The sequence below is a fragment of the Nannobrachium achirus genome (genome assembly GCF_963921795.1).
Source record: "Nannobrachium achirus genome assembly, chromosome: 13".
Classification (NCBI taxonomy): domain Eukaryota; kingdom Metazoa; phylum Chordata; class Actinopteri; order Myctophiformes; family Myctophidae; genus Nannobrachium; species Nannobrachium achirus.
This window is the reverse complement of record NC_137833.1, coordinates 35,842,212-35,946,469: the sequence shown is the minus strand read 5'-3', so window position 1 is coordinate 35,946,469 and position 104,258 is coordinate 35,842,212. Positions and strand designations below refer to the sequence as shown.

Genomic DNA, 104,258 nt, shown 5'->3' with positions numbered 1-104,258 from the left:
GGGCTAAGGCTTTCCACATTTTGGTGGTATAGCAGATTTAGAGAACAATGCATGCCAAAGCATATTAAAAACATATTTATGGCACAAAAATACATGTCATGAGGGACTAACAATACAGCAGATGTTTCTATAATACAAACATATATATACATTTCAGGTATTATTATTATTATTATTAGCCTATTATTAAACAGAATTAGAAAAATAATAAGAGGAGGAAACTGAAATACTAGAACATACATCAAAAGAAATATCCAAAATATCATTAAACAGTGTTGTTTCAGATTGTGATGTACAGGCTATAGTGCACAGTGCACGGTCCCTGAATAAGATGTTTATTCTGCATAGCCCCACACAGGCCTTGACCTCATTCTTTGTAACCAATGGCATGGAAAGTACATTTACTCAAGTACTGCAACCACACCTTTGAGGTACTTTTACTTTACTTGAGTTTTCCATTTCTTGATTCTTTATACTTCACTCCATTACATCTCAGAATCAAATGCGGTACATTTTACTCCACTACATTTACACATTACACATATAGGCATTTAGCAGACACTCTTAATCCAGAGCGATTTACAATAAGCAAGAACAGCACAACCCATCAAATGCATGGCAATCGTAAATTTAACATTAGAATAACCAAAAGAAAAACATCAATAATTTGTACATTGAAACTATAAACAATATAGGATGCCAGGTCAACAATGACCTGCCATTCGTCTGCATAACATGCTACTCTACATTTTAGCCTTTGCATAAGCCTACAATGTTGTTGAATTTATTTTGGAAATTAATAATGAATCAAATGATTAATCAGATATCGTTTTCTACAAGCTCACAATTTGCTCAATGTGTCACAATGCAACACTATTTTTGTTGTAAAATATATAACAAAATATATATAGTAAAAGTATAAAATAGAGTTGAAGTATTTAATGATCAATAATTAGTACTATAGTCTAACGTGATATACTGTTTACTGTATATAATTCTGACACAGGCATTATGCACAATGAGTACTTTTACTTTTATACTTTAAGTATATTTTGATGGTCATACTTTTGTACTTTTACATAAGTCCATATAGGCCTATCCATCCATCCATATTCAACCGCTTATCTGGAATCGGGTCACGGGGGTAACAGTTCCAACTGAGATTTCCAGATTTCCTTATCCCGAGCAACTTCCTCCACTCCCTCAGGGAGTATACTGAGGTGTTCCCAATAGTTGGGGGCGTTAGGGATATTTCGCGCTAATCAGTCTAAAAGTGCCAAATTTTGCACAGATGTAGCTCTAATGATTTAGCTAGGGCGCCCGAGTCTGCGACCTTCGGGGTCGCCACAGCGGCCAAATCAAGTTGGGCTCCCATTGACTTTCTATACAGGAGGAAAATACCCAGAAAAAACATTCTTTTTTCTGGGTATTTAAGTAGGATCTAACTAGGGGTTTGTCATGATGCTGAATCCATTGCAAGCATTTGTTTTGCACAAAAAACATTCCTTGGGCTAGAAATGGCCTCAGAAAACGATGCATGTATGGGTGAGCATTCATGTTAGTCGGAGGCCTTAGGTTTTTTTTCTCTCGTACTAATCAGTCTAAAAGCGCCAAAATTTGCACAGATGTAGCCCAGGGCATGCTCTAATGATTTAGCTAGGGCGCCCGAGTCGGCGACCTTCGGGGTCGCCACAGCTCCAGAAAACACCCACAAAACTCTGAAAAGTGATGACTCATCACTTTTCATCACTAAACCATCGTTTTCTGGGTCCAATTATAGCCCAAGGAATGTTTTTTGTGCAAAACAAATACTTGCAATGGATTCAGCATCATGACAAACCTCTAGTTAGACCCCTCACATCCTACTTAAAGGGGCACTCCACCACTTTTCAACCTATGTTCATATAATTGGTCCTCACTCAAAAATAGTTTTTTTTTTCTCTTTTTTTTTTTCTCAGAGGAGGGCTGTGGGCAGGTCAGAAAGTAACCCATCGTCTTGTGACATCATCGATTGCCAATCCAGCTTCTAGAAACTGCAGGCTTTCTATTCCTGAAAAGTTGCAATTTTAAAGTGGAAGCCATTGTTCTCGCGATAATAAAAATCTAAATCTTTTTTTCAAGAATATTGATAAAAAGAAATCGGAAAATGATAGACGATGGATTCTGAACCAGCTCTCCTAGGAGACTTGGACTGAGTAGATTTTTTTTTTTTGATATTTTATCATGAACATTAGTGAGGATCTATTATATGAAGACAGGTTGAAAAGTGGTGAACTACTCCTTTAAATACCCAGAAAAAAAATTGTTTTTCTGGGTATTTCCTCCTGTATTGAAAGTCGATGGGAGCCAAACTTGATTTGGCCGCTGTGGCGACCCCGAAGGTCGCCGACTCGGGCGCCCAAGCTAAATCATTAGAGCAAGCTGGGCTACATCTGTGCAGAATTTTATGCTTTTAGACTAATTAGCACGAAATTACCATGTCATCTCCCTAACGCCCCCGACTACAAGCGAGTTTAGAGATATAATCCTTCCATCTGGCCTTTGGTCTGCCACGGGGTCTCCTCCCAGTGGGACGTGCATCGAGGACCTTCCTAGGAAGGCACTCGGGGGGCATTCGTACTAGATGCCCGACCCACCTAAGCTGACTCCTTTCCAAGTGTAGGAGCAGCGGTTCTCTCTCGGGTGATGAACTTCTCACCCTATCTCTAAGGGAGATACCAGCCACCTGTCTAAGGAAACCCATTCCGTCCGCTTCTACACGCGAAGATTGCTCCGTAGGCAGAGAGCTTTGCCTTCCGGCTCAACTATTTTTTCTTCACCACAGTGCGATTTAGCGACTGCAAAACCGCTCCTGCTGCTCCGATTCTCCGGCTGATCTCCTTCTCCGTCTTCCCCATACCTTTCTCTCATTCGTGAACAAGACCCAGAGATACTTAAAATCCTTCACCTGGGGGTAAATACTGCACAATCCATCGGTTTCCTGCTGAGAACCATTTTTAATTCAGGACTTGCTTGTAACAGAATATTTCCTATATTGTTGTATTGTTGCCACACAGGTGGCTTCATACTAAGGCTGCAGGATGCTCCAAAGATTCAAGATTATTAACTGTGTACCACTGACCAGTCTGACCTACCACTGCATGTCACTGCAACTCTGGAAGAATGTACAGTTAAATGCAATGTTTCCAGGCTTCAACCAGACCTGGGCATAGCTGTTATGCAGGGCAACTGTAATATCTGAGTAATGATGATACATATTACCTAATATCTGTTCATGTAATGTGGATGGAGTTTATGATGCTGCACAAAGGAGCAGATCAACTCATATATACCCAAAGCCCTTGGTCTCAACTGGTTCCAATATCACAGTGTGGATGTCATTACAGCAGTGGTTCTTGTGGTGGTGGTTGTTGTCATGGTGACAGTGGCATGCATGAGATTGTGCCTGGGGAGGCTCATCTGGAAAAAGACGCACAAGTCTTATAGTCAAGCCAAAATGACTTGTCGAGCTTGACTAACATCTGTACCGTGATGTGCTTATCGGGAGCAATTGGTGGTTCAGTGTCTTGCTCAAGGACACTTCGACACTCTGGGGAATCCGGAATCGAACTGGGAACCTTCCAGTTCTCTTTTTTTTTTTTTTTTTTTGTATTTTTGCACGTAAACAGGTCAACTTGGGCAGCAGAGATACAGGAAAAAAAATGTACAATGCAACATTTTTTAAACACTCATTATGTTACGGTTCATACAGTCCATGGGTGAGAGGTCTTATTCCATCACAACTTCAGTCCGTTATAAAGTCCTCATTCTGATCCTCCAGAGACAACAGATCTGGTGTGCCTGTTAACAGACTTTCCAACGTCACATTCCCCGTCCCAGCAACATGCTGGACAGGTCTCCAGATACAACGGTGGAATAGATAGTAAAATAAAACAAAAAAGTTGGGTAGATATGAGATGTACAAGGAAATAAACTAAAAACATGACAGGGGTAGAAATATAACACACTCAAATACACAGATTGTCTCACAGAATATCCAGAATATCCATTTTCATGTAAAGTATCCATTTTAGCCAGTATTTATAAAACTTCTCAGAAAAACTAAGTTTTTCCATTTCATAAATGCTTCGTACAATGGCTGTCCACTCTTCCCTTGTTGGTGGTTCTTTGTCTAACCATTTTCTGGTTATTGCCTTCTTACCGGCTACCAATAATATTTTGAGGAGGTATTTGTCTGCTGTGCTGAGATCGGTTGGTATATTACACAAGTAAATGTTGGTGAAGTTACATTCTGTCTCAAATCCCATTATTGTGTTGATATCGGATATGATCTCTTGCCAGTATGTTAGGATTATTGGGCAATCCCAGAATACGTGGAAGTGGTCAGCCATTGTATTATTACATTTCCTCCAACAGACCCCAGATTCCGGAGTACTATTCTGTACATATTTTCTTCTTGGAGTAATAAAGAATCTAATCATATTTTTCCATGAAAACTCTCTCCAAATGCCAGAGCTAGAGGTGGTGGACATTACATTACATATATTCAACCAATCGTCCTCCTCCAAAGTCATACCTGCCTCTTTTTCCCACTTAGTTTTGACATAAAGGGTGGAGTGATTCCTTGCCGTCTGTATACTCGAGTAGATTCTTGATATTAACTTTTTGGTGGTATTGCCCTTGTAGGCATCAATGAGAATATTGATGAGATCTGATTCAACCTTCTCAGTTTTTATATTTTTGTCGTAATGATGTCTCAGTTGAAAATATCTGTAACAATCTTGTTTTCCTAAGTTGTGCTTATCAATTAGATATTGAAAATCTTTCATACCTTTAGTAGATGAGATCATGTTTGTATGTTGTAATACCGTACCGGATCCACTGTTTGAATTTATAATCTAGCCGTGCTGGTGCGAAGTCTCTATCGTATGCCACCCACTTCAAAAGCCTTAACTCTCTTTCTATGTTTTGCTTTTTACATCCTTAAACCAGATGTTTAGGGGGACCTTTTTGTCCAATCGCTTAGTTCTTTTGCGTGCATTTTCATGAGGGTTTTATCAGCCAAAACGGCATGAAGTGGGACATCCAGTTGATCTAATTCTATGTCCTTCCACTTGGCCTCGTATTCGTCATTACACCAGCAGACTATATATCTCAATTGAGCCGCTTTATAGTAGCCTTCCAGGCAGGGTAGAGATAAGCCCCCCTCATCTTTCGGTAGTTGTAGTGTTTTGAAACGTACCCTAGGTTTACAACCCCTCCAAATAAACCTGGAGATCATACGGTTCCAATTATCAAATTGTTTCTTTGGTATGTCTATAGGTAAAGATTGAAACAAGAATAACAACCTTGGCAAGACATTCATTTTTATGGTTTCTACTCTGTCACACAAACCTAATACCAATGGAACCCATCTATCCAAGTCAGCTTGTATATCTTTTGTGATTGAGTCATAATTTTCTTGGTAAATATTAGACAGATTTTTAGGTATATTAATCCCCAAATATTTGATAACATCCATATTCCATTTAAAGTTGTATTTCTTACGCACGCTCTTGTGTGGTGAGTAGTTAAATGAGAGGACTTGTGTTTTGTCTATATTTAGTTTGTACCCAGAGTATGAACCATATGTTTCAAGACGTGACATGAGTCTTGGCAAACTGGTCTCTGGGTCAGAGAGTGTCACCAATACGTCATCCGCGAACAGGCATATCTTATGTTCTCTGCCATAAAGTGATATTCCTGATATGGATGTATCTTCCCTTATTGATTGTGCAAGGGCTTCTATGAATAGCACAAATAGGGAGGGGCTTGAATTACAACCTTGGCGGCAACCTCTCTTTGTTATGAAGTTTTAAACTTTTAATTATGGTTGCTGTAGAGCCACCATTATATTATTGGCCCACAATGCTACACTGGTTGCTGACTGTGGACCAGTGTGCCAAGTGTTGTTTATGTTCATGCATGGCATACTTCCTAGAAGAAAGAAGATAAGACAGCTGAAGAAACATACATTACGTTAATGTCTGTTAAATAGTCATTGTGTTGCAGGCTGCTACATACTTTACTAGCAACCATTGGACATTTGGCTTTCTCATCAAATAAGTGGGGGATTTATATTCGTCACACGTGGTCAAGAAGTGGAGTTCTGTCTCCATCTCTCCTTGTTTTATGCCACCTTCGGGAATTCAAACCACTGCATTTATGCACAGAGACTATTATACAGGTTGCCTGGAAGCAATCCATTTTAAATTGCACAATTAAATTTTGTTTCTGATAACATTTTAGACAAGAAATAGGCTGTACACTTGCTTATTAATTAATAGTAGCAAGTTTAAAAGTGTGTTAACAATAACTTGCTATACACGTTCACTAGTAAAGACCACACCATCAAACAATATCAGTTGGGTTGTATTTATTGAATGGATACGGTGTGTATGAATGGAGACTGATTGAGGGATGTACTGAGGATGGTGTGGTGTAGATGGGTTGTGTGATGTAGATGGGTTGAAGAGGCATGGGTGCTTGTTGATCTGGGTGCTAGCAGGTAGCAGTTAGTGGTTCCAGGGGGCGATGAACCCTGGGTGTTTGGCTTTGGGGTCCTCGGATCTGGAGTGGCGCCGAGGTCCATGGATCTGGAGTGGCACCGAGGTCCATGGATCTGGAGTGGCGCCGATTTACGCTTTAAGGCCCCCCCTGGAACCTGAAGGAAAGGATGAGGAAATGTTAGTGGAGCGCATGAGAAAAGTGTGGAGATTGGGGTGGTGGAGGGATGCGAGAAACGGATCAGAGGATAGCAGGTGGAGGCGGTCGTGTATAAATACAACCCTTGGTTGGTTTCAGGGAGGAGATAAGGGAGGAGTTGTTATCAATGGGATCACGAGCAGGTGAGCTTGGGAGGAGTAGAAGTCAGCCAGATTGAAGGCAATAACGTAGTGGGGAGATAGTTCTCCGGTGTGGTCTTCCCTCCTGAACCTATGTTGTACCAACAGCATTTCACTAGTAAAGACCACACCATCAAACAATATCAGTTGGGTTGTATTTATTGAATGGATACGGTGTGTATGAATGGAGACTGATTGAGGGATGTACTGAGGATGGTGTGGTGTAGATGGGTTGTGTGATGTAGATGGGTTGAAGAGGCATGGGTGCTTGTTGATCTGGGTGCTAGCAGGTAGCAGTTAGTGGTTCCAGGGGGCGATGAACCCTGGGTGTTTGGCTTTGGGGTCCTCGGATCTGGAGTGGCGCCGAGGTCCATGGATCTGGAGTGGCACCGAGGTCCATGGATCTGGAGTGGCGCCGATTTACGCTTTAAGGCCCCAAAAAGTGGTGCTTGCTTTGTCACGAACACATGGCATGGGCAGGGTTGGACCACTGGAACGGATGTAGACGGACTTCGCAGGTATAGGATCGAGGCATTTGATTATGGGATAGTGGGAGGTATGGAGAGAACATGTGGTGGGAGACAGGACAGGGTGAGAAGTGGACAGGTAGTTGGGCCATGCTAGAAATTCGGATGAATAGCATCATTGGTGTGAATTAGTTGTAAGTTAAGTCAGATGGAATGTTGATCCATGCATTAGTTAGAGGCAAACACCCTTGAGATCTTGTCCTGGGCACAACCCGGGAGAGTGAAGGAAGGTTAGTTTAGTTCGATCGGTGTGAACGATATGGGGTGTAGATAGGAGTGACGAGTGGTTGTACGGGTGTATGAGGACGGAGCGGCTGGACAGTACAGGGCCCAAAAGAAGCCGCGACAAGATCTGTAATCGTAGCAGTGAATACTGGAGTGAATACTGGAGTGAATACTGGAGTGAATACTGGAATGAATACTGGACCTGGAAAAAATACCGGACCTGTTAGGGTAATCGTAGCAGTGACCTCTTTTCTATTTGGAGAACATGGAGGCATGGAAATACGTTTGGAGGTAGAATGGGGAAAAAGAAGAGGCCAGGGAGGTGCCTCGGGACAGGAAGGTGGCAACAACACCTGCTAAGTAAAGCGGCGACAACGCTTTGGTTAGGTGACGGGAAGGTGGCGACAACACCTGCTAAGTAAAGCGGCGACGACGCTTTGGTTAGGTGACAGGAAGGTCGGCGAGCGCCTTGGCTTAGTCGAGGGGAAGGCGGAACGCCTTTGCTTAGACGAGGGGAAGGCGGAACGCCTTGCTTGGGTGACAGGGAGAAGGCGGAAACGCCTTTGCTTAGGTGACAGGACGGCGGCGGAACGCCGTGACTGTGGTGAGTGAATGGTTGCTGTTGTGGATGGGGGGATTGGCCGGGTTGGAGAGGAGTGAATGGTTTGATGGATGGTGGAATGAACCCAGTGAGTTTACACTGGAATGAATACACTGGAATGAATACTGGACCTGGAATGAATACACTGGAATGAATACACTGGAATGAATACACTGGAATGAATACACTGGAATGAATACTGGACCTGGAATGAATACACTGGAATGAATACACTGGAATGAATACGCTGGAATGAATACACTGGAATGAATACGCTGGAATGAATACACTGGAATGAATACACTGGAATGAATGCACTGGAATGAATACTGGACCTGGAATGAATACACTGGAATGAATACACTGGAATGAATACACTGGAATGAATACCCTGGAATGAATACTGGACCTGGAATGAATACACTGTAATGAATACACTGGAATGAATACGCTGGAATGAATACTGGACCTGGAATGAATACACTGGAATGAATACACTGGAATGAATACTGGACCTGGAAAGAATACACTGGAATGAATACACTGGAATGAATACTGGACCTGGAATGAATACACTGGAATGAATACACTGGAATGAATACACTGGAATGAATACTGGACCTGGAATGAATACACTGGAATGAATACACTGGAATTAATACTGGACCTGGAATGAATACACTGGAATGAATACACTGGAATGAAAACGCTGGAATGAATACACTGGAATGAATACACTGGAATGAATACTGGACCTGGAATGAATACGCTGGAATGAATACACTGGAATGAATACACTGGAATGAATACTGGACCTGGAAAGAATACACTGGAATGAATACACTGGAATGGATACACTGGAATGAATACACTGGAATGAATACGCTGAAATGAATACACTGGAATGAATACTGGACCTGGAATGAATACACTGGAATGAATACACTGGAATGAATACTGGACCTGGAATGAATACACTGGAATGAATACACTGGAATGAATACACTGGAATGAATACACTGGAATGAATACTGGACCTGGAATGAATACACCGGAATGAATACACTGGAATGAATACACTGGAATGAATACTGGACCTGGAATGAATACACTGGAATGAATACACTGGAATGAATACACTGGAATGAATACACTGGAGTGAATAATGGAATGAATAATGGAATTAACCGGCGTGGGTTAACGGGGGGAATGGAGGTTAGAAATGGAGGCTGTTACAGAGCGGGTACGGAGCGCCAGTAGAGTTGCATTTATTGAACATTTGTGACGTGAAAACGTTGTGACATAGAAATGCATTTGGTATGGAGGAGGCTGAAGTAAGTGATATGAAAAACCTGAGTGAAATGTGACAAGGTGAACCAGTCACGACGGTACCATTGCTCTAGCCTGTATTGTTGTTGGGACTGATAGTATTCAGTGAATCAATGTAGAATGATGGAGGTTGGCAAATGAGTAGGTGAGGACGTGCTGTGGGTATAGGAGTCGGGTGTGTGAAAAATACTTAGCTTTGGGTGTTGGACAGAACTCTGGATCGGGGGTGACGTCATCGCTGTGGGTTCTAGCGGAGGTCCCGTGGAACGAGCCGGCTTGAATGGCGGCGTGGGAGAAGTAGGCTATTTCGCTAGCCGCGGAGGTGACTTGAAACACCGTGGCGGTCGGGACGGGACTGACTGGTTGTGTGAGGATAGGACTGGGGTGGTGTTGTAATGTGCCGAGCCGGGACTGCCGCGAGACGGCGTGTGAACCGGGCCGCTGGCGAACATGTTAAGTTAGTGGCCACGGAATGAAAACAGACTGTAAGGTTGGTGTTTGGTCTCGCTTGCTGGTGCTGGATAGAAGTGATGGCATCGCTGGAGTACGAGGCATCTGTTGTGGGTTGTAGGAGGAGGAATTGTAGGTCTACGTTTGTAGTTAATTATTGTTAATCGGTTCGGTTGACCCAGGCACGCGTTGGTGAGCCTGAGCTTGTGTGTGTCCATGCGAGAAACGGATCAGAGGATAGCAGGTGGAGGCGGTCGTGTATAAATACAACCCTTGGTTGGTTTCAGGGAGGAGATAAGGGAGGAGTTGTTATCAATGGGATCACGAGCAGGTGAGCTTGGGAGGAGTAGAAGTCAGCCAGATTGAAGGCAATAACGTAGTGGGGAGATAGTTCTCCGGTGTGGTCTTCCCTCCTGAACCTATGTTGTACCAACAGCATTTAATATGAAGTGGATAAAACTAGAAAAGGGACCATATCACAATATTTAACATTAAATTGCAGGCATTGGTGTGCACACAATGCCTGTCTTGTCCCCAGTTATTCCTGTGTGTGTGTGTGTGTGTGTGTGTGTGTGTGTGTGTGTGTGTGTGTGTGTGTGTGTGTGTGCGTGCGTGCGTGCGTGCGTGTGTGTGTGTTGATGAACAGTGCGTGGAGCGTTTCCATAGCAATGTAAAGTAAATGGATGCTACTGCCTTGGACGTTTGCCCATTTGCCATTTCCTAGAAGAGACTCCAAGAGTCTCCATTAAATAGCCTAATACTCCTTGCCCATTTCTGCTTCCATGCGTGTTTTTTCACTGGTTCTGAGAACTGAACATTAAATATCAGCCAATATTTGCTCTGTGATATATTCAGGTTTCAGTCACAGGAGGGAATAAGCTAGAGTAAATTTTTAGTCTTCAGAGAAATCGAAGATGCTTCTTGAGTGACAAATAGAGAGAAATAAGTTTCCATCATGATCGGTGAAGAACCCTTGAGTAAGGCGCTGCATCAATATTTACACCTGGGACGGCGTAAACAACATGTAGCCTAGACCCCAACCCTCTCAAGGAAAAACAAGCTGATGCAAAGGCTAAAATATAATTTAGATAGCATTTTTATTCAGGCTGATGCCAGGTACGTGGGAATCAGTTTATGAATCTCTATGTGTTGTGTGTGCAAGTGAGAGAGAGATGGAAATAACATTTTGTCTCTAACTTTCCTTCCCTCTAGGATTGCATTGTTGAAATCTGAAAATAAATCAAATCTGTGTGTGTAGGCCTATTCCTGTTTGCAAATGTATTTGGTGTTGCTATCTATCCAGCCATTAGATGTACTATATGACATCTTATCTCACATTCGCAGAACTGTACATAGTAAACACATTGCTGTGTCAGCATTGTAATCAAACTTTGGTAATCTGTCTATTAGAAGCCAGATATTATGTATCCATGCCGTGCAATAAAACTGCAGCAGAAGCAGGCGGGTAATGAAGGTGAAGAAGGGGAATACTGCCTGGCTGTATTTCTGCTGTGCCAAACAGCTCCACTGAGCGATAGTCTTATAAATAAACGTATAGTCAGCATCACTTGTTGTGATTTAAACGTATGGCTATTTGATATGGAGTGTTTTCTGATCCCGAGGCAGATAGGGAAACCAGCTACAGCAGGGGTCCTCCAAATCTTTGAGTGATAGAAACATTTTTTTTTCTTATGTTTTATATTAACCACCTGAGTCCTAGTGTCCATATTTGGAGAACTTTAGCCAAAAATAGCATATCTACAAGCTCACACCTTGTGTTTTGAGGCATTGTGAGCTTGTAGATCGGCTATTTTCGGCAAAGAGCTTTGGTGTAGAGGGGAAAACGAGCATAGTTAAAACAATTTAACTATGGAATAACTGAAACGGTTGTGGGGGTCCCTGCTTCATCTCTCTCTCAACTAAGGGGTCCTTGGCCTGAAAATGTTGAAGACCTGTGAGCTACAGTGTTGCTGCAACAACCTTTGGGGCTTTCACTGTAGTCAGGCTAGCTGAAGGGCTCACTTGGCTGACAATCTGGCTGACTGGCTCATTGATTGCCTGAGGAAATGATTAATTGGCTGGCTGGTTAGTTGACAAACTGATTTACCAACTGACTGCCTCAAGGGATGTCATGCTAAAGGTACCGTATGTCCTGCAAGTCAGCCTGTCAGTTAGGCTGACTTGTGCACTGAGCAAGAACTATCAGCTTTCATGTGTGCTGCCTGGCTTTGCCACCACAGTTCAGGTTGTTCGATCTCTCTGGCAGCATGTGTCCTTTGCAGCACTTTGTCCCACACCAGCAAATAATATCCTGGGTTTAGATGAGAAGAGGCCAGCTACTCATATGGCGTGAAATAGAGGCAGAGGCAGCTGCAGCTGTCATATAGAGCAAAGACAGTGGGGTGTGAAAGCTCAAATAAAAGGTCCTCCCTGGAATTTGGAATGGTTCAGAATTTCCTCCCTCTCCTTCTTGTTGTGTTTGATGAAGGACTATTGATTATGCAACAAACAGGGTGATTGATCACTGTGAAGTGGTTCATTTCTCAATAATGACCTGCTCACCATTGATTTATCCCGCTTATTACACGCCTACTTAATAAATTGACCAAAAAGTAACAACAAAACAAAGGATTTCATTGCTTGCGGTAATGAAAGTAGTCCATTCATTTACCATTATGTCAGGTGTGTGCGACTGTGCATCCAGTGCAATGTGTTGCTTTGGAGAACAAGTCTTTGTTGTTAAAAGGGAGCGTTTCGCTGTTACTACGTGTCATCTTTTCGTCACCCAACTCTAACCCTTACCCTAAACCTAACCCCCGTAGGGTGAGTCGCTAACCCTCCCGACGCTCCTTTGTCGAAATGATGGTCGTTCGAAAGAGCGAGATTTCCCCTTGATAAAATAGGTAGTGACCAATCAGAATCAAGCATTCAACCATGCTGTGTAATAATTGTTGTTAAAATCATTAACCACATTAGGCATTGTCATCTTACTGGATGTTATATGATCCTATTATCTACCTATCAGCCAAGAACACATTTCCTTGAGGCTTTGGTATGGTCTGGTATATCATAAGCTGTGGTTATACATGAGCAGTTTTTATCATTAGAGAACGACAGAAAATACACGAGGGGAACTTGGGGAAGGCATGCAACAAAAAAACACCAGCCAACATTCACATTATAAATATATTGCACTATGTGGGAGCAGTGGTGTAAAGAAACTAAGTACATTTACTCTACATACAGTAAGTACAATTTTGAGGCATTTTTACTTTAGTCCTTGCTTTACAAGACTACACATTTCCTTTTCCCCTTGAAACAAGTGTTTGGCCTATGGGAGCTGAGGTTATTAAACTTAAAGGGCTGTTTGATTAATTCTCCACACCGTCGGTGCATGGCAGCAGGATTATGCCCTCTCTGGTTAATAATTGAGGTGGTTGGAGAGGTGATTATACAGTGTCAACTCCTGTCCAAGCATGCCCGCATGTAAGCCCTCCCGCACGCCCACATGCACGCACGCACGCACGCCCACCCACACGCACGCACGCACGCACGCACGCACGCACGCACGCACACACACACACACACACACACACACACACACACACACACACACACACACACACAACAAATTCGACTTCCGAGGCCTTCTTTCTTCCCTGGAGTTTTTGTAGCCTACTTTATTGTCTCTCAGCCTCCCATGGATCATGCAGACCGAGGGTTTCCATGTAATACGGCTGTGCGGACTGTTATATTGTTGTCATTAAACTGTAGTTGTTACAATAGGTTTTATCACTGTTGTTGCTGCTGCTGTCCATCCTGTGTCTCCCTCTCTTTGTCTCTCTCCCTCTATCTCATTCAGAAACCTCATATCTCCAAGTTTCAAATTGGTACTTTTGTTCACCAAGTAAAACCCTGCTTCATCATACAAGGCTGTCACACAACATTTGTGAAAACAGCCGCTCTACAAGCACACAACGCCTCGCACCGCGAGGCGTTGTGTGCTATTTTCACTAGTTTAGTTCATTTTTAAAATGATAAATACAAAACGAACAATCTTGGACATACAATCTCAACATGGTCGAGGCAGGGGCAACCCAATAATCAAGCGGTTATAGGGTACATACAGTACCACATGGGCACAATGCTCTGATCGGTGAGTTCCTGGTTAGATTCCCAGCTAGCCGGATGCATTTGCTGGATGTCATTCCCTTCTCTCCCCAATATTGTTGTCAATAAAGGCCTAAAGATGCACCCCCAAAAAATAACTTCTGCTTGAGGTTCCTCCCTAGTAAAGGAGAGGAACTGTCACCAAATATTTGCTCAGGAGGGAAATCGACGGGTCTCTGCACTAGGCCTATGTGTATCTTTAGACAATTTGTGATCTGGAACGATAATGAAAATGATTGTAATGAAAAAGGGCTTAGGCTTGCTGCTTTTTTTGTTTTAACTATAGTGATTGTTAAGAGGCCAGCTCCTGAAGACCAGAGAGGCATAGACAGGAGAGAATCTCAGTCAGAGCTATTCTTCTAATACTATTATCAGAGGATTCATCTTGAAGAAAATGCTGCTACCGTATATAAACTATAATACAAAAATATGACCATATTATCCATATCTTAACTGGCTTTCAATTCACTCTATATTTTTAAGTTAACCTATAAATCCTACTCGGGTGAATCATGCAGTCCCGTCATCTACACTTAGGAGAGATGAGGTCACACAATCGCTTCATAAAAATGGCATCTAGCACGTCTACATAGCTTCATTTTAAAAGCTTCCTCAGTGCAAATCTCCTCAAGGAGGCTTGACCTACAGAAAGAGAGAGAGAAAAGGAGGGGGTGAAAAAATGCTGCCATAGCTTACAGCTTTAAAAAGCTTTCAGGTGGCCTTCACTTTCAACTTTCTCTTTTGTTGAAGTAAGTGCAACTGCCAGGGTGTTGCAAGTGGAACAGTATGAATGGATGCCAGCTAGTTTAGAAATATAATTATAATGACAAAACGAATGTGAGTACTATAATAATGTGAGTGCCTGAGTGAAGAAGACAGGCATGATGGGGACAAGTTACTGTGTGATGAAGGGTGAGAAAAAAAAACTTAAGGGCTGTCCACAACAAGAACGAGAAGTATGAAAATATCTATGGTTTTGATTATTTTACGTAAGTAACTCAGTTGGATGGCTTAATCCACACCGCAACTAAATCAACGGCATATATAACTTCAGTGTTGAGCGATATCGTTGTGATCACTATCACTATCAAGATGTACCGGTATATGAATATTTCCTTTACTGAAATTACAAAATGTCCTGATTGCTTTTCTGAACACGACATGAGTCCCCAGATGGGGCATAGTCTGACTGCTGCCCTGGTATTCACTCTAAAAGTAGTTTGCAATGTAACTCATTGGCAGCCCCAGAACTACCAAAGCTTCCCCAAAGAAGCTTTTACCTGGACGTTTTTGCAAGGCAATGATTATATTATTATCCACTGGTCTTTGGCTAGTATTGCATGGTAATAAAATGTGGTTCCGAGCAGGGGTGTCGCACCAAAAGGCTGGGTACAAGGATTCACTGCAGGCCCCCCATGAATGTTCTTCGGGGGAGGGGGTTTAACCCATTTAGAAAGCATTATTACGCATTATTTTGTGATTTAACTATTGAAAAATAGCAGATATACAAGCTCATAGCTCGCTGCGAGCTTGTAGATCTGCTATTTTTGAAAAACTGTGATTTTCTTTTTGAATATTTCAAATCCTTCTAAGATTTTTTGAAATTTGAGTTACAAATGTTCGCTTAAAAAATACATATATTCAAAGATTTGCACACATTTTCACGACTTTTCAAAAATAGCAGATCTACAAGCTCGCAGCGCGCTGTGAGCTTGTATATCTGCTATTTTTCAATAGCTAAAGTATAAAATAATTAAGGCCCCTCCACCTTGGGCCCTAGTAACTCAGTCCCACTCCCCCCCCCCCCCCCCCCCCCCCCCCTTGTGACGCCCCTGGTTCCGAGGGATAACATTGTTATGTGAAAGTAGGCCAGTGTTTCATTTAGTTAGTTGCATTTGTTTGTTGATTACTTATGTATCATTCAATGCGTTGTATTTATTTCTCATGCGTGTGTAAAGAAGAGATGAAAGAACCGTGGACTCTCTGCGTCCACGTCTGAGACGCGTCTGATGACGCGTTTGATGACGCGTCCGTGCTTAAATAGCCTTCAAGACGCAGCTTTGTGTCCAGGACGGAGCTCCCGCGGCTCAAGACGTGAAACCGCGGCTCAAGACGCGATTCGAGTCAAAGGACGGGGCTTTGACACTACAATCGCGTCTTTTCGCGTCTTTTCGCCAAAAGACGCGGCTTGGATCGCGTCTTTGAGCCCAAAGACGGAGCTGGGACACTACAATCGCGTCTTCCGTCTCATGACGCGTCCGTGCTTAAATAGTGGTCAAGACGCAGCTTTGCGTCCCTGCACGGAGCTTGCGTCTTCTAGACGGCTCAAGACGCGATTCGAGCCGAAAGACGGGGCTTGGACACTACAATCGCGTCTTTGATCCCAAAGACGTGGCTTGGAGGCTACCGCGTCTGGCTGGAACTCGGAGCGGAGTCAAGTTCATTGAAAATAACGGGGCCGTATGTTTTGACGCGGCGCCTCCGTGAGGCCGATGAGGCTAGTGTGTGTTCCCCTTCAGACGTCTGCTGTCTGCTCTCCGTGGGGAAAAAAAAAAAAAGGGTGTCTATTGTATGTATTTTTTGATGGAGAATTCAAATATGACCTTCTTTTTTGCATAGGACAACTCTAACCTGCATCAATTGGTATTTTATGATTGCCAATTGTACCCTATCCATCTAAAAAAACAAATTGGATCTCTATTGTATGTATTTTTTGATGGAAAATTCAAATATTACCTTCTTTTTTAGATAGGACAACTCTAACCTGCATCAATTGGTATTTTATAATTGCCAATAGTACCCTATCAATCTAAAAAAACAAATTGGATCTCTATTGTATGTATTCTTTGATGGAAAATTCAAATATTGCCTTCTTTTTTAGATAGGACAACTCTAACCTGCATCAATTGGTATTTTATAATTGCCAATAGTACCCTATCAATCTAAAAAAACAAATTGGATCTCTATTGTATGTATTTTTTGATGGAAAATTCAAATATTACCTTCTTTTTTAGATAGGACAACTCTAACCTGCATCAATTGGTGCATCAACCTTCTCTCTATCTATCTATCTATCTATCTATCTATCTATCTATCTATCTATTTATACTTCACCTTTAGTCAAGAAGAGAGTTCAGCCTCAGGAACTTGCACACCTGGAACTGTGTCATGACTGTGTCATGGAGCTAAGCAGAACTATGTGAAATACTCACAATGAGTCTGATGGACCAATCAGAGTGGTGGTGGGGGGAGGGATCAACAATAGACAGAAACTGGATAATGCTTTGTTAACTGTCCCACCTAAGTCCCTGCTAGTCTGAACAAATCACCTTCCCTCTCATAACACTACTACTACTACTACTACTACTACTACTACTACTACTACTACTACTACTACTACTACTACTACTACTACATTTATATAAAGCTGCTCTTGCATTTGAATTCAAGTCTGACACAAGTTAAGGTTAACTTAGGTAGTAGTTCATTTTGCTGGCTTTTGTGTGTGAGTGTGTAGGCCCACAAATTATTATAATTGTCTGTCATTAAGTGACTCAAAGGGAGACGTCTAATGGGTGTTTATTATTTTAATATTAACTGTGGGAAGATTATATATATTTTATTTTGCACTTAAAGTGTTGTGATATTATTCCTGAAGGAAGAGGGGTATTTTCACAGCCCAGGCTTTGAACCTAAATGCTGTTTACATGCTCTATAAATATTTATTTCTATATAAAACTCAGTTGTGTGGAGTTATTGTGTGCCTTTTATTGTAGCTAAAGAGTCCATTTGTTCACTAGACATTAAGTCAAGGTTACTATTTTGAGTTGAAGCCAAGTGTTTTATTACTTTGTGGTTTAACATTATTTAAAAGGCAAATTCATTGTTATGGTTACTTTAGAAGACTGCTTTTGCATTCATGAGTTATAAAGAGAGCCAAGCTAATTCAAAGAGTTAAGTTAAAGGAACACAAAACGTGACTTAACTCACAGCTGCCATTGGACAGACAGTTATAACATACTCTTATCTTTCACAGAACAGACAATTATCATTTAGTTTATCTATTTGAGACATGTAGCTGCTCTAGGGGAAATAGAGCATTAATTTGGGATCAGCCTATTCAATTGATAATGACCAATGGGTGCCAGTTTCTAAGTAGTTAAGCATATTACCATAACAATATATGTGGCCTAGACATGGATATTGCCCACTCAACTCGTAATCTACAGAAATGTCCACCACATCACACAGTATAAAACCTAGTAGAGAAATCTGCCTTCTCCTGTATTGTATTAGTGACATTCATTAATAAATAGTAAAATAACAGGACAGAGCAGAACAGGCCTCTGCTGTGTCTTTATTATGGGTGCATTCCAATGCAAATGGATACTCTGGAACAATCTGAAACAATGTATCTTTCCTGTGGCTGTTATAATGAACACAAACAGATCAGAACGTAATTTAACATTAACCAGTTACATTTATCATACAACAATGTAAGGGATGGATTCCTTTCTATTGTGTGAGTTACTTAAATGCTGATCAATATGTGAATCTGGCTCTTATCAGGTGGGTGTTTTCTCTCCCTGGCCTGTGCTGTCCTCAGTTAAACCAAGACAGTGCTGTTGTCACCAATGTGGAAAAAGCTTCAGCTCAATTTATTATCTCAAAGTAGACCAGAAAATACACACAGGAGAGAAGCCATTCAGCTGTGAACATTGTGGGAAGTATTTTGCTAAAAGATCACAAGCGTTCACATACTGGAGAGAAACCTTATTGTTGTGACCAGTGTGGGAAAAGATTTGTTCAAAAGGGGATTTTAAAAGAACACCAGAGAATTCACACTAGAGAGAAGCCCTATTGCTGTGACCAGTGTGGGAAAAGCTTTATTCGATTGTCTTATCTCAAAATACATGAACGAATTCACACAGGAGAGAAACCATACGGCTGTGTCCAATGTGGTGAAAAGATAGTCCGAAAGTGCACCAGAGATTTCACACCGAAGATGATGCATATCACTGAACATTTTCGCACACTGGAGACAGCAGTATATGGCTTCTCACCAGTGTGGATTTTCAGGTGTCTTTTCAGAGCTGTCTTCAGAGTGAACCTTTTCCCACATTGGTGACAGCAGTAAGGTCTCTCTCCAGTGTGAATCTTCTTGTGTTGTACGAGGCTAGATTTTACAGTGAAACGTTTGCCACAGTGTTCACAGCAGTAAGGCTTTTCTTCGGTGTGAAATCTCTGGTGCACTTTCGGAGCAGCCATTAAACTGAACTTTTCCCCACATTGGACACAGCCGTATGGTTTCTCTCCTGTGTGTATTTTCTGGTCTACTTTGAGATAATAAATTGAGCTGAAGCTTTTTCCACATTGGTGACAACAGCACTGTCTTGGTTTAACTGAGGACAGCACAGGCCAGGGAGAGAAAACACCCACCTGATAAGAGCCAGATTCACATATTGATCAGCATTTAAGTAACTCACACAATAGAAAGGAATCCATCCCTTACATTGTTGTATGATAAATGTAACTGGTTAATGTTAAATTACGTTCTGATCTGTTTGTGTTCATTATAACAGCCACAGGAAAGATACATTGTTTCAGATTGTTCCAGAGTATCCATTTGCATTGGAATGCACCCATAATAAAGACACAGCAGAGGCCTGTTCTGCTCTGTCCTGTTATTTTACTATTTATTAATGAATGTCACTAATACAATACAGGAGAAGGCAGATTTCTCTACTAGGTTTTATACTGTGTGATGTGGTGGACATTTCTGTAGATTACGAGTTGAGTGGGCAATATCCATGTCTAGGCCACATATATTGTTATGGTAATATGCTTAACTACTTAGAAACTGGCACCCATTGGTCATTATCAATTGAATAGGCTGATCCCAAATTAATGCTCTATTTCCCCTAGAGCAGCTACATGTCTCAAATAGATAAACTAAATGATAATTGTCTGTTCTGTGAAAGATAAGAGTATGTTATAACTGTCTGTCCAATGGCAGCTGTGAGTTAAGTCACGTTTTGTGTTCCTTTAACTTAACTCTTTGAATTAGCTTGGCTCTCTTTATAACTCATGAATGCAAAAGCAGTCTTCTAAAGTAACCATAACAATGAATTTGCCTTTTAAATAATGTTAAACCACAAAGTAATAAAACACTTGGCTTCAACTCAAAATAGTAACCTTGACTTAATGTCTAGTGAACAAATGGACTCTTTAGCTACAATAAAAGGCACACAATAACTCCACACAACTGAGTTTTATATAGAAATAAATATTTATAGAGCATGTAAACAGCATTTAGGTTCAAAGCCTGGGCTGTGAAAATACCCCTCTTCCTTCAGGAATAATATCACAACACTTTAAGTGCAAAATAAAATATATATAATCTTCCCACAGTTAATATTAAAATAATAAACACCCATTAGACGTCTCCCTTTGAGTCACTTAATGACAGACAATTATAATAATTTGTGGGCCTACACACTCACACACAAAAGCCAGCAAAATGAACTACTACCTAAGTTAACCTTAACTTGTGTCAGACTTGAATTCAAATGCAAGAGCAGCTTTATATAAATGTAGTAGTAGTAGTAGTAGTAGTAGTAGTAGTAGTAGTAGTAGTAGTGTTCTGAGAGGGAAGGTGATTTGTTCAGACTAGCAGGGACTTAGGTGGGACAGTTAACAAAGCATTATCCAGTTTCTGTCTATTGTTGATCCCTCCCCCCACCACCACTCTGATTGGTCCATCAGACTCATTGTGAGTATTTCACATAGTTCTGCTTAGCTCCATGACACAGTCATGACACAGTTCCAGGTGTGCAAGTTCCTGAGGCTGAACTCTCTTCTTGACTAAAGGTGAAGTATAAATAGATAGATAGATAGATAGATAGATAGATAGATAGATAGATAGATAGATAGATAGATAGATAGATAGATAGATAGATAGAGAGAAGGTTGATGCACCAATTGATGCAGGTTAGAGTTGTCCTATCTAAAAAAGAAGGTAATATTTGAATTTTCCATCAAAAAATACATACAATAGAGATCCAATTTGTTTTTTTAGATTGATAGGGTACTATTGGCAATTATAAAATACCAATTGATGCAGGTTAGAGTTGTCCTATCTAAAAAAGAAGGCAATATTTGAATTTTCCATCAAAGAATACATACAATAGAGATCCAATTTGTTTTTTTAGATTGATAGGGTACTATTGGCAATTATAAAATACCAATTGATGCAGGTTAGAGTTGTCCTATCTAAAAAAGAAGGTAATATTTGAATTTTCCATCAAAAAATACATACAATAGAGATCCAATTTGTTTTTTTAGATGGATAGGGTACAATTGGCAATCATAAAATACCAATTGATGCAGGTTAGAGTTGTCCTATGCAAAAAAGAAGGTCATATTTGAATTCTCCATCAAAAAATACATACAATAGACACCCTTTTTTTTTTTTCCCACGGAGAGCAGACAGCAGACGTCTGAAGGGGAACACACACTAGCCTCATCGGCCTCACGGAGGCGCCGCGTCAAAACATACGGCCCGTTATTTTCAATGAACTTGACTCCGCTCCGAGTTCCAGCCAGACGCGGTAGCCTCCAAGCCACGTCTTTGGGATCAAAGACGCGATTGTAGTGTCCAAGCCCCGTCTTTCGGCTCGAATCGCGTCTTGAGCCGTCTAGAAGACGCAAGCTCCGTGCAGGGACGCAAAGCTGCGTCTTGACCACTATTTAAGCACGGACGCGTCATGAGACGGAAGACGCGATTGTAGTGTCCCAGCTCCGTCTTTGGGCTCAAAGACGCGATCCAAGCCGCGTCTTTTGGCGAAAAGACGCGAAAAGACGCGATTGTAGTGTCAAAGCCCCGTCCTTTGACTCGAATCGCGTCTTGAGCCGCGGTTTCACGTCTTGAGCCGCGGGAGCTCCGTCCTGGACACAAAGCTGCGTCTTGACCGCTATTTAAGCACGGACGCGTCATCAGACGCGTCATAAGACTCGTCTCAGACGTGGACGCAGAGAGTCCACGGCTGTCTCTCGATGAATACGATTACATTTTGAATTGTTTGCCTCTAATCCTGCTGCTAATTCCACCAACAAATAAAACTCTTTGAATCAAACAAGAACAAAGGGAAGATGAGTGCTTTTCCCAGCTTTCATTTGGTTCTTTTTCAATTACTTTTACAGTTTGCCGTTTCGTATGCCAAATGAAATAAAGGACAGAAATAACAGCCCCAATGTACTGTACTGAGCTGTGTCAGCAAAAGAACAGTTCTCTGATGGAATGAGTGGGTTGAATTCATTAAATCAGCAAATTAGGCTATAGGACAGGCCAGAAAGCAGATAATTGGAGGAAGACATTCAGTGCCATATCAGATTGAAATTGTCATTTTATTCCATTAACGTTGGATTGATAACATTGCTAAACTTTATGAAAGATATGCCATGCATACGGTAGCAATGATCTGAAAGAGACACTATTCTGTACAGTGCAGAGCATGTCGACAAGAATCATCACGGTCTGACATGAACATAATTTAAAACACAACTCCCATAGTGTTCATTTATATGTATATATAAAAAAGAGTGCACAAAAGTAACCAACCAACACCGAGGATTTTACTGCGATTCAAACTCCCCATTGATAAAAGGGCATAAACCAATATTCAACTTAAGAGCCCTTGCAGTGTCTTGCAGTGACCGGGCCATTCATTACATTCATGGTAGCTGCTATAATAAGTACAGTATTGTGCAGTGTACCCAGCAAAATCCTTGCTCCACTATACACTACTAGTTCAATTACAGTAACACTGATAATGGAGTTACATTAAAGGGATCCCTGGCTAATACGACAAATATGCCTTAATACATTATAATTGTCTATAAATACAATGTAAAATTAAAAACACCTTAATTATTTTATTTCTTCTAGAAATAGCTAATCTTTCTCTCAATAGGGGAAATGCCCGTCGCAAGTTGATGATGTCATAAATGTAATTTGTGATCTATCCCTATGGAATTTATGGCATTCACGTGCAAATAAAAACAAACGTAATACTTCCTATGGTTAATATGAGCATCAAATCAATATTTCAAATGTGTTTGTGTTGTTGTTGTTTTTTTCTTTTTCTTTTTTTTTTGCACATGCATGCCATAAAAATGACACATGACATTTATGACATCATCAACTTGGGACAGTCATTTCCCGTATTGAGTGAAAGATTAGCTATTTCTAGAAGAAATAAAATAATTAAGGTGTTTTTAATTTTACATTGTAATGTATTAAGGCATGTTTGTCGTATTAGCCAGGGATCCTTTTAACAAAAAAAGGCCCAATAAGGTTCCATTTTTACATTTGGGGTTAAGGCTGCAATCCAAACCTTTGAAAACAAAATGTTACTTTAACCAATTTATATGTTGGGGTTTTAACACAACATTACACTACAGTAACTAGCACATCTGCAGTGGCTGACGGTAGTCTCCCTGCTATTCCATTGAGAAATGTAGACGGTGGTCTCGGGGAGGAGACCTACTAGTTGGCAGACAGCATTGCCCAAAGCTCAGATGTACAATATCGTTCCTGACTGAGGTTTGAATCCAAAGCAGGAAAGATTTCCAGATTACATTTTTAGACTTGAAGTTACAGATTGCAGCATTAAAATTACAACAAGGACATTGCTGTGTACATATTAACTGGAAAACTATTATAAAAGTATTGGATTGCATACTGAATCTTCAGTATGCAATACTCACTCGGTGCCGTGCTGTGAGCTTGTATATCTGCTATTTTTCTATGGTTAAAGCACAAAATAATGCGTAATAATGCGTTCCCAGTCTAAATGGGTTATACCCCCTCCCCCTATGAAGAACATTCACGAGGGTCCGCAGTGAATCCTTGTACCCAGGGCCCAGAATTTGGTGCAACACCTGTGGCCATCACATAGTGGCTTAGCTCATTAAAACCAGGAAACAATCTGTTTCATTTTAGATTTTAGCGTTGGCTATTCAGAAATAGCAGATCTACAAGGAGCTTGTACACCTGCTACTTAAATGGATAAAGTAACCTCTATTGTATCAGAAAACAGTGTGTGCTCAGACACACACATACATGCATGCACATACGTATACAGTACAGTACGTACATGCAAGCACGCACGCACGCACGCACGCACGCACGCACGCACGCACGCACGCACGCACGCACGCACGCACGCACGCACGCACGCACACACACACACACACACACACACACACACACACACACACACACACACACACTGGAACCATGTGCAACCTTATATGATCAAATCCTAGTAGAGTAATTTCTCCTATTGGGCCTTAGATTACTCACTCTATTTGTGTGGAAAAGGTAAAATCATCATACCATTATGTCAGACATCACTCCATGTTTATCAGAAGAAACAGATGATGCAAAACAAGTACATTGAAAGCATAATGATGTTTTTCATAGATCATTGAAAGCATAATGATGTTTTTCATAATCTCGTTGATTCATATTTTCTTTTTACAAGAATTAGGCTTGTGTTGTTACACATAGAGCCTTTGACTTGACAAGGCATAATCAGTATCAGTAACAAATAGCACAATTAGAAGCTGGGTGATATTTTTCCCACCAAGCCAGACACTGTGAATCATTAATTGTTTATAAAAACAACAACAGCTAAATACCTCACAATACTATACACAAATTATAAATACAATCGTCTGAATAATTGCACATCTTGTTAATGTAAAAAAATACTTATACACAGAATATCGAGCAAAGCTATAATCAAGGCAACTGGTAATTACAGCATACGGCACAGTACGTAAGCAAGAGTGATTATAAAGACAGATATACAATAGATATACAATCCCCAAGGCTTGGCACACTTGCTAAACGTTTTGCGAGGAGGGGAACGCAGTATACCCAGCTGTGTGGTTAGCTTAGCTGTATTTAAAGCGCATTGTCTCAGATGCCTTTTACCTGTCCTGAATCTTATCATTATATTGTGAGGAGAACATCAGATATAACACCTCCCAATGTATTGTATGTAAAAAAACGAGAGCAAGAAATGTATTGTCAATTGTTATGTCAGGATTTTACATGTCCAATAGAATGATGGATCCAGACAAAAAAATCAGTTGTGTTGCGCATTAATGGAACTCCTATACATTGTTATACCTTTCAAGCTGGGAACACCTCAGTGTCACATTAGCTGTTATACATAGCAACATAGGTTTGGTATTTATAGAAGAAAGAGAAAACAAAGAGAAAAACAACATTGGACAAGGCAAAGAAGATTAGACTAAGTAATTAACATAATTTAGGAATGTATGAAAAAACATGTAAGGATTTAAAAGGCGTATTTAGAACCAGTCTCTGTGTGCCATGTAAACAGGCTGCTGTGTCTTCCTTGCTGGTTTTGTGGTTGTGTGGTTTGACACAAGAATGCAGTGCAGAAAGTTGGATGTCCTTCAGTACATTCACAGGTTTGCCAGCCTCAAGCGAAAGAGAAGATACTGAACTGTAATGCATGATTAGTTGTATACTATACATGCCAAGCAACAGGCAGGCGCATCCACAGTATTTGAGAAGGGAAGAGAAGGAGACAGTGAGTGGAGGAGGGATGATATCAGAGAGATAGAGCACAGCATAGCCGCATACCAACAATTAACCTTTCCAAAGTGGCCAAAGAGACAATGGTTGCAGCTTGGCATTGTCACCCCTTGGGGCGTAAAGGGTTTGATTCCTACTCGGAGCGGTCTGCTGGAAATGGACGAGCACTGCACATCATTTCATTGGATTAAACTGTCTACCAAGTAAAGTCTATGTGTGCAAGGGCACCACAATGCCGGGGCATTCAGTTGTCTGTGTCTCTATAGAAATCCAGCCGAGGGGCTTCTGATTGAATCCTCTTCACCATCCAGGAGCCCCAAAGAATCTTTGTCAATTTTAATGATTTTTATGTCACTTCCACACAGTTCTATATACAGTAACAATGTCCAGGTGTCTGACAAAGAACTGGCCTCTGCAGAGCCTAAATACAATGGTCCTTCTGCTTCTTGTGTGTGTGAGAGAGAGAGAGAGAGAGCGAGAGAGAGAGAGTGTGTGTGTGTGTGTGTGCGTGTGTGTGCGTGTGTGTGTGCGTGGCCATGTGGGTCTTGTGCGTGTGCTTTGGCAACTATGCAGATACACTAGGTCAGGGGTCTTCAACGTTTTCAGGCCAGGGAACTTAGCTGAGAGAGAGATGAAGCAGGTACCCCCTCTACATATTGTATAAATGTGTGATGCAGATTTTCATCGACTTCACAGATAGATTAATAGACTTATTTTACAGCACTGTCATCAGTCTATGTTGGATTCGTGTTTTTAGATAACTTGACCTTCCACTCTGTGCTTGGTCTGCTCTTTTTTACCTCTACACCAAATCTATTTACCGAAAATAGCCGGTCTACAAGCTCTCAACGCCTCGCACTGCGAGGCGTTGAGAGCCTGTAGACCTGCTATTTTTGGCTAAAGTTCTCCTCAGAATAGGGATGCCAGGGTTCAAGTTGTTAATTTAAAAGAATGATCCTATCACAAAGATTTGGTGGCCCCCCTGTAGTAACTCTGAGGACCCCCTTAGGGGTTCCTGACACCCTGTTTGAAGACCCCTGCACTAGGTTGTTAAAATAAATGTGTGGATCTATAAAGCCGTTTAATACAGAGCAGACAGACAGACAGACAGACAGACAGACAGACAGACAGACAGACAGAAAGATAATAAATATCCTGAAGCTTCTGTAGGCTTCCCTGATCGGCTCTGTTATGCATGTCAGCCCATACCTCAGCATAAGGTTGAAATCCTGACTCATTCTGTGCTATTACATCTCCCTTTATTCACTTTCCTTTCTCTTGATCCTGAAGCCTATACAAAAAAAGATATGTGTGCGTAGGCGGCGGCGGAACACTTTGTAAAAAACGTTTTTTTTTTTCAACCCTACCCAAGGGCCACAGACAGCTCAGGGCTTTTGAGATCCTGGTAACTAACTTTTCACTGCTATATTGTGACAGCTCAGACATTATTGAAAACTAATTCTGCAGTAGTCACAGTGCCCATTCATAGCCCAGACAGCACAGCAACATAACGGCGATGCCTTCTCTCCCTCTGCAAAAATGTAGGCGCTATGTAGCGTCGGGAGCGTTTGCTCATTGGGAAGATGCATTTGCGATGTCGCTGCGCGAACGAGGAGCTAAATTGGCAAGCGACGTCGCAAATGCATCTTCCGAATGAGCAAACGCCTACATTTTTACAGAGGGAGCTACTAGGTCGCTCTGCTGTTAGGGAGGTTAGTTGTGGCCTAAAGTAACGCAGCTATGTTTAATCTGTAGAATGCTGTGTTGCGATAATGCAAGAAAACCTTTTAGAAGTTGAAGTAAAAGTCTAGCATTGAGAATGTTGCCCTATAGCCACCCAATAGGTCATCATACGTACGTCATGATGACTGTACGATGTGTACGTCAGATTTACGGTAGCCTGACTGATTATGCTGCAGTTTAGTTTGCTGATCCTATGTGTGTGTGTGTGTGTGTGTGTGTGTGTGTGTGTGTGTGTGTGTGTGTGTGTGTGTGTGTGTGTGTGTGTGTGTGTGTGTGTTGTGACGCGTGCACGCACAAATGTCAGAGTCCTGTGGTGACCTGCGTGACCTCTGAGTTGAGGTCATCATTGGCAACACTGCCACTGCAGCCAGAGTCCACTGACGACCCCTCCACGGCTAGTCATACCTACAGAGAGAGAGAGAGAGAGAGAGAGAGAGAGAGACAGAGAGAGACAGAGACAGAGACAGAGAGAGAGAGAGAGAGAGAGAGAGAGAGAGAGAGATTTACTGCATGGAAAATACTAAGGAGCTCATCTACCGTAATAAGGTTTCTTGGGGGGGCTTGATTGCTGGTGTGTCTCTGCAGTGCAGTAACAGACAGTCACTAGAGCGAGACATGCAGTTACTTACCGTATGTTGTACTGCAGTGGTTCTCAACCTTTTAAGACTGTGACCCCCAAAATTATCATAACTGAGGACCCCCCCACCCTGACGAGCACTAAGAGTTGAGGCATTACATTTAGTATAACATGGTTCTATTGTGTTGCGAGGCGTTGTGAGCATGTAGATCTGCTATTTTCACAATTTCAGCCTCTTATAGACAATTTGGCCAATGTTCAATTTGTCATTTCAGAGGTATTAAAAAGTCCTGCAATTGTCACTTTAGAAATGTGTATTTGTTTACTGTTGAGTGAGAAAACAATGTTGCACATTAAGTTAATCATCTGGGGACCCCCCAAAATAATTTGGGGACCCCCCTGGGGGTCCCGACCCACAGGTTGAGAACCACTGTTGTACTGCACTAGCTGTGACTCACAGGATTCTCAAACTGTACTGGAAATGAATTAAGTGAAGTGAAGTAAAGTAAAGATTTTCTTCCGTGCATGCATGGGTTCTCAATCAGGCAATGTAAGTGCTGTATTGGTATGTAATGTTGGTCAGACAATTATGTCATACTGTAGCACGCTGAGCACTACTGCGGGTTGTTGCCGCCACAACTCATTAGACTATTTTGTATTAAAGAAACACACACAAGGGCACGCGCTCACGAACACAAGCACAAACGCATTTGTGCTATGTGGTCAAATCAATTCCTTTATAACTCACCACCGTTGAGACAGCTCTCTCCAGAGACTAAGAAAGTTCCCATTATTTGATTAATGTAGGGTCGAATTATGGCTACTGACTGAATGCAAGTTTTAATTCTGCAAGACGGCCGACTGGCAATTAACCTTTTCATGTCCCCATAATTCACAGGGAACACCAGACCAAACCTGCTGGCCTACTGATCCTGGTGTCTCTATTTGATATTAGCATAGCCTTGTGAGTCGAGTTGTTTTTCTTTAGTAGTGTCAAGGGAGGGCAGAACTTGGTTGCATAATTCTGTTTTTTAGCTTGCAGAGAGGGCTCAGTGGGTCAAGTTGAACACAGAGAAGTTGATTTAAAAAAGGAGAACATATTGTTCTGTTCATAGTGCGTGCTGAACTGAAAGCCTCATAGTGAGCATAGAATATGTGAATCGTTACACCCCTAAGCTTTCAGCTACACAACTTTTATGTTCAGTTACCCTTTTCCAAATAGTAGAACGGGCATTTAATTTTGCAAAATCTATTTGAACCCCTGGCGGGTCTTTGGTGCCCAGCGGCTATTTGTCCCCGGGCAATTATTCACAGTGTTTTCTTTTCAGGGGGACGGTCATTATTTATTTCTTTATTGACGCCACGTGCACGCGTGCCTCTAGATGTGTGCGTGCGCCTACATGTGCGCAGTAGAGAAACTAAAAGTTTGCTTTGAACGAATCTGAATCTCAAACAGTATCTACCACAGTGATGGAGCCATGTAGCCAATATGAGGACGCACGCACATACAGTCACCGCTGGAAACCTACAGTAGGTGTTAAAGTAACCATATGAATAGTGTAGCCTACTTGGGCTTGTGAATCTATGTGGGATACGCAAGCCTAGCCCACCACTCACTGGTAAACCTGTTAAACTTGTTATGCAAATAGCCATTTGATTAGATAGGCTATATTTTCCCCTGTGGGATAATAAAGGTATCTAGGCTATATGGCACGTCGCCACTAACTCTATGGTTCTAGCATGCACTGTTCCGTACCGTTCCTGCGAGTGCATGTGGGAAATATATTGGCTGGACGCCGTGTGGGCACGTACGGCCTCGAAAGCACTACTGATTATTTGCAAATACTGGTATACTGCATGTGTCTCTAGACACATACAGTATGCCACTGCATGTGAAGGAGAAATAGAGAGTGAGAGAGCAAAGGAGAGAGAGGAATGGCATACGTGCAGAGACTATGAGAAGGGACATGAATCGTACCTGCTGGTTTGTCCTGTCACCTGTGTGTGTGCTATTATGTTCCAGCTGAGCCATGTTGCGCCCTTGCCCTCCGCGGGATGAGTTCTGCAGCTCCACAACCGAGGGAGTGGGCGTGCAGAACTCACGGAAACACCGCTTGAAGTTTTCGTCCAGGAAGGCGTAGAGGACAGGGTTCAGACTACTGTGGATGACAACAACAAAAAAGAATCAACATGAAATTTTAGCCACTTAATACTATACTTCAACCCCTTAGTTGAGAGAGAGATGAAGCAGGGATCCCCACAACCTGTTCATAGATTCCATATAGTTTCATCTTTTGACAGCACAATCATCAGTGTATTTGGATTCATGTCAATTTGTGTTTTCACATATTTAACCACTTGAACCGTCAATACTTTTAGAACTTGACCTTTCACTCTGTACTTAGTCTGCTCTTTCCCCCCTCTACACCAAAGCTCTTTGCCGAAAATAGCCGATCTACAATGTCACAAGTTCACAATGCCTCGCAGCGTGAGGCGTTGTGAGCTTGTAGATCTGCTATTTTTGGCTAAAGTTCTCCGAATATGGACGCTAGGGTTCAAGTGGTTAATATAAAAAAGGAGAAAAAATACTTTCTATCATTCAAGATTTGGAGGACCCCCTGTAGTAACTCTGAGGACCCCCTAGGGGTCTCGGACCCCCTGTTGAAGACCCCTGCATTATATAATGGTCATTATGACATGCCCAATATAGGGATGCTAGGGCTTCACTATGGTTGACAGGATTCCATTCTCAGATATTGCCAACTGATAATTTCCCAAACACAAATACATTTTTATCTCTAAAAGGCTGAAAGCCAAGGCCAGATGTTTATTATCAACCCAGCTGAGTGTTTGGCTGTGTGGGTGTCCGTCCACAGCACATTTAGCAAACTACTTACACCGATTAGATCCTATTTCATGTGCCCGCTGGCTGAAGGAATTCCCAAATATCTTTCACACCAGTCACCGACAACTATGTTATGTTTTTTTTAATTCATGATCACACACTCACCGGCTGTGGCTTTGAAATATGTGTCTGCCAGGCTGGGGGTGCAAATATTCTATCGAGCGCAAGCTGGCCATCCGGCAGATAGGATCTACTACTGAAAGAGCATGCATAATGTAACACCACTGTCTTACAATTCATCAGAGAGAGAGAGAGAGAGAGAGAGAGAGAGAGAGCAAAATGGTCTTACGTTCGAGTTCGTTCTTATGTCTGCAGACTGCAATAGTCAGCACATATAAAATATAATCTTAAAACTGTCACATTAGCTCTTGTAAAGGGGCCCCAGATGTTAATATGAGCACTGTTCTCTTAGGGCTCGAACACACTGCCCGACTTTTTGAGACGATTATGCTGTCGCCGAACAATTTTGGCGCTCGCCGACAAAAGCAGCTATCTGCCACAAGATTGGGCTTTGCTCGCAGGGGTTTTACTCGCTGTGTGAGAAAAGCTCTGCGAGAAGATCCATGCGCTCACCGATAGCTTCCTGAGCGTTTCTAGATAGGCCTATCTAGCAGCTTTTTGATATTTGGCTCTGTCACAGCGCACCCCACCCCGAGTGCTCTCTCTCTCTCTCTCTCTCTCCCTCTAGCTCGCTCTCCGTGTCAAATGGAGACACGCGGAGTGGAGTGGAGAGAGAAAGAAAGGGAGAGAGAGAGGGGGGGAGAGACAGACAGACAGACAGATATAGCCTACAGTACGTTCTCCTCTGCATATATATATATATATATATATATATATATATATATATATATAAGCCGTATGTTTATTGCAGGGTTTTAAGTCCTGCCGCTGTTTTAATTATTCTGGCCGCCCGTACTGCAGCCATGTATTTAAATAGCCTACCACTGCGCCCGGGTTGAAGAATTTAACATGAGGAGAGCTGGAGACTGGAGTGGAGAGGGCATTATTACGCAGCGTCCAGCGTATAGATCACTAGTAATATTGCTGTTAATAGTCTGTTTCATGACTTTCATCATAATAATATAGATGCTGTTTCATAGCAATATAAATCCAACGCATCTCACAATATGTGATAAAACCACGAAGCAGCATGGCTGGTGTTATTATAAAAACATTGAACAGGTGCGGAGTGCACTGTGTGTGTATGCGCACGCGCGCGCGTGTGTGTGTGTGTGTGTGTGTGTGTGTGTGTGTGTGTGTGTGTGTGTGTGTGTGTGTGTGTGTGCACGCACAGCGAGAGAGGAAAATCATTAGCGCCCGCTCTCATGCACAATTAGAATAAAAACAAATGTAATATTGGCTATGTATCGAGGATGCATCCTGGTGAAATATCTGGCAATGTGTGACCCCTTGTCGGTGATCTGTCGGTGATCAATCTTGTCGGCGAAAACCACAACGAGCCGATTTCAAGAAAGTCACTCGTGCAGTGTGAAATACTCTAATGATCTGATGACTCGCCGACCACGCAAAATCGTACAGTGTGTTCGAGCCCTTATGGAGTTTGTTTTTCTATCAATCACTACTAATAGAGGGTCTTCTTCAAATACCCTGCACCATCATGGTCTACATACATTGCAGGAGTAGTATATTGTATATTGAACTACACAACTTAATTACCAAAGAACAGAAAAACAGAAGAATAATAATGTTAAGATTAGACCCGGTTCCATTTGCTGTGGCGACAGAGGCGAGGTCAGGGAGAAGGCAGAGATGTTTATCAGTGAGAAAAAAAAATACAATTTATGAGATGAAGTTCCTTGCTCGTGTTATCTCTCTCTCTCTCTCTCTCTCTCTCTCTCTCTCTCTCTCTCTCTCTCTCTCTCTCTCTCTCTCTCTCTTTCTCTCTCTCTCTGTCTCTTTTATTCATAAACACGATCAGGGGTTTATGACACTGATGTGAGACATAAAATTCACTCGTTTGGAATTTATTACCACACGGTCTAGTTCCAGACCTCTGCTGTCAGCCACTTCCATCCTGGACAGCCTGCTCATTAACAATATTAACGGTATTTATTATGCTCTGAAGCATAGTGAAGACCGCAGGGCCGGTCACAGCATGTACCGTACCGTGGCCACAATCAGCCAGTGTTGGACAGTAATGAAGTACATTTACTTGAGTACTACTGTACTTGTCCCTGTGCTGTAGTTTACTTGAGTATTCGTATTTTTGGATACTTATTACTTTCTCTCCACTACATTTCAAAGACACATGATATTGTACTTTTAACTCCACAACATTTCTAGGTGAACCACTTCTGCCCTATTTAAAATCCTATCCTATATTAACACTTGCGATGCAAAACGTCATATCCCATGATGCAACTTGGACGCCATCATCAGCAAGCGTGTAATCTCCTTAGGCTCCTATTCATTGCTGCTGCAAAGAAACGGCTTTATCTCGGAATCTTTCTCCAAAAACGCTTCGATCGCCTTCGATCACGGCGACACTGGGCCGCGACAGTCGGCCACGCTGAGAATTTTTCATTTTCGTGTGAAAGTAAATGCACATGGGGTGATCACTGCCTGCCTCCTGTGAATTGTTTTATTTTTATTTTTGTTTATTTTATTTTTATTTCGTTCATATTTAGTACTACATCCGGATCTAGTGAATTTCCACAACATGGACACGATTGTGGCTTCCGGGGCTCTTCAATAATGATGATTACAAAAATAACGGCACTAGAAGTGTTAATACTGGCAAATGGGAGGACCGGCCGGCTGGCCCCTAACCCTTTGACAGCATGACATCAGACCCAAACAGTGTTGTCAGTCAAAAATAAAATAAAAAATCATGACATCAAACCCAAACAAATCATATAAGGTTGTAGATCTCCTATTTTCATTATTACTTTCGGACCACCGAACACCTACGTCGCACCGCTGGGGTTTGTCAGAGTACCCGTTGTACCCGTCTGTCTGTGTCCCTTTTTGTGCCCATATATGGAGATCTCTGTATCTGTCTGTCTACCTGAAGATCCCTGGTGTCATTAGCATACCGGTATGTCCATACCAGAGCATACGAGCGGAGTGGAGCGCGAGCGGCGCGGCGCGGTGTTGGATGGGAACACACTGGCGAAGGAGAAAGTGTTTCGGAACTTTTTTTTGCTGCTTTTTGACGACCCTCAGCGGAGCGCGGAGTGAGCGGTGAGCGAGCGATACGCAAATCAAGGTGAGCGGCGGAGCGGGGGTGAGCGGAGCGGCGGGGGGGCGCGACATGAGCGAAGAGTGAACGGTACCATAGACCCCTGGAGCGTGGAGCGGCTTTCCGTCCCGCTCCACTCCGCTTGTGTGCTCTGGTCCATACCCTGTATATTGGTTGGCATGCCCATGTATATGCCTATATGGGCATATCAGGTTTATTTATGTCTATATCTGAGACATAGTGACATGCCTATATATGGGCGTACAGAGTTTGTTTATAGTTACAGAATGTCTGAGTCAGCATGCTAGGCGCGACCTGCGCTGTGCGTTGTCAAATTTGGCAGAAGTGCTGCGTTTAAGGGAAGTTACGTCATGCAGAAACAAGACCCCAGCGAAACAAACCAAAATAAATGAGATCATACCTCCTAACTCAGAAAAATGGATTTTGAGGACACTTTCAACAAAACAATTACAGAAGTTTGCGAAGTGCACAAGATTGCCTCATTGCGACCGTAGGTCGCCTTTAACTATGAAAACCGGCACATCTTGTCCGCGTATCTCTGTAAGTCACGCTTGACACTGTGGTTCCCCTGACATATCACTGTGACATCACAGGTCTATGGGTTTGTTGCTCTGACATCATGCTCTGACATCAATGTGATGTCAGGGGAACCACTCTTAACAGAATGGGTTTGCTGCTCTGACATCACGATCTGGCATCACTGTGATGGCACACTAACAGAATCCCTTTTACGCCCATATCTAACAGGACTTCATATGGGAATGCCAATATATGGAGGCCAAATCGGCCACATACCACACTAACAGAATCCATATATGGCCAAGACAGATGGCCAAGACAGCCCATATCTGTGTGGCTGGTTCTATAGACAGGGATCTCCATGTATGGGCATAAAAGGGTATGATGTCAGATGTCATAGACTTACAGAGTAAGCATGTTTGGGCTCTCACAGCATATCTCCATATACAGTACATGGATCTCCATATATGGGTACCAGGGGTCTCCATATATGGGTAACTCGTCCGATACACATCATTGGCCAGATGGAACTGAATTGGCGCGACCTCGCCCCATGCGAGGTTGCATGTCACCCTGAGGCGTCTTACAAGTTTAAACCACTGCAACAGCTTTGTCCCAAGAATGTACTTCTGGGACCGGGACGTTCTAGCGTGGCGGACGCCAGGACTGCACTTTGATTGGTTGAAAAAATACAACTTTCAGGGAAATTCACACAGTTCTAACTTTCTAACCTCTCTCTGCCTTATGTCGTGCCCAGGCTTTTCTCTGCCTGGCTACGCAAAGTTACTGAGTGAGAGTGACGTGGCCGTGGTCCGTCCTAGTCCTCTCTTAACACATGGGCTGCTCAGTTTTATAACATTTCTAGCTGTTGCTGCTGCCGCCGTTCACTCACGCTTTATTTTGAAGAGCCTCGGAAGCTTCGTGCGTGTGCACGTGGGTGTCCACTGACGATTGAGGAAGATAATCCCTCCCAAACGGGGGCCGACCATTGCGTTATAGTGTCGCCGTGAAAACAATCAGATCTCTGCTTCCCTGGCGTTCTTTTCACCTCATTCAGAGATAAAGCCCTTTTTATGTTTCAGAGTAGAATGGAAATCAATGCAACCAGCTCGTGCCATTTTCTCCCTCTCTCTCTCTCTCTCTCTGCTACGGGGTGACGTATGGACTCTGGTCATTCAGAGGGCAGGCAGCTGCACGTACAGTTAACCCTTCGTTGTCTTGTTCAGGGACGAGACAACTCCTTTTGGCATGGTGACCCCTAGTGGCCTTAACTCGTTACTGAACGAGTTTGGCTCCTTGGGTGTTAAAGGACAACTTTATTTTTTTACAACAAGGGTTCATATTTTAGATTGTAATTAAAGAATATAAAGGATGAGTGTTAAACTGATTTAATTTACTTCTTTCTATTGTTTTAGAGATTCTTATATCAGTGGTTGGGGCATGCGTACAAGTGGCTAAATATGTAATCTTACACAGAATAAGCCCATTCCCAATATACAACGCAACCTTTAATGGTTGGATGTGACTTATGGGGGCTAGAAGTGTTACTGTAAATGGCAATAAAGAAACTGCTGGCTTATTGTGTCTAAAAAGACATATTTAGCAACTCGTACGCATGCCCTCATGCGTACGCATGCCCCACATTTTAGCACGGTGAACGTGATAAAACAATAGAACGAAGCAAATGAAAACATTTTAACACTCACTTTTTTTCCCCCTAATTACAATCTAAAATATGAACCCTTGTTGTAAAAAAACAAAGTTGTCCTTTAAGCCAATTTTAAATATAAGGATGGTCCTTCTATTCCATCCATCCATCTTCAACCGCTTATTCGGAGTCTGGTCGCGGTTGATTAATTTGTCCACCACTGCAATCAGCATGGAATAAGCACCTACTGTAATATATAAAAAGTTGCAATCGGCACAGATAATTTCCCTCTGATTACATGGTTTGAGTGTAACACATAAAGGTATTCCTAGTTATCTATAAATCCAGGAAACTGTCTGTGTCTCTCAATCAGCTTTGCAAATTGATTGAAACACTTACTCGTGCATTAGAGATCAGTCTGGGCCTCCGAGTACGCTGACAACAGGTACTATTTTAGTATCAGTCTGCCTGTTTTAGCCCAAATTTGGTCGAAAACTAAAAACGTCCACATTTAGTTTGGAGATAGAGTATACATTAGATTACAACTGTAATCTGCTAAGAGCTCAAATCATTGTATGAACTGTGGATTATCTCAGACCACAAATGTTTTTTTACGGCGTGGCTCTCTCGGTCTGTATGTGTGGAAGTAGTAAGTAAGTACAGAAAGTAAAAAAATAAAATAAAACAATGGACCTGGTCAGTAGTAACTAGTTGTAGCTTTTAGAGAGACAAGTGAAGAGGGAGTTACAATAGTCCAAGCGTGATGGCACAAACGCATAAGTCATCATTTCTAGCTCTTGGTGGAGACAACAGACTTTAATTTAGAGTGTCTGTTTGTCTGGAATGAACCTGGCAAACCGCTGTAATGATCAGTGCCAAATTTCTTGTGCCACTGCCAGTAGGCCACAGAATCCACTAATTATTTATACATTTTCTTTCCACATACTATATGTTTTATACATTTTGAAATATTTAATTTAAGTTTAATAAAGGATGTCAATGTGGATCGGATAAAGCTCAAACCTTGCCCAAATTTGGAGTCATAAGTCATACAAAAGATAATGAAATATGCACATGACTTATTTCAGGTACTGTTTTAGAAATTATCATGAAGAGAAAGAATAAAACCTGCACACGCATATCGTCGTTGTCGGGTGGAAACCTCGTATCTCCAAGTTTCAAATGTGTACGTTCTTTCGCAAAGTAAAGCCCTGCTTCATCATACAAGGCCGTCGCACAAAAGTAGTGAAAATATATATATATGCTCCGCTTTGTGCTAGAAAGTCTGTTACAGATTTTTATGTTCAGCCTCACCTCATCAACAACCCCAAATCAACATAGTTTGGAACTGAAGGTTAATTAAACATGATTAACAGTCTGTCTGCATGCAGGAGAAGCAGTCATTTTTATGGACTATACTTGGCATAGTCAATGTTGTGTGGATGCAGGATGAGGATCCCCACACACACCCACACCTAAACCAAACACCACGATTTGAATGTCAATGGCCGGGTTTCCCAAAGCGATCTTAAGCTTTAGGATGGTCGTAAGACCCATCGTAGCAGCAAAACTGTTATGAAGGCTCCTGTCAATCAAGGCTACGACGGCTTTCAGGAAACCGGTCGAGAGTGTACAATGGAACTAAATGGGCTGCTACGATGGGTGAGCACACCTTAGGAATGACTGCAGAAAACCCATCGTAAGGTCTCCAGGACGATCGTAGAAGAACCTGTGAAGGCTCCTGTCAATCACGCAGACCTGTCTTACGAAGGCTTTTTTTAAAGGTGACCTGGGGCGCCCTTAAACCCTTTGTAGTGAAGCTGATCACTATAAGTATAACTATAAAAGTATATAAAAAATCGATCTAAGTCAAGTGGATGGCAGAGTAGCTAGATTAGGCTACACACCTGCTATAAAAATAAGTAATATAGTGAGGGGAAAAAAAGAAAGAAAAAAAAGATGAACTATATATTTGTTATGTTATGCGTCTGTTGGGTTGCTTGAGAGAGCGCACCACAACACAAATACTTACATAAAAATGAAGAGCTCCCCATTCGTTCTCAAAGTGTGGTCCGGGGACCCTTGGGGGTCCCCAGCTAAATGATATATAATACTGCACGGAAGGGGGGATAGAACCCGGAGTTTCCACTTGTCAGTCCAACACACAAGCCATCGCGCCAATCGAGCGCTGAATTTTATTGGCAGGGCTGTTGTATTTAGTTAGGAAGTTATATGAACCAAATGGACCCTCATCAGGGGTATGTAGCCTGCTATGTGCATGTACAAATGGGACCATTTAATTGTACAGTACACTCTCTGAGTTACACCCATGATGAGGGTTCATTTGGTTCCTACTTCCACCTTATTGTCACCGCTGTTGGCTTGGCGGACTGTATGTTAGACTGATGAGTCAAAGCCTCGGGTTCGATTCCCGTTTAAGTGCATCGCCACATATCAAGGACCTCTTGGGGTCCCCGGACCCACTTTGAAAATCAAAGCTCTATAATATAGTCTCATGGTAGCTTATATAAATATTTAGGATGATTTAGAAGAACAGTTAAGTCGCAGTTTAAAATTAAAACAACTAGGCTATTTTGTGCAGCCGTTAAATCTTCCAAGTAGAGTTTAAAATAAAAACAAGGGGTCTGTGTGGTCAGTTACCAACAAGTTTGTTAATTTTCAGCATTGTTTTCTACTTCTTTCTCGCGGGGCGAGTACAATCACACAACAGCTGAAATTCATTTGCGAGCGCAGCTGGTTGTGGGGATCAATCAGGACCCAGAGCCATTCAAGGAGAGTCGGTGCAGAGTTGCATCATCTCTGTTCACATGGGGGCAGAGTTGGCAGAACTCTCTAATACAAGGCTCTGGCCAGCTTAAGGGCAAGCGTAGTCTTTTTTGAGAGAGGCGCGTTTGGGAAACAGCTTCGTCGTCGTACCGGAGTGTCCTACGACGGGCCTGTACGACTGCGCTTTGGGAAACCCGGCCAATATCATCTGGTGTGTACACACTCCCCTAGACCAGTGGTTCTCAACCTTTCCAGGCTGTGACCCCAAAAAAAAATCATATTTTAACTGGCGACCCCCCACCCTACGAGCACTAAGAGTTACATTTTGTGAAAATAGCAGATCTACATGCTCACAACGCCTCGCAACGCGAGGCATTGTGAGCATGTAGATCAGCTATTTTCACGATGTCTGCCTCTAATATTTGACAATTTGGCCAACGTTTAATTTGTCATTTTAGAGGTATTAAAAAGTCCTTACATTTTCACTTTAGAAATGTGACCCTTAAACTTCATGCTGGTTTGTTTACTGTTGAGTGAGAAAAAAATGTTGCACATTAAGTTAATCATCTGGGGACCGGGGGACCCCACAAAATAATTTGGGGACCCCCCTGGGGGTCCCGACCCACAGGTTGAGAACCACTGCCCTAGACCAACATAAAGATATGGTGTATACCAGGCCGTGTGAGTGAGTGCGTGTGTGTGTGTGTGTGTGTGTGTGTGTGTGTGTGGACCAACCTGTTGGTGTATCCCAGGGCGATGCAGAAGTGCCAGGTGATGGTCTGCAGCTGTGAGTTGGGGATGTTGACCAGGGCCTTGATGATGACGAAGATGTGGATGGGCGTCCAGCAGACGATGAAGACGGCCACCACCACCAGCACCATGCGGGTGATGCGACGCAGGTTCCTGTCCTTCTCCTGCAAGTGCCAGAGGTGTGATCTGTGATGAAAGTGTGTGTGCATGTTGTGTGTGTGTGTGTGTGTGTGTGTGTGTGTGTGTGTGTGTGTGTGTGTGTGTGTGTGTGTGTGTGGTGTGTGTGTGTGTGTGTGTGTGTGTGTGTGTGTGTGTGTGTGTGTGTGTGCGTGCGTGCGTGCGTGTGTGTGCTCATTACCTAACAGCCTTGAGGGTAAAAATAGTGGGTGCCTCGAAAATCCATCATTCTTTCATGAAGAATACAAATTCAGTACATCAATAGAATTTTCCCTAATAGCTTGCATTCGCAATTAGAGTACAGTGTGTGCTCCCCTGCCCAAGGGTTTTTTCCCCTTCCATTGTGAGATAAGAAATCAATAATGTAATCAATGCTGGGGTCCACCAGCTTGTGCTTGATAAGGATGTTATGTATGAACCTGTAAAGGCATCAGGGATTATTTCTGACCAATGGATAAATAATCACTTTTCTGTTGTGCAAAGGTTAAAGAGAAACTAGGTAACTTGAAGACTATTTTATATACATTTTTTAGCAGTTATTTCCCTTTATCAGTCACTATATTATTGTGCTGAGGTGTTTCCTTGCAGAAAGACACATCCCCCTGGCTGTATTTTGGTTCTGTTCCACTGTTTATGTTGACACTGTTTATGTTGACACTCAAAGACAACTACCTGTTTGATGCCTGTTATAGAGAAGAGGGGAAGGAGGGAATGTGTTTGTATACACAGACTTGCCTAGTTCCCCTTTAAAAGAAAAACAGGTTCACTTTCTCAGACCTAAAACAATAGTGTGTTGCCTATGGGGCTTTTAAGCCGTGACATCATTTTGTAGGCAGAGGAGAATCTGCCCCCAGAGCATTTTCTGTCCCTCGCTATTTCAAAAAGCAACGACTAAAAAATAACGACTAAAGTATAATTCTAACACTTTCCTTTCAACAACAAAGAGAAGAAAAATGTGTAAATAGTAAAAATAGTAAAAAGATTCACGGAAACTGGGGGCAGAAATTCTCCTCTGCCTACAAAATGATGTCATACTTAAAGGAGTCATCCAGACCAAAACACATATAGGGTTAAATCTGTCTTTTATCATACCCCTTTATACCTGCTTTATTCAATTTTTTTCATAGCTGCCCCTGTTGCTAGATTTCGGCTGCCCCTGTTGCTAGATTTCACAGGCCCTCTCATAACTAACAGAGTAGATAGACTTTATACTAGTGCGGTTATTTCTTCAGCTTCAAAGTTAGTATTATTTTATTGGATTGTGTTTACACAACATCCTGAGACCAACCAAACCGCTGTTTTGACCTCACAGGCACCCTTACTTGTCAAACCGACCCCTCCCTCCCCTCCCTTTCTAGCCTCTCCTCTCCCTGCTCTGGTGCAGAGCAGAAGCCGTTTGACAAGTAAGGGTGCCTGTGAGGTCAAAACAGCGGTTTGGTTGGTCTCAGGACGTTGTGTAAACACAATCCAATAAAAAAATACTAACTTTGAAGCTGAAGAAATAACCGCACTAGTATAAAGTCTATCTGCTCTGTTAGTTATGAGAGGGCCTGCAAAATCTAGAAACAGGGGCAGCCGAAATCTAGCAACAGGGGCAGCTATGAAAAAAATCGACTAAAGCAGGTATAAAGGGGTATGATAAAAGACAGATTTAACCCTATATGTGTTTTGGTCTGGATGACTCCTTTAACAGCCCCATAGCAACCACACTAATAATGAAAACATAAATGCCATGGTATTTTTTTCTTTAAAACCTTGAAAAATGTATTTTCATTGTGATACAGATAAATATGAACTTAGCATAATAATGCTCTGAAAATGCTACACAGCACATTTAACACGGCAGCCTATCAGTGGCCAGATGGGTGCGGCCACGGACACCTTAGAGATTTCCAAGAGGGCCCTGATCTAGAAAAGGTTGAGAACCACTCCATTAAATGACACTCCAGCATCCTACCTTAGAGCCAGACAGCATGCGCACACTCTTCAGGCGAAGGATCATGAGTCCATAGCACACAGTGATGATGAGGACGGGCACGATGAAGGCAAAGATAAACACACAGATCTTCAGAAGGGTCTCCCAGTACCAGGACGGGTGGGGGAAAATCAGCGTACAGTCAATACCAGAGACTGGGGCAGAGAGAGAACACACACACACACGCACACGCACGCACGCACGCACGCACGCACGCACGCACACACACACACACACACACACACACACACACACACACACACACACACACACACACACACACACACACACACACACACGCATGCACACAGTGAATCTCAATGTCCTTGTGGGGGTTCCAGGGGGTCCCCCAGTTTTAAACCTTTATTGACACAATTGTATAAAACATTGGGTCCAAACAATAATTGAAAACCCATTAATAAAAACTTTAAAAAGTGCAAATTACAATACGTTATAATGAACGACACACAATACAAAATCCCTTGACTCATACAACCGGAGCTTTCTGTTGCTCCAAAAGTGGCATGCAGCATACGCAAACTTAAAACAAACCAATATATATATATATATATATATATATATATATATATATATATTCTTTTTTTTTTTGGAGCGGTGTGTGAAACACAGCAGCTCCGCTATAGGCAGTAATGTGTGTCTGTCCTCACTAGTCTGTCCTCACTAGTACAAGTCTGTCCAGTCAAGTTTGAAGAGGATCTGCGCATGCGCGATTTTACCACACACACACACACACACACGTGCGCACAGCAGTTACACAACATTTCGGTACCTATCGAATTGAGTTCCCCTCCGCCCGGATGCATGGAGGCTGATGGGATTTATGTCTCTTTGAAGTGAGCCGGTTCTCTGGGATCCGTTCCTTTCAAATAGCCGTTCGGAACGGCTCCCTATAGTGCGAACCGGATCCCATCGTTCATTTCAAAGAGCCGCTCAAAGGACTCAATTCGTTCGCGAACGTCCCATCTCTAACAGACTACTGTTCACCGCAGCAGAAGTGGAGTGGAGGAGCAGTCACAGTTACGTGAAACACAAGTGGATTGATTGAATCTAAAACATAGACCTGGAACTGCTTAAATTCACCGCTCCACTTCGAACCAGGTTTGATTTTTTTTAAACTACAAGTTATAAAACAACCAATGTTGTCATTATATAACATTTATATTCACATAATTTCCCATTTCAACATAGTAGGTGACAGACTTTCTGCCTTTCAATTGGTGCTCTCTCTCTCTCTCTCTCTTTTGCGTGCGTGAGTGTGTGTGTGTGTGTGTGTGTGTGTGTGTGTGTGTGTGTGTCTTCTTGATCATGACAAATCTTCTCTTATACTGTAGGATTAAAATCTGTTCAAATTGGGAAACACAACTACAAAGACAATATGGGGATCCTTGACATAAAGATGTTTGATAACCACGGCTCTTCAGGCACAAACAAATGCCTCAATGTCTGTCCCTAAAGCTTGAGAAAATAGCTTGCTGCAAGTTTTTATCACCTTCCTTTTTCAAGCTTCAACCTCCATTCCAACTGTCAGCACCTCCTTCCGATGATAAGCTGCGACACAAGACGCCTCCCTGCCTGAAACCTCTACCTACTCTGGTCTTAGACAAAACGGTCTTTCTGCACACTTTCCCTGTTTGTCCATATTGAATGAGACCTTTTTTCCTCCGTTTTTTCCTGCATCTTGATACTTTGATAGTTGATCACACTCTTGTGAATAAATACTCACTATATTGGATCCATTGGATTCTTTTCTCCATACTGAAAAAGAAGGGTTTTGGACAAACAAGGTTTCTACCCAACAGCGATGATTTGCTGCCGTTTACTGTCAAATACTACCCCCAGCACGTCACAACATCGATTCAACAGTAGCCGTTAACCACTTATTATCTCACTGTGTGCTCAGAGTGCAGGACTCACACCTCGGTAATTTCACTGCCAGTTTTTGCCTCCATTATATGTGCAATAATAGAGATCGGCCTGTCAGAGAGGGCTATGTCCGTGCATTTATGCTCTTGGACATGCTAACCAGCACATTAGTTATCCAGGCGTAGTGCTGTGTAAAGAAATGGCTGTCACAGACAATTACACAGGCAACTCTCTCAAACGTTCACGGCAGTCTTATGCAAGTTGCCAGAGCGCATAATGACCATGAAAGGCTTCACTAACCTCTGGCCTTTAAGGAAGAAATACACAGTAAAATGATCAGTGTTAACTTCACTCAGAGTGTACAAATGGAACCTACGGGTCCATTTAGTTCCATTCGTACACTCAGCTAAAATAACACTAAGGGTTTTACTGGTCCATACCACTTACTTCAGGTTGTCAGGTTTTATGTGTAACAATGACATTGACTGGGTGGGTGTGCATCTAAAAAAATACATATACTGTATATATAAAAGAAAATCACACAGATAAATAAATACAATTGAGTTATCCCTCAAATTAATCTTAGAAGGCACATGTCATTGGGTGAATAAATATAACTATGAATTCATGTCCAGACAGAAATTATGTCCAGACAAATCTTCTGGACATCACAACATTACAGGCATCAGCTTGCAACCTCGCATAAATAAACACAATTACACTACAGCTAATATGTAAGGAAGAGTGGCATAGCAAACAGTGATAAGCAGAATGAATGTGTGCAGTTTTTGGTTGAGGAACTATCTAAAAATATAGTGAAAATAACACCTTTGTAAGATTTATAGTGTTTATGTTTTTTTCTGTCTTCCATTTAATGACAAAGAGAGAGTTTTGGTCCAATGTGCAAGTGCCTGATGAATGTACTGTCAATGCTAAAGATAATTATTTGTAATATTGTACTCGACAAGGGTTTATCTTTGTGCTGATGAAGATAAACAGCACAAGCATTATGCTGGGAAAGTGTACTCCTAATGCATAGTTTTGCAGACAATCACCTCTCCTGATAGGGTAGTTTCACTATCAGGAGTGAACAGATGTTCACTCCTGATACTCCAGATCCTGAAGGTAAACTACCTTTATGTGTATTTATTGCTCAATATTTTGTGAGCTAGGTGGAGGTCCCACTTCTCCTCCTTGGAATCAATAGATAGCTTCTTGTTTTAGAGTAGGCGTTTGTCTTATTTCTTACTCCCTACATTACTTTTCTATTTCCACCACAGACAGGCGGAGCAGAGCCTGATTTAGAGTTATTTGTCTGTCAGTGTTGCGTACCGAAAATAACAACATGTACAAGCTCACAACACATGCGACGAGCTGGGAGCTTGTAGATCTGCTTTTTTTGCTGTGCAACACTGGCACACAACTAAGAATAAATAAGGCATACTGTGCAATTTGGCCGCGATTCTCTTGATCACTCAATTTGTCACAGTGCAAGTTCAATTAAATATAATGCCGCTTTGCTACGAGACTATGACCGTCTTAACCTGACTCATGCCAGGGCAATGTTTTACCTTGAGAGTAGAGCCCGACCGATACATCGGTCAATTCGATATATCGGTCGTTTTGGAGCTATCGGAGGGGTATCGGATATCGGTGAATTATTCCACCGATATCCGATATTAATTGTCTGTAACGTGTCTGCGGAGACAGCATGAAACCCTGAGTTATATAGAGACACACGGGCTCCTACAAATTTACGCCCACAATTGAAACAGTGGCCCCACTTCGGGTAAGGGAGAACGGTGAACTGCAAGCCAGCCCATAGAAAGTCATTGCAATTCACCCTTGGTTAGCCTAATATTAAAATAATCATACACGAACTGAAGACTATATTGATTTAAATAAAAATGTGTTTTCAAATGTATGGCCTGACCCTGATAACATATCTTCTTGTTTGCTAAATACATGATGTGTGTCACGTTTAATTTGCCACTTGAATGGATTACCCATAATGTTAACAGAGAAGAGGGGAAACGGCAGAGGGAAAACCTGTCGCTTTTCAGTGACATCACTGTCTTTACTGCTGTGCGTTTATGAGCGCCGACTTTGAAGATCCCGACCTTTTCAACTACAGAGTGGATTCTCCAGGTTAGTATTAATCCAAAAATAACCTGCAAGACTCCGTTTGGAAGAAGCGAGATGCGATCATTTTCCAAAAATAAACAGCCTAATTATACATGAGAGACAAGCGTATCTGGGTATTGAAAACCTCAAGGGATGCGTTCATGACGTTTGTACCATGCGACCACCTAAACTTAAGATTTCCAATGCTAGCACTTTTGACTCACAGATGAAGTATATTAAAGTATATTGTAGGTCGTGTATCAAGATGACAGATATGCCACATTAAAAAGGCAAAATTTAACTCATGGGACACTTTATTAGAACACAAAAAAAAATCGCTATTGTCTCAGTAGTCAACCACTGAAATTATGATATTTCACAATTCCTCTCATTGGGATTGCATTGGCAGCTGCAGTTCACCGTTCATCCTTACCCGAAGTGGGGTCGCTATCACAATAGGGCGGCCATATTTGTAGGCGCCCGTGTGTCTCTATAGGCCTTTTTGTGGGCAATACCAGAATTATCCAGCAGAGTGCAGTATAATAGTCCAAGACGCAAGCCAACACTATAGTGGAGTTGCTGCCTCTTGTGTGCATTCACTCACCACATGTGCTGTATAACTCTGATTTTTCATTTTGGGGTGAAGGAAGGTGTATAGACCTATGTGAAAATCCGCAGAGAAATATAGATGTCTGACTAGGCCTACTATATAACCAATTGGAATGAAATCTGCTCAAACTGTCTGATATACGGATACAGAACCATATATACTAAGGCTATATAATGTCTGGTGGACATTTTTTTTAATGTTTTGTAAAAAAACATATATATATATATTTTTTACAAAACATCGGTATCGATATCGGTATCGGTGCTCTAGCACTCTCCAACATCGGATATCGGTATCGGACGAAAAAAATGGTATCGGTCGGGCTCTACTTGAGAGAAAAAAAAAGAGAAAGAAAAGGAAGAAAGGAGGAAGATTTAGACCCGGTCTTGGCTTGACAGACGAGGGCAACATCTCTCCAGCCAGTTTTTAATGAAACTGTCCTCCCATAGACTAGCAGATAATCATTGATTACCCCTGCTTTAACCCAGGAAACCTGCAAGTCACCTGCAGTCATGTTTCCGGTAAGGGTTGCAGTTTCTGTTAAACAAAACAATGACCTTCCCATTATGTTGAACGTGTTCGCAGCTGTCAGCTGAGCTGATCGCTAGAACTTACAATCCTGTGCATTGGCTCAGACAGGGTGACCCTGTCACACTCAATGTCCCAAGACGCTTATTAGAAACGTTTCCCACGATCTGGAAATGTCACCTGGGACGCCGCTAAGGCGGCCGATATTATACAGGTCCCCATGTGAGGCAGAAAACCTAGTCCCCTGAGCTCTCCACTGTATACAATCTGGGGGTACTATATAGAATTTTGAGATATTATAGCAAGTATAAGTAATTCACAGAATGTACAGTATTTTATGATGACCAGATTATGTATTAATTCATGTTACTGCTGAAGTGTTCCTGTCTTTTGCTCTCTGCAGTACATGTCTGGAGCTAGTGCGATTGAAAATAGCAGAACTCCAAGCTTGTGAGCTTGGAGGTCGGCTATTTTCACACTGAACTAAGAATAATCAAGCCAATACTGGAAATGTGGTGTGTACGGCATGAATTTCTACAGAGAGGGCAATTCTTTCAACATAAGATGCTGTGTTCAAGTTCAGGAGAGTTTGCCGCCTTCAGGTATGAAATGTAAAAACTGCATTCATGGTCTGGAGAGGGCACTTTTTACTGACAGATAAAAGGGCAGGGGCTCAAGCCCCCTTCGATGTCTATGTGTGCACGTGCCCGCGTGAAACAATAAGCAATTCTCACCCGGGTGGTAGTTCTGCGAGGTGGCGGCCATGAACATGACGGGCATGCCGATGGCGGAGGAGAGGATCCAGTTGCAGACGTTGACGATCTTGGCGTTGCGCGGCGTCCGGAAGTCCAGCGCCTTGACGGGGTGGCAGACGGCCACGTAGCGGTCCACGCTCATGGTGGTGAGTGTGAAGATGGAGGTGAACATGTTGTAGTAGTCGATGGACAGCACCACCTTGCACAGCGCGTCGCCGAACGGCCACGTGCCCATCAGGTAGTTGACGCTCTGGAAGGGCAGCGTGCTGGTGGCCAGCGCGTCGGCCAGCGCCAGGTTGAAGATGTAGATGTTAGTCGCCGTCTTCATCTTGGTGTACCTGGGAGGGATGCAGGGACGCGCAGAGCATGTTAGAGAGGCAGGGGCTGACATTTCTAAGAGGGCCTTTTGGTGGAAATATCGAAAATAGCAGACCTCCAAGCTCACAACGCGTTCGCGCTGCGACGCGTTGTGAGCTTTGAGGTTGGCTATTTTCGGTGTTTGATACCACACTGAACTAAGCATAATCAAGGCAATACTGGAGATGAAAGAGTGCACAACGTTTTCCCTTCCTGGATGATTATTCATGTACAGGTAATAGTGATGTAATTAGGCTTTTTCATTATTGATTCATTAATTGATTGGTGGGCCAGTCAACATTTGCCACGGGCCGGAAGTGGCCCGCGGGCCTGAGTTTGAGTATCGCTGTCATACAGTATATATAATATAGGGCTGAAGATAGCTAGTTACAGTAACTTCATTCATTCATTCATACCACAGTCGTCATATCAATTAGATTCAACAGTTTGACAGCATATCTCACTTGACTTCTGGTTTAACTAAAATACTAGAATTCTAGAATACTGTACATAGTTAGAAAAACATATTTTGCTATTTTTGTAGATTTGTTGATGGAATGCTAAGCAAGTCTCAGCCTTGCTATACAGTATGGCTTGGCTACAGTCACCAAGGAATACATCTTAAAAAGAGTCTTCCTCTATTCCTCCCTGGCACCTCTAAGTCCCATTTTTCTGTAACCTGGCTTTTCATGACATTGAATGTGAGAGGATTTACTTTACACGGTTAGAGAATAAATGGTCCCTCATATACTGTACATTAGGTACTACATAAACAATTGTAAAATGAGTGAGGTTGTGGCTATGAACTAATAGCTACCAAGGAAGGTTTTACTTTAGTTTTGTGAGTCAACACATTTTTCGTCCCATTCAAGTCAGCCATCAAACTGTTAACATTGCTCCTAGATTCACTCTCTCATCCTCCCACTGCAAGCTGAAGGTGGAATCAAAATGTTAACACTCCTCGTGCATCAAAGGTAATTCTTTTGACTGATATTCTGCCACCATGGAAATATGCTACAGACCATGGCAGCGATCACGTACTGCTTTCCAAATGTCCCCTTAGTAAGGTAAGTCCTGTAATAACGTACACACACAAGGTGGCGGAAATCCAATACAACCCGGCCTATAACGTCCCGCCAACTCTCCTAAACGCCTTTGTATGATTAAAGCCCAACCGCCATTGTAACGCTAATGTGATTCATGTTTCTATGTTTATTTTTGCTCTCTCCTCCATAAGCCCAAATCCTTAGTTAATTAAATTCTGATTAACTTCAACATTGAGAGCTTAGTGTGTTTGCTGTCTCTGGGTTTATTTGCTCAGGGACTGACAGGACGCCATCAACGAAACGCAATGGGCTTATGAAAGAGTTTTCATAATTGACAATTACACTGTCATTTTCACTGGCAGTATGAGGACATTTGAGGACTACTTTCACATAATGTGAAGGCTTAACTAACAACCCCCTCCTGGTTCAGGTGCTCTTGGGGTGGGGGGGGACAATGGATGGCGTATTCCCATGGAAGCAATTAGCCAGTAGCTATGCCCCTCCCCTAAAAGCTTTTGTCCAATGCTAGCTTAGCAACCGGCAAGCTTGCCAAGGCAAACCTTGGCAAGCAGGAAGTTATTCTAAGCTAGCATTGGACAAAAGCTTTTTGGGAGGGGCATAGTCTACTGGCTAATTGAACCATTGTTTTTTGCGCATGAGGTTCTGTCATTTCTGTCATCTGACCATTTCTGTAATAATAGATGTGTCATTTGGCACTGCTAGCCTTTCTAAGTGGAGTGTCACTTTGGGTGATGGTGGTGCTTTTCAGCTTGTACGGCAAAAGATTGCTGCTATATATGATGGACAATGACAACACCTATCATTAGAAAAGATGTATTTTGAGAAATCTTGGTGGCCGGACTTGAACAAATTATTATCTTTAAAATATTCCAACTTGTAAGACTTGCAATCAAAGTTACCGTTTGTTATTAATTTGGGTAAAAAAGAAATATATATATATATATATATATATATTTCTGTTTTATCCCATGATCACACTCAATGTCACTCCAAGTGGATCTTGTATGGATGTCACTTCATTACAGATTTCTTTTAGTATTAAACTGGCATGCTCCAGTCCCAAATACATTATCAGAAGGAAAGAACATTGCCCCATTAAACACCACTAAGCAAACAACAAATAAAAAAATCCTTCGTGGCTATCGGACCATAAACTACTCAAACAGAGAAAGAGAGAGTGAAAACAATATAGGGTGAAAGAGCAAGGCAGCAAGGTAATGGACCATCTGTGAAGATAAAACTTTACCACTCTCCTTCTGTGAATAACCAGTATCGGGAGATAAGCGACCGTCAGGTCGCAGCGTGATTTGAGAGCAAAATGTGTAGGAGCAGTGTCCAAAAAAGTGTTTGAAAATATCGGCCTGATGGTGGCGCTATATGGGACAGATCCATGGTGATGAGACGAGTGTAGACATACTGTGTACCGATTTGCGTGGTTTTAGGGCAAAATCTGTAGGATAAGTGTCCAAAAATGTGTTTTGCAAGAATCGGCCTCATGGTGGCGCTAGAAGAGGGCCATGTGAGAATTGATTGGGTGGAGGTTGTGGTTTGGCAGGCAAGGAGTGTGTGTGCAAAATTTGGCATGGATCAGGGCAGCGGTTGCGGAGATATGAGCAGGGCAAAATTGTGACGTGTGACGTGTGACAGACTGACTGACTGACAGACGGACAGCTGGTCGAGGTTGAATAGAGATTGCTCCATCTGCCTCCAAACTAGCATCTTGCCCTTATCTTTCCTGGATCAGTGAAGCTTGGCGAGGGCAAATTAATGGACCTTTGTGCGCTTTCAATAAGCACTCTTTTCAGTGATATCATGTATAAATACATGGCTTGCTGCCAATCCATTAGCTGTTACTCGCACCTGGGGCTTTGGATGCATTCTAATTTCTCCTCACACTCATCTCTCTTTATTTGCCCCTTAATGAGGAAACCAGATTTAATAATAACGGGAAATTATGCCAGAGACAGTTGTGACAAGAAAATTATTTTTCCAAGCTCATCATCATATGCACTCCCCAAGGAGGAAACAGTGTGAGAGAGAGAGAGAGATAGAGAGATAGAGAGAGAGAGAGAGAGAGAGAGAGAGAGAGAGAGAGAGAGAGAGACACACAGAGAGAGAGACAGAGAGAGAGAGAGATAGAGAGAGAGAGAGAGAGAGAGAGAGGGGGGGGGTGATACATTTAAATCCAATACTGCAGAATCAAACATGCATAACACACACCCAAATAATTTACATCAAATATGATTTCATCAGCAATAAAATGATTTGTTAATTTCCACAATCTGAATTGAGCTCAGTTTCTATGTTAATGGAAATGTAAATGATAGGAAATAGCCACTGAGGATAGGTCGTTTTAATATGTGCAAACTATTATATAACTAGAACCACTTTGGACATTCAGTAACCATGGCGAAAGGCCTTGAAACCATAATCTGCAAGAGTTTAACCCCACTATAAATTATTTCAATGCAAATGTGTGACTGCTTTCTAGAAAGACATTTCTTGTGCAGAAACTTCATTAAGCTCATTCATCAATGACCAGACGCCTATGAGAGAAATTAATATCGGCCAGCATACTACACCTGGACTGGTTAGACTAGAGGCAGAAATATGGAAAGGTTGACAATACTGTCACAAGTTAAATTGTTGGCCTCTGTAGCCACACTTACTGTATAACAACATCTCAAATTAAACCCAGAGAAACAAGGTTATTTTAATTTGTTCCTCTAAGCACGACACACCACATAATATTCAGAGGCAAATGAAACACACAGTTTCTAGCTGCCTGCATCATGTGACATGAATATGCACTCTATCTTTTCTAGTGGCGTAATTAAATGTACCGTCAGTGAGAGTTACTGACATCAGGATTTGATGGAACTACGGGGCCGGGGGTGTGTGCGAAGGCTATTACATTCTACAGTCCCATCAATCAGCATGTCACAGTGTCACTGTCTCTATCTCTGGGTGCACTGAAAAATGAGCCACCACATACATGCTTTCAAACACAATTGACTCTTAATTTTGACTGGTTAAAAGATAATTGGCTGGAGGCATACATTTGGAACAGGGCAGGGGTAAAGTTCCTGCCTCCAGCTTGGCCGGGGGCTCCAGTAAACACAATTGGCCCAGGGTGATATCTACAGGTTGGTCAGGGCGCCTATTCTGCAGGGTTGCGGAAGGACAGCATGTTTCTCCACGTGCATTTCAAAGTCCCACTTCACTATTGTAAATAATTTCCAACATCAGAGATGTTGGGTAGTCTGCATCCTCCATCAGCGACGCGTTGACGTCACACAGTGACGCATTTACGTCACGATCACGGGGTTCCGAGACACAAGTTGCCAGTTGCCAACGGAGTCCATGTTAACAATAATTTGGGACACGTCGCGGTAGAAAAACAAAAGTCCACAGACACCATCATTGTTCATGGGTGAAGGTATCCTACGTATCCATACGTTAACAAAAATACAATCTGCGTGGAAATCTGCGTCTTTTAACACGTTAGAAACGATAATGTTTTCATCCGGCCGTGACCATTTTGCGTATGTAGCAGGTTAATCGAATTCTTTAGGAGCACAAAGAACGTTCCAGAGGACGGCGCTGAAACGTGACATCTCTGTGCAGGGACATGTGCACTGAAACTAGTGCAGTCTCCTAAAATAACAAAAGAATAAACTGTGATTCATTGTTGTTGTTATTGTGGTGTAAAATGCCACAGAAGAAGACTCGAGCCTGCTGCTGGGCAACAGAACATAACAAGCCTATTTTCTAAACCCAGGAAGTCAAAATGTATAATTGCTAATGATGATGACCCCATACCGGTACATACCTGCCTCAACCCTTGCTCAGTCTGTTTTCAGTTCATTTATTTTGGTGCCTATTTCATTTTGCATACACACTTTGCACTGTTCTATGTCTGCATAAAGTTGTCAGATGATTTGGAATTGTGGTCAGTTTCTTTCAGGCACATTTCATGAACATAACCATATTATAACCATAACCATGAAACACAAGTTAACTGCTGCACTTTGTCAACTCGTTGAATTTTTGTGGGACATAAAATGTCCCTGGGACCCATCTGAAAGAGCATCCTTGAGTCCCCGGGACCCATTACATTGAAAACCTTACAACATCAATGCAACATATTGGGCAATAGGCATTAAATATGCCATGTTAATGTAGCACTGATATAAAAGTAGTGACTTCTATACAGCAGTGCAGCACCCTTGGCTGGCAGAATGAAGCCTTGTAACAAAACTAGAGTGCACTCTGTCGAGATACCAACTTGCGCCTTTTGTTCTCATGTTTGCTGTAATTGTGCATCAGCACAGTTTTGTTTGAAAGAACTGTATGTGTGTGGGGAAGTTGGTAATAATAGATCTGACAAGTAGTGCGTTGTGCAGTTGAGGCCATTAAAGGCATACTTGAATGACATCACTAACAGTTTTGAAACAGTCGGTTGACAGCGTTTGAATTCAAAGTTGCATGATTGATCTCAACTTGGAAGTGCAAACAACACATATCTTTATAGAAACAAATGTTTAAAAAAATATATATAATTTCATTAAAGTTTAATGCAAGAGATGTAAAAAATTATCAAAAAACAAAAAAAAAAATATTTCTAAAAGAATATTATAAAATAATTATAATATGAAACTTAGTCTTTGCTTTATTCTTAAAAACCAAAAACAAATATGACGAAAAACAAGTAAACTCACGTTGAATATCTGACCAACCATGACCTAACACAATGTTCTGTCTGAACTTCTAGTTAGAACATCTCGGAGGTGCGAGACTGTCCCAACTTTGTCTGAAGGCACTGGCTCTTAATGACCTAATGGCTACTTGACTCTATGTGATACATTGCCCACTGTATCATCCCAGGGGGTGAATGATCTATACAGATAGCAGCTAATTCGGTCAGGATACATGTGTAGCTGAAAGAGGCTCCGTTAAATGTTGGTCAACGGTTGTTTAAAAAAAGGTGCTGTCCCATCATAGTGTTTACCTCGTTGCCTAAAAGTTTTGGCTCACCAGAACCGCAATAAAACTAAGCTGATGAGTTTGTAACATGGTCCTAAAGAGTTCCCAGACAGGACATCAATAAATTATAGTCTGATACTGTTGGATCGATATGCTTGTCACTATATTTCAACACACGGCAACAGGCTGTAGAGACCTTTTACTCAACACTTTCCTGTGGTCTGTGATTGATTTCCAGAACATACAGCAAAGTCAGCTATCCAATTAATCATCTATTAGCGATGGGCTTGACTGTGTATGTGTATTGCAGTATATGATTCATGGTCGGGACTCTTTGTGCTATTAGGCGGAGCAGAGGAGCTATGGAGCTGCAGCTGCAGAAAGGCAGGCCTTTCAAGGGTACTCAGACATCTACGCACCTCTGGCTTCAACCATAACACTACGCTTGCTGGGAGGAACGTGATGTAATGCTCATGCAGTTGTACACAAAAGCACATGCTTTTGAGTGCACTGGGCCGGTGCAGATGTTCGTGTTTGAAGCCAGACTGAAATGTTACCCAGGCCAGTACATTGTAGTAACAATACAAAACGCAAGGATTAAAACATATCTTTCAAGTTTGGTGTTCCTTGACAAAAGACATTGTCAAGAGATTCAATACAAAAGGCTAAGATTTAATAAAGTACACTGCATTGTGTATGAAAGGGTTCAGCTTATTCAGAACTCTGCTTCTAGACTGCTAAAGACAAAAAAAGAGATCATTCCAGTCTTAGCTTACATTGGCTCCCTGTGTCTTATAGAATCGATTTTAAACTACTTATTAATAAAGCTCTCAACGGGTTAGGGCCATCATGCCCACATTCTTCAATATAAAGATGCCCTCTCCTCAGCCAAATCACTGTATTTTGCTGATGCTGGGAACACCAGGGCCCTGTTCTCAGTAGTCAATAATTCACTCTACCCCCCTGATTCCCTCCCCCCACACTTCTATTCCACTGACCACTGTAATTTCCTGATGTCATTTTTTTTACGCGAAAATTGCCACCATTCACCAGCAACTGACCCCTCACACGTCCAGTTGTCCACCTCCTTTTGTTCCCTACCCTCCCATTTCTGTACCCTTTTCCTGCTTCTCCCCTCTGCCGCCGAGTTATCAAAACTCATACGTAAATCCAAGCCATCCACCTCCACCTGTATATAGCATAGGGTTACATGTCTCCCCCACTAAGGTCACATTATAATGGTGGCTTAGCAACAACATAAAAACCCCTGACCCTGTGTATATAGCATAGGGTTACAAGCTTTTAGTTTTCACATCCCTCTAGACTTCTTAGAGTGCAATTACAGTGCATTAGTGATGCACAGTCAACCCATAACCTGCAGTAGGCTATAATAACACATTTCAGTGGAAAGGGGGGTTGGTTCGCGCAGCATGCTTACCGGTACCTATCGCTGTCCATCACAGGTGGTGCCATAGGTATGATGCAATGTAGATCAACATATTTTCATTTCCAATGCAGGGCGGTTACAAACGTGAAAGTGTGTGCGATTTACTGATTCTCTCATGCATGCTTTCCACACTGAGAGAGTGTAGGGCAGGGGTCTTCAACAGGGGGGTCCGAGACCCCTCGTGGGGTCCTCAGAGTTACTACAGGGGGTCCTCCAAATCTTTGTGATAGAAACCTTTTTTCTCCTTTTTTATATTAACCACTTGAACCCTAGCGTCCATATTATTTGAGAACTTTAGCCAAAAATAGCACATCTACAAGCTCAGAACGCCTCGCTCTGCGAGGTGTCGTGAGCTTGTAGATCGGCTATTTTTGGCAAAGAGCTTTACTGTAGAGGGGGAAAAAGAGCAGACTAAGTACATTGTGAAAGGTCAAGTTATTTAAGTATTGACGGTTCAAGTGGTTAAATATCTGAAAACACAATTGACATGAATCCAAAATACACTGGTGATCGTGCTGTCAAACAAAACTAAATGGAATCTATGAAAAGGTTGTGGGGGTCCCTGCTTCATCTCTCTCTCTCTCTCTCTCAACTAAGGGGTCCTTGGCCTGAAAATGTTGGATTCCCCTGGTGTAGGGTATTAGTCCAGGCAAACTAGCTCATTTTGGACCCAAAACAGAAAGTAATTGTAAAAGATTTTTTTTCTTCACAGACCTTTTCTATAAGGTCTCCAGAACAACATACTAAAAGTCCTAAGAAATCCCAGTTGCGGAAATATGTTTAATTGACATTAATCCAAGACTTACTATACACTACACTATAAAGGCAAAAATGACTCCCAAAAAATCTGCTTTAAGTGGGATGTGAGGGGTCAAACTAGGGGTTATTAATTATTCTGAATCCATTGCAAGCATTTGTTTGGCATGAAAAACATTCCTTGGGCAAGAAATGACCCCACAATACGATGGTTTAGTGATGAGTCATCAATTTTCACAGCCTTTTGGGGTCCGTTTTTAGCCCAAGGAATGTTTTTCATGCAAAACAAATGCTTGCAATGGATTCAGAATAATTAATAACCCCTAGTTTGACCCCTCACATCCCACTTAAAGCAGATTTTTTGGGAGTCATTTTTGCCTTTATAGTGTAGTGTATAGTAAGTCTTGGATTAATGTCAATTAAACATATTTCCGCAACTGGGATTTCTTAGGACTTTTAGTATGTTGTTCTGGAGACCTTATAGAAAAGGTCTGTGAAGAAAAAAAATATTTTACAATTACTTTCTCGTAAAACGCTAGTTTGCCTGGACTATATAGGCAGCAACAAGCATGACACTTCCATTTGGAATGGAAGCCAGCTTTGATTGACTGATGATAAAATCATAACTGACATGAAGAAATTCTAAGAACAGAAGTTGGATCAGATTTATGTGTGCCTTGGGGATCTGGAGACCAGGGACATGTTATGCACATACAGTATGTACTGTATATTGTATCATATTGTACTAAACATGTATGGCTCTGCAGCCCATCAGAATCTAATACATGTTGCAAGGTTAATAAACTAATCATCTAATTTATATACACACTGCAAGTCACAACCAATTTCTTCTTGATATAATAATACATGAACGCATATTCCTTGATCCTTAAGCTTCTGGAGCTGCGGCACCTTGGGGTAATCTAATCTACTAATAAAGATCAGTTTAGAACAATTTGTCTCTGTCTTAGTCCATGTGCCACTGTAATTGGTTTTCTTATTTTCTTTGTGTCAGGTTCATGTAGTTGGCTGACACTGGCCAATGAAGATGATATGGGCATGAAAAAAAAGGAATTCAGTCTTGTTTACCGGTACATAAACATTGTGAAGCAGTTTTGTTCATAGGGGTTTAGAATTTCCAATTCACTTTGAGGGAAGGCTGTGATGTTTTAATGTTCAGCACCATTAATTGAATAATGACTCTTCTACAAGCCCATAAAGCTAATTTGAATTCGTCACCTTGAAGCCTGACAAAACATTGTGCACCATCAGTGGGTAAGGTGTAATATTGTTCCACCGAAATATGGCACGTCACTGAAACTCATTTTCTATTGAAATGTCAAATTTTATAGACCGATATAAAAACACGTTTCCAGCAAGGTGGAAATTATTGTACGTACGTGATGTCCACGGATCTCTTATTTTATCTCATCTTAGGTAATAATAGTCTATCGTGAATATATGTGTTATGTCAATTATATGCCGGAAATAATCATTTCCCCCCCACAATGGACACACCTCAAAATATGTTTGCGGTCACATCTGACGGGATTTGCGACAGGAACCCACACAAAAGGCCAGCGCTGGCGGGTATTTTCTCTGCACCGATAAATTGCCATATCTGCCCTCCTCTGGGTGCACATGTATCACACGGTCGACACACAAAGTAGGTCAAATATTGCATCTGTTTGCACGCCTGCGCAGGGTGTATTTATGCCTGTTGACCGACCGGTTCCCCTGCCTCTCAATCCTCTCAGGACCATGAGGACATTAGCAGCAGGAGACAGTGTTTGTCTCATCCTGGCTGGCAGCAGGTGCCAGTGTCAGCCCAGACAAAAACACGATAACATATGTCTCTCTGGCTAATTGTCAAAGATTAGTAGAAACAAGGGGCTGTAAATATCCGACGGAATGATTTGCAGCAATTACAGGGCAGGGCCTTCATCGACTCTTTAAATAAGCTTAGTTTTCTTTGGTTTATGTTTTGTATATGTCTCTCTAGGGCTGTCACAATTATTAATCGTCTAATCGCGATTATATTTGACATAATCGCGATCATTTTTCATAATCGTCATAATCGTTTCCATGTTGAAAAATGTTCATATATATTTTTTTAAAGTAAAAAATAGTGAAAATAGCAGATCTACAAGCTCACAACGCGTCGCATCGTGGCGTGTTGTGAGCTTGTAGATTGGCTATTTCCACTATAAAGGTTCTTTTTTAAGTATAAAGTTGTCAAATATGTCAGTAATTTCTTTGTATATTTAGGTTATGTGTCATATCAACCACATGCAACTTCAAAGCCTAAAAGCCAAACAGAAATGTAATTGTCAACGACAAAAAACACAATTAAATCGCCAATTAATCGTCATGTAAAATGTCATAATCGTGACAGCCCTATGTCTCTCTTATTTTTCTACTCTCTATTATAACATATTGTTTAATATGAAAAAAAAAATGTACCGTGTCTACAGGAATGCGAGGCAGCAAAAAAACTAGTAGAGATTCTAGAGAATGGATTGTGGGGTTTTCATGTTCACAAGGTCAAAATCAAGAATGCATAGCCAGATTTTACTGAAACGTTGTGGGAATTACAAGTGGTCTGGCATTTTCACTGAATGTTTGCCTATTTTCACAGAATATTTGCCTATTTTCACAGAATGTTTGCCTATAATGACATGCTCAGAATAGGGGGATATGGTTCATATGGTTCATAAAGCTTGTCTGTGATGAAATCCCAGTGCTGAAGCAAAGTGGAGTTCAAAGAAGGAGACCTGTCATTGGGATTTCTTTGACTGCTGCAGTATGAGTCAGCCGGCATAGGAACCATGCACTGTTCGATCCAATGAGCCATCGGCTGTGCTGGTGTGACAAACCACCATTCCAGAGAGATCACTTTTTATAGAAAAAATATAGTGTGTTTTTGGCTGTGCACCGGACTGACTCAGGCCCCTTTCCATTTGATCCGGGAGCGCAACCTGGATCAAACGATCCATGCAAATTCCAGAGATAATCCATGTTTTACGTGGGCGGTGGGCTGCAGCAATCGGCGTGCCGCGGCGGTTGGTGGGTGGAACAGGCAGGGCCGCAGCGGTCGCTCTTGGAACTTGCCCCTCCTTGGACAAGGTAGAATAATCCATGCAGAGCATTAAAGGACGACTTCACAACTTTTCAACCTACCGTATCTTCATATAATTCGTCCTCACTAATGTTCACGATAAAATAGCACAATTTTCCTCTACTTGGTCTGTGTCTCATAGGAGAGCTCTGGGGAGTTCAGAAAACCATCTACCAGTGACATCATCATTTGGAAGATAAAAAAAGAAGAAGATTAAACTAGATTTTTATTATCGCGGGTACAATGGCTTCCATTTTAACATTGTCACTTTTCAGGAATAGAAAGCCTATACAGTCTATGCTTCTATTAGCTTGGATTCCCCATCGATGATGTCACTGGTAGGATTTCTGAACTGCCCACAGCCCTCCTATGAGACACAGAGTAGGAAAAAAAAGTGTGCTATCGTGAACATTAGTGAGGACCAATTATATGAAGATAGGTTGAAAAGTGGTGAAGTGTGACACACACACACACGCACGCACGCACGCACGCACGCACGCATGCACGCGCACACACACACACACACACACACACACACACACACACACACACGCACACACACACACACACACACACACACACTTCTCAGGAGGGAAAATGCCCTGTGTGCCTGTGGGGTTGTTAAATAAAACATGAAAATTATGTATTTATTTGTTATCTTTTTAGCCTATGTTTACTGTACCAGATGCTGTTTACAGTTCTGGCTAATAAATTATTCAACCAATCAATCTGAATCATGTCTATGTTTTATACCGGTAAGCTATGTGTTTCTACAGGCTAGTACATCAGTGCATCAGAGCAGGTGGTTTCACAGACTTACAATAAAAACATAGAAAAAAAAAAACACCTATCTCTAGCTCCCTGCCAGGCTCGAGAAACCAGAGAATTTAATAAGCTTTAATTAAAATATTTATTTTTACGCCCCCCGGAACTAAAAATACGGAACTAAACCTCTGGGAGCGGTTTCTTCACGGACCCATTTGATTGCGGACATATTACCATGGCAAACGGCGACCGGAAGCAGATTTCATCCCTCCAAGCCATGAGATGGTTCACAGTTTCACACACTGTTTATACAGTACAACACGGGAGCCAGCTCCTGAACGGATGGTCCGTTTTTCAGAGTTTTTTGTTTTGTTTTGAAGCTGTGGACGACATAAACACGAACAATGCATGATTGGGGTCCGATCGTGCACAATGGATAAAGAGATGCTCCGATTGCGATTTTTGGGGCCGATAACGATCCCCGATCAACTGGAATTAGTATCTGCCGATACCGATATTCCCGATCGATCGTCAAATCCATACATTTCTTCTATTTATTGTGTTACTGTAGCAGCATTTATATATTTAATGATTCTTCTTACAAAACATTGACATTGTATATTAAGTATAAACATTAGGAGATTGCCAGTATCCAATCCAAATCAACTTGTAGGAGTTGAAGCTGAGGTTACATTCAGTCCCACAGATAAATATTGTGAACATTATGTAGATGGGCAAAGCCGATAGAGACTTTGCCCATCTACACAAAGCGAGACTATGAGGTGGGCGGGGTAAAGTGGTGCTAAAATTGGAACGATACAGAGAAGATTAGCATGGTGCCATGCTAAAATTGGAACGATACAGAGAAGATAAGCATGGTGCCATGGTACCATGATTATCTACTCTGTATCGGTAGCGTTCCAATTATAGCCCAAAGACAGCGCCCTGTTGCCAACAAAGGGCATTTTGGTATTGCATCTGAAATGGCTTGGAATAAGAGACAGAGAGAACATGAAATTTCAATATCTGAGTGGTTGTTTAGGCTAAAACCTGTATAAAACCGTATTAGGGACCAATATTTATATAAAATATATATATTTTTAAAGCATGGTGTGGCCCCTTTAACAGAGACACAGACAGACAGACAGACAGACAGACAGACAGACATACAGACAGACAGACAGACAGACTAGACCCGACAAAACAAACATATTCACAATTTCCATCTGCTAAATGGACGAGCAGCTCTTCAGCAGACAGAAAGGAAGACAAACAGACTGAATTGACAAAAGGACATTGGCTAATGGCCAAATAGATGTGATGGCTTCCCAAAGAGTGTTGAGCTCGCTGGTTGCTGAGCCATAATGCATTCTCATCAAAGGCAGGGCCTCTGGGCTTTGGAAGAAACATTGGGCAAAATAGACGGAGGGACACAGGAACAGGCGGACTGATAGAGATAAATGACTCAAGAGTCATCAAAAAGCACTTTGATGATCAGGCCACTTCATTAAGTATAGCTTTGTCCCCTCTGGTTCATTAGCGTTGTCAGAGAAACTATGGATGGATCATAACATTTCTATTTCCCCTGACCTTTTTTGATAAGTGTGTGTTTCTGTAGAGAAGCGAGTCATGTGTGTGTGACTGTGTGAGACAGAATGGCAGGGGGTAAGGAAAGACGAGAGATTATTGATTAAGCGATCGATAAACTCCTTCGGCGATGCATCTGGATGAGACATGAAGTGCTTCACACACTATCATCTCTTCTCCTCCTACTCCTCGTTTCTCTGTCTTCATCTGTCTCTCTCCTTCTTCCAACGAACCCCTTAATGTGTGTGTGTGTGTGTGTGTGTGTGTGTGTGTGTGTGTGTGTGTGTGTGTGTGTGTGTGTGTGTGTGTGTGAGTGAGAGAGAGCATGAGGAGGAAGGGAGATAGAGCGAGAGACAAGAGAGAGGCATGCACACATACACACACACTGGCTCTGTGTGATGAGGCAGACAGGAATCTCTCCACTAAAGCCACTGTCTTCAGCTTGACAAACCGTTCTCTGCTGTCACCGACACACAGAGATACAAAAACGCACAGGAGGAGAGAGCTGGCAGATGGGCGGAGAGCCTAAACAGTACACAATATGAAAAGTCACGCAGGCAGACAGCTTGCAGTCAGACAGGCAGTTAGGATCACAGACAGACAGCTTCACAGGCAGACAGAGTCACACAGAGGCAGACACAGACAGAAACAGACATTTGACAGCCGCTAAAGCAGCAGGTAACGTTAGCTACTTAGCTTTGCTCGAGACCATTATAAGCCAGCGGTTCTCAAACATTTTCAAGTCAAGCACCCTCAAATTGATACACATTGAGCCCCGGACCTCTCCATTCGAAAAGATTTGGTTTCCAGGGACCCCTGTAAGAGAAGAGCTTAGTTACCGGTATTAGTAGGGATGGGACGATATCGATGGGAGCGATATTATCGTTTTATCGTGATAAAAAACACTTGGTACCCACATATCGGGTACCACTTAAACCCTCTATAATTGGTTGCAGAGAGTTTGCAGGCTGAGGTCTTTTTGTATCCAATTCAACTTGTAGGAGTTGAAACTGCGGTTACATTCAGTCCCACAGATAAATATTGTGAAAATATCTGATCTAGCTTGTAGATCGGCAAAGCCGTACCGATCAAAGCCGATAGAGGCATTATAGGCCGATCGCGATCACTCACCGATCAATCGGCACATCTCTAGTATACAGTACTACATAGGCTCTGATGCCTGACAAAAAAATATATAATAATAATAAAGAAATGTTTTCTTCATATTTCTGGGGACCCCATGGAACCCCATCAAGGACCCTAGGGTTTCTGAGACCCCACATTGAGAACAACTGCATTATGCAGATAATGCAGGGAGAGTGGAAAATCAAGCTATTGAACATGGACATGAGACCCAGGGGATCACATCCCTTACTGTATTATAAACACGTGCTCACTCCCACATATAAAGCATACACACAGGCAGGCAGGCATGGCACCCACACACACACACACACACACACACACACACACACACACACACACACACACACACACACACACACACACACACACATACATTATATATCATTTGTTTTATCTGCATACACTAAATTCATCAGCGACACAGGGTTCAACTGTATTATGGAGGCTCAGTGTGGTTTAAAGGCAATACTGCATTGCATTCACCATTGCAAGCAGGCTTTCTCTCCCCAGAGCCCATCACTTTGACAGGCTACATGCTGAAATGCTCCTGAATTGCAAGTGAACTCAATAATACCCAAGGACACACAAATACACACAGGGAATAAAGATGTTTGGCATAATACAAAACCTCCTCTTCATACACACGCACAGCCACACACACACGCGCGCGCGCGCGCACACACACACACGCACACACACACACACACACACACACACACACACACACACACACCACTCAACATAACTTCCTCTTGATGTTGTTGTTTTTTTTGCATTCCGTGTTCCCTATGTCTTCTGTATATTTCTCTCTGCAGAAGTGTATGACCATGCACGCGGAACGTACGATTACACAAAACTACGTATTGGATGTCATGGACGTACCCTTCTGCATGGGAGAAATACACAGAAAGACATTATGTATTTTGTCCTACACAATATGATGGCCTCAAGACGAACAAATCATACTGTTGCCGATGACACTCCAGTCTGTTCTGTTCATCTTTGTTCGCAGAGGTTTTGCTCGTCGTGTGTGAAAGGCATTGAGAGAAGATCTGGCCACGATAAAAGCGCTCAGCTATCCCTTCCCGAGCGTTTTACGAGATATATACGAGATAAACAGACTGGACATCATACAGTATGAAAGAGGTAGCGAGTGCACCCCTAGAAGATCCTGTGCTTTCAATGAGAGCACAGGACAGCTGTGCTCACAGACAAACGTCTGTCTGTCTGTCTGTCTGTATCGATAGATGGATATCATGAATAATAGATCTAGGCTAATCTTTATTCCGAGGGTAAATTTAATAAAACCAACACATCTCACTTCAATATGTTAAAACTAAGCTACACAGCAGCAATGCTGAGGTTATTATGAAAACATTGAACATGCGCGCTCTCTGCCTCTCTCTGTGCATGTGTGTGCGTGCGCGCATGTGTGGGTGTCTGTGTGTGCGTGCGCACATATGCGGAGAGAGAGAAAATTAGCGTCCTGACTTGCTCTCGTGCATGTATGAATTAGAATAAAAACAGACTGGCTATATATTGGGTCTGGATCGCATCCTAGTGAAATTTCTGGCAGTGTGTGATCCCCTGTTGGCGATCAATCGCATAGTGTGAAAACCACACCGTCGACATCGATATATATGACAGACGATTTCAAGAAAGACACTCGTATAGTGAAATACTTTAACGATCCAATAATCCCCGACCACCTCCATATCGTACAAAAACAGTTGAACAAGCTCCTCCGTCTGGATTCCAGACTAGCTCTCAAGAACCTCCGGAAATATGAGCTAACAAATAAAGAGAGAAAGTCAAGGATATCTGTAGGCTAAAGCGTTTTAGAGGCGCTTGTTGCTTAGGAACACTGTTGCTGCTGTGCATTTCCTGGAGCCCTTGGACTTGCCCTAGAAGTGTGGTGACCAACTAAGCCTGATATACTTTGTCAACAAGAAATAGTAAAAATACAGAAAAAAAGCTCACAATATGGGGAGAGTGTTTTTTGCAGGTCGTTCAGTCGGAGCGTATCAAAGGGTGCGTTCGGAAAATGCGCACCGGGTGTGTGCTCAGTGTAGTGAGTGCAGTAACCTCAGTAAAACTATGCCTAACCCTAATAAACCTAACCTTAACCCTAACCTCAGTAAAACTATGCCTAAACCTAATCCTAACCCTAACCTCAGTAACCGTGACGCGGGTGATTATCTAACACACCCGGTGCGCATTTCCGAACGCACCCTTTGATACACTCGGACTGAACGACCTGCAAAAAATACTCTCCCCACAATATGCGGTGTACTATTTCTTGCTATTTTCGTTAGGGTAAGGGCAGAGAAAAAGAGAGAGAAAAAAAAGATAAGAAACAAATGTACAATTACATTTGTTTAGGGTTGTTGCGTCTGTGTGTGTGTGTGTGTGTGTGTGTGTGTGTGTGTGTGTGTGTGTGTGTGTGTGTGTGTGTGTGTGTGTGTGTGTGTGTGTGTGCGTGTGCTTGTGTGAGTTTGTCTAGCTACAGTATACTTATGGGGACTAAACGCATGTTCACACAGTCACCTGCAGGGGACCTCTGACAGTGTGGGGACAAAATAGTAGGTCCCCACAACGGTTAGGGTTAGGGTTAAGGTTAGGGGTTAGGTTTAGGGATAGAGGTTAGGGTAAGGCCACAGGACTTGCATAAAAATGAATGGAAGTCTATGTAATGTCCCCACAAGGGATATATATATATATATGTGTGTGTGCTTTTGGTGGTATTTCAATGTGCATTAGTTATCAACAGCATGCCCATCACAAGATCAGGCCTCAAGGTTAAACATTGTACTTTATTGTTATGTCTATTGTACAGGTACATAAGAGTAAAACTTATTTTTGTTTGGCTTCCTTCAGACAATGCAGTGGTATATGACGGCCAAATGTATACAACAAAGGAGGGGGAAAAACTGAAACTCAATTAGGGTGTACGGGTACTTTGTCACTTGTTCAAAATGCACTGCTATTAAAAAAGACAATAACACAAAAACTTAGGCAGCATTCGCTCTGCAGGCTTTGCATTGTCACTCGGAACCCAATTGACAGCTATTTGTCAGCTTGAGAAAACAAAGAAGCATTCAGCAGTTAAATGCCAAAGCCTTCAAAGAGTGAAAGGAGGATAAGTGTATGAAAAAATAAAATACTCCCTGTCTTCTCTTCTGTATAAATCCTTTATCTAACAGTAGACATTGATTTTTACAGCTGTCTTTGGTTTTGTTTAACAAAGACTTACCCACACCTAGAATAAAAACGTAAAGGCAAAGCAAACAAGTGTTAACAATAAAGAAACTATATATCCGCACACTGCCAACCTTGACTTGGTTTTATCTCTGTTTACCATTGCTCTGTATTGTATTGTAGGCCCATTGTATCGTATTGTATTCTCTTTTCTGCCTTTTTCACAGTACACAACAGTACTTTTTCATACTTTTACCTGTAACTTTTTAATCTTACAGTAACTGCTGTGCCGCCTCTGGGCAACTGATTTTCCCTTGTGGGATAATATGAAAGGTATATACAGTAGGTAGGTACTAGGTAGGTAGGTAGGTAGGTAGGTAGGTAGGTAGGTACAGTGTACATAGGTAGGTAGGTAGGTAGGTAGTGTATTAAAATAAAGTAATGTTTCAGTCACTGATGACCTTATTCAGGCATATTGTCTTTGAGAAAGATACAGTATTAAATCAGTTCTTCTGTTAGTGTCTTAACAGCCAAGTTGTGTTAGATACTATATCATGACCTTACAGACATTTTGGAACCTAGTTTTAGATAATATGAGGGCAATAAAGTTTCTTTCTTCCCATTTTGATGGCACTTTATCTGTTGGTTGCTCTTTCTTCATTAGCAGTGCCAACATTGAACAGTTGAAAACCATATTAGCAGCGAGGATAAAAAAGAAAGAAAAAAGTAAAACATAACTAAAACATGAAGTAGCCAGCACCTTTTTTTCTGTTTCATAATTCTAGCCTTTAGTGTGACACAACCATAGTGTATCTTGAATGCTGAAACTTAAAGTTATACTGTGTAAGTTGCTAAACTAGTGGTCAGTAGCGGTATTGCTTTTTTCGGCCGTTCTTCGCCCGGAGTCACTCGCGGACCACCGCCGCGGACCACCGGAGCGGCGCCGCAAACCCACGCGACCGATACAAATCCGTGGAGGGGTAGAACGCATCTTTTCTGGCCAGGATTTGGGGATTAAGAGGTTAAGAATTCTTCACCATGGTAAACACTGTAGCTGAGCGAGGCTACTTCCTGAAGACGCGGCAGATAAGCTGTGATTGGCCGGTAGTGTATCATGTGTGTATGATTCGCGATGTGATTGGCCAACGTATACAGATGACGCTATTTTTCCGCGAAAACCGGACCCCGGCAAGGATCATAGAAAACATATAAAGAGAAGGCTTTAGAAGCTGAAAATAACGGAGTGGGTGTTCTAAAACTTTAGCGATTTAACAGTTAGGACAATTTTAAGATTTGTTTTATAAAAAAAGTTACATGGTATAACTTTAACTTTTACATGTTTATATTCAAATAGACAAGTTAATCAATCCAAACAGGAGTTTGGATGCATGCTGCTGCTGCTGCCGTGAGTAATAAGAATTCGGTGTGCTATTCCAGAAAGATGTTTACACAGCTGAGCTGATTCACTGCTATTGCACAGAACTCTTGCTCTCATCGCAAGTTCTTTCTCGTCTTCTTATTAGATGTATAACTTCAAATATTCTTTTTGGGTTAGTAGTGGATAACTACTGGGGATGTAAAACAAGATAAAAATTCAGCAGCAGCCATGGGTACAACATAGCAGTTGGCACCTCTACATCTTTCTTTATTTCTGCTTTCCTACATTTGTATTGTCTGTTCTATAACGTATTTTGCTTGTGTCTTCAAACACAGCTTCAGGTTAGTCCTTGAAACACTAATGTCAGACCCTGGTGTCAAACTGTGATGTAATTAGGGCCAGTGTCCAACAGTGTTAAGGAGCGGAGGTTAGCTAATTACCACCCCCCACCCCCCACTCCCCCATACACACACACATTCTGGGACTGTCAAGTTCATTCACAGTAGGTATCGGTTATGCCTGCTAATAAGTGAGTGCCAGTTCACATGCTTAATCTTCATTAACCAGTTGACTGCTAACCACGCATCACCAGCCTTTCCACTGTGGAGGAAAGCCTGGAATTTGTTCAAAACTGGTGCGTGTGATACATTATATATATTTAAAAAAAGGTGTTCTGGTGGTGGGTTCCGGTTCCGTGCCACAAAATCATTTTGGAGATATATGGAGGTTCTGTTCGTATGTTCCGGTTGCCTGATGACGCAATGTTATTCCGCTCAGACCGGATCAGAAACCCTAAAATGGTATTGATCCCAGGCTAGTCGACTGCTGACTTTGTTCCCAGGGGTGGATCTTGGTTGGTCTAAAATAAAATAAAGATTGTGCCTCATTTTGCACCAGTCATCATCACCCACAGTGTGCAGAAATTATCGACCACTACATTTATCATGGGCAGAAGACATGAAGGACAGGTCGATAGAGGCAGCACTCTTAGTTCTGTGCAGGCATAACTAAGAGTTGTTAGTGTTTATGGCCAGCGAAGCGGTGGAAGAAGGATGAGAAAAGACAATAGCCTGTTTACTTGCACAGGAGGAGGGGAGTGGGCAAAGCACCTTTTTAGGTTTTTACAGAATGGCCTTGGCCACATGCTGTCGTTAAATGGACTTCAATGAGCAACGTGTTTTTGCAACAGAATCGATGAGTCAGACTTCATGATGGCCTTTGCAAGGTACTGTATGAGATTTTTTAGATGGACTGCAATCTATGGGATGTAATCTCCCTCAACAAATACAGTAAGAGAGGGGGTTCGGTGGAGCATGAGACAGAAACAGAGGAAAGAGAGAGAGAGAGAGAGAGAGAGAGAGAGAGAGAGAGAGAGTGCGAGTGCATGCATGTGTGTCACAGATTCCTCTGATTTATAAGATGCTTAAGTACAACAAATGCTGAGATAACTGACATTGGATGTAGTTCAGCGTGCGTGAGTGTATACAAGCGCGCGCGTACTTGTTAATAAACAAGTCTGTAGTGTTGTGAAGGGCAGTTTTCTTTTGGACCTTGAAACAGTTTAGCTTTTATCACCTCTCTTCTAGACAACTGTAATTCTCTGCATTTAAAGGATTGATTTGTTGTTTACTGATGGTTCAAAATGAAACTGCTCCTGCTTTGGTTCGATTGCATTTGTTACCACTGAAATATAGAATTGATTTTGTTTAGTTTTTAAAGCCTTAGATGGATTACATGGAGGCAGCAGAGCGATCATGCTCCCATCCTCATCGACGGCGCTGCAGTGGAAAGGGCGAGCGTGTTGAAGTTCCTCGGAGTACACATCAAGGAGGAGCTCAAATGGGAGACACACACAGCACACACTTGAGGAAAAAGGCTCAGCAGCGACTGTACTGTACTTGAATTGATTGAATAATCTATTAGAAGTTTGCGATAGGAAAAAGTACAGTTTCATGACAGTACAAATCACTGGTACAAGGTCAACTAAAGGGAGATCTAAGCTTTTCGGCTTATTTGGCCAGAGGAACCACTTTATGAATCTCATATAACATTGAAAGACAGACGGATAGAACAGAGTACTTTGCATAGGATAATATCAATTATAACATCAGAAAATTAAGAATAAAAGCCTTTTTTAGAGGCAAAAAAAGGCTGAACATGATTAGTGGAGCTGCCTCTGGTGTTGTAGTTGTGGACAGCCTTGAAGTTTAAAAAAAGGCCAAGCAGGACCCTAATCAGTTTGTTCTGGGCTGTTTGGAGCTTTAACTTTAGGGGATTTGCATCACGATACCATACGAGGATTCCGTAGTCAATAAGGGGCAGAATGAGTGCACCTCCTAGAGAAACTAAATAAACATATTGGGCCAACTGTGTGTCTACTGTCTAATGTGTTTAATTAGCAAATTGTTGTGATTTTGGTTGACCAACCATGTGGAGCCTAATCCTGAACCCTAACTCCAACAGGAATACAGTATTTCCCAAATTGTTGCAATACTTGTGTGAGGCTGAAATCATGCATGTTGTTTTTGGCTGGGAGCCGCAGCAAGTACAGATTGGTTCAGTTAATTTACCTTTATGGCTCATCTGTGTACCCAAACCCATTTGCATGCTGAATGAGAGCCGGCTGCCTTGCACCCATGTTGACTGCCACGAGAGCTCTCGTAATAAAAGCATAAGCTCACATCTATCATAGATGAGTGTATGAACAGACACAAAGGGTTAGTGGTCTGTTTCAACAACCTGTTTGTTCTTTGCCAGTCAGTCTCCAACGATTGTGACGTCAAAGAGACTCCAGAGCCCAGGGAAAAACATATTTGCCCACGCCACATTTAAAAACCTGACATCTGTGTTGGGGACTTGAGGCACTTGAAATGTCTTCTTTCCACTATTATTCCCATCGGGGTCGAAACGGTGGATCATCCGCTTTCGTCTGCTTCTGTTCTCGGTGTCTTCCTCTATCACTCCAGCCTCTCTCACTGCATTCATAAACCTCCTCTTTTGCCTTCCTTTTCTCGTCTTGCCTGGCAGCTCCATCTTCAGCATCCTTCTCCCAATTTACCCCGATATCCCTCCAAACTATCTCAACCATTGGCTGATAGTTATTTCTGATCTTGTCCGCCCTTGTCACTCCTTTTAAAGAGAATTAAAGAAAGAAAAAAATAACTCTTACCCTTTGGATAAATGTGTACTTTTTTACAGTGAGTTGATGATGCTTCATATCCATAATGAATGATAATGAGCTGATTTGTTTATTTCTGGAACAGTTCTGATGTGACGCGATCTAAGATTCCCCATACAAAAAATAAAGCTGTGATCCAGGGTGATAGCGCCCTCTAGCGGCAGTGATGTCAGACTTAGGTGGGATATTAGTTCCAAAAGATAAAGACTACAAATGTATTTTTAGTGTTGAATGAATCAAGTACAATATTAATTTCAACATACCGTAAAGTAAATGTATACTACAAGGACCATACATTTTTCCATGTCTAGCTTACAGTCTAGAAGTCTGCATACATTCCTGCTGACAATTCTCTATTTTCGTCACCTTCCGGGAAGCCATACTAATTTATTTTAATATGATATGCAAATAAACTTGCAGAGACTTGAAACTTGAGGTAACCCAACACAGTGAACATCAGGTATAATCACGCAACATCAGCCAACTAACTGGAAGGAAATCCAAGGTAGAAGGTAGGGCGGATCTTCGCACGTGCTTAGAATGTCTTAGACGGTTTCCATTGGAAACGGGGCACTCTGCGGTATGAACCATAAACAAATATAATAATACGTTATATTGACGCTGGATAGGCTGCATGAGAATTCTATATATGTAGCTTTGACAACCTTGACCTTACTTGATCTCTACAGAAAAGGTAACTCAAATGTGACTATTTCTGAAGTCTCTCTGTCATGTGTAAAGGACTGCGTTCACATGACAGTCTCAGTACTCAATCCATGTCAGTCATATTTGGCTGATGTCTGAATTCTTGCTCTCGCTTTCCATGACAGTAGGTGTTAAGAACGTTTCATTGCCAAGCTCAACGTTGGGCATTTAGACCTATACATGGAGATATGGAGCGAACCTGTTTGGCCTAACATGGAGATGTGGAGAACTATGGAGATAATCCATTCCATCATGTCATATGAGACTACCGTCATAGACAGTAGCCATTTGTTAGGCCGGAGTCAATGGCAACCAGGAATGAACGGCATACGTGTCAGAGTGATGTCATCAATATGACATCAGAGAAACGCATATAAACCGGCTTCTCACCTAGATCGGAGTCAGATTCCAGAGACTCGCCTCCAGTCGACCACAGGGAGAACCACTAGGCTATGCATATCAATAACTAACCTAGGCACAGCACTCTCGATAGACCGAGTAGAGCAATATACCCGAAGGGATAGGACGGGCTAGGTATTGAAAGAGTCCTAACAGACATTCGTCAGAGGTTCTGCCGGAGAGAAACGAACTTGCGTCAGAGCCAAAGCCGAGCTCTAGTTCAGTAGGCCTCTTCTAATCACCTGACAGGGTGGAGCTTCCCCGGTTGGACGTAGCGTTCCAGTACAGTTTAGGCATTTAGCAGGCTGCCATATCCAGTCCAAGAAACCGTAGAAACCTGGGTAAAAACGTACAAGACCCAATTTATTCGCGCATGAGGACTCCCATCTTTGCCATACCCGAGCTTTTGCTGAACTCACGCCACTGGGCTAATACTTATATGCATTAGGAAGCAAGGCTTGCCTTGGCCAGTAGGGCTGCGGCAGTGACACATCGCTCCAATGAACAGCGGAGAAGCCATTAAGAAGCGGTATGTGTGTGTACCGTAAATCACCAATTAATCGCCCGGTGGCAAACTGCCGCCGGGTCTCATATATCTGCCCGGGGTCTGACCCCATTTTGCGCAATAAACGCCTGTCTCAAATAAGCGCAAGGTTCGTATAAGCGCCTGGGCCGTTATTTGCAATTAATATTATCCTTATTAGGTTTTATGTAAGAGCCCGGGCTATTATTTGTTTGGTTGTTTGATATTATTTGCTATTTATTTAACTTAACTGGTCATTTATGTTGCATGGCAGTGGTGCGCTGAAAACAGCAAATCTACAAGCTCACAGCAGTGCTTTGACAGCACGTTGCAACGCACCGCACTCGCTGTGCGTTGCTACGGGTCATATGTTGAATGACGGTAGTGCACTGAAAATAGCAAATCTACAAGCTCACAGCCCTGTGGACAGACACTTCTAAGCCAAATGTATATGGTGCCCAGCCAGTGCTGCGCTACCATGACGCGCAGGACGCACTGTCTGTGCGTCGGGGGAACAGATTGCCAAAGGACACCAAAAAAAGAGAGAGGAAAAAAGGAGTCTGCTGCTCTCTGCGCACTGACCATCATTCATTACTGTCTAAAACGTTGCTACAATGCAAAGTTTGCGTGAGTAGGCCTACTTTAATGGCAAAACGTTGTGATGGAGAAAGACTGGCCAATAAAGACCAGCTGGATCAGAATAACTCATTACCTACTGTTGCTGCCTCTTGTTATCCAGTCCGCATTTTGAAGAAGTAATCCATTATTCTGAGGTTCAAGGGGAATGAAGAAGGCTTAATCATAATGCAATACCATAATGGTTTAATGTCAGGATAGTGGAGCTGTTCAGTGGTCATGTCAGCGAGTCCAGTCCAGCACCAGCTGCAGGACTTCTGCGCTAATTGGGTCGTTGACTCGTTGACAACAGACCTAGATGCGTCTTTGCTGGCATGCGGTAATTGATTATTTTGGAGAAAGATTCCCTTAGTATAAATAATAGTATATATATTTTTTTTAAAAGGCTTTCATACACTCTTGATATTTTTTAAATGAGGTTTGGTCTAATAGATCGCAATGTGCTATTTTCTGGGTGTTCATAACAATTAAAATAATAATAATAATAATTATAACATTTATTATAACATTTTGATTATTATTACTACTAGCCCTTACCCGTTCAAAGATATGAGCTCCAAAATGATGTGCAGTGTGTGGGTTATGGGATGTGCACTGTGCACACAGTATATGAGGGATGGAAAGTAACTTTAACTGGTGCTTGCATGATGTACTGTAGGAGCATCAATGTAAGAAACCTGTTTCGTTTAATGGCTACAGAGATACTGTCCCCCCCCCCCCCCCCCCCAGCCTCAAGCTAGATGCAGAATAGATGTGCCTCATGCTAGATGCAGAATAGATAGTAGATACACCATAAAAATGCTAATATACAGCATACGATTTGTGAAAGTGACAAACGGGCTTCACAGTTATGTCAGGTGTGTTCATATGCTTATGGTGATGCGATTTCAGATCAATTGCTCCAGCCACTGAGGAGAAACGCTGTTTCAGACGGACGGACGGACGGACGGACGGACGGACGGACAGACAGACATTCGCAAAATTATATGTTTGATTATATAGTTTGAGAAAGAAAAATTAACCAAATAATGGCCCAGTGCTGGCCAGTGTCAAAATAAATAAAAGCCTGTTACCAATAGCCGCCTGGCCTCTTTTAAGCGCCCGGGGTCCGACCCCATTTTGTGAAATAAACGCCCGGGCTACTAATTGGTGATTTACGGTATTTACAGAATGTATTTTTTTGTCTTCCAGCTTAACAGGTAGTAGATTTCTGGCTTCGTTTTCTTTGTACAGGGTGACAATAGCGGGCATGGTGAGGTCTTAAGTGTTGGCCGTTGGGTTGGCACTTGAGAGAAAAATTTGAGTGAGAGAGGGGGGAGAGAGAGAGAGAGAGAGAGAGAGAGAGGGAGGGAAAGAGGTTTATGGCCTTAATGTTGTCATTATCCAGACAATGAGGGGGGAAGCATCTCTCACCCTCAGTCTCCATTTATAATGAACCCAAATTGCGGCGACACAGAGAGCAAGACCATTCCATTTACAAGGAAATATCCACCGTGGTCATCAGCTACAGTAAATTGGTACACTCAGCCCTATAAGCTGACAGAGTGATGGAGGGAGAATATTCGGGTGAATAAATGTGTATAAATATATAAATTAAATTAAATTAAATTAATAATTGTACAGCTACAAGTTAGTAAACTAATAATGTAAATACAAATAGTACAGTAAGACTATAAAACAGTGGTGCAACATCAACTAATATATTTAAAGTATTACTGTAAATTAAATATCATATGTGATAAATGACATCGTATCGTAAGGGCATAGACTCGCCGATACCGATACCAGACTTTTAGGCAGTGTCGGCAGCTTTTCCAACACTGGTATACTGTATGTATCAGAACTCCATCCTCCATACATACTGTCAATGGTGTAAAGTAAATAAATACATAGTATTCTTTACTTTACTGGAGAATTTCCAATTTGCAGTATACTACTACTACTTACTTTTACTCCACTACATCTCAGAGGCAAATATTATACTCCACTACAATTATTTGTTACTAGTTAACAGTTTTACTGCCAGATGTTTTATTTATTTATTGGGTCTTTTGCCAGCAAAAAGCGGCTTACCTTTGCGATGTTATAGTAGATAGATAGACGTTTTTTTATTTTTTATTTTTTTGATTGCGCAACATGCACTTTGGCGAACCTGGCAGCAGAGGGCGGCGTCATGCAAGAATTAATGTGAATTTGGCCGTTCTGAGTTGCCATCCATTGAGACCAGTCACTCGCCACAAAACCACAGGGCCAGAGAAATCAACAAGGAAGTGAATTGGTCTACGTTGATGTTAACGCATAATGGATTTTTTAGAGCATCATTGCGGCAGATGTGTTCACTGTACACAGCGGCGCGACCCCTCATCAGCTTACGGACATCAACAAGGTAAACGAACGAACGGCCGTATTGGCGAGGAGCGACGTTCAGAATTGGGGCGAACGGTAACGTCCGTAGCAGTAAAACAGTTAAGCGCCATTCCCACTGGGCACTTTAACGATAGTATAAAGATATCGTTGTGAACACTGCCATCCACTTTTGACGATTTTTAAAACTATACTTTTACAGTTGTAGTTATAGTTATAGTGCTCAGTTTGAATGGCTGTTTACTTTGTAGGTTTTGATTATTATTGCAAAGCATACGGTACATTATCCACTTCAGCCCAATATGCATTTCGGCCATTTGAAAATAGACGATGTACAAACTCGCGATGCAACGCATTGTGAGCTTCTAGATCTGCTATTTTCAAAATATATTTATACATTTGAAAACCAAGTTCTGCATTACTTTTGTACTTTAAGTATTTACCAATACTTTTGTACTTTTACTCAAGTAAATTTGAATTACGGACTTTTACTTGTAACAAGAGTATTTCTTGCTGTATTGATACTTTTAAGTAAGTGAAAACATACTTTTTTTCCACCACTGCATACTGTATGGCTAGCTCACCAGAACTTTCCACCCTTGCATCTTTCTTTAGTACGGCCACGTAGGTTCGTGTAGGACGACCTTGTAATCAATGACCATATGGTTCCTACAGCTAGCCAGCCTCATTTTCTTGGCTGCTATCTTATCACTCCCCCTTGGTAGCTATAATGTCTACTAATGGCAATGTTGATGACTGTGGGAGAGGAGGATGAGTCTAAATCTCTTTCCAGAGCAAAAAGAATTACATCTAGCACTGATCATCACTATTAGTTAAGAATAGAATACATAGAACCAAGCAACAACCATGATACAAGCTCACACAAGCAGTTTCTCTGACCTTGTGAGCACAAGCTACCAAAAGTGGTGCAACATACCATTTGTAAGCTCTAAAGGAATACTTAACCCAACAAGTCTTTATGTACAGTATATGCCACTGAAAAGATGGAAATGTTTTATGTAACCACAAAACGTTTAATGTTGCTAGAAAAACACGGTAGCATCTTTCTCCTAAACGGACGTCAATGGTGACCGTGGTCCAAAAGTTCAAAAAAGAGTTGCAAAAGGGTAAAAAAATCACACCCGTGTGAAGTGGAGCTGTGTGTGTGTGTGTGTGTGTGTGTGTGTGTGTGTGTGTGTGTGTGTGTGTGTGGATCATGTGTACCGATTTTTGTGACATTTGAAGAAAATATGTAGGAAAAGGAGCAAAAAGTGTGTTTTGGAGAAAATTCAAGATGGCGGAAAATCTATCATGGCGCAAATGGGCGTGGCCTATATGGGGAGATGCGTCATGACCCAAGGAATCCAGGGAAAAAATATTTTTAATTTTCCGACCTACGGTTCAAGAGTTACAGGCCAAAACGTAAAGTGGGGTGTTATGGCGCCACCATGCGGCCAAATGACACAATTATTTTTTATTTAATCCTTGAAATCATTATGAACCTCCTCTCCAAGTCTTGAAACTCTAGCCCCTATGGTTTGCGAGAGACAAATAATTGAATGTGAGTTTTTGCGATTCCCATTATAAGTCAATGGGGAAAATTAATTCACTAATAAATTAATATCAATTAAACTATAGAACCTTTCTCTTAGAAAAGTAATAGCCCACGATTCCCGAGTAAGCCGGTCGATTTGACATATGGCGCGAGTGTGTGGTGGCAAAACTGTGGGACTAGTGGCGTGCCGAAGTTTAGGAAGTTCAGGCTACATACAGACAGACACACAGACAGACCCACACGGCCACGTATAGGGAGCCTGTGCTTCACACAGCTCCAAAAACATTAGCATAAAATTATGCCATAAAGCTTGTGCAGCATTTCGCTTGAAGAGGTCAATTTTGTCAGGTCAAGCAGAAAATGAGTTGTCGACTGTCCCTTAAGGTACCTAAAATGCTGGCTGTCAATTTCAGGCAATGTATTATGGGCCGACTGGGACATAAAACGTACCTTACCAAGCAGAAAGGTGAATGAAATGGGGAGTGTTTTGCTGATGATGGGGTTTTAGTTTTGGGCAGGGGTACCACAGTGGCTGACAAGTGGGGGCAATGCATTCCTGAAGGGATTGGTTGAGGATATCAGCCATGGGCTCACGGCGTTAATGCAAACTCCTTACACCAGCTGTCTTACGGATGTTACTTAATTTCCTATGGTGGTGCTGGGTCTGAAAGTAAAAGAGGGTATACACACAAAAAAAATGCTCAATGTTAATTTAACTCTGAGAAATTGAGGGGGTACGTTTATACTGAAGATTGTATTATGTAGGGTTGCATTCCTGAAGGGGATAATGACAAAGTCACACATCATTAATTTATTTGTTTTTATCTTGTCATGGTAAACATTTATTACGTTTGTAAAAAGTGGTCTTGCTTTTTTTCCAGTTAATCTTGACTGTATACAAGGCTTATTGTGGTCTTACAAGGCTTTCCCTGCTAGAAAAACCAGCACAGACCAGCACAATTTTCATGCTGGTCTGTGCTGGTCTATGCTGGTTTATGCTGGTTCATGCTGGTCTGTGCTGGTGCTGGTGCTGGTCTATGCTGGTCTGTGCTGGTCCCATGCTGGTCCACCAGCACAGACCAGCACCAGCACCAGCACAGACCAGCATGAACCAGCATAAACCAGCATAGACCAGCACAGACCAGTACAGACCAGCACCAGCACAAACCAGCACATGTTGTGTTTTACTGCTGGTCTGTGCTGGTGCTGGTGCTGGTCCAGCATAGACCAGCACCAGCACCAGCACAGACCAGCATGAACCAGCATAGACCAGCACAGACCAGCACCAGCACAAACCAGCACATGTTGTGTTTTACTGCTGGTCTGTGCTGGTGCTGGTCCAGCACAGACCAGCATGAACCAGCATAGACCAGCACAGACCAGCACCAGCACAAACCAGCACATGTTGTGTTTTACTGCTGGTCTGTGCTGGTGCTGGTGCTGGTCCAGCACAGACCAGCATGAACCAGCATAGACCAGCACAGACCAGCACCAGCACAAACCAGCACATGTTGTGTTTTACTGCTGGTCTGTGCTGGTGCTGGTGCTGGTCCAGCACAGACCAGCATGAACCAGCATAAACCAGCACAGACCAGCACCAGCACAAACCAGCACATGTTGTGTTTTACTGCTGGTCTGTGCTGGTGCTGGTCTGTGCTGGTGCTGGTCTGTGCTGGTCTAAGCTGGTCATATACAAATAGGGACAAACACCCATTTTAACTAACAGGTTCCAGTGGCACCGAGGATAAGTGCAGGATTGAAGTGCTAGAGGTAGTAAGTTCGAATCCCACTCACACCCACAATGTCAAAAATAATGTCACAATCTAATATGGTCAAATACATAACAGGATTCAAGCACCAGAGCAAAGAGCAAATTAAACCAGCAAAGACCTGGTCCACTTCTCAGGGGGGTCCCCCGGGGGTCCCTGACCACACCAGCACAGACCAGCACAGACCAGCACCAGCACAGACCAGCAGTAAGCGCTGGTTTGTGCTGGTGCTGGTCTGTGCTGGTTCATGCTGGTTTAGATGGTGGGACCAGCACAAACCAGCACCAGCACCAGCACAGACCAGCACGAAAACACAACATGCGCTGGTTTGTGCTGGTGCTGGTGCTGGTCTTACTGCTGGTCTTGTGCTGGTTTTTCTAGCAGGGTTATTGTGGCTAAAGATAGGTATTAGAAATGCCATACCCCATCTATCAACAATGAGTGCACAGAGGGGTACTTGGAGGGTCTGTCAACGGTCTAACAACAATAATTGCGACCATTTACTATGATAACCAAAACACATCTTGTCCGCATATCTCTGTCTGTAGGTCACGTCTGACACTGTGGTTATATCACTGTGATATCACAGGTGATATCACAGGTGACTTACTAGTATGAATGAATATGTAGCATGTATCAACTGTAAATATGAATATGAATATACCGTATGTGCAAGTGTGCCAGAGTCCATGCAGGAGTCAGAAGTCAACAGTCAGAGACAGACAGTACATTTCTTACAGTAAGTTATCATATAGGGGTCAAGCTTGGTTGTGAAGCCTGATGGCTACTGGCCAACGTTGCGTTGTGGTGTGCCAAGGAGGGATGAGTGTGTTATTAATAGAAATTCTCTCTCTCTCTTTCTTTCAACCCAACTGGTCGAGGCAGATGGCCGCCTACCCAGAGAGCAAGGTTCTGCTCGAGGTTTCTTCCCGTTAAAGGGGAGTTTTTCCTTGACACCGTCGCCAAGCAGTTGCTCTTGGGGGAATAGTTGGCACTCTGTAGAGCAGGGGTCTTCAGCGTTTTCAGACCAAGGACCCCTTGGTTGAGAGAGAGATGAAGCAGGGACCCCCACAAGCTTTTCATAGATTCCATATAGTTTCATTGTTTGACAGCACAATCATCGGTGTATTTTGGATTCATGTCAGTTTGTGTTTTCAGATATTGAACCGTCAATACTTAATAAACTTGACCTTTCACCTCTGTACTTAGTCTGCTCTTTTTCCCCTCTACACCAAAACCCTTTGCCGGAAATAGCCGATCTACAAGCTCACAAGCTGTAGTAACTCTGAGGACCTCCTAGGGGTCCTGGACCCCCTATTGAAGACCAAGGATGGTCTTGTTTTGCTCTGTTACAGTATGTGTCTTGAGACAATTTGTTTAAAAAAACATACAAATGGGATATAATAATAAAGTGTATTGAATTGAATTGAAAGTGATTGCCTTGTTCTTAAAAACTAGACCAGGTCAACCTGGTTGTGCCAGACCCCCTGTCTGTCATCATCATTTATGACATCATGCCTTTTGTAGGCATGTCATTATCATGTCATCATCATATATACCCTTTATATAGAAAACCAGGACAGACAGACAGACCGACATTTGCTTATGTAGGCCTACCCATTTCATGGGTCTGGCAAAAATGGAACCTACTTTTTTCATGCATTTTAAGATTCGCGTCTGTGTGTGTGTGTGTGTGTGTGTGTGTGTGTGTGTGTGTGTGTGTGTGTGTGTGTGTGTGTGTGTGCGTGCGTGCGTGCGTGCGTGAATGCGCGTGCGTGCGCGTGCGTGCGTGCGTGCGTGTGAGTGTTCTCCTTCCGTCTCTAAATAAAACATCCTTTTATTTGCTTGTCAATGACTCCATAGGGAACTGCTGTCGGTCATCAAATTATTAACAAATATAATAATTATAATATTATATATAATATTATAATAATTATTACAAATATCCATCAATTCAAGTCTCCATGGGGTGTAGAAAATAGAAATAGAGAATAGAAAATAAGTAATTTTAAGTAACAATCCTTTTAAAGCAACAGATGAGTTCAATCAAGTGCAACCGAATCTTCACTCTTTCATTACTTTAATCAACGGTCATGGGCCAAAACATACAGTAGGGTAACCTTAATCAAGCCAATCCTGATATTCATTCGCCCTCCAGTCCGATCGTACCTTTCTCCCATATCCTCCTCTCTTTTACATATACTTTCATTCCTTTCCTTGTTCCTTTTCTCGTTCCCTATCAACCCTTATCAATCTAGGCTCCTCAACCCTCCACTTTCAAAAAAAAACTTTTCGTACTTTTATCGTCTACTCAGGCTTTTGTGAACACTCTGGACAATTTTTAAGTTGCTTGATTCAATATTTAGATATTTGATATCTAAATATCCCCCCCTCCCCATACACACCCATTGTAAATTAAAACTGCATTTTTACCATGATAAAGTCATCAAAAACACCCGTAGTTTTTTTCTGTTGACTCATACTACCCTCCTAATACGTGGCCGTGTTTTTTCGATAACTTTTTTCATTTATTTTTAATATCTTTTTAGTGTATGATTCTTTTTCCATTTTCCCGAAAAAACACGTCCAGCTCACGTAATAGGAGGGTAGTATGAGTCACCAGAAAAAAAGACAGTTGTTTTTGATGACTTAATCATGGTTAAAATGGAGTTTGAAGTTTTTTTGAAAGTGGAATATCCCTTTAAGTCCCTTTCTCTCTCTCTCTCTCTCTCTCTCTCTCTCTCACTTAGTCATCTATCTAGGATGACTAAGCTTCCTCCAGAGACATTTTGAACCAGATGACTTTTCTTCAAACCAGTGGCTTTTTTGTGGAAAGCTTTCTTGCTGTCTGGCGTTGTGCAGAAGAGAGGGGAAAAAAGGCAAGCTTCCCACCATTTCGATAAAAGCACCAGTAGTGTTTGTGTTCTGTTTTTTGTCTTTCCATGTTCTGATCGATACTTTCAAGCTGTGCAGAATTTTCCCCAATCAATATACCAGTCATGCCTAGGTATAGTTACTAGGACACACAGGTCTCATTGTAGCACTCAGGGTCAATATAGCTTGCCTGAGCGTGCAATAAATGAGTACTAAATGCACTGCATCCCCTTCTGCATGATTCACCTTGGCTTTTACCTCAAGGCTTAAAACATTTTAGTCAAGTCTCTACTCTAGACTAGTAGATAGAAAGCATTCCACAGGTCCTACAGGAAGACCCATATTTTGTCAAAATCTTGGAAGCTTTGACTAAAGTTTCTATTTGAGAACATAAAACCTATAACCAGTGTTGGGTATCGTTACTTTTTAAAGTAACTTGTTAAGTTGCAGGCAGCGTTATTGCTATTAAAAAGTAATCTGTTTCATTACAGCGTTATCCATGGAGAAAAGTAACTTGTTAGTTTACTTTTCCGTTACTGGCAATTAAAACCCACCTGCGAGGAAGTTTGTTAAACATAAAATTCAGAGTTCAGCCTACCGGAGTGTTGTGGAGCTGTGCTGGACTTCACCATGGCTAGTTTGCATTGACGTTGATCTCCTCCTTTCACCAGTAAATCCAAAAATAGTGTGAATACTTCCACAGCCTTATTAAAGAGCAACCTCTCTGTCTTATCTCAAGCCCTGCCATATCGTGCGCGACAGTAAATTAATGTAAACTAGACACAAGCACAGATAAGTTTCCTTTGTCGCCAATAGATGGCCGTGTAACCCGGTGTTACACCAAAAGTCGTAACCTATATAAAACTGTAGAATGACTACGCAACCACCACAGACTGCAACACATCTCTGGTCGGTCACCTTTTTCCGTGAAACAGTCAGTGGGAGTGGGATCTGCATGCATGTCTCCTTTGACAGAGAGAGCTCATTCATTCAGTAAACAGCGAAAATGGGTTGATTATTTTTCCTTTGTGGCAACAGAAAGAACAAGGAAATATAGTTCTTAAATGTAACTAAGTAAAGCCATTATTTTGGAAAGGGTAACTGGTAACAAAACTACTAAATTGCAAAACTAACTCGTTAGGTTACTCCGTTACCCCCAAACCTAACGCTGTTAGGTAACGCCGTTAGTTAAAACGCTGTTACTCCTAACACTGCGTATAACCAAACAACTAAATATAAATAAACAAAATGACGTACTTAATTTAAATATATTAAAATTCAATATTGGAAAACAACTAACGAGTAAATATAAAATACTCATAAGCGGAAATGTATTTTATTCAAACATATTAACTCATACTCTGCGATCCCCGTAGAACCCGGAGGTTTTCCGCTGTACGGCCCTGCCATGTCCGTAGATCCCGGAAATGTGCTTTTAAATTATGTAATGCTAAATTACACTCTTCCCCAGCCTCTGACAAAGTTTGAGCCTTCTGTCATATAGGGAAACCAAAATATCACACATCAAAGTTAGTGTGTTTGAAAACAAGAGTGTAATAAATGTATAAATCTCAATAAAAGTGTATAATTCTCCCCATAATCCACAGTGAAGGAACAGTGCTGGCATTTCGCACGCACCGCTGCAGCCTGGCTGGCTCCAGGCAGCACAATGCGTTTTTGTTTTTTTTCATTTTTTTTTCAGCATCCTCACTCCAACATGCCATTCACACACCCCCCCCATTCCTACACCATCTATGGAATTGGAAGTGAATGTCTGAATGGCAGCATGTCAGAATGGAGAAGGCCCCCCAAGCGGAGGCTATAGCAGTAGCTACAACAGTGCGGCTCGATCTAACTAGAGACCATTATGAATAAATAAAACACAATCCCGTGACATTTTCACTTGAAAAGCCCTGAACTGCCATGGGCCAATACAATACACAGCTCCATAACGCCCCAGAAATATTTCAAAGACTCCACAACAAAATAGGAGCGACAAAGTATATCGCAGCCACAACAACAGAAAGCAGGGGTGTCACAAGGGGGGGACAAGTACGTGGGGCTGAGTTACTAGGGCCCAAGGTGGAAGGGCCTTTGATATTTTATACTTTTGCTATTGAAAGATAGCAGATCTACAAGCTCACAGCACGGCACTGAGTGCCGCGCTGCGAGCTTGTAGATCTGCTATTTTTTAAATCCCCATATGAAGAACATTCATGGGGGGCCCACAGTGAATCCTTGTACCCAGGGCCCAGAACCGACACCCTTGCTTTAAATCAAAACCAACACAGACACAACTATACATCTACGTACCGCGGCTTCCTCAGACTTGGAATATCCACCGATTTCGGGGTCCCGGGGGTGGCAAAAGAGGGCAATGGACTAAAAGAGACTTGTTTTCCGACTCCCTGGCCAACCTCTGTGGAGTGAGTCGCTATCCCTCCGGTCGAGATGATGATGGACGAGTGAGATTTCCCCAGTCTCCGGACAGCCACATAGTCGACAACAAATAGGAGTCAATAGTCGCCTGGACTGGGCTCCCCGGGGGACCCCTTCTCCTCTCCTCTCATCTTGTCCCCCCATCTTGTCTCGAAGCAGCAACGGGATGCCTGCTCATGTTCGGCTCACGGAAATCGCTTCGGTAAAAATACATCCTCGAGTGTCCATATAATCCCAAGGATATGTCGCCTCCTTTGTATAACGAGCTGTCTGAAACATACGATGGATCCCAGTAACAGTGAGGCCGAATATGAGGAAGAAGCGCGACGATCGTTCCATTTGCTGTAAGTTTCTTTTTTTACTTTCATCCTAACTTTGCGTGTGCTGTTTCGGGTAGCAGCCAGGGCAGTACCCGTGGGAAACCTGCAAGCTATACGCTGTGGTGGAATCCTGGCTAATCAGTGATCCGTTCTGAAGCCCACCTACTGTATCCGGTTTTGTACAAACTCACATACATGCAAGAAAAGTTTCCGTATCCGGTATAGACCCAGACCGGATCAGCAACGGCTTTGATTGATTGATTGATTGGCCTATGGCGATGGAGCTTTATTGGCATGAGAGCACGAAACACATAGGAAACACCTGTTTACGTAGTTCTCGCCAAGCAAGTGTCACAATAAAATAAAAACAGTTGAAAATGGGTAACATAATATACAGTTAGAGGGGGTACCATTCCCCCCTGCTTTTACTGCATATATAAGCATATATATATATATATATATATATATATATATATATATATATATATATATATATATATATATATATACAGTATATATATATAAGCATATATATATATAAGCATATATATATATAATGCCTATATAGCGTTTATGTACGTGTGTGTATAGCCTACAGCCTGTGTGTGTGTGTGTGTGTGTGTGTGTGTGTGTGTGTGTGTGTGTGTGTGTGTGTGTGTGTGTGTGTGTGTGTGTGTGTGTGTGTGTGTGTGGAGGTACTGCAGACCATCATGGGCCAGTCCAATATAAAAAGCGTATTTCTCTTTGTGTGAAGTAAGACGCCCTAAGGGCAAGAGGTGGCCTATTACAGCACTATTACACAATTCCAGTTATACACAATTACACTTATTACACTAGTACACTCATCTGATAAGTGCCTGAAGCCATAAATACATATATCAAGTGCGTTATGTGCTTGAAAAAAGACCATTCACAAAAACCTAAATAACTCCTTTTCATTAGATTTTCAAGCTCGGAAAATCAAAAAACAAGGGTTTTGAAATGGCTATAACTATAGAATGGTACATCGTAAATACAAAATTATTTTTTGGGTGAAACTAGAGCTTGTCCTCTTTCATTTCCATTACTGTATGACATTGTCATGCAAATACAGAATTTAGGAAAAATGTAAATATAAAAAAAATATATCATTGTACAAAATGGCAGAAAAGCCATACAGTACAATGTTAAAATGGCAGCAAATGAGTTAAGAAAATGTGTGCCTAATGACATGCCCAAAATATGATTGCCAGGTTCCAAAGAGTGGTTAAAAGTCTGAAAACTGTCTTAGTGTCTAAACACAGCTAAAGCATCTCCATTGCTTAGAGCAGGAGTCTGGGACCCTAGGGGGTCCTCAGAGTTACTACAGGGGGTCCTTCAAATCTTTGTGTGATAGAAACCTTTTTTATATTAACCACTTGAATCCTATCGTCCATATTCGGAGAACTTTAGCCAAAAATAGCAGATCTACAAGCTGTGAGCTTTAGTCGGGGGCCCCAGGGATATTTTGGTTCAGATTCTCGCAAATTCGCCAAATTTGGCACAGATGTTGTCCATAACATACTTAATCATTTTAAGATGGGTGCCAAGATGGGCACCCCATGGTACTGCCATATTGCGCAATGCAATTGGTGTCCCATTAACTTTACATTACAGGAAAAAAAAGCAAAAAAAGAATCTGCTTTAAGTAGCATATAACTGGTCAAACTAGGGTTTTTTTCATGATTCTGAATCCATTGCAAGCATCTGTTTTGCACAAAAAACATTGTGCCAAATTTGGCGAATTTGCGAGAATCTGAACCAAACGGTCCTTGTATTGCCCTGGAGCCCCAGACTACTTGTAGATCGGCTATTTTCGGCAAATAGGTTTGGTGTAGAGGCGAACAAATAGCAGACTAAGTACAGAGTGAAAGGTCAAGTTTATTAATTATTGACGGTTCAAGTGGTTACATATCTGATAACACAAATTGACATGAATCCAAAATACACTGATTGTGCTGCTAAACGATGAAACTATATGGAATCTCTCCCTGCTTCATCTCTCTCAGGCAAGGGGTCCTTGGCCTGAAAACGTTGAAGACCCCTGGCCTGGAGACTATGCAAGACTAGCCTTATACAAACATAACATCATGTTGATGGTGCAAATCAGTGAACTACAGGCTGGAGATAAACACCAATGGCTTAAAGAAAAATATTTCTGACAAGTCAGCAACAGATTTCCAACTCCAAGAACGCCTGTCCTGCATTGTTTCACTTATAGTAGCTAAGTTCTTACCAGCCGCGAATCACACTCAGCCTCTGTCAGCAGGAGCACATCTTTTTGTCTTATCTTATCACATTTCACCTATTCTTAAACAATTTTCAGATTTGGTACAGTAAATGGCCACTATTGACTCATAACATATGTCCACTACTATTTATATTATTTGTAATAATATTGACTAAACATTTTAGTCAGCACCATGGATGCGAGGGGAAATGCTGGTGGGGCCACATACTGTAAAGGTGCCACTTGAGTGCTTTTATCTTGGCTTTTCTTTTTTACAACCAATTCAGAAATAATTAATGTCAGTATTGAAATAGGCACAACAAGGAGAACAGATAACCTGTACACTGATGAAGCAAGTCACAGGGATATTACACTTGAGCAGAGCAGTAACCACCATTAGACCATCATTCGTACTGTGCCTTAAGTGTCCATTGATTGTTCATAACTGTGTTCTTGTAAAACAGACCCATACCACATGGAAGCAATTTGAGGTGTCAACTCACAATGTCACATAGCACATAGCAGCATAGGGTTTAACATGAACATTTGGAAGCATTAGTAGTCTACTAAACCCAACAATGTTGCACGATAATCTGACATGCTGCTGGCATCCTGAGTGTGTGTGTGTGTGTGTGTGTGTGTGTGTGTGTGTGCGTGCTTGCGTGCGTGCGTACGTGCGCGCGCGCGCGCGCTCGTGACTGTGACGGTGCGTGACTGAGTGTGAGTGTGAGTGTGAGTAGAGAGAGTGAAAAAGTGTAAGTCCATGTATTATTATTTCATGTGTGTCACTCACATATAGGTATAAATTGGTCCCTTAGTGAATATTGCATATTGCGTAATAGGCCTATGCTTTTTAATATGCTGGCACAGTAGACCACAGAGGGAAAACAGCCCTAGCTTTTTTGTGCTTTGTTCTTTTGCCAGATGTGGTCTACAAATATTTTATGCATATAGCATATGCACTTCGTCAACAAAGTCAACAAGGCGCTAACTCGTTCTCCTGCTATACCATCAACATGTGGAACGCCCTTCCACAAGCCCTAAAGGAGAGCAAATCCCTAGCCTCCTTCAAAATTGGTATGAAAAGTCACCTTCAGACAGCAGCTACCCGTGACTTGTAAATAGACTAAGCCCCCATGCTCCCCCACCCCTTTTTCTTTGTATTCTGCCTTTTGTATTTGATGTTATGCTTTTGAAACTGATATTATCCTAGATAAAGTACTATGTTCTATCCGTCTGTCTTTCAATGTTATATGAGATACTTAAAGTGTGGTTCCTGTGGAAATAAGCCTCGGCTTTCTAGGATCTCCTTTTAGTTGACCTTGTACCAGTGATTTGTACTGTCATGAAACTGTACTTTTTTTCTATTGCAAACTTCTAATAAATTCTTCAATCAATCAATCAAAGATGCAAATCAATCCACCAATCAATCCATCAATCATCTAAATTGTTGCTTGTTGGTAGGCTATACCTCCTCGCACTACGCGCCATGCAGTTCGCCACAGCTCAGTGGGTCCATCAATGTCAAGTCAACAACAACACGCCGTGGAGTTGTGGTCCTATTATAAAGCCCTAAGGCGAATATAGGCGATGCAATTATCATCACCATAATTATGTGGTGCACCGTACACATGCACGAGGGATATGGAACCAGAAACACTGCAACAGGTAACGTTACGACTACGAGTCGCATTCCAATTAGTCATTTGTAAGATGACAGCTATCATCAATAAAATAGCCTGCAGGCAGCCTCGCCAGGCCGAATGCCCCTCGAGTCGACACACGTGTTATGTTGATGATAACAGACGCATTCTCTTACCTGACGATGACATACATGACCAGCACGTTGCCCACCAGCCCCACCACGCACACCATGGAGTAGAGAGCGGTGATGACGATCGCGATGATAACGGGGGTGGTGTCGTCGTCCAGGACGCCGGCGTGAGCGTGGTGGTCCCGGGCGCATCGCCCGACATCACCACCACCACCGAGGCTCGTGTTGCTGCTGCCGTCGCTAAAGTTCTGACAGTACACTGTGTGGTTGTAAAGCGTGGCCACGACGTTGGGGAAAGAAGTGCCATGGTACATAATACCCGAGCTGTTCCCCGTGTTCTCCATGGCTCTCTATTCTCGTCTCTTCTCTTCTCTTCTCTTCAGCAACAGGGAACGGGGCTGGCTGTTGTTAAAGGATAGACTGAGTTCTTCTCCTATACTCTCTCCGCAGGTCCTTGTGTAGATTAGAGGGATGGAATGGAAGCATGCAGCAGCCTGCAGCACCGACCTGCCAGTTGGCGCTCCACTGTGTGATAGGCTGCTGCTGTGACAGTTCAACCAAGAGCCATGCGCGCGGCGACGACGCGACGAGCCTACGGGACAGGTGGGTGGGAGGACGTTAAACTACTAGATTCGTTTTTTTTTTTTTTTGCCATACCTTAGCAACAGGCACGGGGAAAAGTACATTTTATTATTTCCCCGGCTGCCAAGGTATGGCAGCTGCCATAGCTTGCCATACCCTAATTGACGCCTCTGTCCCTTCTCTGATTCGCCCCACACGCCTCCTTTACCCCAGTGGGTCGGACTCAGAACCCATGTGGGTAACGGACAGATTTTTATGCATGTGTCCCTGTCCCTGAGTTTTTGGTTTCCTACAAACGTCTAATTTCTCTTTTGTGTTAACGGGCTGAAAGGTTTGGGAACCACTGCTTTACCCTCTCTTTCCCCTCTTTAATTCGTTAATTCCTTCCAATCCTCATCTTTAAACGTCCTTTCTTAAGTGGCAGTGGCATGCCATGATTGATTGATTGATTGATTGATTGATTGATTGATTGATTGATTGATTGATTGATTGGTTGATTGATTGATTGATTGATTGGTTGGTTGAATACTTAATTAGAAGTTTGCTTAGGAAAAGGTAGGTATAGTGGCATGACAGTAGGGTACAAGGTCAAGAGATAAACACCTACAGTGTATGGGCTTGTTTCAATGGGGGTCCTTTTTGGAGCTGTGTGAAGCACAGGCTCCCTATACGTGGCCGTGTGGGTCTGTCTGTCTGTGTGTCTGTCTGTCTGTGTGTGTGTATGTAGCCTGAACTTCCTAAACTTCGGCACGCCACTAGTCCCACAGTTTTGCCACCACACACTCGCGCCATATGTCAAATCGAACGGCTTACTCGGGAATCGTGGGCTATTACTTTTCTAAGAGAAAGGTTCTATAGTTTAATTGATATTAATTTATTAGTGAATTAATTTTCCCCATTGACTTATAATGGGAATCGCAAAAACTCACATTCAATTATTTGTCTCTCGCAAACCATAGGGGCTAGAGTTTCAAGACTTGGAGAGGAGGTTCATAATGATTTCAAGGATTAAATAAAAAACTAGACCAGGTCAACCTGGTTGTGCCAGACCCCGGTTCTGCCAACCCTCTGGGCCTATAAATTTAATGGTACATTTGCCAACCCCCTGTCTGTCATCATCATTTATGACATCATGCCTTTTGTAGGCATGTCATCATCATGTCATCATCATATATACCCTTTATATCAGGGGTCTCAAACTCAATTTACCTTGGGGCCGCTGGAGGCAGAGTCTGGCTGAGGCTGGGCCGCAGCCTCAGAGCATATGCATGTGCACTAATTTTTTTTATTATTATAGTGTAGTTTCATACCAGTATAACAACTACTGTATCTATCTCCCCATCAAAGACATTTTAAAAAATTCCAATCTTCTCAAATATCTTTTTAATTTTTTAAGACAAAATAAGATGAACAAGGACCCTGGTGTAAACAAGTTGTGTTTAACTTATGGAACATGTACTGTACCGTTCACTGTATTGTATTATTAACTGTTTTGAGGTTCATATAAAACTCGCGGGCCGCACTAACATTAAACTTTCATATTAAGGTGGGGGCCACAAAATATTGTCTCGCGGGCCGCAAATGGCCCCCGGGCCGCCAGTTTGAGACCCTTGCTTTATATAGAAAACCCGGACCGACAGACATTTGCTTATGTAGGCCTACCCATTTCATGGGTCTGGCAATAATTGTGTCATTTGGCCGCATGGTGGCGCCATAACACCCCACTTTACGTTTTGGCCTGTAACTCTTGAACCGTAGGTCGGAAAATTAAAAATATTTTTTCCCTGGATTCCTTGGGTCATGACGCATCTCCCCATATAGGCCACGCCCATTTGCGCCATGATAGATTTTCCGCCATCTTGAATTTTCTCCAAAACACACTTTTTGCTCCTTTTCCTACATATTTTCTTCAAATGTCACAAAAATCGGTACACATGATCCACACACACACACACACACACACACACACACACACACACACACACACACACACACACACACACACACACAGCTCCACTTCACACGGGTGTGATTTTATTTAAACTCATATTGAATGACAGAATAAAAACAGTACTATGCAGAAAATGTTCATATGCTGTTTTCTGTAACCAATGGATGGAGAGTAGGCTATGGTTATGATTGACATTGTTCATATAGGCGTAAGTGTGCATTCCTATATAGTTACGCAATATAATGTTTAAATAAAATATAAACATTTAATTAAAACTATGTGCCTGTAAACAAGATAAATCCACCCTTACCTTAAGGCACAGAAGGAGCTAACATGAAGATTTGTAAAAAGGTTTGTAAAACCTTAATGTTATTTATAGACATTGGGTTAGGGTTCAGGCATTATGAAGGCTAATTGCTGCTCTTATAACAAACACATTATGGCTGCTTTATAATATATTATTGAAGGTATCTATAATGCTTTATAGATAGGCTATAGATTTATGTCATTAAGCCCTTGTGACAATGTATTACATTTAATAATTATCTTCTAACTTAAAAGCTTAATTTACTGTAACCTTGCAAGATGTGATAAGGAAAACGCAGTTAAAATATCTGGTAAAAAAAGAAAATACTATATATCCGTTCAGTACTTGGACCTTAAACTAGCCTCAGCTCAGGGCCACTGCATCAGTAGTAAATAATACCATAACAACATCAATGGGTGTGCTCTATTTAACTGTACACTTTAAATTTAGTGTCAGAAGTCAGAGGGGTTGTCTTGGTGACATTTACTCATATTTACATACCGACAGCTAGAAGACTGCATATTGTGCACAAGGACATTGCAAGATGCATATCCTATACTGTATACTGTGGACAGAAACTACATCTCGCATCATAATACTGTAAGCCAGGGGTCTTAAACAGGGGTCCGGGACCCCTAGGGGGTCCTCAGAGTTACTACAGGGGCCCTCCAAATCTTTATTTTTTCATCTTTTTCAACACTTGAACCCTAGTCAGTTTACAGTTTACAGTTTAGGCATTTAGCAGACACTTTTAATCCAAAGCGACTTACAATAAGCAGATAAAACATCACAATAATAAACAAGATAATATGACAGTACATCAACACTAGTCAGTGTCCATATTCTGAGACCTTTAGCCAAAAATAGCAGATCTACAAGCTCACAACACCTTGCGCTGCGAGGTGTTGTGAGCTTGTACTGTAGATCGGCTATTTTTGGCAAAAATAGAGGGGAAAAAAGAGCAGATTAAGTACATAGTGAAAGGTCAAGTTTATTAATTATTGACGGTTCAAGTGGTTAAATATTTGAAAACACAAATTGACATGATTACAAAATACACTGATGATTGTGCTGTCAAACGATTAAACTATGGAATCTATGAAAAGGTTGTGGGGGTCCCTGCTTCATCTCTCTCTCAACTAATGGGTCCTTGAAAATGTTGAAGACTCCTGCTGTAAGCCTCAAAGCAGCATGGCTGAGGATGGATTTGCAGTGTGTCCAAAGCTCTACTTTATCACTAGGAATTCCACTGAAATAGATGAAATATCTCTGGCAGGTTCGCTTAATTCCTGGTTCAACGTTCTGTCTGGCGGCTCTGCCCTGCAAATCCCAAATTGAATGTCTGGCAGTCTGTGAGAAACCATACAAAACAAAAGATGACCTATTTGACCTCATCAAGATAGCACTGGCAAGAAACAGAATAATGTTGTTGTAGTTGTTGTTGTTGTTGTTGATGTAGTTGGGGAGGGGAGGGGGTTGTCTGCCATGGCTGCACATTTTTCAACATGATCTCGTGCCAAAAACATCAGAATTTCAATGCAAAATCTGATATGCAGATAATGTTGCTTCAAGCCCTCAGTATAAATAACCCTGTCACTATTAAGGCACTGTTATTTTGGATAAAGCTGGTCCTGGTGGGAGGACTTAATGACGTAGGTATTATTGTTATTGTCCGATTAGTGTGTGTAAAATGTTTAGGTGGTGGTCATAAGTAGGACCACAGCACTTTCTTCTTTCACACAACCTTTTTTGTGCAGGCCTGAGTGTGTGTGTGTGTGTGTGTCTGTGTCGCACTGTAAACTACTTCTGAGCAACGTGTATCAGGAGGTCAGGTCACCGACCTCTCAGAGAAGTTCAATAGAAGCTTAACAAGCGTCAATTAAGAGCCGCATTCCATCGTATGTATTTCTCCTAAAAAATATATACCGGTATATATATAAAAAAATAAAAAATAAAAAACGATTCCCTTACCTCTCGATTCAATTAATTGAATCGTGGCATCAACATCACGATTAATAGGTGAATCGATTTTTTGGCACACCCCTAGTGGAAATCTCTGCTCTATACAGTAATGTCTTCAGACAACTTATTGTGATTTGGCACAATAGTATATACTTTTGAATTGAATTGAATTGAATTGAATTGAATTGAATTGAATTGAATTGAATTGAATTGAATTGAATTGAATCGAATTGAATTGGTTTTAGGCCCTGTGGTGGAATTGAAAAAAACTCAAACAAACAGCAAAAAGAAAAAAAAAAGAAAGAAAGAAAGAAAGAAAGAAAGAAAACAGTTTTCTGCTGGATTTAAAATATGGTCTCATCCTACATTAAGTACAATACATCTCCTCCTGTATTACCTTTACATTTTATGTACAATTAACTGTCAATTGTCATTAGTCATTACTCATTTGTCATTAGCTTTCTTCTCATGACTAAAACTACAGTGACTTCAACATAGTTTTCAAGGGACTTAGTAACCTTGGGATCCAATGATTCCCAAACCATGCAGCCCTTAAATCAGGAGCCTATCTCCTGTTTCCTCAAGGTGACTCTCCACCTGTCACAGCAGGGCAGCCTGTGCCCTATAGACATTATCATTGGTACAGATTTATTGTTGAACATAATTGAAGGATTTATTTATTCATTGAAACTAGGGATAGCCAACAGTTAACCATTACCGTTTAACCGTTAAGAAATTTGTTACCTGTAAACACTAACGGTTAATAGTAAAAAACGTCTATTTTGAATGGGCAAGTCAACCCGCTTGTCACACCAAAAGCCCCGGTCACCAATCTCTGTGTAAAATCATCCGTGCCCTTCCGCGACGCAGTCACCTAGTTCTGTTTAACATCACCCATGCAACTATCCGCCATACGTTGACAGAGAGACGAGCTTATTCGTCAGGAAACAAACAACGAAAAATTTTCCATGTTTGAAAAAAATAAAATAAAATCCAAAACAGACCGGTCACCCGTCGAATTAAATCCTGTTTTTTCCAGAGAAAAAATATCTTGAAACACAACTTTCTAGTGCTATGTGTTGATGAGGAGTGGAACGTTAAATCAGCACTGCAGTCACTCCATCTAAGATAAATGTGTAAAATATATTATGGGCCTTTGTTCGTCAAATTTGAGTTAATGACTAATTGCCAATTACTAATTGTTAATGGTTTGTCCCACCTGTTATAAAAGGGAGGCTCTAGGAGAGCTGTTACAGTTTTGACTTGAGCTATAGGCTAAGCTAAGTAACAACTCCAAGGGAGAGCTGCGAGGGCCTTCAAGGCCTGAAGTTCTTGGTTGTTGTGTATCCTTAAGGCTCTAACAGAGTCCAGGGTGAAGAGCTATTCACTTCACCGCGGTGTAGTTTTCTAGCTATCACCTAAAAATACATAACAAAGCATAGGTGATAGCAAGGAAACTACAACGAGGTGAAGTGAATAGCTCTTCACCCTGGACTCTGATAGAGGCTTTCGTTGGCTTCCAAGTGTTTATTTCCGTGTCCTATATTTTTGGAACGTTGTTTTTGACCAGTTTCATTTGTCAAGTTTTCGTCTCTGCCTAGGTGCACTGTGAATCTTGCACAGACCTTTTATGGGTGTATCGGAAGGTATATAAATATACAAAAACCTGCATTCTTGGACTGGTTCCGAATTTTGGAGCCTTTACGTGTGGTGTCAGAGTGGGATCACCCTGACAACTTTACACCACCAAACAATCTGTGGCATTTAGTTGGCACAGACTAAGCAAAAACTAGTCGGCCCGACGGAACATTGTTTTGCGCACAGGAAATCAGATGACATGAATCTCCACACCAGGAGGGCTTGCTTTCAAGATTATATTTTTAAATAGCTGATGTAAATCAAGTGTTGCAAATCCTGTCTTTAACAATCTTTTTTGAAAGGGATAATTTATTTTTAAAAATAATGCAAAATTAACAAGAAAAAAATGAATGGTCAATAAAAAACAGACACAGACACTTTCCAACCTGAATGTGACAATCCTTTATTCCATAGGAATAACTAGAATTGTAACTGTTGTAAGTGTTGTATAGACAATAGTGCAAAAGTGTGTGGAAAACTACCTAGGTAATAATGAGGAGCATGATAATTATAATGACATTAGTAAGGATTACCGACAGCTCTTCTCTCTTTCTAAAAGCAAAGTGGTAAGGATTGATCTCTTAAGTCTTCTGTAAGGCTTTCCGCAATCTTGTCATTTTCTAGTGACAGAGGTGAAATGAGGGCATGTTGCTCTGCATAATCCAATAGGGATTGATTTTAATCAAGATAATGCCTTTGCTTGTTTCATTACAGTTACAGAGAGACACTAAGTGAGCAAAGATAATTTATTATGGCATGAGAATATGTTGCAGCCAGAGGCTAGCCGGCTATAAGATGGTTGTGTATGTGTGTTTCTGTAATCATGCACACAGCTGGACCAATCAGTGTCAGATGTCTTGTGCACACTGTAGGCCACAGAAGAACTTCCACAAACCTTCTTTCACATATGTTTTGAAATTACATCAAATATTTTACTTCAATGAATAATGAAATCAATAGGTGTCTGAGACCATGCCCAAATTTAAGTTTGGTCTATAATCCTTCCAAACCCTCTAGTGCTACTTGACCCACAGTACCTGAAGCACTTTGTTGTTTGATTTAAGTCATGTTTTTTTTGTTCTTCTTTTTTGAGTGGTGGTCACACCGTCTCCTATACGTGGCCGTGTGTGTGGGTATGCGTGTCTGTCTGTCTGTATGTAGCCTGAGTCTGTATGTAGCCTGCAATACCTTTTCTGACCACACATGTTAAGGGAGGGCGCTGTTGTTCAGGCCAGGCACACTCACACTCACACACACACACATACACACACACACACACACACACACACACACACACACACACACACACACACACACACACACATTCTGTAACCAATTTTTCACCCAGTGCCAATTACCTAAACTGTAATCCTGGGCTACTCTCCCTCTGCCAACCTGTGGAGAGCCCTGAACGGAACTCATGCTTCCTTCAATGCATGGCGACTAGCCTCGGGATCTAGGCATTTCAAAAGGAAAATCCTGGGTCAGCCCCCCCTGTAACTGTGGTTCACAACATTTTAATTGTAATTTTGCAGATACAAAATATATGTAGCCGCTCAGATATCTTATTTTACATCAGTATTGTTCATGTGAACTGGTTTGTTAATGCTTATCCATTATAATTATCAAAATCGCTATGATTTATCACTCGTTTTCCACCGCGGATTCTCTTCCTCATTTACTCATGCAAGCGGCCAGCAGCAGGAGCAGAACAGAGAGAAGACTACCGGTATATACACGACGACTGACTGACGGCCTGACGGGGGAGTTTCCCCATAGGACATAGTGCATGGAAGGAACACGTTATTCCAACCAGTTCCTTTACCGCATTGTTGCCGCAATGCCTAGGTGCAGTTTTTATTCTTGCAATGCATGAGCCACTTTATTAGAGGCTTATAACCTTTCCGCAAGAGTGCCTTGGTCTCACATCTTGTGTAACGCCTCAATGTCTATAGCGGCTGACCTGTTTGTTGACATGACATCACATTGTTGTGACATCACCTCATCAAAGATCAAACCCTGGATATCCATACATGGAGACGACTAGATCATCACCTATCTCCATATATGGAGCTAACCTCTACATCAGATTCCCAGATGATGCCCATTAGGGCAACCACACTAATATAATCCCTTTTATGCCCATCAATATTAAGTCCTTATCTGGGAATGCCCATACAATATAATCCCTTTATACCATCAATATACAAGCCCATATTGCGCAACCTCGCCCTTTAGTCTTACTGGTACTACAGTAAGTGAAACGTCACTCTCATACTTACTGTAAGTACAACAAACAGAGAGTTGACAGTTTATTCTGCAGCTGATGTGTGACAGCTGACAAAGTGTGTTAAACTGACCTACCTGTACAGTATTTAGTGTCTTTTGTTGTGTTAAAACACCATTAGTCAAGGCACAAATAAATAAAAGCACATGAAAAGCTAAATTGATTGGATCCTTGATCAAATAAGACACCAAGGTTTTTTAGCAGCAGGCCTGCCTGACTGTTAGATAAAGGACCAAGAGGTGACTTTGAACGATCTCGGACAATTCAGTTTTACTTCAGTGTAATGCACCAACCCCCAACCTCACTGTATGGTATGGACAATAAAAAGAAATGACTCTCATTCTGATATTATGACTTACATCCTGTCCAACTGGTTATACAACCCAAGATTTTACCAAAGTTCTTGAACATAACTTAAGGACAGAGTTGAACTTCATTGTGAACTGCTCATGATTAATCTTTTCTTTAATACGTCTATCCAACCGTTCCTGTATCTAACTAAATGTTATACTTGACAAAGGTTGTTGGAGTGAGTGGGAAGGAAGGAATAGGAATGCATAAATTAATCAATTTTCCTGGGGCGGCCATAGCTGAGTGGTTAGTGAGCCTGCCTGGGGGAGCCCCCGGTTGTCCCAGGTACGATTCCAGGCCAGGCCAGCAATGTCAATGTGTGTCCCTGAGCAAGACTCTTAACCCCTAATGGGCACTTTGTGGACTCTTAACCCCTAATTGCTCCGCGGCCGTTGTAGGCTGTGATCAGCTGGTTGTGCTGATAACTGTATTTCCCCTGCGGAATAGGTCCACATTATCATTATCATTCCTGTGGACGAAAAAATGGACCCAAGCAGTTTACTGTTTTCCGAAGCCTTTTATACAGTCACCGGTTTGCTGTATGTAGCCCATTGGTTCACAAACAATTTTGTGTTTGTTTCAGTACCTCCTTTCCCTGATTTCTAAATCCAATTAACCCCCTTAAGCAGACTACAACATTTTGCTTGAAAACTGCAAGAGAAAACCATAGGTAACATAATGATGGTGAACATTATTCAATGATAACCTTAACGCACCATTTGAAGAACATAGGCTAATATTAGAAATATGAAATGGAGTCAAAGAGTTGCAATTAGTTCCTACTGAGCAGATATATTTTAAACCTCTGGCCAATTAAGTCCAGGCTTTAACACTTTTACAGATCAGCAGGTTCACACAAGATTTTATCATTATTACTTATAATCGTAAAATACCTTTTTCTTTTTTTATACCTTCTCTCTCACGTCACACATCACATAACCGTACTTTACCCCCTTTGAGAAAACACTAGATCAGGTAAGGAATTTGGAATTAGTGGCACTTTCACCCAGGTGCCATCAATCTCACCTCATTTGGAGCTAAATGGTAGGACCAATTGGACTTTGACAACTTATACCCTATAGGCCATTATATAGGGACCGATTGAACTACCCAGACACAAGTATATTCTTCTGAATATAGTAACGTCACCCATTTCTTATCGATTATCCACCATGATGTTACGGGGTCAACTGGGTGCATAGAAACCGTAGGAGAAAGGCAGACCGTTGCTAGTATTATGTGGTTATTATGTGGATTTATACACCCTTTCTTTATGTCAGCCTACATTTGCGTGCCAGCACGTTATAAGCAAAAATTTACACTTTGTGGACTTAAAGAACGCCCATAAAAACCACCTGCCAATTTCTGGACTAGTGGACTAATAACCCTCAAGCATGGGGGATAAGTCCGACTGCCTAAGGCGATAGGGCCTTTCTGTGTGGAGTTTGCATGTTCTCCCTGTGTCTCCTAACTCACAAAAACATGCAGTAATCATGATCTCTATAATGCCTCCCCCTGGCCAGCCGGGGATGGAGGGGAAAGGCGATGAAAGGAACTGGTTGGAATAACGTGTTCCTTCCACGAGCTACGTCCATACCGGGGAAATCCCCACTGTTAGGTGAAAAGAAGCAACTTGGACTCCTCAAGCGCGGCAGAGGGAGAGCAGAGCCCAGGATTACATAGGCAAATGGCACTGGGTGAAAATGAGTTATAATAGTGGGAGAAATATGTGAAAAAGGTGTTCACTTCCGGCAGAAAGCGTGAAAACTTGCACCTAGGGGTATTTTTGTGCGCTGAATTCAAAAATTGACAGTCCCAAGCACTTTTCTCAAATTCACTTTTCTCTAATTCACTTACCATAGGGTTAGGGTTAGGAAAAAAAGACCCCCCAAAAATCTTCTTTAAGTAGCATGTGAGGGGTTTTTCATGATTCTGAATCCATTCCAAGCATTTGTTTTGCACAAAAACATTCCTTGGGGAATGCTATTTAAAGAAGATTTTTTGGGGGGTCTTTTTTCCCCCATGGGAAAAGTGCTTGGGACCGTCAATTTTTGAATTCGGCGCACAAAAATACCCCTAGGTGCAAATGTTCACGCTTTCTGCCGGAAGTGAACACATTAGCCTATTTTTGTTACATATTTCTTCCACTATAATAATTATTAAAAAAAAACAGATTCTCTGATGCTATGTACAAGACAGAGAGGGCACTGTTTTTCCCTTGTCTTTGATGATGGCTAGCCGGTTTAGGCATAGTTTTACTGAGGTTAAGGTTAGGGTAACCCTAACCTTATTAGGGTTAGGTGGCCATCAGCTGAGTTCGAGAACATTGTCGTTTACCTGATGGAGAATACCGGTAGTACTTAGTACATGTACTTAATTCATGCAAATCTTGAAATATTTAATTGTTTGCTGATGTGCTGGTGTTGATTACCAACAGCCATTGCGTTGATATGTTGTAAATACTTGCGCCTGTTTTATTGCAAACTATCCCAACAATTTCCCCCACATTATTTTATTTGCAATTTTTTGTCTTAAAAGTCCAAAAGGCAAATAACAATATGTGAGAAAATCATTAAGCGGCTTTCAACCTGGTGTCCTTCTTTAGGGCATATGATTCAAATATTTGGTAGCCCCGTTTTCATTCTTCACATTCTTCGTGGGTGTTGCAATTACCTGCACTACAATACCTTTATTCACCACCATTATAATCTACAATCTAATGCACTCTTTAAATATTGGGGAAATACTGCACTGAGGGACTGCATTAGACTTTAGACCAGTTCTGTCAGCTCTGCTGCTGGCCGTACTAGCAGCCCCTAGGCTAGAGGCTGTGCTTCTCCTTACACCTAACCGGCAATTGGCCGATGGCCAGGTGATGCTAGAGCAGAGGCCATGGGGTCACCACAATCAGTAGAGTGCATCCTTGCTGAGTGCATTATTTCATAGCAATCTCAATGAATTTTGAGATATTGTGCATCCAAGTGGAAATGTTGCCCTATTTGTGGCACCAGCAGAAAGGCCAAACCCCATAAGGCCATCCTATTTTACTGTGTTACCATGTAACCATCTGTAACCATCATGTATTGCAGTATGCAGAAACAAACTTGCATCGCCTTCATACTAATGGACCACATCAATTATACCATATCTTGACAAATATGTCGCAACTGGGGAGGCTTACACAAGCTTTCTTCTTAGGCACATTAATCTGCTGTGATGCTCTTTCAAGTGCCTGCTAGCAAGTATTCAAAGGCGACCCAGGGGATGACTTTAAAGCATGTTTGTTCTGAGCTATGACAAATGATTGCCACTGATGTTCGTGTCTGAGACTCAGAGTTGCCTTATATGAATAAAACGGCGGGCTGTGTCAGGCACTTTGGTTATTTCGGAGAATGCTTTTCAAGAGGTGTTTGAAGCAAGAATGAGGAATGATAATCAGAAACTATAATCCCAAAATCAAATTCAACAAGTTCAGTTATCATTTCATGTTGTTCCTTATTCTGAGTAGCAAAGGCATCATGGACCTGCAGTGAGGCAATTAACCTTTAGGGCCCCAGTGTTAGTGAGGTTTTTCTCTCAAGTTGACATTTGCACACATCAGGAATTGTGCTGTGAAGTTCATTCGGAAAGAATATCTATGATAGTCCCAGTCCTGTTCTTTCCCAACCCTGTCACCATAAAGGAATGGAACTCTCAAAGCAAGGGTGTCCTGACTTTTCTTATACAGTATTGATGGAAACAGACAAAATGTAGCACTAACCATGTCCAGAGAAAACAATAACAAAACAGAAGTAACTGCTTGGTACATAATAAATACAGAGACGCATTTTAACATGTAGTTGCACTATGTCATTTCTGATGTCCCCCAGAGAAACAATTACTAAATGCAGTATAGAGGTTCAGCATGAGAGAATCTCAACACTGACACTATGGCAGTATATATTATATACAGTCCTGGCTTATACTGTATACAAGCACAGAACAACTCCTCTTGGTTAAGCAAGGCTGTTGAAGCTGGAGGCAAAAAGGCAATGTCACTGTTTTCATCTGTTGCATAAATATGTCAAAGCAAAGAAATGTGTTCAGTGTGTGTGTGTGTGTGTGTGTGTGTGTGTGTGTGTGTGTGTGTGTGTGTGTGTGTGTGTGTGTGTGTGTGTGCGTGTGTGCGTGCGTGCGTGCGTGCGTGCGTGCGTGTGTGCGCGATGATTGTCCTCTTTGTTGAAAACTGTACATTTTCTGTTATTGCCAGCAGTAAGGAGCCCTCACTAGTGTTGGATTGATTACATATTATAGACATCTATCCTAGAGGCAGCCCCCACTTTGGGGGCATCTGCATCTTTGCTAAGTAAGTGTAGGGCTGCAAGTATCGATTGTTTTTTTTAGCGATTATTCTATCAATTACTTTTTGTAATTGTATTTTAAAACAAAATGTGGACGGCAGGGGAGTTAGACGAATAATTCGGGAAGTGCGTTTAAAAAACATATTTTCTATACGTAAATAAGATTTTTTATGATTAACCATGCACTTAAATAAAATCAAACCTCGGTTCGAAGTGGAGCGGTGAATCTGAGCAGCTATACCCTGTGTGTGTTGCTAAATGCCTAAACTGTATACTGTAAACTGTGCCTGTGAGTGAGTGGTGAGTGTGCCTGGCCTGCACAAAACAGCGCCCCTCCTTTAACTAGTGTGTTGTGTGTGGCCACTCAAGGTATTGCCAGGCTACGGACACGGCCAGCCAGCCAGCCACCCAGCCACCCACCCAGCCACCCAGCCAGGGACATACCCACGGACATACCTGTCTATTGGGAGCGCTTTCACCGCTCCAAAAATGCTGACCTACACACTCACAACACTCGCATTGGGACGTGTTTTGAGATTGCAGACCTGCTATTTGGGGCATTACTAAACAATTGCCCAGAATCTATTCTTTCATTAACTCATATAGTGCCAATCCCGAGAAGACTCGTGAAAAATACTCGAGTATCACATGGTGCCAATCCCGAGTATACTCGTGAAAAGTAATATATTACTGTAACGGCGGATACATTACCGAGAACAATGGCCGGAGGTCCGGAGACGAAATCCGTCGCTGATTTCGCATCATCACGGCTCCACGAGCACAAAATAGTCCCATCCATAACATTGAGGTGGACGGGGGATCTCATCTTTAATGTCCATTATCTCAAAACTACACTTTAGAAGCTAGGATGGAGGCAGATAATCGCTTATGTTACACACGTATAAAAGCTCCCGGTCCGCCATTACACTCCACGTGGACAAGGATCGGTTCCGGCGCAGGACGCGATGACGTCAGACCGGAAGTGTTTGCGCTGTGGACTTCTGGCCTTCAAAATAAGATAACGGGGGTGATGCCAACCTGAGACTGGCATCGTGGACTTTATAATCCGTTAATTTCATGGGCAGTAATTGAGTTAACATTGATTACCTAAAGATAATCAATTTTTACAATCAACTGTTGCAACCCCAGACAAGCATCATGTAAAAGTGCATCATATAACCAAAAGACTTCAGATGACTTCAACAGCATAAAATAATACAAATGATAATGTATGGGTGAAATATAACAGCTCCACAGCATGCCACAGACATCAACTCCCAAAACAGCGTGCATTTTTCACAGTCTGATTACATTTTGATTACATTCGTAGACTTTAAAAAGGTTCTCCTGTGGGAGACTAATGGTACGTTGACGTAATGAAGGCCAAGTTGCAGAGCGACAATCAAAGTACCACTTCAAAAATAATGATTGCTCTGCATGATCTTTGTAACATGATAAATGTTTTGATAGAGCCTCGCTCACACTGATTGTACTGTGGAAAATGTCACACCGCTCAACTCCAGAATGACACATTCTCCTCAATCTGGGAACCCATCGGCAATAATAGAGGTGGTGGTGGTGGTGGGGGGGATTCTCCTTGACAAGGCAAACATCAATCTTCAACTCTCACTCAATGCTGAAATAGTAATAAAGGCTAATTAAGAATCATTCTAACTCAAGTGCGTGGCACGTGGCACTACAACTACAATGCCAACATGGTCAACCATATACTTATAGTGCTTGGTGTGGACAGCCCATATATCAGCAAAGAATTACACTTCGACCGGAATGACTTACGTGGAATCTTTCACTACAGACTACATGTTTTACTATTGATGGTCAAAATGAAGATATAAATGCACATCAAGGAGCACATTTTATCTTCAGATATCTACCTACAGTGGTGCATCATTTGAAACTAAACAGCAGACCTTTGCAGGAGGTCAATAGCAGCAAGTGCAAATTCGAATGTGCTTTATTTCCCGTGCTCATGGAGAATGTTACTCTAATAGTGATAGATAACAACAGAACCTCTGCACTTTCTCCAATAAGTGTATATTCAAAGGACATGCAGGCACTTATTTTTTTTGCTACAGAGGATGCAGCATCAGCCTGTATATGTGCTTTGTCTTTTGTCCGGTGTAAACATTGTCAAACAGAGCTAAAATTGCCGGAGGGGTAACTCAGGGGTCATCTCTGCAGGAGTGAAGTATGGTAATTTCAAC

General features: G+C 42.0%; 1 protein-coding gene across 1 annotated transcript; it reads right to left on the bottom strand.

The window, feature by feature from the left end:
- Positions 1-30,006: 30,006 nt before the first annotated feature.
- oprm1 (opioid receptor, mu 1) lies at positions 30,007-88,769 on the bottom strand (the record flags this gene model as incomplete). Its single annotated transcript, XM_080740694.1, has 6 exons — positions 88,661-88,769; positions 48,006-48,364; positions 42,108-42,280; positions 39,959-40,137; positions 30,120-30,300; positions 30,007-30,027 (listed from the first exon to the last, which is right to left on the bottom strand). The coding sequence occupies exons 1-6, from the start codon at positions 88,714-88,716 to the stop codon at positions 30,007-30,009; spliced, it is 969 nt and encodes a 322-aa protein (XP_080596820.1). The 5' UTR covers positions 88,717-88,769.
- Positions 88,770-104,258: the final 15,489 nt, after the last annotated feature.